General features: G+C 32.3%; 3 protein-coding genes across 6 annotated transcripts; 1 reads left to right on the top strand and 2 right to left on the bottom strand.

Moving 5' to 3' along the window:
- Window positions 1-4,202: 4,202 nt before the first annotated feature.
- LOC143085047 (solute carrier family 49 member 4-like) lies at window positions 4,203-21,008 on the bottom strand. The gene is made up of 12 exons (XM_076261189.1): window positions 20,642-21,008; window positions 20,290-20,380; window positions 15,245-15,408; window positions 14,481-14,538; window positions 10,438-10,493; window positions 9,908-9,958; window positions 8,597-8,726; window positions 7,023-7,131; window positions 6,342-6,409; window positions 5,922-6,040; window positions 5,294-5,476; window positions 4,203-4,406 (listed from the first exon to the last, which is right to left on the bottom strand). The coding sequence occupies exons 1-12, from the start codon at window positions 21,006-21,008 to the stop codon at window positions 4,279-4,281; spliced, it is 1,524 nt and encodes a 507-aa protein (XP_076117304.1). The 3' UTR covers window positions 4,203-4,278.
- A 7,350-nt stretch (window positions 21,009-28,358) lies between these two features.
- LOC143085045 (cytoplasmic FMR1-interacting protein-like) lies at window positions 28,359-82,110 on the top strand. 4 transcript variants are annotated; one of them, XM_076261185.1, is made up of 30 exons: window positions 28,359-28,488; window positions 41,362-41,580; window positions 42,113-42,190; window positions 42,965-43,066; window positions 45,713-45,894; window positions 48,890-49,115; window positions 49,798-49,902; window positions 51,234-51,437; window positions 52,247-52,270; window positions 53,643-53,759; window positions 54,369-54,446; window positions 54,901-55,115; window positions 55,527-55,671; window positions 58,414-58,567; window positions 59,159-59,241; window positions 59,735-59,808; window positions 60,456-60,552; window positions 61,173-61,249; window positions 61,884-61,992; window positions 62,160-62,279; window positions 62,805-63,004; window positions 63,218-63,305; window positions 64,186-64,329; window positions 65,035-65,125; window positions 68,186-68,316; window positions 76,682-76,760; window positions 77,441-77,556; window positions 79,487-79,725; window positions 80,591-80,738; window positions 81,433-82,110. In XM_076261185.1, exons 2-30 carry the CDS (start codon window positions 41,371-41,373, stop codon window positions 81,598-81,600), a joined length of 3,804 nt encoding a protein of 1,267 aa, XP_076117300.1. In that variant the 5' UTR covers window positions 28,359-28,488; window positions 41,362-41,370; the 3' UTR covers window positions 81,601-82,110. The 4 variants fall into 4 exon arrangements, with proteins under 4 accessions (XP_076117300.1, XP_076117299.1, XP_076117302.1 ...); XM_076261184.1 differs by lacking the exon at window positions 45,713-45,894 and adding an exon at window positions 44,030-44,211; XM_076261187.1 differs by lacking the exon at window positions 52,247-52,270.
- Window positions 70,972-73,925, bottom strand: LOC143085046 (5-hydroxytryptamine receptor 1D-like). The gene is made up of 2 exons (XM_076261188.1): window positions 73,836-73,925; window positions 70,972-72,485 (listed from the first exon to the last, which is right to left on the bottom strand). Exon 2 carries the CDS (start codon window positions 72,476-72,478, stop codon window positions 71,039-71,041), a length of 1,440 nt encoding a protein of 479 aa, XP_076117303.1. The 5' UTR covers window positions 72,479-72,485; window positions 73,836-73,925; the 3' UTR covers window positions 70,972-71,038.
- Window positions 82,111-101,195: the final 19,085 nt, after the last annotated feature.

Raw genomic sequence — 101,195 nt, 5'->3', positions numbered from 1 at the left:
GGACACTTGAAATACAGAAGCATCATCAAACCCATGGTTTGTAGATCTTACGTTCATACCCTAGCTTGCAGACGTTTAGTCTTATTTCCTTGCAAGATCTTAATTTTCTCCTTGTAACAATACACCAACTATCCTGAGAAATGTTTAAAACAGTGTTTATTTATAGGTCTCAATTGACGCATAAAAGCAAGAATTAATTGCTCGTGCCGTGTATAGGCTGTTTCAATCTTTATTACACTTGAGGTGAAGTTATTGAACCATTACTTTTGTGAACTATTTCACATTCCTTTTTCGGTTTCAGTAACGTTCTTTGCATACCTGTCAACTGACCCGTATTCTGCGGGTGTGACCCGAGATTTTCACAATTCTGAGGGATCACCCGGAACACCGGCCAGGTCATTGAAATAACCCGGGAATTCCGAAAATGACCCGATTTCACCCGTATTTCTTAGCCTTGAGATTGTTTCATAAGTAATATTCCTTTGAAATACCGGCAAATTCGTAATTCTTCCATGAACAGGAAGTTCATCTAGCTATGTAAACTGTCAAATTAAGTGACCCATTAAGTGCATGGCTTCACTTGACAGCTTCTTCTTCTTCTCTGTATTAGCTTCCTTTAAATAGGAACACCTCTAATATATATATTATTAGAGTATTTGGGGTAAATTTTGAAAGATTTTTTTCTGGTTGTATGTAGATAACTATGTACAGCACACTATGTAGGAGGTTTTCTTTCATTTATAAGTTGTTTTTATATATATATACAGACTGTTTTATTTTGTATCTTTTTATTTTATTTTTAATTATAATAAAGGAAACGTGCACCATAGCAGTATTTACATGTGAGGGTCTTATATACATGTTTTTTTTTTGTTTGTTTGTTTTTGTTTTAAAACTTAAACATACAATATTTAAAAGTTGTACAAAAACAAAATAAGTGTCTATAGTGATAGTAGTTATATATATATAATTCTATTTTTTATAAAAGGATAGAGTTATAGATTAATTTTCTAAAATGAGGTTACTTAATTATTTTAAAAGGAACAAGTATGTATTTTAAAAAGTAAAAATATATATTGCATCAATTTTAATATGATAAAATATCTCATAATAGTGAACATCAATTTTCTTGACTGGCGATGTGGAATTTCATTGATAAAAACTAGAATCTTTTATCTAATTAAAAAGCTAAAAATAAAAATAAGACAGTCATTAAAAACAAAGTTCTTATTCTTAGTTTCAGTATCATGTAATAAATTTACTTTGTTTTAAGTGGAAAATGTGGTTAAAAATATTTTGGCATCATATAAAATTATCATTTATAATACAGGAGCTTGTCGTTAATTTTAATTATTTTAATTATATGATAACATTTCTCATTTTATAGAGATTTTAAATTTAAATTATAATCATAATTTAGAGCTGAACTCGCATTCGGGTGATTATCAATTCAACTTGATGAATATCCTCCTTTTGTCTCCTTTACTAACACATTTATTTGAATCGTCTACGACAGCTTTGGTGTCAAACACACTGTTAATTAACACCAATTACCTTAGCTTTAGGTCGTAAATAAATTGCACCATTGGTTAACAAACTGAACTAGAGTTACTTCCCCTTATTTGTCACCATTCAAAATTATTCCTTATATTTACGTTTACGGGTGAAAAAGATTAAATCATAAAAATATAAAATTCAAATACATATTGAAAAATAACTTTTCATTATTTTTATACCTTTAAAAATAATATGGTTAAAGGCTACATAGTCAATAGTCTCAATAAAAAGTCAAAAGTCTCAAACATTTAAGAATTACATTAAATTCTAGTGTTTGAAGATTGTAGTATTTTATCTCAAAAAGTAAAGCACATAAGACTGAGTTACACAAATTTATAAAAATCTTTAAAAGTGCAATGAAACAATATTTAATAAGATTTAAAATGACTTAACAAAGTGAACATGCATTGATGTTTTGGTGTCTTTGATATACATTATAAGAAAATGTACCATAAATACTGAAATTCAGCTCGAAAAAGTTCGTACGCGTTATGACCTGAGATTTGATTCTTCAATGCAGGTCATGACCTGCATTTTCATCGTCACAGGTTGACCGGTATGTCTTTGTAATGGCTTTGCTATGGGTCCGACTACTTTGCCATCAGCTGGTGATTGTTATTGAACACATTTTGTATATTATTCCATACAAAGGTATCAATCACACATTTTCATGTCCCTCGTGGTTGTCTCAATATTTTTATGGCCCTTGTGGTTGTCTTAATATTTCGATGTCCCTCGTGGTTTTCCTAATATTTTTATGGCCCTCGTGGTTTTCTTAATATTTTGATGGCTCTCGTGGTTGTCTTAATGTTAAAATTGTGTTTGTGATAAGCGACGATATTGTATTGCTTATTATGATAGTATATGTTAGACTATGTATGTGTCCATTATATTCTGTTAGAAGTAATAAAAAAAACTAAAAAAAACAAAATTTCTGTTGACATATTTAAAACAATTCAGCTGTGTCTATCACATAGCTTATACATGTTATAGTCTGTTAGAAGGATAACATACACCTCTTTTATAATTGTTTTTGGCATAATAACTCTTCAGCTGTGTACCCCACGTGTGCTTCACAGAGAAGTCATGAAAATCCACCTTAAATGCCTTCATTTATAGATATAACCATTTTATATATTATAACAGAATAACAAAGGATATGTGGTATCCATCATAACAAAAAATCAGTACATGCACAGTAAAAAAGAACACACGTAAATTATTCTTTCAGTTTGTACGAACATTGTTCAATTATTATGCATAAAAAACCCGATTACACAAATACAAACTGTTCAAAGATTTCAATACGTAAATTCCAAATGTTTAACCAGAATATAAAAATGGATGTTACCAAAGATTCTATTAGACGTCAAACTGGCTATTTTATTTTGGATACAAACTAATTCACTTTGGTTATTGTCCATCAATCTAAAATTGACAACAACAAAAAACAGAATTCGAGCACCACTGATAAAAATTAAGCCTCTCCTGTAACAAAATATAAGACTCGTACGTTTTCAATAAATAATTCTATAAAAAGAATTTAAATGTTCATCATCATGCAAAAAGTTGTATATGGTGATTAGTGAAGGAAGAGATCTTTCAAAACAAATACTTTTTATGGAAAATGAAATTGATATGCCCAGAACTTATTTTCATTGTACATCTATAAATATGTGAAAATATATATTCAATAGACATAATATCACTGAACCTTCTGTCGCGCATGCCTCGGCTATTGGTAGGGTTACTTTTGCTACACAGTTTTGTTTCTATGTACTATTTTGTAGACTGTTTGTCTTTGTATCGTAGTTTTGTCTGGCTATCTTCCACTCATTGGTTTTAATTGCTCCTTTGGCCATTTTTTATTATTTCTACAAACTCCTCCCAAATCATTTGTAATTGCGATGGTCATTTTATTTCCTCACAATATCATAAGGTATTAGTTACAGACCGTGTCTTTTTTATGTAAACCAATAGTGTTGTTCTTGTCGTTGCATTTTTTACTTTATTTGTTTAAGGCACGGTCATAAGTGTTACGTTTGAGAGTTTTGCCTTGGTTCACTTGTCAAAGAAGCCTAGGTGTATCTTCAACTTGCAAAAATTCCATCCTCCTTTCTTTGTTGATGATTTATAACTAAATTCGACTTATCACTGGATATTCACAGATCTGAGCATTGCGATGACTGCCACTACACAGCAAAAGTTGCATACCCGTTTTTCATGCGTTAAACGGGCGTTTTACGTATGTTATAAAACGTACGTAAAACATGCGTTGCACTTTTTGCTGTGTAATGCATGGCACCGGCAATGTTTATCCTTCCAAAGACCATAATTAAAGTCTTGGTTATGAATATAATAAGTGCTGCTCAATTTCTAGATTTACTTTTATAAATGTTTTGTGTAATTTTGGGTTTGTTTTTTTTTGGAATGATAACTTGGTTTTCTGACCTTTTATTTTTATGTGTTTTGCCCCCTTTGTCTTCTTTACATCTGCCATATACATATATTGTACTTTCTGTTAACTAGTTAAAATGGCTGCTACCAACCATGCTATAAAGTTTTGTTTATTTCATTGTTAATAGCGGATCGTTTAAAATGTAGGTATATTTTTTATATTTTCTGATGGAATAATCAAGAAATAATTAAGGTCTAATTTTTTATTGTAATTCTGTAATACTAAAATTATGAATGAGTGGACAATGTTGATGAAGTGATAATTTAGTTTGAATCTACATTAATCTCAGTTTCGTCTATCTCAAGTCTGTTGTAATTTTCCTTAAGAAACACCAGGACAGGTATACAGGCTGCAATAGCTCCTAACAGGCACCAGTTCTCCCACTTTGTCCCTGTAAAAGATATTTAGTTACTTTGTTCTCATCATTCTTTTCGACAAGTTTAGGTAAGCTCAAAAATACAATTTGTCATTTTCTTCTGTTTCTTACATCAAAAATCTTCTGATTGCCAGTTACAATAATACTTTCCTGCCCATGTGCAGGTGAAGTACTCCTTTGAAATGCTTTGAGGTTTCTGAATGACCAGGAAAATACCCAGAATAAAATTAAAAAACATGACAACAAAACAAGTCCAAATTCATTTTTCATGCATTACAGTCATTGTATCCTAATGTCTTTCTAAGTGTTTTATGTATAAATTCCATGTAAATAAATCTGTTTGAATGTTTATGCTTATCCAGAATGTAATTTCTTTTAAATAAAGCAATCTGTGTAGATTTTAGTACATATAAAGGCATTATTGGTATCAGTTGGCTTCAAATTTTGTACGCCTGATGCGCATTCTTTTGGGGCAAAACTCTCTAGTGATGCTCGAATATAAAAGGTTAAATGTTAAATAAAAGAGGGAAGAAAGATACCAGAGGGACAGTCAAATTCATAAATCGAAAATAAACTGACAACGCCATGGCTAAAAATGAAAAAAGACAAACAGACAAACAATTATTATAGTACACATGACACAACATAGAAAACTAAAGAATAAATAACACGAACCCCACCAAAACATAGGGGTGATCTCAGGTATAAAGTACAAAGTGAAATTCCGAAAGTTTTTGCTAAGTACGCCTAAGGTTATATTTTCATGGGATAGGCATTTGTATGTTTTCTCAGTTTGACAGTGTGTACATGTGTTTTTCGGTCTTTTGATATACTTTCCTCACTAGCTAATAGATTTAAAAATTGTTATCATTTGAGAGTATCGGTAAATTTTAGGAACTTACCAATATGTGGCACCATCTGTACAACTAAGAATATTAAACCTCCTATGTTGTTAACTAACGTTAATACTAAATTGGTAACGCCCTCTGCTACAGGATTGGTAGCCTCGCAGGCCATCTCAAAATACAACGGAGACGTGGATCCAAGAAACATGGACAGCAGTATGATAGACATATACAACTGGACTGAAAATGAAATGATAAATATATTTGTTGGTGATCTTAGGTCGTATATAACACGCTTATTTTGTATATCCATAACAGCCGTCTGAATAATTGTTTTATATTGTCCGGCAAAATTTGTTCTCTTTCAGTCATTTTGCTGTTGCACAGTTATTGAATAACGAAATACAAAACGTGTACGTGTACTATGGTAACTGGATATGACCATATGCATTGTAAGGAACCTAAATTGAATGTTATCTTTCCTGGTACTACGTGTCCTACTGTCCACCTTTTCATGTTTGTTTTTCAAAAATAAATACTGGTTTTGATTATAGTGTATCTTCTTTTTGGATTACGCCTAGATTTATAGAAATGCTGTATTCTTGCTACAAATAGCATTAACAGTAAACTGATATCTTACTCGTCTATTTGGCTACATTTGATAAATACTTTTATTGTATGTTACCTGTAGATGAATGGATGGTTCCCAAAAGTAAGAAGGTAAACCATACTAGACTGCCACAACCACCAATATATAAGATAAGCAGGAATAGACGCATATGTTTGGCAAAGACGTCTGCAAATCTACAATATGCATTTAAAAAATGATCAATAAAAATGCATTACACAAAAATGTAAGCAGAAAAATAATTGGAATATGTCTTTTAAAGGTCAAGCCTTTGTTAATGACAAACACAATCTCTGTGACTTTATTCATAAAATAGAAAGAAAGACTCACCCGTCGAGATGCGATACTCTGTATATGCATCTTCGAGTAATATCAAATCAGTTAGTTTATATGAATTAAGTGAAGTAATATCAAATCAGTTAGTTTATATGAATTGAGTGAAATAATCAACTGAAACCGAGTATATAATAGACGTACTTAGCTACAGCCAGTGTTATAATGCATCCTGCTACTAATGAATAAAATCCTAGCCATCCTGCTTCATCCTAAAAATAATAATATAATTCAATTATTAAAATAACTTGGCATTTTTAAAATAATGCTCAGAAGAAAACTTTTGTCTATTCATAAAAAAAAAATATCAGTAAAAATTTAAGCTCGACAATATCAACCAACGAAACGAAAGGAAAACAACTGGCGTTTTTTTGAAATCACTTACAATGTCCCTGATTTAATATGCATAATCAGATTCATCTCATAGATTTGTTTTTGTGCGGCTGTTTTGGTATATTGGTCAAGTAAAGACCATTATACAATCCATCATGGAAACAGATTATTTTGTTAAACTATTAGAATTAATATTTTGAACATTTGGAATCTAAAAGGAATCTTGTGTCCTATAATTTTACCGATTTCATTAAATTTTTATCGTTCTTGATAGCATATTAGTTTCCTAGATTAATTTGATGCATGATATGGAAACATTTATACCATGAAACATAATTATAATATTTCTATTTGCTCAAATTTTTATCAACAGAAATTTCTATACAATGCACCTTTGTGACATCGTAGCAATTTCGCCTGCACTAAATCCAGGGGTATAGCACTCGGCCAAAGACGCTACAGAAAACTACACTCCTCGTCTAGTTCATATACCTCAGATATCCCATGAGGCTTCAGTATGACATCAAGGACACTCTGCCAGCAGTTATAAACTCCTAATGACACCCCATACGTAAGACAGATCATCCAAAATTTAACGTTTCTGTTATAATAATAAAAAAAAATTAAAAGAAGAGACTATAGAAATTTTCATTTATTTAATCTCATTTATCTGTTTATCTTTTTTTTAGCTGGTGAGTGTTTTGAAGAGGCGCGTTTATTTATTTTTAATCCTGGTACACCTATGATGAGTTTTTTTTTTAATTTCTGTGTTTCTTTCAGCAGATAGCCTAATGCAAATTGAGCGAAAACCAGTGCAAGAAGTATAGCATTTTCACGGCATAAGGATGATCTTTTGTGTACCATACTGTGGTGACTGAAATTGTTGTTGTGGTGTGATATGTTTTATGCGGTCAATATAAGTTTTGAGCTATTTCTGAATATGCAGATGTATTTATTTACAGTAGAAATGATAGCTTCCGGTTAGTTTTTACCATTTATCCTTACCTTACAACTTTATTTGATCACTCAGACACAATACATAACAAGAGGAATACAATATTTACATGTATACAAACAATACAACACAATGGTGGGTATAACCAAGGAATACAATATTTACATGTATACAAACAATACAACACAATGGTGGGTATAACCAAGGAATACACATAAAAAAATACATTTTTAAACAATCATTTTACAAAATGTTCTTAAGTTTACTAATAAAAAAGAAACTTAAAGTTTTCATTTTTCATAACAATGATGAAAATATAAGGTTTCTATGAAAAATATTATGGTATTTGGGTTCAATGATGAATATAAATCCAGAAAAGTGCTAGCTACGGACACTTAGATTGTATATTTACGTATATGTTGGACAAACTCAACAATTGATGGCTTGACGAATTATGTAAAGAGCTTTTATTTCAAATTTTTCCGAATATTTCGTTTTTACTGCGATTCAACTTCGTATTTGATTTGGCCTTCTGATTCAGTCCAATAAAGACAAACACTGACCTGGCGTACAAAATCATATGTTTAGGTCAATGACACTGCTGGTGGACGTTTCATCTGCAAGGATATCACTATCCTAGTTGATTTGACATATCTTTAGTTCGTTAATTTTCTATTTATTTACTGTTTATAAAGTGTGGAATTATTCGAAATATTTAATTATTCAATCCCTAGGCATATATAGCTTTAGTCGTATTATGCACAACCTGTTGTTTTTAATGCTCTCCAACTTCGTATTTTATAAGAGTGCAGCTAATGTATCTAAAGTAAACATAACGCGCGACAGGCGTACCAAATTATGTGTATGGTAGCTTTGATGAGTTTGTATTTAAAAAAAATGACAACAGTAATATACCGCTGTTCGAAAGTCATAACTCGATCGAGAGAAAACAAATCTGGGTAACACACTAAAAACATAAAAAAAAGTATCAAAGTCATAAACAGTGAGAAGAATGCCTATGTTGGCACAATTTTGACATCGAAAACTACAGTTACAGTTAAAATGGTATTTTTATTTCATTAGTAATCAAAATACATTGTATAAGTGTTACCTCATTAATTGCTTTACCCCTTCTTTAAAATCTACCCTCTCTACAGAAGCTGATACAGTTGGGGGTAGCTTGGGTTTATCTGGGAAATATATAATCACAAACACCAACGCCAACACGGACATGCCACATTCTGTTGGACACAATGGTCATTTGATTAAAATCAACTTAAACAACAGTATGATTCAAATCAACAAGAAAATAATAAAAAAAAACTGTTGGTATTGTATGTTAGAAATACTAAAAATGAACAATATGTGTTGAACACTGTACACAATTTACAAAATGATTAGAGTACAAGGTTTTCGATAATCGTTCTGACTAGCATCGATCAAATATCGACGAGGTCAGCTAAAAAAGAGAACTTGAATTAAGTTTAACGAAAGGGATTAATGCATTACGAACAAATCTACGCTCATGATACTCTCATTTGAAACCTTTCGTCGAAATTAAGGATTATCAGTGCTCTTCACTTACTTTCTTTGTCTGGCCTTTTTATTTGTATTAATTCGAGTGTCACTGAGCGAAACGCGCATCTTGCGTACAAAATTTTAAGCCTGATATATATATATATATATATATATATATATATATATATATACAACTCGTCTAAACATCAACCCAACAATGTTAGATCTGTAAATTTGCTTTCGCAAATTTTTGGTTCTTCCCTCGCCGGGATTCAAATATATATACATATGATGATTTGATATAACAATTGTAAGTCTGATATCTTTGATGATTTGATATAACAATTTTAAGCTTGATATCTATGATAATTTGATAGGAAGTCATCGCTTCTGGATATCATATAAAATGAGTAATAGTAGACACTGGTTTTTTTTAATGACTTTACCCAAGAAGATAAAACCACAATTTTACATAACGTTACAAAAACATTGGACGGAGTCAAATAAAAAGAAAACAGATCGAACAGACTACTCTACGAGACAGATCTATGTTATGGCTGAAACATCATCACAAAATCAACTTATTTAATAACTTAAAGTTAAGTGACTATGTTGATCAAATCTTCGCTAATGAAGGATAATACAGATAGATATAGTTGATCATAGTTAGGTCTGATCATATGTTGACTCAAAAATGATGATAAAGACTATAGTTGAAAATCAAAAGAAAGTATTTCCATGTAGCTTCCGTATTAAAGTTCGTTCTGAATGGTAAACGGTCGTCATCTTTTTACCCGTTTTTTTTTAAACTGCCGTAGTCACAATTCTGCGAAAGTTCGAACGCGTATTTTTCAATGTTTTCAAATAAATTGCAAGAGAATAGCAATATATATCATTTACTCACCCCAATACATAAGTTTCATTATTTCTTGTCGCTCATGAAGTATTCTTGATCCTGAAGAGCAAAACTGACTTTAGCAGATTATCCTGTCAGGCTACTTTATACAGAGTTGTCCTAAATTGCTTCAAATATCACAGTAAAATACATTTTTAGACAAAATATTAGCAGGGGACTAAACCATAAACTAACAGACAAACTATGTATTAAAGAAAGATAAACCTCAACAAATGTGTATGAACGAACTAAATTTATGAAATTACAATATTTTGAACACATTATATTTAAAAAGTTCATTGTTTGTGTCTAATGTCATTCTTCGTGTGATAATTATAACTAACCATTCGTGATGCTTACATTTATCATGTGATAATTATAACTAACCATTCGTGATAATTATAACTAACCATTCGTGATGCTTACATTTATCATGTGATAAATATAACTAACCATTCGTGATGCTTACATTTATCATGTGATAATTATAACTAACCATTCGTGATGCTTACATTTATCATGTGATAATTATAACTAACCATTCGTGATGCTTACGTTGAAAAAAGATCTGTTATGCTTGATACTCATGATATTACTGAAAGGTAAAATAAAAACATTTCATACGACAATCGAGCAGAAAAGATAGATGCATTGTGGGATAGCTTATAAAATGAGACTCCGTCCCATGCAAAGATTAAAAATAAATCGGACCAAAACAAATGGGATCAGTGGTGGATCTAGAAATTTTCATAAGTGGGGGGCCACTGATTGCCTAAGAGGACGCCCGCTCCGGTAATGCTGCAGTGATTCCCTTTATAAGGAACCAGAAAAGGAGGCGGGCCAAAAAAATAATTTCTTAAATAATGAGTAGGGAAATTATGAGTAGAAACAGATACACATGTTAACAATATTGTGCTGATAGGACGGTGCCCATGTCCATGTCAATCCAAATTAAACCCCAAAAATAATTGAGATGAAATTGAGATTAAAAATTGAAAAACGAAGTGCATAAGTATATCATGTGAGTACGATTCTGTGAAAATATCACTAATGCAAACACAACTAGATTTGTAATTGCTAGCAATAACGGATGGCACCCTTCCCCCATTGCCAGGCGAGTGGCAGCCATTTTGAAAATTGCAAAGTCAAAGAGCGCTTCTACACATGTTTATTGAGATTATTGTAAAATTTCATCACGTTTGGAGCATTTTGAAATTTTGGAAATTTTTTACCATTTCCAAAATTCCAAAGGCAGGTGCCACTTTGGGACATGCCATGTTACATATCTATAAAGTTTCATTGGGATTGATGCTGTATTCTTCAAGAAAATGTAGCTTTTATGTGTTTTCCCATATGGTCAATGTTAAACTTTCGCCCTGTTTCCATGACAATGGTGGCCAATTTGGGACCTCTTGATATTGCATGCACATCTAGGCATATCAGGTAACACTTCCACAAAGTTTCATCCACTTGGGTCTTATAATGAAGAATTTTGAATTTTGAATATTTTTCACATTTTTGCAGTTTCCATGGAAACGGCAGCCATCTTGAACCATTCCATGATGCCTGCAACTCTTCACCTAAGGGTCCTTAATATAAAGGAGTTCCATCAACTTTGGTCCAATGGATTTCCATAAAACTCCTGGACAAAATGTGTGGAAGAAAAATGATAAAAATAACTAGATTTGCCATTGCAAGCAATAGCGGATGGCACCCTTCCCCCATTGCCAGGCAAGCGGCAGCCATTTTGAAAATTCCAAAATCATAGAGTGCATCTACTCATGTCAATTGTCAATTTTGTAAAGTTTCATTAAGTTTGGAGAACTTTGAAATTTTTGAAATTTTTGCTGTTCCCATGGTAACGGCGGCCATTTTGAATATTCCAAAGTGAAACCCCCGCTGCAATTTTTTCCCTCCATTATCATATATACCATCATATACCATTTAATGTCTCTAGAATACATTTAACATTGATGTTCTGGAATGTTCTGTGAAAATTCAAAGTTTTGACCTTTTTGCATTGTTTCCATGGTATCTACAGATATTTTGGAAATTCCAACGCCAAATTCCACATCTTCCAATGTTGCTCATCGTAACTGTGAAGTTTCATAAAGTTTGGAGCATTTTGATATTTTTGAAATTTTTGGTTTAGTTTCCATGGCAACATAGTAGGTCCAATGAGTGCCAAAATCATCCAACACCTGTATATAGTGGGCACCTTCATTGTATTAAAATATGATGATTCTGAGTTTAAGCATATTCAAACAGTTCACCAAAACAAAAAACAGAATTTTTTTACATTTGTTTCGTTTCCATGGCAACGGCAGCCATCTTGATGGTGCCATACCCCACTGCACTATAGAATGTGGTGGTCTACATTATGGTATAGTTCCATCAATATTGTTCAAGCCAATTCCGAGAAATAGAATGGACAAAAAAGTGTGGAAGAATAAATATAACTAGAATTGCCATTGCAAGCAATAGCGGATGTCACCCTTCCCCCCATTGCCACTAAGCGGCAGCCATTTCAAAAACTTTTAAGAGTGAATGCACATATTTGCATGGCAATACATCTTTCTGTAAATTTTCAGTACATTCAGAGCATTTTAGAAAATTTCACATTTTTGCTGTTTCCATGGCAACGGCAGCCATTTTGAAAGTTTTAAAGTCAAAAGTCTCATCTTTTCTTGCCAGTTAACAATAATATCAAGTTTCATAAAGTTCAAAGCATTTTATAAATGTTTGACTTTTTTGCAGTTTCCATGGAAACGGTGGCCATTTTGGAAATTCCATCTTCAAAAGTCCCATCCAGACTTGCCAGTCTACAAACATATTAAGTTTCATCAATTTTGGAGCATTTTGAAATTTTTGAAAATTTTGACATTTGTGATGGTTCCTATGGCAACAGAGACCATTCCGAAAATTTAATGGCATATACCACATTGGTACATTGGAGGGACCATACAATCAAAGTTTCGTTAAATTTGACCTACCATTTTAAGAAAGTAAATGCCACTTTAAGGTTTTTGACCTGTTTTGCATTGTTTCCATGGTAACGGCAGACATTTTCAAAATTCCAACGCCAAATTCCACATCTTACAATGTTGCTCATCGTTACTGTCAAGTTTTATAAAATTTGGAGCATTTCCATATTTTGGAAATTTTTGGTGTAGTATCCATGGCAACATAGCAGTTCCAATGATTGCCAAAATCATCCCAAAGCAGTATATAGTGGGCACCTACATTGTATTAAAATCTAAAGATTTTAAGGTTAAGCATTCTCAAACAATTCACCTAACTCCAAAATTATATTTTTTCACTGTTTTTTCGTTTCCATGGTGATGGCAGCCATTTTTTAGTTCCAAAGTAGCACTGCAACTGGTAAGTCAGGGTTCCTTGTTATAGTGCACTATCATTCAGATTGGTTCCTTTGGCTCTGAGAAAACTGCCGGACAAAATTAGGTGGAAGAAAAATAATAATAATAGAGGAAAAGCAATATGTCACCCGACATTGTCGATCGGGTGACATAATAATAATATGAAAAAAAGAAACGAACAATAACAATATGTCACCCCAACTCCGTTGAGGGTGCCATAATAATAACTAGATTTGCCATTGCAAGCAATAGCGGATGGCACCCTTTCCCCATTGCCAGGCCAGCGGCAACCTTTTAGAAAATTTTTGCTGTTTCCATGGCAACGACGGCCATTTTGAAAATTCGAAACTCAAAAGTTAAGTTAACATAAGCCAGGCAAAATTTGTTATAAGTTTCATTAAACATTTTGAAGTTTTTCATAATTTTGCTGTTCCCATGGTAACGGCGGCCATTTTGAACATTCCAAAGTCAAACCCCCGCTGCAATTTTTTACCTCCATAATCATATATACCATTTAATGTCGCTAGAGTAGATTTAACATTGATGTTCTGGAATGTTCTGTGAAAATTCAAAGTTTTCACCTTTTTGCATTGTTTCAATGGTAACTACAGATATTTTGGAAATTCCAACGCCAAATGCCACATCTTCCAATGTTGCTCATCGCTACTGTGAAGTTTCATGAAGTTTGGAGCATTTTGATATTTTTGAAATCTTTGATGTAGTTTCCATGGCAACTTAGTAGGTCCAATGAGTGCCAAAATCAACCAACACCTGTATATAGTGGGCACCTACATTGTATTAAAATATGATGATTCTGAGTGTAAGCATATTCAAACAGTTCACCAAAACAAAAAACAGAAATTTTTCACATTTGTTTCGTTTCCATGGCAACGGCAGCCATCTTGATGATGCCATACCTCACTGCACTATAGAATGTGGTGGTCAACATTATGGTATAGTTCCATCAATATTGTTTAAGCCAATTCTGAGAAATAGTATGGACAAAAAAGTGTGGAAGAATAAATATAAAAATAATAAGACAAAAAGAAACGAACAATAACAATATGTCACCCCAACTCCGTTGAGGGTGCCATAAGAAAAAAAAAAAAGAAACGTAGAATAACAATACGTCACCCCAACTCCGTTGAGGGTGCCATAATTATATGGCCAGAGATAATGTTAGATATATTATGAAGTAGATTTACCTTGAATTATTAGCTGTAGCATTACCAGTGTCTTGTTTGTCAGGCACAAAGTATGGTCCTATGAATAAACATATATTACCAATAAAATACCAAACATTATTGATCATTATTTTAAGATAAAATATAGGTTGTTTATGTTTCTTCGAATAAGCGTTTACTAGTGTAGTTTGTCAGAATTATTTCAATTCACTTTTGATTCTGGAGAGGTTACATAATGTTTTATATTACAAAGCATAATTTTGAAGCAGTATCGTCTTCGCGATACATAAAGATAGAGCTTTATCTATAAACTATCATGTATATATGCATGGTTTATGTTGAAAAATCCACACAGGTTCTTTCTTTACGCCGTAACACCGCGTAACTGGATTGTTAAATACCAATTGGTTCGTTTGGCTTAGTCCTTACTCTTCTATATTGTGTTTTGTGTACTATTCTTTGTGTTCTCGTCGTTTTTCGTGTAATTTTTTTCATGGCCTTGTCAGTTTGTTTTCAACTTATGATAGCAATAAGAAAATGTGGTATGAGTGCCAATGAGACAACTTTCCATCCAAGTAACAATGTATAAAAAGAAAACAATCATAAGTCAAAGTACGTCCTTCAATAACCTTGGTTCACTCCGAACAGCAAGTACCTCTATTCCGCTTTGCTTTTGTTTTGTCTAATGACATGTCTGCTTACCTATGATAAACGATATTCCGACTCCAAGACTGTTTAATATGGAGCTGATGGCTGTTGTATTGTCTAATGACATGTCTGCTTACCTATGATAAACGATATTCCGACTCCAAGACTGTTTAATATGGAGCTGATAGCTGTCGCTGTTGTTCGTTCGTTTACAGGAAACCAGCGAGCAGAGAGTGCAGGTGGGACTCCCATGGCAACGGGACCAGCTAAACCATTCAGTAGCTGTCCAATGTTGACTGTCCTTAAACCAGAAAAATTTGCGATATTCTATTAAATTGTTACCGACAGTAATTTTTCTTAAATTCCGATAAGTTTTCTCTAGCTTCCTGATTCTAACAAATGGAATAAAACAAATAGATATAGGAAGATGTGGTGTGAGTGCCAATGAGACAACTCTCCATCCAAAATTACTAGTGTAAAACCATTCAAACGGGAAAACCAACGGTCTAATCTATATTAAATTAAAAAAAAAAACGAGAAACACGTATAAATTACATAAACAAACGACAACTACTGTACATCAGATTCCTGACTTAGGACAGGTGCAAACATTTGCAGCGGGATTAAACGTTTTAATGGATCCAAACGTTATCCCTTTTTCTGAAACAATAGCATAACATCACAACATAGACAAACTCACGGTAAAATATCAATTGGCAGGCTTAACTCAATCAAAAAACGTACATTAATACACTATAAACGAATAAATTTGATCTGCGATATCTGAATGCAAATGCACAGTTAAAAAAATATTAGGGACAAATATTCAACGCCAAAAAGCAAACAAACAAGTCCAAACAAAGCCATGACAAGTCACCACTGCGAAATAATTAACCCTTCGAAAATATTCACTTTAGAAAAAAAAACCGTTTTAAAAAAATACAAGTAAATCTTGAAGTTTATACAAATGTAGTAAGAAGAAGTGAAACTTAGAATATATTCCAAATAATCAAAGCTGGTATATAGACAAGATCCATATAAATATAAAATAACAAAAAAGCATTATAAACAGTATCAACAGGTCGAATTAACAAGAAAATACGATTTGAGAGTACTCGCAGTTACTGACAGCTAGTTAAAAGCCAAAAACAATTAATAATAAAAAAAATCATGCATCAGAGACTAAAATCAACTAAAACACATCCCAGGGATTTAGTATTTTAACGTCATGAACAGTCAGAGAAGACATGACTTGTGCAATGCCAAAAATAAATGTATCGACAAGTAGTAGGATACTGAGGAGCGACTTCTATAGAGATAAAAATTAACGTGTCTGTGTCTCTATACATCCCGCCTCAAAAGAAGATACAATTTAGTTATGTTTTAATTTGCTAATGACAAAATCGATATTAGTGTCAATGTAAACTATATTCAGAGATCTAATTACTTATAAGTTTGTTTAAAGGTTCGATGAGTTTACACGGATCACATAGTGATTTCCTCGCTTTAAGGTAGCACAATACAAATATTTGTCATCCCCAATCAGACATCTTTAAACTGATGTAATTCCACTCTTTAAATTTTATAAATGAGGTACCAAAAGAAAGAAGAAGGATTAATCCGGCGTTTTACGTTTCCGCAAATTGGCATTACTTTTCCGGAAAAAAAGTTTACGTTTCCGGAAAAAAAAGTTTACGTTTCCGCAAATAAATATCTCAATTTTCCGGAAAAAAGTAACTATTCCGGAAAAAATAAATGATTACTTTTCCGCAAATAATTTAGAAAAACCTGTTGATTGAAAGCCATAATATAAAATAAATAATTATTAAGTTAAAGGTCATCAAAAAATGCAAGTAAAATTCATCATTTAAATCTATGAAAACGTAATATGTTCAAAAGTCAGCACAAATCAGAAATATCTTGATATGAGTTCATAAGTCAGTTCTGGCAGAATATTTGTAGCCAACACGCCGTATAAAGTCCACAGTAGTACATTCATCGTTTACAAGTTTTGTATTTTGTTCAAGAAGGAAGTCCATCTTCTCTTTTCACATTTCCAAACGGGTGCTTTTACAGTTAGAGTTCTCATCTTCATGTAAGATGTTGTTTGCAGTTTCAATAACACATTGATTAAAACAAAAATGTTAGGATGGCTAGCGTAAAACTGCTCGTTCAAGTGGGCAAGAAAAGACTCGACACTATATTTGTGTTTTCGTAACAGCAGTATGCATTACACATTCAAAGTCATTTTTAAGAACTACCTCGGGCTGGAGAGTTATTCTTCGGGTAGTGCACACATCAATAAGTTGATCCAACAGTGATATCGGGTCAGTGACTGTATATGACATAGAAATATACAGTCAACGCATTTTGACTGCTCAAATTGAACGAGTGCAGTATAAATTCAAATATTTATAATTTACCAGGTAAATTTCCGGAAAAGTAATAAATACAAATTGCGGAAACGTATACTTTAAATTTGCGGAAACGTAGCATTGGGACTTTGAAAAATTAGCGGAAATGCAATACGCCCGATTAATCTTTCAAATTGTGATAATTTCATTATGACATAATTATTACATAATTGTTATGTAATTAGTTGCCATATTGTAATGTCCATACTTAAGGTGGTATGGGAGTCTAAAATAAAAATAATAGAATTTGTTCATACTTTGCCAAAACGTTGTATCTATTGATACATGTTGAAAAATATAATATAAATGATAGGTCACCGCGCATTTTCTCAAGCTACAGGACGGGACAAAATGACACATTTTGTATGGATTATACAGGAAAAAACACCATTTTGTGATTAGAAACTAAACAAAATGATAGAATTGTTAAATACTTCAGGAAAAGATAGCTTTCAGACACTGCTTTGAGAATATCAAAAGAAAAGATAGGGTCACCGTACGTTTTTTCCGGCTAAAATACAAAATAGGAAAATTCCTTACAGAATCCTTCAGAAAATGCACTTTTTTTTAGAGTGATCTCCCCTTAAAATGCCAATTTAAAAAAAAAACAAAAAAAAAAACAAACCAAAATAATTAACATTTGCAAAAATATCAATATTTAGAAGTTATATTCTTATAAATTGGTACTTTTAAATGAAAATGTACATTAAACATCTGCATTCCTACATCAAATTTTGCTAACTTGATGGGAAATCTGGACCTTTGATTCTCTGTTTTTTACAATCCAAGATTGAGGAAGACACCCATACCACCTTAAATGAATTTAGCTTCTTTATTATTCATAGCATCCCAAAATATTTTATAGATTCTTGCACAACACAGTTTGACCTCCAAAACTGTGTCTCTTGGTATTATGCTACCTTAAGTACAATATTACCATAAAATTTAGGATGTGAAATACCATTTTTAATAAGTTTTCTACAGGTATAGCCAAATTTACTAATCAAATTTTTATATCTATGAAAGAATTCAGTAAAAGTTTTAAGTAATTTATGGTATCGAAATCCCTGACACAGCAATTTCCCAGTGATGCATTGATTACGTTCGTTAAATTCTATGACATCCGAACACACACGGACAAACCGAACGAGTTGGGATATATAAATACCGTCTGATGGAGCCAAAGGCACATCGCCGTCTAAAAAAGGAAAATTAACAACAGGAAATGAAAAATCGTCTCTTTTGTCGTAAATTTTAGTATGAAGTTTCCGGTTTGAAATTGAAATGTCTAAATCTAGAAAAGGACAACTGCTGCTGTTTATGTTATATTTAGTTAAAGTAAGTTCTTTTGGGTAAATTTCTGAAGTATATTTAGAGAACTCTGGATTATTCAACGAAAAAATATCACCCAGATAACGGTAGGTATTTTTGAATGTATCAACCAAATATAACAATGATTGGTCTTTACTGAGTTTGGTCATAAACTGGGATTCATAACAATATAGAAATAAATCTGCTATTAAAGGGGCACAGTTGGTGCCCATAGGAATACATACTACCTGACGATACACTTTATCGCCGAAACGTACATAAACGTTATCTAGCAGAAAATTTAAAGCTTCAATCATATCCTCACATTTCCAGTAAGTGTATCTAGCATACTTTCCTTTTTCGTTACAGAAAAAGGCTTTAAACGAGTTACAGCAAATAAAATTACAATGAGATTTTTCGAAAGACCATTTTATCAAATACAAAAACTGTGTCTTTATAAGATTGTGTGGAAGTGTAGTGTACAGAGTAGAAAAATCATAACTGTCAACAGAATTGTAAAGACCATTTAAAGCATTTATTTTATCTAAAACCTCTAAAGAATTTTTTACACTCCAAAAATAATTAATACCATTATTTTCATAAGCTTTATACAAAAGTTAATAACCAGTTATTTGATAGTAGTAAGGGAGGTAGTTAGAAGCACTGATAGATTAGTAGTAGAACACTTACTCTCTGGAAAGAAACGACATGTTTACTTCTATGTCAACTCGGACTTCTCTTGAACTGAATTTCAATGTGCGTATTGTTATGCGTTTACTTTTCTACATTGGCTAGAGGTATAGGAGGAGGATTGAGATCTCATAAACATGTTTAACCCCGCCGCAATTTTGCGCCTGTCCCAAGTCAGGAGCCTCTGGCCTTTGTTAGTCTTGTATGATTTTTAATTTTAGTTTCTTGTGTATAATTCGGAGTTTAGTATGACGTCCATTATCACTGTACTAGTATACATATTTTTAAGGGTCCAGCTGAAGGACGACTACGGGTGCGGGAGTTTCTCGATACATTGGAGACCCGTTGGTGGCCTTCGGCTGTTGTCTGCTCTATGGTCGGGTTGTTGTCGCTTTGACACATTCCCCATTTCCTTTCTCAATTTTATTCCAGTGTATTTGTTTCACTCCATATTGACTTTATATGTTACTCAAGTGATATAACAAAATATAATATGCACCACGAATATAATGCTACAATGAATTTTTGATTGGTTTCATTAAAAGCCTAATTTTAAAACACCAGAAAACTTGAATATGAAAATAAAACTTGTGTTTACATACAAAATTCCAAAAAACAAAACTAAAGTACGAAATATGAAAATATGATACAAACAACGACAGAATAAAATGATATAAAATTATATTAAACAACTGTTAGTTCATTGTGTACGACACTTATGTCCGATCTAAACTATGTGCTAATAAGCACAAATAAATTGTTTTTACCATTTGATATAATCTGGATTATCAGTAATACATCGTACGCCAGCTCCAGTGGCTACCATTACTGCTGCTATCAATGTAGCAGATCTTAGCCCTGTAACAGATCAATATCTAACAAAATTATGAATACTAGTACTGTATTAATAATTACATCATGTAATATGAGTTTTCTGGGTTGACCTCTTTTATTTTCAATTATAGTTCCATTGTATATTACATGTTCTACAGTTTTAAGCAACTTCTCTTTCGATACTCTCTAAAATAGTTATCAAACTTATATCTTTGCGTCAAAATTTACTACTGATAAAGAGCCAATGGGTAAAACACCTTTCGTGTAAAAAAAAACAGTAAGTACCTTTCGTGTCAATAAGCCAGGCGAATGGAAAAGTCGCAATCAAATAGGCAATAGGTCCCCAGTTAGCATACAAGGCTATATCACCATCGGTCCAGTCAAAAGCTTCTTCGCTAGACGCCGCAATGGGTCCCCATGTGTTCCACAGTCCTCCTTGCATCATAGCAACGAAAGAGAATACCAACAAAACATACCAGCGTCGTTTGTAAACTTTTGTCTCCTGTGTCATTGCTTTTGTTTTGTTGACAACAGTGACATCTGGTGTTCCATCGTCATTGACAACAACAGATACCTCTTGATGAGCATACACCGAATCATACACGGTTTGATTTTCATCGTGCTGGACTAAAGACTCTTTCTGGATGTCCATTATGCTACTAATAAAAAGCAAGATATAAAAAAAAACAAAAAGGTACCAAATTTCAATTACTATTTAGAACAGATTATTCTGTAAAAAGGGCGCATATCGGTGAAACAGCAATTGCCAATCTTTTTGAACGGTTTCAAGAGTCTGGGATCGATCATATGTTCAATATTTCAAAAATCTTCTAAAAAAGTTGGTCTTTAATCGCCATTTATAACGGTTTAACTTTAGGACTATTATTGACGACAATAAGAAACATATTAGAACACATGTTAAAAACAAAACTCAGTTATTGGACTTACCCTTCGACTGTTTGGAAGAAAACTGCCGGCAGTGTGAATCAATATAATGACAAATAATTAATGATATCATTGATCAGTGTCTAATACCTGATACTATCATTATAACTAGAGGCTCAAAGGAGCCTGTGTCGCTCGCATGATATTTTTATTTACAAGTGATGCATGAAATAACTCCTTATGAGGTCAATTGACCATTTTGATCATATAGACTTAATTTGTAGATTTTACTTTGCTGAAAATTATTGCTTTTTACAGTTAATCTCTATCTATAATAATATTCAAAATAATAACCAAAAACATCAAAATTTCCTTAAAATAACTAATTCAGGGGCAGCAACCTAAAAACAATTTGTCTGATTTGTCTGAAAATTTAAGGAAAAATATGTCTTAGTTTGATGAACATTTTATCTATGTCAAATTTGCTATAAATGATTTAGATTCAGAGACATAAGCTAAAAACTGCATCTTACCCCTATGGTCTATTTTTAGCTATGTCGGCCATGTTGGTCGGCTGATTGGGTTCATCGGACACATTTTTTAAACAAGATACCCTAATAATGATTGTGACCAACTCAGACCAAGTTTGGCTAAATGTGTCTTAGTATTTTCAGAGGTGAAGATTTTTGTAAGATTACAAAAAATTACAAAAAATTGTTAAAAATTATCTATAAAGGACAATAACTCCTTAAGGGGTCAATTGACTATTTTCGTCATGTTGACTTAATTTTAGATCTTACTTTGCTGAACATTATTGCTGTTGCAGTTTATCACTATCTATGATAGTATTTAAGATATTAACCAAAAACAGCAAAATTTCGTTAAAAAAACCGGTTCAGGGGCACCAACCCAACAACAAGTTGTCCAATTTGTGTGAAATTTCAGGACAGATAGATCTTGACCGGCTAAACAATTTTACTCCTCGTCGGATTTGCTCTAATAAGTTTGGTTTAAGAGATATAAGCCAAAATTAACATTATACTACTATGTTTATTTTTAGCCATGGCGGCCATTTTGTTTGTTTAGTTTTGTCTGGTCATTCGGACACATATTTCAAACAAGATACCCCAATGATGATTGTGGCCAAGTTTGGTTAAATTTGGTAAAGTAGTTTCAGAGTAGAAGATTTTGTAAAAGTTAACAGACGATGACGGACGATGGACTACGGACGCCAAGTGATGAGAAAAGTTCACTTGGCCCTTGGGCCATGTGAGCTAAAAAATAATGTAAAAACTGTCTGTGATTATTCTGTCGATGTGAATGCATGCGTGTTGAAGCAAATCTGTGGGAAATCTTTTGGTTCAAATGTCTGATTTTACCGATTGTTTAATCCCTATTCCCGATAGTTATATTTTAATTCAATATGGTGTCCAATAGCAGGAGACGTCTGATAACGTTGCATACAGAGTTGCTCCTTTTAGGGTTGATGTAATTCCATCAGAATTTGTTTTTTACTTTGATTTGTTTAATTTCTTCTGAATCGATTTACAAGATTAGTAAACTATTGTAGCCTATACAACACCACGCCCGTACCGCCAAACTTAGTTTGACTTGGGAGCATTAAGGAAGAAAATGGACTATTCCGGCTACTCGCGGATTGGGTTCTTTGGATTGTTAGGCTTTAGTATCCGATATGTTACCCATATTGTTATCAACGGATATGCTTAACGAATCCGCGATACGGACTTGACCACACAAATGAATCTTCATCCATGAAATAAGGCAAATTCGGGGTCAGGTGAATCCTGTCTGACGGACATGTAGTTTATCCAACTATTTTACATTTCATTTTTTGAAAATATTAATACTTTGAAAAGCTTAAACCTATTGAGGATGTTGACCTATATAGCTTTTCTCAATACCAATAACAAATATTAGTTATGATATAATTGAAGAATAATTTGAACGTCTTCGTAGCATCAGATCTTTCACGATCCTTTTCACGATCTTCAAAATGCGGTACGTGATCTAGCTTTCAAGGGACGATCCGAAAAAAACATTTTTTGTGTAAATAGTTCTTTATTTACAAAGTTTCAGATTATGTTTATACAAAGTAACTATGAGAACCATTTGATTAATTCAAATAGAATGCCCTTGTTCATATTAAAGTAGTTTTTCTAGTCGAATTTGTGAAAAAATAATGTTTGTTTACATTTTTTATGTCATTGAAATGTCGAGAAGCAATCTGCCTTTTGTTGTTTTGTAATAACTATGTACTTTTAAAACTGGATATTTTCACATACTGATCATAATGTTGAACCATTTTGACAGACAGTTTTATTTTGTCGTAAATTTGTCTGTGTAATGAATTAAATTAGAATATGTATTGACCTTTCATATGTCTTCTCGATTAAATGTCTTTCACGATCCGTTACCAGAATTTCACGATCGTCTCTCAATACTTGACCGCCGTTAGATATTCTTTCACGGTCATTTCTCTCGTTAAACCGAATGACACCCGTGTTACTAGTTACAAATACATTTTATTATTTTACTGATTGGATATTTTGAAGATGCTGAGATTAATAGTATAAAGATTTGAAGGGCAAAACGATATTATACAAAATGTAATATAAATGCATAACAATGATATTACAACATTACCTTTAGAAAAGTTGATCAAGTTAACTCATTTTGTTTTGTGAAATGGTCGGTTGTTTTGGTCAAATTGTATACTATATCCTTTGACGATAATATATTGACATATACATTTATGATTGATATTACCATTTGGATGATAATTAAGATATTATCAGATAGTGTAGATAGTACATTTGTTTGCCACCGTGTTAAACTATGTCAACAAATACTTATATTATTATTATTTTATTCGTCTTACTATATTATTAGTTACACAGTGTGCAATTGTCCTAATACGAGAATTTATCGGGTCAATATAAAATTCATATCGGGTGAGGCGAAGCATACGTATTTGACCTATAAAAGATATTAATATATTCTGCATTGCATGCGTATTTTTATCAAGGGTTCTGTATCCTTTTCGATATTCTTTAAAGTCGTTTGATTTTAGCTCACTCACTATTGAGTGCCAGAGGAGTGAGCTAATGAGCTTACGAACTTTTGGCCAGTTCAAATTTATTATCTTTACCTGATGTTTTTCAGAAAATTGTACCTGCAGTTCATGTAAATATTTTTAAGTCCTTGCTGTCTCATGACTTTACTTTGAAGCCTGCGAAAAAAATGTAACAAATGATTTCGTAGGAAAATATTTCATAATGACGGATATTTTGCATTTGCTGTAACTATGTATGAATACATATATGTGCTGTCTGTCTGTATCTTTGTGTTGTATATATGTATCTGATCATCAGATCAGTGTTATTACATGTAACTTTCAATTGTTATCTAATATCAGTCGGTTAAAAAGCTGTAACTTAAGGAACTTGTGTTCCTTGTTATTATGTATATATTATGGCATTACTGCAACCAGAGACATATTATTAGTTACATAGTGTGCTAGTGACCTAATACGGTATATATGGGGTCAGTAAATTAAAAATGTGGTGAGAGCGAAGCTCGAATCACCATATGGAATTTATTGACCCCATGACAAGTCTATAAATATAGCTGCTACATATTTATTCTGTTCTAAAGCCTTTTCCAATATTCATTTTGTTTTAATAAAGCGGTTCGGCATCCGTATCCTTTTCGAAAAGCTGACAGAAAATTTGTGGAAAAATGAATTAAATATTCCACAAGTTTATTTTCTATTGACCTCTCAATTTTTTTTTTTTTGAAATCATGGGCAATCAACCAGAGACATATTATTAGTTACATAGTGTGCTAGTGACCTAATAAGGTCTTTAGTTTCAAGAGTGTAGAGGTATTACTTGTGCTTCTTTCTATTTATCTGTGAAAACAGCTGATTCAAATGATTTATTTAGTAGTTTAGAAATTGGATTGAATGATTTAGATTCAGATAATTTTAGAATTTTTGAAGAGGGATTCCATCTTTTCCTGTTGCCTTTTTGTTAATTTTATTGATTTTTTTTTAAAACTCAGAAATTTACTGCAACTTTGGAAAACTATTTGTTTCTCATTAGAATGAGTAAAGAAATAATTGAAGTATTAATTAAAATATTGAAAACAACACGTTATTAATTTCTTGCGTCCGAAGCGCTTTTCTGGATATACCTTCATCAGGAACGCTCAAAGCCAAACATTTGAAATCCGAAGATGTATAAGTACCGAAACCGTTGAAGAGCTGTATGTCAAAAATACCTAAAATATATAGCCAAATTCATCTAAAGCCAACTTTGCCTGAGGGAGTTGAAACCTTAGTTTCTAAATAATTTATAAATTTATAAACGGACAAATTTTAGTAAAGTTTGTTATATCATGTCAGTACCGAAATACTGACTACTGAGCTGATGATACCCTCGGGGACTGATAGTCCACCAGCAGAGGTATCGACCCAGTGATGTAAAATATTGAAAACAACACGTTATTAATTTCTTGCGTCCGAAGCGCTTTTCTGGATATACCTTCATCAGGAACGCTCAAAGCCAAACATTTGAAATCCGAAGATGTATAAGTACCGAAACCGTTGAAGAGCTGTATGTCAAAAATACCTAAAATATATAGCCAAATTCATCTAAAGCCAACTTTGCCTGAGGGAGTTGAAACCTTAGTTTCTAAATAATTTATAAATTTATAAACGGACAAATTTTAGTAAAGTTTGTTATATCATGTCAGTACCGAAATACTGACTACTGAGCTGATGATACCCTCGGGGACTGATAGTCCACCAGCAGAGGTATCGACCCAGTGATGTAAAATATTGAAAACAACACGTTATTAATTTCTTGCGTCCGAAGCGCTTTTCTGGATATACCTTCATCAGGAACGCTCAAAGCCAAACATTTGAAATCCGAAGATGTATAAGTACCGAAACCGTTGAAGAGCTGTATGTCAAAAATACCTAAAATATATAGCCAAATTCATCTAAAGCCAACTTTGCCTGAGGGAGTTGAAACCTTAGTTTCTAAATAATTTATAAATTTATAAACGGACAAATTTTAGTAAAGTTTGTTATATCATGTCAGTACCGAAATACTGACTACTGAGCTGATGATACCCTCGGGGACTGATAGTCCACCAGCAGAGGTATCGACCCAGTGATGTAAAATATTGAAAACAACACGTTATTAATTTCTTGCGTCCGAAGCGCTTTTCTGGATATACCTTCATCAGGAACGCTCAAAGCCAAACATTTGAAATCCGAAGATGTATAAGTACCGAAACCGTTGAAGAGCTGTATGTCAAAAATACCTAAAATATATAGCCAAATTCATCTAAAGCCAACTTTGCCTGAGGGAGTTGAAACCTTAGTTTCTAAATAATTTATAAATTTATAAACGGACAAATTTTAGTAAAGTTTGTTATATCATGTCAGTACCGAAATACTGACTACTGAGCTGATGATACCCTCGGGGACTGATAGTCCACCAGCAGAGGTATCGACCCAGTGATGTAAAATATTGAAAACAACACGTTATTAATTTCTTGCGTCCGAAGCGCTTTTCTGGATATACCTTCATCAGGAACGCTCAAAGCCAAACATTTGAAATCCGAAGATGTATAAGTACCGAAACCGTTGAAGAGCTGTATGTCAAAAATACCTAAAATATATAGCCAAATTCATCTAAAGCCAACTTTGCCTGAGGGAGTTGAAACCTTAGTTTCTAAATAATTTATAAATTTATAAACGGACAAATTTTAGTAAAGTTTGTTATATCATGTCAGTACCGAAATACTGACTACTGAGCTGATGATACCCTCGGGGACTGATAGTCCACCAGCAGAGGTATCGACCCAGTGATGTAAAATATTGAAAACAACACGTTATTAATTTCTTGCGTCCGAAGCGCTTTTCTGGATATACCTTCATCAGGAACGCTCAAAGCCAAACATTTGAAATCCGAAGATGTATAAGTACCGAAACCGTTGAAGAGCTGTATGTCAAAAATACCTAAAATATATAGCCAAATTCATCTAAAGCCAACTTTGCCTGAGGGAGTTGAAACCTTAGTTTCTAAATAATTTATAAATTTATAAACGGACAAATTTTAGTAAAGTTTGTTATATCATGTCAGTACCGAAATACTGACTACTGAGCTGATGATACCCTTGGGGACTGATAGTCCACCAGCAGAGGTATCGACCCAGTGATGTAAAATATTGAAAACAACACGTTATTAATTTCTTGCGTCCGAAGCGCTTTTCTGGATATACCTTCATCAGGAACGCTCAAAGCCAAACATTTGAAATCCGAAGATGTATAAGTACCGAAACCGTTGAAGAGCTGTATGTCAAAAATACCTAAAATATATAGCCAAATTCATCTAAAGCCAACTTTGCCTGAGGGAGTTGAAACCTTAGTTTCTAAATAATTTATAAATTTATAAACGGACAAGTTTTAGTAAAGTTTGTTATATCATGTCAGTACCGAAATACTGACTACTGAGCTGATGATACCCTCGGGGACTAATAGTCCACCAGCAGAGGTATCGACCCAGTGATGTAAAATATTGAAAACAACACGTTATTAATTTCTTGCGTCCGAAGCGCTTTTCTGGATATACCTTCATCAGGAACGCTCAAAGCCAAACATTTGAAATCCGAAGATGTATAAGTACCGAAACCGTTGAAGAGCTGTATGTCAAAAATACCTGAAATATATAGCCAAATTCATCTAAAGCCAACTTTGCCTGAGGGAGTTGAAACCTTAGTTTCTAAATAATTTATAAATTTATAAACGGACAAATTTTAGTAAAGTTTGTTATATCATGTCAGTACCGAAATACTGACTACTGAGCTGATGATACCCTCGGGGACTGATAGTCCACCAGCAGAGGTATCGACCCAGTGATGTAAAATATTAAGTTATGATCAAATTATTAATGTTATTTTTACAGCGCCATCTCATTTGCATTAGTACAGATACGGTAATCGTTGCTCTTCGGAATATGGTGAGGAAATTAGTTTTTCAATAGGAAATAAACTGACTACCTTTTGATCAAATCTCAGAGAAGATCAGTGCATAGCCGCAGGTAACCAGTCAGTTGATTTTGTTCACAGCGCCCCCTATGGTCAAGTAAATCCGGAAGTTATCAAAAATGATAAAAAATGAAAACTGACATTTCCTTATTATGTGAAGTTTAAAGGTAATTAATCGGATGAACGACATAAGCAAAACAGGGACACGTAAAACATTATTTATATAGATTGTGCACTTGCAGTCAAGTCGACATTTTGCATTCAAAAAGTAGTATCAAATATCAATCCTGTCGAACTCTAACTCTTCCTCTTTATAAGGAAGAGTGATATTTTTCTTTTGAGGAAGAATACATTTTCGGGTAGGCTCACTGAAAGTAACCGTTAGTAGGTCAATGCAAGGTAGGTACCAGTTCTATGAGATCCAGATTAATTCTCAGATAGAATTTTTATTGTCTTATTTTGGACGCCCTTATTTTTGGGTCTCACTAAATTAGCGACAAGGTTGCATCGGTACCTCGAATGACCGAATAACACTGTTATTATCCGAATAACACTTGGAATGACCGAATAACACTTCAAATTTTAATATTAACACATGTTAGTATATTTTAAACATTGATTATTAAATACTTTTTTATAATAAGTGTATTTTATAACTTAAAAATGATTAAAAGAAAGCAGGTAAGTTAATAAAGTCATTAAAGATCATTATAAAAAAAGGTTTTGAAAAGTTAACAAATTCATCAAAGCAATGCAATTACTCCAATCACCAATTACTTGTTAGCACCCTAAAAGAAACAACAGGACAGACTGGCGATTCCCAAACTGTATATACCCTTTTGCTTCTATGAAACTACAATGTACATGTACAGTTAAACTGCTTTATGTTTATATTTGAAGGAACCGGACCAAAATATTGACTTTTCAGAAGATCAATTCATCGATACCTCGAATGACCGAATAACACTGTTAATATCCGAATAACACTTGTAATGACCGAATATATATAACACTTGGAATTTAAAACTTAGCAAATATTGGTGACTTTTAAAACATTGGTTATTAAATAATAGTATATTATCGATGTATTTTATAGCTTAAAAATGATTTACAGAAAGCAGATAAGTTCATAAATTTAAAGAACTTTTTAAATTTAGTGTCTACATCTAACATGGAGACCACGGAAATCACAATGGCCACCATGTGGGAAGTACACACTAAATTTAAAATGTCGGATCTTTATGAACTTATCAGTTTTGTAAATCATTTTTAAGTTATAAAATACATCGATAATATATAATTACTTAATAATCAATGTTTAAAAGTCATCAATATGCGTTAATATTAAAATTTCAAGTGTTATTCAGATAATAACAGTGTTTAATATTCGGTCATTCGTGTTACCCTCAATTCATCATGTTCATCTGAGGGCGACTTTATGGTCATAGATTTTGAATGCATGAAATACTGAATGAGATTTGTGTAAACTAGATACTTTGAACGTGTAGTCCATTTTCATTGATATTTTAAATGAAACTGTATGATTGTGGATTCAAGCATGTCAAGTGTAAAATCATCCCAGCAGGGTGAGCAAACAGAGGCACACCAAGTTTCAATGGGATAAATATTTCACCTCACAGTTGTTCTAGATTAGGCCCAAAAAAATATATGTCTGTTTACGGTTACCCAACCAACCCTATTTTGAGTGCCGACCCTACACCATTTTATTTCCATCTTGAGGTGAAAAATAAACTGAACTTGTGTTAAAAGTGAAGATAGTGTTGCCTCATATACATCCCAATGTTCATAATCATGAATATTATAGCTGTTTTAAGGAAATTTGCGACTCATGTATTGAAATAAACATTTTGCCACCATTTTTTTCCAATCAATAACAAAGGGAAATAATCCAATCATTAAAATTACGGGTAAACTCGGCCCATGATTAACAACGACAAGACGCAACCGCACACTCAAAATCATGTCACAAAAAATAAAGTGAAAATAAAATAAAATGAAAATACCGACCTACCCACCCTTTTTTAGCTCACCTGGCCTAAAAGGCCATGTGAGCTTTTCTCATCACTTGGCGTCCGTCGTCGTCGACGACGTCGTCGTTAACAATTTTTCAAACATCTTCTCCTCTGAAACTACTGAATGGATTTGAATGAAACTTAGCATGATTGTTCCTTAGAGTATCCTGCACAAAGTGTGTGCTTCGATTTTTGATCCGTCAAAAAACATGGCCGCCGTTACTTAAAATAGAACATAGGGGTCAAATGCAGTTTTTGGCTTATATCTCAAAAACGAAAGCATTTAGAGCAAATCTGACATGGGGTAAAAATGTTCATTAGGTCAAGATCTATCAGCCCTGAAATTTTCAGATGAATCAAACAAACCATTGTTGGGTTGCTGCCACTTAATTGGTAATTTTAAGGAAATTTTGCAGTTTTTGGAAAATGACGCAGTCATTGTTCCATAACTGCCGACCTGATATCTCTGCCTACCGCGCTTGGTTTCGTATTTACTAATTTCAATACAAACTGGAGGAATGTGCTTGTGTTATCATTATGCATGAGCATTGTGTAGTAATCAGCCAGGAACCAGTTTACAAACTAACTGGTTTCTGTTTGTATTCCACTACAGTCGAAGAAAGTGTTGTAGTTTGACAGGAACCAGTCCAGAATTTTGTAAACTACAAAACGTAATCGGTTATTATCATTCCGTTTTGGTGTTTCATACCGACTTATATGGTTTGAATAAGCTTAAGACCCTTCAAACATTAATGTGATAGGTATATTAAAGACTGTTTTACAAAAGGATGAAACTGTTTTGCTTTAAAAGTCGTAGTATAGTGATATATGTTATGTACGGATTTCCACTCTCACCGGTTAATTTCTTCTTTTACACGTGCTTTTGAAACTTCCTGTTTAAACATCGCAAGTTTTGAAATTGTTTTTGTCGAGCCTTCGACTTTAGTCGAAAAAGCGAGACTAAGCGATCCTACATTCCGTCGTCGTCGGCGTCGTCGTCGTCGGCGGCGTCCACAAATATTCACTCTGTGGTTAAAGTTTTTGAAATTTTAATAACTTTCTTAAACTATACTGAATTTCTACCAAACTTGGACAGAAGCTTGTTTATGATCATAAGCAAGTATTCAGAAGTAAATTTTGTAAAAATAAAATTCCATTTTTTCCGTATTTTACTTATAAATGGACTTAGTTTTTCTGCGAGGAAAAATTACATTCACTCTGTGGTTAAAGTTTTTAAAATTTTAATAACTTTCATAAACTATCCTTGATTTGTACCAAACTTGGACAGAAGCTTGTTTATGATCACAAGATAGTATCAAGAAGAAAATTTTGTAAAAATAAATTTCCACTTTTCCGTATTTTACTTATAAATGGACTTAGTTTTTCTGCGAGGAAACAAAACATTCACTCTGTGGTTAAAGTTTTTAAAATTTTAATAACTTTCATAAACTATCCTTGATTTGTACCAAACTTGGACAGAAGCTTGTTTATGATCATAAGATAGTATCAAGAAGAAAATTTTGTAAAAATAAATTTCCACTTTTCCGTAATTTACTTATAAATGGACTTAGTTTTTTTGCCAGAAACAAAACATTCACTCTGTGGTTTAAGTTTTTAAAATTTTTATAATGTTCTTAAACTATCCTGGATTTCTAACAAACTTTGACAAAAGCTTGTTTCTGATCATAAAATATTATTCAGAAGTAAATTTAAAAAAAAAAAATTCACTTTTTCCGTATTTTACTTATAAATGGACTTAGTTTTTCTTCCAGTTAACATTACATACAGTCTGCAGTTAAAGTTTATAAAACATTTTTTAGATTCATAAACTATCCTGGATTTTTTTACCAAACTTGGAAGCTTCTTTCAATCAAAAGACAGTATCGAGAGGGAAATTTTTATTGATGTTTATCCTCATTTTTGTTGAGTCTGCGATTAACAGCAAAAGTAGGCGAGACACTGGGTTCCGTGGAACCCTTACGAATTTTTTGAGTGAATTAAACTTATTTTAACAATCACGAAGCGTTCGGGAATCATTTCAAGCAGTTTCTTCTTCTCTTTGATGATGGAAAATAGGCTTTCTCAAGAAAATACCGCAAACGATCGCAGAGGAATTGAAACGTACAAGTCAAGTCGGCACCTGGTTAAATTGGCATCTAGTCAAATCGGCACCTATTTGACGTCAATACGGCTTCCAATAATATTTATTATAATATTTTCTATTCAATTAATTAATAACTGTTACCAAGTACATAGTGAATATTAGGTAAACAACGAGACCAAAGTGAATATGTTGTTGTGTATAAAAGTAAACAACGAAGCTATTGTTTTAACCATTAGACAATTATTAAAATGAAATGAAAAACTATGAGTCCCTTTCAATAAATCAAACTTTCATGCCAAATAATTAGCAAATTTAAGGTGGGTTTTTTTTCAGTAATGTTTAAACAGCATTAAACAAACAATCCTGTAAAAGACTTAACTGGTTAAATAATGCATAAAAATATCCAATAAGGCTATTTTATTTTTTTCTGGGACGCCTTCCTAAGACGTTCGTAGGAAGGCTTCCTAAGAAGGCGTCCCAGAAAAAAATTAACATAAGCCTTGTGGTCATAGGAAGGTGTCCCAGAATAAAATTTAAAAAGCCTTGCCAGACGTAATAATTATTTGGACTACTCATATATATCATTAAAAATACACCAAAAAATTCATGTAGTTGAGAAAAATAAATACATTCAAAATGTACATGAACATGCAAAAAAGTGAAAGTTAGTATTAACTCTTTTTGCTTTAAAAATTTACAACTGCATTTAAGTATTGAATGCTTTCTTTTGTAAATTCATTGAGGTGTAAAAGCGTTGACCGAAGTACTTTTTGTATGAAGCGCGTAAGCGCTTCATTCTAAAAATGTGCACACGGTCAACGCTTTTGCAACCCTATGAGGTTACAAAAAGAAACATTCAATACTTATAATTACTTTTTTTAGCTAGGATCATGAAAACACGAATTTTATAACTTTTTTATTCAATTCATCTGTGCACTTTATTGTGGGACCACGTGTTATCATGAATGAAAAGTTTTATTGAGTGATGCAATTGCTTGAGGAATAACATGTGATGTGCAGTTAGCCAATCAGAATAAAGTATTATAATGAAACATATATCAAATGTAATTATAACAAAATACATTACGTTGTAAGAGTTATCTCCCCAAACACTGTTTTTCTTGTGGCCACCTCTCCTTCGTAACCGTAAAAGATTTTATTTTACCAAATTGCTCGTTACATATTTAGGATAAGAATATTCGTTTGAACCATAGCTCTATGGGGACTCCATATGAGAGTTATTCCCCCTTTTTCATTTGATTCAAGCGATATGCATTTTCAACTGGTAAACCATAACTGATAGAGACCTAGGGTCTTCATGAGGTCATTGGTACTAAAAATGAAAATGAGGTCAATGTCAAAGGTCAAGGTCATATTATAAATTTTGATTTTGGCTTATTTTCACTTCTTTTCAAATACTGTATGACATTTTGACAAATAATTTTTCATAAATTATTAGTTGCGACATGTCCTTACTTGCATATTTTGGTTGAAAGGCTGCGCATACAATAAAAGGGAGTTTTTGTCCATCTTACATTTAAAATTACGCGTCAAGTGGTAGTACTCATTAACCAAACATATTAAAGACCTAGGATATTTTGATTCAAGGTCCATGGTTTGTGACCTTGAAATTGAGGTCAAGGTCATAGGTTAATAGGACGTCATAAAGCCATAGGAACTAACATTTTAAACTGATTTTTCATATTTCAATATAAAAATAGATCTTTTCTAGTGGAAAGACTTCAATTGTTCTCTGAACAATTTGTTTTTAATTTACATCATATTTTGTGGGAGAAGGGGGTTCAGACTATGTGGTATCAGGTCTGTTTGCGCCCAATACACTTTCGCACCTCGCACGTTCACACCCAAGGTCCGTTCGCACTCTACTCATTCGCGCCCAATTTTAATTCAAATTCAAGTTGAATAATTGGAAAATCATGATTGTTGTTTTAAATTGCTTTGGTGTAAATACTGAATGTATTTTTAGCTTGGTATGAGTAAAACATTGAAGATTTTAAAGGAAAAACACAAAAGATAATTGTTTTTAAGCCCTTTGATCTGAAACAACAAAACAATAAAATATAGGAACCAAAATATAGCAATCCACTATTATAACCAAAACATGATAAAATTTATTCAACACACAGAAAAAAAATAGTCAGAATCTCACTTCATTATGAAAGAGGTCAATGAAACAAAGTATAGCAATACACTAACCAAAACATGATTAAGAGTTATTCAACGCTAAATAAAACGTTGACAAAATACCACTTTATTTAGAAACGATTATTATTATCTTTAACAATACGCTATCCAAAACATGATTAAGATTTATTCAACACAAAAAAAAAATGCTGTCTCACTTTATTTTGAGACAATGACCACAATTATACTTATAAGAAAACACTTGCTTACAGAGTTATTAAACACAAAACCAATTAAGATTAGTTGCGAACATGTAGGGTGTGAAAGTGAAAGGGGGCGAACATGAGTTGGTGCAAACGTGAATGGCGCGAACGGACCCGGATTCAGCCTATGTACCAGTGAGAAATATAGAAGCCTTTCTACGGTATTTATTTGTACAATTCAGGTAGTCTTGACCTATTCATTTGTCTTAAAAAAAAACCCAGCCAGTTGGCACCTTCACTTCACACACACACATATACGAATATCAATTATATGCTTACGAGACATGTTGCATTGTTAAACTAATTACGGTATGTGAAAATCAAGACTTGCATAAAAACTATCCCAATATTAGAGACAGTGGCGTCATTTTTCTTCAGAGCTTTCAGCTCTTTGATTGGTCATTATCTTGAATATTATTATAGATAAAGATAAACTGTAAACAGCAAAAATGATCAGCAGAGTAAGATCTACAAATAAGTTAATATGACCAAAATTGTCCATTGACCCCTTAAGGGGTTATTGTCCTTTAATGACAATTTTTCACAATTTGTTCATCATATTTGCTAACTTTAAAAAGATCTTCTCCTCTGAAACTGCTGAGTGGATTTGGATGAAACTTAGCATGATTGTTCCTTAGATTATCCTGCACAAAGTGTGTGCTTCGATTTTTGATCCGTCAAAAAACATGGCCGCCGTTACTGAAAATAGAACATAGGGGTCAAATGCAGTTTTTGGCTTATATCTCAAAAACGAAAGCATTTAGAGCAAATCTGACATGGGGTAAAAATGTTCATTAGGTCAAGATCTATCAGCCCTGAAATTTTCAGATGAATCAAACAAACCATTGTTGGGTTGCTGCCACTTAATTGGTAATTTTAAGGAAATTTTGCAGTTTTTGGTCATTATCTTGAATATTATTATAGATGCAGATAAACTGTTAATAGCAAAAATGTTAAGCAAAGTAAGATCTACAAATAAGTCAATTTGACCAAAATTGTCAATTGACCTCTTAAGGAGTTATTGCCCTTTAAAGACTTTTTTCACAATTTGTTCATCATGTTGACTTACTTTAAAAAATCTTCTCCTTTGAAACTGCTGTATCAATTTCAGCCAAACTTAGGCTAAATGAGTTTTAGAGTTTCAGAGTATCTAGTATAAATTTTATATTTCATTTCCTTGTATGTCAAGAAACATAGCTCCTATGGCTAAAATAGAACATAGGAGAAAATGATTTTTTTTTTTGCTTTTGAAGAAAATAGGACGATTCAAAGAACATTTAAATAAATTGAAAAGCCAAAATAATCATTGATGAGAGATTAAACCAAAAAAATTCAGGTGAGCGATTCAGGCTCTTGAGAGCCTCTTGTTTTTTAAAGCATGTAACCTTAAAAACAGACATATATTTTTTTTTACATGTATTAAAAAAAAGGCTCCATAACAAAACATGTTAAAAATAAACATTATAATCGTGATAATATTCTTTATATATATTACTCTATACAATGTAGTATATTCCCTTTAGGAGCCCCCAACACAAAAAGTCACAATCATTGACAATGTAAAATTATGTTGAAATATTGTCATGAATATATATATTTATGTAAAATTTACAGTTGAACGGCAAACGATTTAATGGCTTCTAAGTTCAAGACATTGGTCACGTGATAAAAGGTCAGAGTTTACGATTTTTTTGTAAACGTGCATGCCTCGTGGTTTTTGGACTCGTATCGTCTTATTTATACTCGTACATTAATAAAAACCAAAGTGTTCAATTCTAGATTGAATAAGCTTTCTTATTTTATATAATTATAATAAAAAAGTATTGTTAAAATGTTATAAATTCACGAGCGAAGTGAAACTTTTTTTCTGAAAATTTGCGTAGGTCCACGGAAAATCCTTAATAAATCCTTAAATAGGTTTGGTAACGTGTTGAGAGGTATAAAATATGAAGTAAAACCATTTTTTGCTCCTAATATTACAATATCAGATCACAAAAACCCCGGATACGCAATTCTGTCAGATTATTCGTGGCGAAGCGGAGATCAAAGGGAGATAACTCGATACGCGCATCGTAGGAAATTGCAAGTTCACAATAGTAAATATGAGTAAAATTAATGATTGCAGATCTATTTCGACGAGTTCTTGAATACCGTTCAATATTCCATGTTCCTCTACTGTTGTAACATTAAAATAGTCATGGAAGTTCAAGTTCTTACAGGTTTTTGAACACTTCCAAAGAAGACACTTACCAACATTTTATATCAGACCAGAGACATATATGTGTATATATGTCTCTGATCAGACCGACTCTCTGAAACTTGAATATATTGTATATATTCTCAAACACCCTTTTAGTAGATACAAGGATACAAGATGGGTTTATCAGTCATTTGTCAGAAGAACCTGTGTAACAATAGAAGCAGAAGCAGAAGATTACATTTAAACAAAAATATGGGGGAAAAAAGGAAATACATGTATATAGTCTTCAAAATTGTGACCATTACCATAGATTGAAAATAAAATCAATCTGAAGTAGCCAGAAGTACATGTACAATTTTTGTTTTATTATAGCTGCTTTAAGATACAGTTGCAGATCTCAGGGAGTCTGATTGGAACCTCCTCTTTTTATGGAAGATTAATGCATTTGAATGGGATCATGCATATAGTTGGAACCCTCCTTTTTATCCTTGGTTGAGAATACCACCACTTATGTTTAAAATTTTCTGGATTCACCCTGAGATAAGAAACTACATAAGTTGTACAAGTTCTGTTGCTTGCCTTAATCAAGAGAAAAAATCTGAACATTCAAAGAACCAGAAAGGGATTTAAAACATAATAATCAACACAAAGATCACTGAACAAAAGCTGTATTGTAATCTGATATATCCTGCAGTTATCATAAATCCTGTTATATGTATAAATATTTGAAGTTTTGCTTTATATTTTTTCTTCTTTCTTATATTTGAATTCAAAAGTCCTGCAACCAACTGTTAAGTGCTTGGTAATCAATTATTGATTGGATAATAACATCAGCTGACCAGTAAATAAAATTTGAAAATGCTTAGTTGAAATAAAATAGTGGTATTATGTCATTAGATATACTGAATCAACTTCAAATTTAATCCAAATTCACATTTACCTGCACTAAAATGCATAGTCAATTGGACTACAAAAACCTGAGACTACTTCAATGTATAACATAGAGATTGTGGTCACCTCCCATGTTATAGTAGTCTTAAACAAAAACAAAACTGACTTCACTTAAATACAGTATGTTCAGAATTTTTTTGAAAAAGGACAAAGTTCAAAAAGAAATTTATTATTCTGATATCAGAAATAATCTCACAGTATCAAAGCAGAATGTCAGTTCTTTTAATTGAGATAACCAGTTTAATCACATTATTTACTTTTATAAAAAAAAATGATATTATCTGGATTTACAATCATTGACTAAGCTTGTCATCAACTCACTTACTTTACAAATGCTTTTAAGAGTTAACCTGTCAGTACTAAAATAAATAATTGTGGTATAAGACAAGATATTTTATTCAAATTAAAGGGCATATGAAGAGCAAAGTAATGTACATGTATTACAATGATTTATATATGTGTATATATAATGGATCAATGATGTTGATATAAATCAGATAAATATGGAGATAACCAACTCCATTCTTAGATTTTAAACCACAGCTAGTTCAGAGCCACATATATTTGAAAAGGCATATAATAATTATATCTTCAATTAACAGGCAAATATTCCCAAATGCCCAATTAAAACATTATCTGTACTCTCTATATATATTGATAACTTTCTGAGTTCAAACCATTTATTTTAAATTGCAACACAGTCACTTTTCAATGCCTCTAGGTTTTCTTGAATAAAAAGCCAATTAGATTTGTCACTTGTGCTTAACTTTTCACAACTTTTTTTAACTTATTATTATATTATAATTAAATTCTTTTCTTAAAAACTTATAAAGGGGAAACTGACATTTATGGTATAGTTGCCAATGACATAACAGCCTGGAAACTTATCACCAGAGTCCATGTCTCTGTTAGCAGTGACAGTTAAATTACAAGTCACTTGACATACATCAACAATTAATACATTCCATTGTTTTAAGGCAAATGAGGAAAATAAGAGTAACAATAGCTTTTGCCTTACTACATGCACAAGAGAATATTAGAAATTATAATATAAATTAGAAAATATCAGAGGCAAAAAAGACAGGACTTAGCCACTGGACTTTTAGTAAAGTACCCTTACTAACCCTTAGAGGAGCTGCTGTATACTAGAAAAAATTATATTGATGATTTGACCCCATCAATCAGCATTTTAGCATTACATTATTGTCAATTGCTATCTGCTCTATTTGTTCCAACCTGTCATGAGAGTCAAAATGTATTCCTAGGGTGGGAATTAAACCCATGTACGTTCATTTACTTTATTGTTCTTTGTGTACACAAAATGTACATGTCCATGAAATATATCAAATGCAAAAAATGCTGTAATGTATCATTACACCCTCATTAGTTAAGGACCAAGTAAAAGAAGTCCCTGCACCTACCTAGACGTATTTCTTGGGTAAGATTTATTATATAACTATTGGAAGTATAACACCATAAAGGTTATTGGTAAGTATATAGTAACATCAACGTGCAATTCAAGTAAACAAACTGTCAAACATAAACAATCTACCACGTGTTTGTCTGCTGTGCTTGAAAACGACCCATCAGGCTTATTTACACGAATTTTTGCTCAAGCAGACAGTTAAATATGTCCGTTTACGTTATGGGGTCTGTTAAGAATGTATTTGCTGTTATAAATTGTGTATGCATGGAAATATAAGGAAGATAACATTGATTTTTACCGTAACTTTTGAATACACAACATTCCCAAGGTATCCCCACAAAACACATGGCTACTTTGTAACGACGGCTGGTAACGTGTAGCCACTTTCTAACGGCAAATGCCATTGGATGATCTTCAAAAATCAATAATAAAATTGCTAATAAATGATTGGATACGAAATTCTGTCAGATTATAAATAGGTGAAAAAATGTAAACATTGAAATCCGCCATCTTGACGTAGGAAACAAACTAATTTTCAGTCTTGGATTAAAGGACATTGCGCACATTGCCAGCGTATCATGCATAAACAGTCATCTGCAAATATATCTTTCAATTTGTGTTTTACACTTACTTTTCTATGTTTTAGTTAATTTAATGTTTTAATTCACTACAGAATGGGACATCGTTCTTAAAGATGCCGTAGAAAAAAATATAGGTGGCGCTGTTTGTGGGCGTAAACATTTTACATACGGGTTCTTTTTTTGTCGACAAATTGACCTCTATCTGTCAGATTCAGGCGTTTGCCTTCCAACTGTTACAGTAATTTACTGAGAGTTGACATCAAATCATCCTGGGTCTGTATGCTAAAGGCCTTGAGTTCAATTCCCAGAATAGACACTGGATTGTTTTCAACAAAAATTTTGATAGGTCTTTTCTGTAGGAATATTTTAAAGTTTTTTTATGGAATTGACATTGCTGCCAACATTTTACAGAACAAAAGAAAGCATGGAGAACTAAGAAACGCAAGCTAGGGTAATCTTGTAGGGATGATCCAGCTCATATCAAGACAACCATTGTAAAACAAAGGAGCTGGAATGTATCTTTTGAAAAAGATTAAGTTACATAAAATACATCAATTGAAGTGTTACATGTATCTTAAGGTCTGCATCTGTATAAATTTTATTAAAATTCATATTTTTGAATCTCAATACCTCAGATCAATGTACATTAATTTTATATCAAATGGACTATAAAAACTTGATTTAACCAAGTATTCAAATCAACCAAGTTCTACCCATCAATGGTAAAAATGCATTGATCAAACAGAATTTTACTAAGACTTTTAAATTAGTTCTACTCATTAGAGTTTTTAGCACAAGCGAGTTCAACACAACAGGATGCATCTGTAATTCACATTCAATTGGGCAAATACAATTTACTCAAATATCATGAATACATAACTGTACTTAAAATCAGTTATTACATTTCAAAGATAATGAGTATTATTTCAATGCTACATTAACATGTTTATTTCTTTTGTTCATAGTCATACTACAGATGTACCAGCAGGAGATATTTGATTAGAGGAAAACACACAAACTGATGACATTTATTGATATTCCTTTGATGTACATACATGTACAAAATGCATATCATGTATATGCTGAACTTGTAATGTTGTTAGTCAATTTGAAATTTTGACGTTTTCCTTGGTGTTCATTCAACATTTTAAACAAAATGATTCTCTAATCCTTAAATATTGTCAAATGTACTAAGTTACAATTAATTCATACTACTACTAGTACTGTAACTCCTATTTGAATTCTTCAAAACTCATTGCCGCACCTATCTCTGTTAATATATGATTATATGACGCTATTATCCCACACATTTATAAATAAATTTTCTTCTTTTTTAGCTTTAAAAAATGTCTGGAGACAAGATATCCCTGACAGACGCCCTACAGAATGTAGATGTTCTGGATGAATTGCCTTTACCTGATCAACAACCTTGTATAGAAGGCCTGTCATTGTCCATCCATTACCAAGCTAACTTTGACACTAATTTCGAGGATAGAAATGCCTATGTCACTGGGGTTGCCAAGTATATAGAAGAGGCCACAGTACATGCAGATTTGGTATGTACAATATATACATATAAAATTGAGAATGGAAATGGGGAATGTGTCAACGAAACAACAACCCAACCAAAGAGCAGACAACAGCAGAAGGCCACCAATGGGTCTCCAATGCAGCGAGAAACTCATGAACCAGAAGCGTGCTTCAGCTGACCCGTAAACAAAATGTATACTTGTTCAGTGATAATGAACGTCATACTAAACTCTGAAATATACACAAGAAACTAAAATTTAAAATCATACAAGACTAACAAAGGTCAAAGGCTCCTTCCTGACTTGGGACAGGAACATAGTTTGAAGTGCAATAATGTGAACACTTTCAATTAGCACCAATAATGTTGATATAAATATTCTTTGAAAAAAAGAAAGCTCATCATTTATGAGGTTTGCCAAATCTATAATTCTCAGTGCTGTGAACTACTACCATCAAGACTGAAAATTACCTGAATTGTACTATAGATCAGCCTGATAAGGGTAACCAAAGTAATTATGAGTTTTGCCACTGTATAAACTTGATCATATATTTTTACAGAACAAGCTATTAGAGAAAGGGCAAGAGTTTGCTGCAATATTATACACATGGAGATGCTGTTCTAGAGCCTTACCGCAGGTAAATAGAATAAATGATAACACATATACTGAACTTTAAGATACAAGTATACATGTATATTAACAAATCAATTCCCATAGGGTAATGGAAGAGGGGCATTACATTTACTGGTCTGTCAATTCATTAGTAGTAAATTAGTCTGTCAGTCCCATTCTAGGTTGACATAGATTGAAGCAACTGTAAGTCACTGTACAGCCTTCATGAATGAGAAAAATGTATGTCTCATAGTAAGCTATTAAACCCAAGCATAACAAAATGTAAATCTATTTAATGAAAAAACCAACATATTTATATTATCACAACATTATTTTATTCCAAAAACAGATCAGGGTCTCATTTCTAAAAAAGTATGGAAAACCTTTGAGATCCATTCATCAAATTTTTTTTAATTTCCTAATAACAAATTTGACTATAAACAAAAATCAGACCATTGTCTCTAACCTTGTTGGTCAGAAGCATGGAATTACCTTGCACTCTGATGCATATTCAAGGGCATTTACTCTGAGGAATGATATGATCATATTTCAAACATGTATATAAATAATTATAAAAATAGGGCCTGATTTAAGCAGTACCCTTAAAAGTTTTACTAGTTAGTGACCAATAAAACTACAGTATAAATTCTAATACATGTAGTTCTATTAGTAAAAAGACAAGGAGATGTACATTGTAGTGCGATTGCCAATGTGATGACTATACACCAACTACTGAGGATGTCAGCCAAAATTATTGTTCAACTATAAATGAAGCTGTAAAAAAATATTTGTATTTCAGGTGAAAAGTAATGAACAACCTAACAGATCAGAGATTTACAATAAGATTGTGGAAGTCCTGGATCCACAAGTGTCAAAACTTATGGAATTTATGTATTTTGTGGTAATTATAAGAGCTGAAATAAGAAGTATAAAGCATTGTCATAAGTTATTTTTTATAAGAATACTTGCAAACATAATATTTACATGTTATAATTTGGGAGGGGGGGGGGTGCAAATGGATTTTTTAGATTTAAATAAAATATAACCTTTCACATGATTTTTGTGTTGCCAATTAAAACATTGCTTGTAACTTCAGAACAAAAACAAAGTCTCATTTTAAAGATGATTGCATAATATTTTGATACATGTAGCTGTAACAATGACCTTGACATTTCAGATTTGGATAACACAATTTCCTGTTATTAAATCATAGTTTCTTATAGGTATTAAAAAGAAGTGTTATTCAAATAAATACTTTAGGCAATCATTTAGAACATCTTTCTGGAAGTTACATTTACTTTCATATTTAGTTTAAAACATTTAAATTCTAGCTTTCTTGAATCTCAATCTTCTTCTGTATGTGTAGGCTTTGAAAGAATTAGTGATATGTTTTCGAGCAAATACATGTAGTTTTGTCACCGCAATGTTGTCTGCCTATTGGCTTACATTTTTTATTGCCACTATATGATCTTCTTTCTTTTTTGTGTGATTCCCTTTAAATAAATCCTCAAACTAAATGATAACTTTCATCTTAGAAAAAACAAAATTTCCTTTGTAATCAATCTGTACCTTCAAATGAGTGTACAATAATTTGTTTTCTTCTTGATTATTCATGAGTTATTTATACTTTTTGTCACTCTACATTCAGCCAACAACATTTAATAAATATGAGTATTGACTGGTAAATTATTCATAGAATAAGGTAGAGAATGTATGTTTTAATTGTTTCAGATACTGCTAAACATGCTAAATGATTCGCATGTTATATGGATACATTTAACATTCTTTTTGTATTTCAGAACAAGGAATACTATGATAACAGAAGCCAAAATTGATCAGAATTTATATGTCTTTTAATTTGTAGAAAAATGCTATAGACAGATTTGGTGAGCAGATAAAACGTCTTTGTCACGTTCAGAAGAGAAATGATTTTGTTTCTGAGGCCTATTTATTGACCTTAGGAAAGTTCATCAATACATTTGTTGAGCTTGATCAGTTAAAAAACATGAAAGCGAGTATCAGTAATGATTACTCTGCCTTTAGAAGGTGAGTCCTGAGCAGACATATCATAGGCAGAAGATATACACTATATATACAACATACCGTGGAAGATATGTAACATTTTTTACTCACATGCCATGTGACTGCTTAGTTTTCTTACAAGATGGTGATAAATATTCAGCATTTTAAACTAATACTAAATTGTTGTTTTCAATTATAGAGAACAATTAATATTAGATTGTATTCAAAAGAATTTGCTTCACTTTATAAGACAGAGGAAAACTTTTTTGATTGAAAAACCTTTATGCTGCATACATATTAAATAATGCAGCTTTTGAGTTTAAAAAATAATTTTGTGAAATACAACCATCTTTGCTTTACTGAGCAGTCAGTTTTGGAGCAAATGGAAAGAATTCAAGATTTTCAGTAAATTAAAGATAATTCACTGATATTTGATTTAAGCAGATAATGTTGATTTTGAAAAAACAAAAATTAAAGATAGAATTTCAAATTTATTGTAAAAAAACTGAACTTTGATAAATGTCATGTTGCTTGTTTCTATAATTATTTTTTTTTCACAAGTTTGTTTTTCCCATTTACACATTTCTTTTCTTGCATGTATTTTCTATAAATTGCAGCATCATTTCTGATTACTTTACAATTATCTTTTATTCTTTTCCATGTATGTTATCTGTGCTTTATATTGCCCAACGAATAAGCTATTCATAAAAACTACCAGTAAAAATATGAAATCAGAAATATCAGATATTCATAAAATTAATGCTTATGAATGATATTTGCACAATACCAATCAACCTTGGACATATATATTAAAAGATAGTATGTCTGCTTTAATTCTTCAGAAACTTTTTTTTTAATAATTAAGCATTTTTCTATTATGAAATCAGTATCTTTAGCTTAAAATTTCCTTGAATGTTATAATTTTTTATTTATTACTCGTGATATGTTTGATGTCATTGTTTTCACTGGTTTAAAATATTTGCTAGTTATATTCATTAGCCAAATTTGATAATTTTTATAGGAAATGTATAGTAGCTATAGGAATTAATAAATGTATTGTTTTATAGAGATTAGAGTGGGGCAGCACTTCTAAAAGTATTTCATACAACCTCAAAATAAACATTTGTTGTTGTATGGATGATACATATAATCAACTCTCTTTATTTGGAATGGAAAAAACTGATGTTTCTGAAACTTTAGAAGATATTAGAATAAATTTCACAAAGAATTTCTTTAAAAAACGATTTAGAACAAAATTTTGCGGTTACTAAATACTTAGTGGAGGATCATTTCAAAAAGTTGGTATAATGATTTAGACATCTAATTTGTTTCAAGTTAATGAGAGTTGGTTATATTTATAAGCTAACAAGGGTGCAGTGGTAATAAAAAGAATTTAAACATATCTCAAATGCAGAATTTGATTTCAGATTTTTTTCCACAGAGAATGAGCATAGATCCATTCTTAAAGTCATTGGGGTTGAAGTTCCAAATCATATATTATAAAACAGTTAATTATACTTTACAGCGTGAATCCATTGAACGATTTGGGGGTGAAGTGAAACGTTTGTGTCACATACAGAAAAGAAATGATTTTGTATCTGAGGCCTATTTATTGACCCTGGGGAAGTTCATTAATACATTTGCTGAGCTAGATCAGTTAAAAAATATGAAAGCCAGTATCAGAAATGATTATTCAGCATTTAGGAGGTGAGGGTCTGTGTGTGTGTTGTTTTGGGGACATTGCAGTTTAGGGGATAGTAACTTAATTGTGTAGTAGCCTTGTAGTCTTAATCACCCAGATGCAGATAAGTTTTAACAAATAATCTAATCTTAAAATGTTGTGTTTAATAGTTATTTAGTTAACAAAGGAGAATTTCTAATGTTCATGAAGAATGATTTTTTCTGAATTAAAAGAAAATATAAATGAATACATTTGGTTGCTATTGAAAGTTTTCTATTTTACCCTTTTATGGTTTTTATGGAATTCATTTTGGGTTATTTCTTCTTGACAACTTTTTATGCTCCCGTCGTAACGGAGGTGGCATCAAGTTTTACACTTGTCCGTCTATATGTACGTCCAATAATTGACTTCTGTTCCCTTACTTGAGTTTGCCTCAACCAAATGTTATGAAACTTATACCATGTATACACAATGCTTATTACCACAAAACACAGATCAATGTTGAATTTTGGTGGTGTCACTTTAACCGTTATAGAGTTATGCCCCTTTATAGATGGAAAAATTGCAAATAGTTTCGGTTCTGTAACTTAAGTTTGTCCCATATAAACATTATGGAACCTATACACAATACTTATTACAACAAAACTCAGATCAAGTACAAATTTGGGTAGCGCCACTTTTATTATTCTTGAGCAATGTCCCTTTAAAATGTTGTATGCAAGCAGGGGCATCTGTGTCCATGGGGGTATAATATAGAGGTCTCCTCAAAACAAACATCTCTCATTTAGCTTATAGAGAATGAGTAATTATTTATTAAGTTACTCGTCTAAAAATTTTAGTTTAGAGTAAAAATGTGTGTACAATGAACAATTTTTTTGTTTTGGTAGACAATTATTAATAAATATGCTGGTTTTAATTTTCTGCATCTGTCTGATTGTGACTATTTGTTGTGGTGATCTTACTAATATTTAGAAGTGTTTTGTTTCAGTTCTCTTTAATAGCTATATTTCTTTTATGTTGGCGTTAAATAATTGTAGAGCATGAATTTTCTTATAAATTATCTTTGTTTTTGTTTCAAATATATTTTTTGAATTCTTGGTTTAAATTCTTTGATATTTCCCTTGACTTATATGCGTGTTTTTAACAACAAGGAAAATCAGAATCAAGCAGTATTTATATTTAGTGTTTTTATAAATTTAGAAACACATCAGAGGGAATTCCCCAGTTGTGATAAAAATGTGAGAGTTCTCTGAAATTCCGATAAATCTATTTCTGTCATATAAGAACTGAAGTGGAGTTTTACTTATATGTCACCGTTATTAAACTGATATTTGATATTGTACTTCCATAAAAAAAATAGAGAACCATTTAGGTTTAATATACATTCTTACTACAGGCTTTGTTTAGGTAATTATGCGCATGCATATAGTTTTCTTGACTTCAAGGGGTACTAGGTTAAATGGTTGCCCTGGATTCCCCACTCGATTGATTAATTTATAACTCATGGGATCCTTTCTATGTGTGTCTGCTATTGAGGGTTATTGTTGTTGCATAATTTTAAATCATATGCATCATTTAAATTAAAATAAATTAGTCCACATCGTTAAGGTTTATTTTCAACACCCCTTCAGGCGAAATGGAGTCTTCCATATTATCGTTTCGAGTTGTCTCCCTTCCGGAAGTCAGTTCCGTGAATTCTGAATCAAAACATTACGTTGAGAAAAATTAACTCGTTCTGTCGTTAAACGTCGTAATATATTAAAAACAATCGCAATTTAAATCGAGGAATGTGTACGTAAAGGAGTCATGATCACTGACCCAAAGGAAATTAAATATTTAAAGAGTTAGGAATGGGGTTTCTCCTAGAATTAACGTAGGAAAATAGGTGATAAGATATGCAGTGTAATACTTTTCTCACTCTGAGTCTCAGTGACTGCTGTGGAAAGTAAACTTGGAATTGATAGTACAAAAATAAAACACGATAGGCCTAAGTACATTGTTCATACACTTTTAACCAGGATTGGCTATTTTGTAACTATTCAGATTACGTAAATTACATTTTACATTTGCAGTTGAATTAGTTTTGAAAATAATATTATCCAGCTACATATATACATGTGTCAATGAAAACAATGGCAATCGTATCCCTCAGAGCAATCTGCTCAAGTTGATTAATACTCTTCTCAATCTCACATTATTGGACTAACTAAAATTTATCCTTGCCTCTCTCATCCTTATTTTGTCAAGTGTCAAATATTTTTTTACTGATAATAAAGCAACATGAAATTTGACCAAAATGTCAATAAAGTTCGTGTAAAATCCTTTAAAAACACTCATTTTATCCAATTGTTTGATAAAGGATAGATTTAAAATCACATTTCAGTATAATGATTGCAATTACTACCAAAAAAAAGATGAAAATTCAATCCAAACTACAAAACAAACAAAATATCATAGACACGTTCTAAATTGGATATCATATAAAAGAGTTTTCTGTAACGGTTCTTATAACTATTAATATGAATTGGTGAGTATTTTTCTTTTTTAAATAATAACTTGCATTGCACGATATATTTTTTTCTATTTCTTCATTAAACTCTTGCTTATGAAGAATATCCTGTTGTTACTGCTGAAACTTATTTACTTATTTTCTTACTACTTTTCTTTAAAATTTAAATCATAGCTTCATTATTTTGTTTACATGTATTTGTTTTAATACGTCTTTCATATGACATATATATATATTTGTATGTATTGCTAAAGTGTATTTTATTAGCTGTCATGTTTTGATACCTCATGTTAGATTATTTTTATATTTTTCAATGAATTTTAATTATAAGTTGTTGTATTTTTGTGAAATGTTACTTAAATGTTACTTGGTTACCATATACAAATAAGTTTTATTGTGTTCTATTTTGAAAATGAATTGAGTTCTAAAAGCATTTATGCTAAGAAATTTTGTAATTCGTTCAGAAATTATATTGTTATTATTGACATATTTAAAGTAATATGATATTTCAGGGCTGCACAGTTCCTGAAGGTAATCGCTGACCCGCAAGCTCTACAAGAATCTCAGAATTTATCCATGTTCCTGGCCACACAAAACAAAATCCGAGACATGCTAAAAGAAGTCCTCCAGTCCACACCTGGTTATGAGGAATTGTTAGCTGATGTCATCAACATATGTGTCAACATGTATGAAAGTAGATTGTATCTGGAACCATCAGAGAAATACATGTTGGTTAAGGTATGCTCTTCATCATTAGGTCGTCTGACTTTGTAGTAGGTAATGACTGTTACATGTAGTCATAATAGGGTAATACCTTTAACTATCAAGCTTCTCGCACCTTTTTGCTTGTTTTGTTAAATATTGGTGATTTGTCATAATGTATTATATATTTGATGAGTCACAAGCAACTTGCTAGAATAGAAAATTGTCTAGAAAACCTAGATGGTGAATGGAAATGTTATGTTTATATAGTATAGGTTCTTTGAATATCAATTTTACAGAATGTAATGCACATGATGCATACTAATTAGAAAATAAAAAACTTGATAGAATAAACCCACTGCCATTGTCAAAATTCCCAATGCTATTCTACAACAACATGAACAATAGACTGATTTAATATTTAATAATGGTTAACCAAGGACGACAGTAATATAATATGTATAATGTATAATACAATTCAGTATTTATTTTCTTCCATAGGTGATGGCTTGTGGGTTGTTTATAATATATGTATAATGTATAATACAATTCAGTATTTATTTTCTTCCATAGGTGATGACTTTGTGGGTTGTTTATAATATATGTATAATGTATAATACAATTCAGTATTTATTTTCTGCCATAGGTGATGACTTGTGGGTTGTTTATAATATATGTATAATGTATAATACAATTCAGTATTTATTTTCTTCCATAGGTGATGGCTTGTGGGTTGTTTATGATTGACAATGAACAAAACAACATCTATAAAATGGACTCCAAGAAAAGAATCAATTTAACCAAAATAGACAAATACTTAAAGGTAAGAATAAAAGACTAACATCAAGTTTACATTTGATTCCACTCCACTGACTTGTGCCAAAATTACAGGCTTTGGACTTTGAAAATTTTATGAAAATAACAGTTTTACGAACTTTAATTTTCAAATATCCATTCCTAGAAATGGCATCAAGTTTTTTATTGGTGTGCAACAGGGTCCATTCATGTTATTCAAACACATCTTCTTTTCAAAATGTTTCAGATCCCCCTGGGCCTGTTACTCTCATTGTATTTTCAATCTAAATTATCTGCCAATATTATAACATGAAAACAACTTTTGATAAAAATTCCTGTTCTTACTGATGAAAAAGTGTTTTATTTTTCTTAAGATTAGTATTATGTTAATTGATTCACAGATAGGAAAGAAAACTTTCCTTTGAAGTTATCTTTGAACTTGGTTTATCTGATTTATGGTCATTATTTTATTTTCAGGCTTGAAAATAGAAAATTAAAACTTATCTTGCAAGTTTTTGGGATACGATTGCTTTTAAGCAATCTGTAGACTTATACCATTGACTCAGGGCCATGCCCTCACGTCAACTGTTTTATTCTAAACATCAAGGAACATCTCAGATTCTTGAGATTGTCTTGCTTTAAATTTAAAAAAATCAAAATGATTGAATTTCAACAACTGTCCTATAATGTTCTTTTCATAATCTTCATGTTTCGATATTTCCCTCAACTTGTATGCATGTTTTTAACAACACGGAAAATCAGGATTAAGCAGTATTTATAAATTTAGAAACACGTCAGAGGGAATTTCCCATTGATAAATCTATTTCTGTCATATAAGAACTGAAGTAGAGTTTTCTTATATGTCACTGTTATGAAACTGATATTTGATATTGTACTTCCATAAAGAAATGGAGGTCGGTTTAGGTAATTATGTGCATGCATATAGTTTTCTTGACTTGAAGGGGTATCAGATTCATTTTGAGATTGAATGGTTGCTCTGGGTTCACCATTCCATTGACTCTCAGTGACTGCTGTGGAAAGTAAACTTGGAATTGATAGTTCAAAAATTAAACACAATAAGTACATTGTTCATACACTTGTATCGAGGATTGGCTATTTTTAAAGTTGAATAACTATTCAGATTACGCATTTTACATCTGCAGTTGAATTATTTTTGAAAATACATGTATCAATGAAAACAATGGCAATCCTATCCCTCAGAGCAATCTGCTCTTTGATTCATCCTATTTACTGTAATTCATATATTTTTATTCAGAATTTCTTTTTTCTTGTAACCCATTGATTACAAGTGATGAATTCAGTTTTTATGTAAGAATACCTATAATCTATCTTTTCCAGCAACTTGAAGTTGTACCATTATATGGAGACATGCAGATAAATCCATACCACTATATAAAGTACAGTATGAACTTTGACCCTGGAAAGTGGCCAGCCTGTGAATCTTCACATCCTAGTCCACAGTCTAACTTACTTGCCAATCTGGAGGCCATCCGTGAGGACCATATGTCATACATCAGTCAGCTGGCCCGTCACAGTAATGAGGTATACAGAGCCTTTAAGTTTGCAGAGAAATTAATATGTTCAATAGATGTTAACTATTGAAAGATGAAATACTAGTAGCCAAGCATTTAATTTTGAAACAATTCACATTTGGTTTTAAGTTTTTAAAGGTACAAAGTATTAAGGAATTCATTCTGAAAAACTATTAACAATGTTAAAATTTTTGCAATAGATAGGTTTTAAGAAATGTCAAAATGACACAAGTACAGTTATTCACCAAATTCCTGATTAGATCAAAATCACAAATTATGTTTCCATGTAGATAGGTGAATCTACTGTACATAACTCCATTTCTTTTAAGTTTCTAATTTGCAGAAATTATGAAGGTCGTCAGCAATAAAAAAAATAAATATACACTTGATAGAGTTGTTGTTATCTCTTGTATCTTTAGTGTTTGATACAACTTTATAAATAAACAATTACTCAAGCTTTATGTTGTGCTTGCTTTATCATATGAGTTGTTGCATATAATTAAAGGCTGTGTAGCGATGATAAAACTAAGACTAGTATTTTAAGGCATTACCTCTATAGCTTGTGTAGTTGACTGTTGTGTATTACAAATGTACCTCATTACTTTTATGTATTATAATTACCCCCCCCCCCTCAAGTGTGTTGACTTCAACAAATCCAATCATTGTTTTTTTAGTAAAATTCAAATCAAAGATTAGCATGATTGAAACGGGAGATTAACATGATTGAAGTGAATAAACACATTTAAGCAATAATAATGTATTTATATTTGATGTAGATATAGTAAAAATAATTTCTATAATGCCCCCAATCACTTTCAGATGAAATTACAAATGAAAAATGAGGTAGAGTATGCTAGCTGCTGAAAACAGTAACAGATAATTTGCCTTATTGACCTTTTTTCATGTTATTTGACCTTGAATGGCATGTTACATAATTTGTGAATACTGATACTAATTTTCAGATATTCAAGTGTGTCCTTATCAACATGATCATGTCTTTAATTCATTACTACAGGAATGACCACTTTTAAGTGCTGATATCCTTACTTCATTTAAATAACTACATTCATCTTTAATCTCATCATATTCAGATTATTCAATTAGCTATTCTAAATGTCTGCTTTCTATATTTCATATATTTGGGTTTTTTTTTTCCTTTCTTAGAGATTTGTATGAAATGAACTGCAGATTTCTGTTGAAATTATAATACCCATCCACAAAAAGTTCAGACTTGGACTTTACCTTCAGTTTTTAGCTGGTTTTCACTTTGAATGAAATGTTGGACCAATAAATAAAAAAAAATATTATCAGATCAAAACTATTTTTTTTAAGATATGCCTTGTGTTTTTAGAAAATGACTGTTGAATGACCTTGTTTTCCTGTGATTCATTTGTTGGTTTCATAGTAATATGCCAATACTTGTATTTAAAGAGTTGATCTGGCTTTAAAAACAATATTGCAAAAAGAATATTGTTTTCTTATAAATCTAAATGACTGAATAATAATGTTTTGAAATTAGGTATGAATGTGAGATCTCAAGTTGTTATACTACCATTACCTGCATAAATGTCTACTTTAAACTTAATCTCCTGGTACTTCTGAATCACTGTCATTTTCCTTCAGATAATTTATTTCAAGTTTATATACATTTATATATATTCAAGTATATTCTGTTTTATTCTTATCAATTTATTATTATTGTTTATTATAATTTAAATCTCAAATGAATGGTCCATTAAATATTTTGATTGGAATTAATTTGGGGTTTGTATGAAATAAGATTGAGAAGGGAAATAGGGAATGTGTCAAAGATACAAGATGCTGACCAAAGAACAGAAAACAGCCGAAGATTATTTCACATTTAAAAAATAGGACCCAAATTAATGCACTTGATGAGGATCACCATGCATCATTAAAAAATAAACCAAGTTGAAAACATCTCATTTTATGTTTCTTTATAAATGCTTTTTTAGTCATACTTTATTCATACATACATTTGCATTAAGCTGTATACCCAAATCATTAACACATTTATATTCTGTTAGTTTATAAAAGCATAAGTAAAGTATCTCTTATGATAGATACTTTAAGATCTGCAAAACACCAGTAGCATGCTAATCACTCTAAATACCAGTGAGAATTTGTCCCTTTATTTGAAATTTGAATGGATTACAAAATTTTAATTTTAATTATTATACATGTACTCATTTTGTAGGCAATAACAACAACTAGAGAGGCACCTCGTACAGATGATGAGAATAGAGAGTTAACTGACCTAGCCCTGAGAGGATTACAACTCATGTCTGCATGGACACAGCAAGTCATGGAATTGGTAGGTGGCATTAACTTGTGTTATTAATCTAATTACTTAACCATTTTTAAATTTCCTGTCATGGTTAATTACTATATTGTGGTACACAGCTATTTCTCTACAGTCCCGCTAAGTTTCGGGAATTGTCCTATCTGTTCGTACAATAATACCACACACAACCTATAAAAGTTCATGAATTCTGATTATCTTTTGAAGTAATGGACTCTTAATCTTCCTTTAAATGGGTATTTCATCCACTATTTATTATAGTTGTGTATTCAAATTTTACATAAAAATATTCAATGAAAGAATATCTACCAGTTTGAGAATAAATGTATTTACACTTTTGGTATTTAGCTGAATTTTTCCTCCTAATAACCTTAGATCTTCTCTGAATAACCTTCTGACGTCAAGCAACAATCACTTTAAAATTGTAAGGTCAAATGTTTTGAATTGTGATGTCAGAGTTTTTCGGGAACCAGTGTGATTTTACATAAAGGCGAACAAATTTACATACAAAACCACAACAGTTGGAATTGCACTAATACATAAGCGTTCATAGAAAATTATCTGCAAAATGTCTGCCATCATAAAACAATCCATGATAATAGTATTTTTTACCAATTTCAGTATTCCTGGAAACTGTTACATCCTACAGATCAACATCAAAATAAAGATTGTCCACCTGATGCCGAGGAATATGAAAGGGTATTTACATGTGAAATTGATTTGGGGATGTATAGGGGGCTGGCGAGTGGGCAGTTGGGCATCTGCCAAACAGTGTCCGTTCATTAACATGATTTTTAAAAAATTTAGATATGTTGTTACCTGTGACTTAATGAAAAAAGTAAAATCACAAAAATACTGAACTCCAAGGAAAATTCAAAAAGAAAAGTCCCCAATCAGATGGCAAAATCAAAAGTTCAAACACATCGAACGAATGGATAACAACTGTCATATTCCTGACTTGTTCAAGAAAGGTCAAGTTCAATTTTCACGACTTAAGCTTTTCTATTCGATTGAGTTATTTCCCTTTGCACAATAATTTATTTAAATTTGCAAGATAAGAAATATAATCATTCTTCAATCAATAATTTAAAATTTAACACAGAATTTTATTAGTATACTGCAGTCCTTTTAATTGTTCAAATTTTTTGTACAGTCCACCAGATATAACTACTCCAGTGATGAGAAGTTTGCCATCATAGAAGTTATAGCTATGATAAAAGGTCTACAGTTACTGATGGCCAGGATGGAGTCGGTGTTCCTGGATGCCATACGACGTAACATCTACGCAGAGATTCAAAAGTTTGTACAAATCACAGTCAGAGAACCCCTGAGGAAATCGGTCAGGAAGAAAAATGATGTCATCAAAGTGTAAGTTGTCATTATATGGCCAGATATACGTACAGGAATTTATTGTCATCAAAATGAGTTAAGATTTCTCTTCATGTCAATATAAGCATTAAATATGCAATTATGGGAAAATGTCTTGACATAGTTTTCAAGTTGTTCATAAAAAAATCATTATCAAATTTCTATTTCTTTTATTGAAACCATATAAAATTTTTTGAATATAAAATGAATTTTTAGGCTTTATGAAAAACTTTACATTAATTGAGATAGTCATTTAGCTGATTTCTAATTTTGTTCTGTTTGCTGATGTAAATTAGGTTTTTTTACAAAAATGGATATCCTAATCTTCATTGCTATATTATAAGAATATTCATTTATTGGCCTGACAGTAAGAAACACTTATGTTGATTTGTTTTGTACTGGCCTTTTTAGTATCATCCTTGCTGTAAGAGATACTTGTGCTGATTGGTTAAGAGGAGTTGAACCTCATGATGACCCTGCCATGAAAGGAAAGAAAGAAGATGAAAGCTTTAACATTAAAGTCCCCAGCAGAAATGTTGGTCCATCCTCTACGCAGGTAAAATATTATACATGAAGACAAGTAAACAGTAACAGAAAAAGAGCATTTTCAATCATTAAGGTAGACTTTCACAACTATATTTACCATCAAAATTGATAATAATGTATAATAACGAAAAGAATATATGTTCTTAAAATTGGTGGAAATGTTCTGTTTGCATATCCTAAGAATGGACAGAGACTTTGACAGATTGGTCAACTCCCAAGGAATATCCTAAGAATGGGCAGAGACTTTGACAGATTGGTCAACATATCCTAAGAATGGGCAGAGACTTTGACAGATTGGTCAACTCCCAAGGAATATCCTAAGAATGGGCAGAGACTTTGACAGATTGGTCAACTCCCAAGGAATATCCTAAGAATGGGCAGAGACTTTGACAGATTGGTCAACTCCCAAGGAATATCCTAAGAATGGGCAGAGACTTTGACAGATTGGTCAACTCCCAAGGAATATCCTAAGAATGGGCAGAGACTTTGACAGATTGGTCAACATATCCTAAGAATGGGCAGAGACTTTGACAGATTGGTCAACTCCCAAGGAATATCCTAAGAATGGGCAGAGACTTTGACAGATTGGTCAACTCCCAAGGAATATCCTAAGAATGGGCAGAGACTTTGACAGATTGGTCAACTCCCAAGGAATATCCTAAGAATGGGCAGAGACTTTGACAGATTGGTCAACTCCCAAGGAATATCCTAAGAATGGACAGAGACTTTGACAGATTGGTCAACTCCCAAGGAATATCCTAAGAATGGGCAGAGACTTTGACAGATTGGTCAACTCCCAAGGAATATCCTAAGAATGGACAGAGACTTTGACAGATTGGTCAACTCCCAAGGAATATCCTAAGAATGGGCAGAGACTTTGACAGATTGGTCAACTCTCAAGGAAGACTCTAAGAATGGGCAGAGACTTTGACAGATTGGTCATATCCTAAGAATGGGCAGAGACTTTGACAGATTGGTCAACTCCCAAGGAATATCCTAAAAATGGGCAGAGACTTTGACAGATTGGTCAACTCCCAAGGAATATCCTAAGAATGGGCAGAGACTTTGACAGATTGGTCAACTCCCAAGGAATATCCTAAGAATAGGCAGAGACTTTGACAGATTGGTCAACTCCCAAGGTATATCCTAAGAATGGACAGAGACTTTGACAGATTGGTCAACTCCCAAGGAATATCCTAAGAATGGGCAGAGACTTTGACAGATTGGTCAACTCCCAAGGAATATCCTAAGAATGGGCAGAAACTTTGACAGATTGGTCAACATATCCTAAGAATGGGCAGAGACTTTGACAGATTGGTCAACTCTCAAGGAAGACTCTAAGAATGGGCAGAGACTTTGACAGATTGGTCAACTCCCAAGGAATATCCTAAGAATGGGCAGAGACTTTGACAGATTGGTCAACTCCCAAGGAATATCCTAAGAATGGGCAGAGACTTTGACAGATTGGCCAACTCCCAAGGAATATCCTAAGAATGGGCAGAGACTTTGACAGATTGGTCAACTCCCAAGGAATATCCTAAGAATAGGCAGAGACTTTGACAGATTGGTCAACTCCCAAGGTATATCCTAAGAATGGACAGAGACTTTGACAGATTGGTCAACTCCCAAGGAATATCCTAAGAATGGGCAGAGACTTTGACAGATTGGTCAACTCCCAAGGAATATCCTAAGAATGAGCAGAGACTTTGACAGATTGGTCAACTCCCAAGGAATATCCTAAGAATAGGCAGAGACTTTGACAGATTGGTCAACTCCCAAGGTATATCCTAAGAATGGACAGAGACTTTGACAGATTGGTCAACTCCCAAGGAATATCCTAAGAATGGGCAGAGACTTTGACAGATTGGTCAACTCCCAAGGAATATCCTAAGAATGGGCAGAGACTTTGACAGATTGGTCAACATATCCTAAGAATGGGCAGAGACTTTGACAGATTGGTCAACTCTCAAGGAAGACTCTAAGAATGGGCAGAGACTTTGACAGATTGGTCAACTCCCAAGGAATGTCCTAAGAATGGGCAGAGACTTTGACAGATTGGTCAACTCCCAAGGAATATCCTAAGAATGGGCAGAGACTTTGACAGATTGGTCAACATATCCTAAGAATGGGCAGAGACTTTGACAGATTGGTCAACTCCCAAGGAATATCCTAAGAATGGGCAGAGACTTTGACAGATTGGTCAACATATCCTAAGAATAGGCAGAGACTTTGACAGATTGGTCAACTCTCAAGGAAGACTCTAAGAATGGGCAGAGACTTTGACAGATTGGTCAACTCCCAAGGAATATCCTAAGAATAGGCAGAGACTTTGACAGATTGGTCAACTCCCAAGGTATATCCTAAGAATGGACAGAGACTTTGACAGATTGGTCAACTCCCAAGGTATATCCTAAGAATGGACAGAGACTTTGACAGATTGGTCAACTCCCAAGGAATATCCTAAGAATGGGCAGAGACTTTGACAGATTGGTCAACTCCCAAGGAATATCCTAAGAATGGGCAGAGACTTTGACAGATTGGTCAACTCTCAAGGAAGACTCTAAGAATGGGCAGAGACTTTGACAGATTGGTCAACTCCCAAGGAATATCCTAAGAATGGGCAGAGACTTTGACAGATTGGTCAACTCTCAAGGAAGACACTAAGGTGTCATTTTTTTTTAAATTGAAAATGAAAGTGTTACGCTACTGTTAGGACTGAGTTTAGATAAAAAAAATCTGCTTTCCTTTTTAGTTGTATATGGTTCGTACCATGTTAGAGTCATTGATTGCTGATAAAAGTGGAGGAAAGAAAACCCTTAGGAAGGAGATAGATATCAACCATTTACAGATCATAGACAACTTCCATAAACAGTCATTCTTCTGGAATTATATACTCAATTTTAATGGTTAGTCATTTTAAAACCCACTTTTGTGAAGTACATTTAGATAGCACACACTTGTTAATTTACATGCTGAATTTCAATGGGTTATAAAGCTGTCCTAACCTCCTTAAGAATTACATACTGAAGTACATGCAATAGAAATGAAAGCCACAACTCTGACATACTGAATATTCTTGCATTCTTTTCTATTGTGTCACACCAAACAGGAAGCTATAAAGGGCACCAAAAAGTACTAGTGTAAAACCATCAAATGGGAAAACCAACGGTCTAATCTATATAAAAAAAAAGAGAAAAGAAAAAACCACATCAACAAATGACAACCAATGAACATCAGATTTCTGACTTAGGATTTAACTGTTTTAATGGTACCAAACCTTCACCCTTATCTGAAACAATAGTATAACATCACAACATAGAAAGACACACTATAAAATATCAGTTAAAAATTCAATCTTAAAACTTTTAGGAAATTATTTGATGAATTACAAACTGATGAATTATTGTTATTAATATTGTTAGATGATATGGACTTTGTGCTTAACATTTTTGTTACTTTCAGTTTCTGTAAAATTCCTTTATTTTTATATTTTTCAGAATCTCTACACAGCTGCTGTGATTTATCTCAGTTATGGTACAGAGAATTCTTCTTGGAGATGACAATGGGCAGGAGGATTCAGGTATGTCCTGTAACCAACCATTTACTTTACATTTAACATACACAAATGTACTTATTTGACAATGGGCAGGTGGATTCAGGTATGTCCTATTACCAATCATTTACTTTACAATTAACATACACAAATGTACTCATTACAATACAAAATGTGGTATAATTTCTAATGAGACAACTATCCACCAAACAGACTAAATGACATAGAAATGTGTGTAAATTGCATGTGTATGAAATCTAAATGAATATTGTCAGCTCAAGCTCTGCATCTATTATATCAGAGTGAAGTGTAATATTCAGTCACTTCTCCACATTTCATTAATATGTTCTGTTATAGTCTGTACACATGATGTCATCTAACACTGAATATATATTAACAATGGGAACCAACCCTATTTGATTTTCCTATTTTTTTTTTTAGAGAAGTCTATGATTATTTAAATATTGTAGTATTTTACAGTAAGGTAAGATTCTGTATAAATGATAATTGTTTCTTGTAGTTTCCAATAGAAATGTCAATGCCATGGATACTAACAGACCACATACTGGAGACCAAGGAACCCTCTATGATGGAGTGAGTATAACTAGTTTTATGTTTTAGATCTGAATTTCAACAAAGTAATTCTTTTGTTGCATATGTGAAATAAATAATAGCTCATACTTTGTTAACCATTACACATTGTTTTATACTTGTTTTTTTCTGTAAATTTAGAGTTTTCTATATGGTATGGACTTCACATGTTAAAGAGTAGAAGCAATAGATAAATTTTGATTTATCTTCTTTTATAAAAAAGTATTCTTCATATGTAGATTATTCATACATTTTGAAGATTTACATCCTTCCCTTCACTAATTTAAACGAAAATTTGTGAAATATGCAAGTTAACATTGAATCATTATGATAAGACATATGGTGGCTGTCCAACTAACCTTACTGTTACCTCTTTTAAATGTTTAGATATTTTTATAATCTAGACCCTGCAAACCTATATTTTTCAACTCTATCAGATTATTATGTGTTATTTGAATATATTTTATATTAGTATTTATATGACAGTGCTGGAAATTGCCATTAGGCTATTTAGACAACAAGTTTTCTGTTCATACAAATTTTGTACGTTAAAAATATTATGTACTTTTATGTCATTGTAATTACAGTACTTGCTGCATCATACCTACAATTTTATATGCTTTCTTCTAAATATTTGTTTTGTATTTTAGATATATCCTGTACCCTCTAGATCTATACAATGACAGTGCTAACTATGCCTTGACTATGTTCAGACAACAGTTCCTGTATGATGAAGTAGAGGCAGAGGTGAGTAAAATACAGTCCAGTCTGTTAATGAATGATATAGAGGCTTAATATCCAAGACTGTTGATGGAAGCACATGATTGTTCTGTTACTAGAATTGAACAGTTTAGATTTAAAGAACATGAACTTCTCTTGGTATCTTTCCGTTTTTTAGCATCAAATAAGTAAATTATATATTTTCCAATTATATGAAAATAAGAGCATGCAATATTGTTGCCAATGAATCAACTATCCACTAAAGTTCAAATGAAGTAGATGTAAGGGATTATAAGCAACTGTACAGGCCTTCAACAATGAGAAAAACCTATACTGTATATTAGGCTATAAAAGCTATGAAAGGCCAAAACATGAAAAGATGATAACCTAAATTTAAAGTTAAAGCAGTACATGCAGTAGAGAAAATGTAATAATAAAAACTAATAGGTGACAGCTCTCTCACAAGCAAGAAAAAGCATTAATATAAAATTCAATACAAGGGCATACACTACAGTGCATGTATAACTGTATATAAGGAATTATATTTCATGATTTTATGAAACAAGTAAGTTTTATGCATACTTTTGTTTACACATGAATAATAATTTAATCAGATAATGAATATTTCTGATGTATTTTGTTGACAGGTTAATTTATGTTTTGACCAGTTTGTGTACAAACTGAGTGACCAGATATTTGCCTACTACAAACATCTTGCTGGCAGGTAAGTTGACTAACTATTGTTGGCAGATTTCACCTATGTTTTTTTTGTAATTTTATGCCAGCAAGTAAGATAGAGTTAGTATAGTGTGATAAATAAATAAGTTGTGTAAAAGTTACCTGAGACCATCTTTTACTACAGAACTGAGCTGGACAATGAAAAAACATAAAGGGTCTGAAAAATCTGATGATAAAATGAGTGATAAGGAAAAAGTGAACTGAATCTAGTTTTATGAAAATGAGGTGGACTATGAAAATACATAAAGGATCTCAAATGATACTTTTTGTTTACTTCATCAATTACCAACCAAGACTCCAGCTAGCTTGAATTACAAAAATCATTGATTTTTTTTCATTAGACAATTTATGCAATAGCACAATATTCTACTAACATTAAAACTTCACCAAAAGCTAAATAGCAAATAGCAATGATTTGTCAAACTTGAATAAAACATCTATATAATGAGTTGTGATTTCCCCCTGTGATTAATACTATAAATATGATATGAGATGTACAGCAGGAGGAGGCAGTTGTTTCATTTGTGAGTTACTTACCTTTGGTTCTGCATAATGTTTGGCTAAATTTAAGGCAGAGTGTGTCAGTTGCTGTAATTTTTAGTTATTTCCCTTTGTTATAGCATCATGTTGGACAAAAGATTTAGAGCCGAGTGTGTCAGTCAGAATGTGAAAATCAATTATCCAGTAGCTAACAGATACGAGACATTACTCAAACAGAGACATGTCCAGGTAATTAGACGTAGAGATGTTCATTGTGTTTTCCTTAATTATGATGAATATGATACATGTAATATGGGACTTTTCTAATTTTATTTCTGAAAATTTCTATTTTGAGACAGAAAAGATAAAATACATCTTAAATAAATGTAACATACCAGCTTTTCTGTTTATTTCAGATTTTAGGACGATCCATTGATCTAAACAAGTTGGTTGGACAGAGGGTGAATGCCTCACTTCAGAAAGCTTTGGATGTGGCCATATCTAGGTTTGAAGCAGGGGACATTACTGGCATTGCTGTTAGTATATTAAGATAAATTTAAAAGTTAAATCCTTATAGTAAAAGGATTTAACTTTTGTCTCAGAATTATACCATTTATATATCTTGCATGCAGGGCTAAAGAAGATAAACTTGAAAATGGAACAGCCACAGGCCACCAATGGGTCTGGCACATTAGTTGTATCTAACACTCTAACAGTAATATCATTTCAATACTTAATCATGTACTGTGGAATCATTATTATTTGTTGGACCAATTTTAATGGTTTTCTTGGGTACAGGTGAACCAAGATTTCAAATGTTCAACGAATTATGAATTTACTATCAGGTTGTATGAAGATTACAGCAAAACCATGAAATCACATATCCACACAAAAGGCAAGTTTTCCTCAATCCACGAAAATTGGTACCCATGAAAATAAATTAATCAACAGTAAAAAGGAATTTGCTTTAATGGATAAATTTAAAAGACACAAATACACTAATACATGAATTCATTCAGAAATCAGTTATCTTAAATTTTGTTGTGCTTTTTGTGTTTTAGGAGCTTGAGGGATTGGTTGATTGCAATAGGCTGACACATAAGTTGATGAGGAGATATTTGACCTTGAATGACTTTGATGCCATGATGAGAGAAGCTAACCATAATGTATCAGCACCATATGGGAGAATAACTTTACATGTGTTCTGGGAACTGAATTATGATTTCTTACCAAACTACTGTTATAATGCTGCTACTTCTAGGTAACTACTGGAAATTTTGTCAATGAGTTCTGATAAAAAATATATTAATTTAGCTATATAGATATTTTCAAAATGCACTGATAGATTATATGTGGCTAGTTTGAACTTTTGTTGAATTTAGTAGCCTTTCAAGATTAAAAGTACTGGTTAAGTTTTGTTCATATGTGTTTCATAGACAACAAGTATTACATTTTGTTAAATTTTACATTTTAGGTTTGTGAAAACCAAGTTACCATTTGCTCCAGCAAGTCAGAGAGAAAAACCACCAAATCCATCTCCATTTTATATATGGGGTACAAAGGTATATATTGTAAAGTTTTAATTTATATATGGGGTACAAAGGTATATATTGTAAAGTTTTAATTTATATATGGGGTACAAAAGTATATACTGTAAAGTTTGAATTATGCCATGGCATTTATTTTATGTTTTGGATAACATTCAGAAAACATTCTCTCATTGATTGAGACATGAAAAATAAAACCTTATGAACAGTTTTGGCCTTTGAAATTGAGAAATTTTATCGCTGTGAAAAATATAATTATTTACCCCTATTTAAAAATAAGATGTGGTATAATTGACAATGAGACAAATATCAACTGAAGTTCAAATGGAGTGGATATAAGCCATTATAGGAGACCATACATTCCACATGTTTATGATTGAATCAAGCCTGATAGTATTATATGTGATACAGATTTTACATATCTATCAAGCTTAACTCCATTTATTTTATGTCATTATGGCTATTCCTTTATTGCAGGATCTTTTTTACTTAATAGGTTAATGTAATCAAAAAGTCCATTTGCATTGCTCTGCAAGTGATCTTGATTAGTTTATACATCTTTAAAATATTCTGTATTTTTCCTCCATTTTTTTCCTACAATACTCAAATACCAAACAATTTATCTGTGTATTCTAAAATAAGAAATATTGGTGTTGACAACAGATCTTTGATAGTATCTCTTTGATTTATTTGATTTTTTCTATTATGAAAGATTTAGAGCTTGACACATTTTATATTTCGTAGACCCCTGTCAATTGTAGAAACACTTTATGATGACGTTTGGTTATACTTGTTGTTGAGATTTCCTGTCTAATTGATGTATAACTCACATCTATTATTTATGATGAATGGATGATCACTAACCAAATTATATTATTCTGTTATTTAATTGTAGGCCTTAACCAGTTCTTACAGTGCAATATACAGCTTGTACAATGGTTTTGTTGGACCACAACATTTCAGGGCCATGTGCAGACTTCTAGGCTATCAAGGAATAGCCGTGGTCATAGAAGAACTACTCAAAATTGTCAAAGCATTGGTAGGTACAAAAGGGTTTTTTTTCCAACAAGGGAAGTAATGTGAGTGTTTAATGTCATTAATCTTCTCAGCATGGACTCTGAAGGAAACTTTTGTGTATGATTTACTGTCAAGTTAGAATCAATTTATTTCTGTACTTTTAAAAAGTCGAGGTAAATTAAAGCTTGAATTTTACAATATGTTAAATTAAGTAGGATATGGGCAATATATAAAGGTGATGTCAGCATGTATTTTACTGAATGATAAGACCATGTAACCATTGTACCAACAATATATAATGAATTACAAATATGCATTGCTGCACTTTGCAATAAGACAATAGTAATGAGAAACAGAGATTTGGGTATACTTTATACTTTTTAAATTATTTTAATTTGAACCTAATTGAGTCAAACAATTAGTCTTCTTTGTTTAATACCTTTAATATCTGATAAAAAATAAAGTCAGAGTTATCTTTCTTACTCTAGAATAAAACTACTTTCTAGCTAGAATGCAAGTAGAACATGAATTACATCACATTAAAACATTAAAAAAAAATTGTAAAATTATAATTTAAATCAGTGGTTTGTCAAAACTGACCTTGTTGATAATTACACCTAAATATTGAGAAATGATTTAGATAAATAAATGAAATAAGATCAAATGATATGTGATGGAAAAAAAGAAATAATTTGCATTAGCATCCTGATTTTTTTTTCTATTTCAGTTAAAAGGAACATTGAGAGACTATACAGAAACTTTATTTAAAGCTATGCCTCAAGTTTGTCGTCTTCTAAGATATGACTATGGGTCACCTGGTAAGCTTAATAATAGCAGTTTAGAATAAGCTGATTTTTTTTTAGTTTCTGTGATGTCCATTTTACAGATATCAGTGTAAAAAAAATAAACACCTATTGATTATTATTCTGTTGTCCTTTAGACTTTTTTTGTTATTTTTATCCTTGGGTTGCTATCTTATTGACAATGTTTTCCATAAATCATAATTCATAGTTGAAATCAGTTTCTACAAAACTATGCACCTTATTAAGTTGTATTGATTTTCTGTGGTGTCTATTTAATATGAAGTTCAACTAGATCAAATATCTCATATCAAATATCCATGATTCAATCTAATGTAAAAGATAGTTTTAAAGTTAAATAATATTGAGCATATTGAAGTTTTTATTTTTCAAAATGAACATAGTTTATGCAGTTTAGTATGTAAATGTACATAAGAATATATTCAGAAATAAATGGGGGTTGGCATACACAATTATTTGTATACTCCAGCTGTCTCTACATGTGCCTTGTAACTACAACTCTCCTTTGATGGCTTGTCAGATATTGATGAAACTTTACACAGTTGCAGAACACAACCTGATAATATCTGTTGATTTTTTTTCAACTTTGATTTATAATGTTGCCTGTGTTTCTTACTACCAGGGGTCGAATTTAAGCTTTTTTGTGTACTGGCCAGCCGGACAAGTGGACTGAAAACTCTACTGGTCCGGCTCCAAATCTACTGGTCCTGTAAAAATGACATTAATTTGACAAACACTAATATAAATTTTTCACATATTGTACAGTTCATTAAATTCCGATCTACTATATAATGCAACCATTCACGATCTTTTCCCCATGATTTTTGGTATTTGCGTTTCCTTTTGTCACTTTCGTATACTTTATTTTGATCTTCCTTTTGATTTTCAGTTATCTTCGGTTTAACTCCTTCCAAAAATTTCCACATTTTATATTGTTGTGAAGGACGCTCACCCACGGTCGACACTCAGCTAACCGAGAGATTGGTCGGTTAATCTATATTGAGTATGCGGCTGTATCGGCGGTTGGTCTGTTAATCGGGTTGGCTAAAGTCTGTTAATCAGGTGTTATCGAGAAAATCATTGAAAGTTCAGCATGTTTCATAGTATAACTTTCTAAATATACTTTCATCATAAAAAGTATTCATGTCTAACAAAACAATTCAATGTACTGAATTTAGTGGTGTAATTATTATTTTTCTAGCTTCGATGTACGATCTATAAAATGAAAAGGCGGGTTACTCATCATTAAATTTATATACATTTTACACACATAAAATGTACACAAAATGACACATTGGTTAAATTTACTTGCATTCAATATTTTTAACATCGAAAAAAGAAAGGCATTATGTTTGTTAACCATATTGATATCATTGTGTGAAAAATCTACACGAAGATCTGTATTTTGGTGACATAAATCAATCTTTATTTAAAACCTGGTCTGTTAATGGGTCGGATGTATAAAACCCGGTCTGTTAATTGGTCTGTTAAGAGTTATGAATGGCAATAAAAGTATAATTTTATTGCTATATGGGGTGTTATCTGATCAAATGAGTAGGCTCAAGACGAGCGGCTAAAATATACGAAAACAACACATGAGCAATGAAACATAACATATACGGAAACAACACATGAAATTGAAAATTGATAAAAATGGTTTCAAAAAGTGTAATATTAAAGTAATATTAATTTCATCTAAGAATGATCGCATATATCATGTTGATTCTGTTTAATTGTCATGAATGACACAAATTTGTCATCTACATTGGTAACCTGTATATAAATCAGAGATAGTAACTAAACATCAGTAAGTAAAATATATTGGGATGACAAAATATGAAAAATAAAGAAAGAATAATGAGTAAGATAAATAAGATGTAGAAAAAAATGACATAACAATTTAAAGAATACAGAAATAAACAATACCCCCAATCCGGACCCTCATGGTATACACAAGAATCTGGATGGAAACGCGGAATAAAGAATAATATATAAGGACAGAAAAGAGTGATACATTGCTAAAACCGAGAGAAAAAGTGACACACCCTTCAATAAAATGCAAAGAAAGTCAAAATAAAAATGCTCTTTCTAGGATACTGGGCACCGTATTGTCATTTCTGTTTACTCAGGAACATCTCATTCTTAAATTTTTCAAGGGGGAATATATAAAGGTAGCAAAATTATTGTCGTGGCTAAATAACTCTTAACAGACACAATTTCAATTGTCCAACCCATTAACAGACTTTATTCCCATAATTTTCACTAAAACGTGGTATTATTCACGTTATTTTACAATTATGAAATATTTACTAATGTCAATTTATTTTTTAGAACCACAGTACTATTTTTTGTCCTTTAAATGATATCTAAATTTGTTTGTTTCGCCTTTTATTTTTAAAAAATGCTATGCGTATAAGCATAAATACTACATACTTGCGCGACGCCTTTTAGTTTTACTGAAAACTGCGCAGACTAAGAAATGTTTTTACAAGTGCAAAATGTTCTATGATAGATATCATTTTGTCAGACACTTTTCTTTTTTTGATTTGTTTCTTATAACATGCCAAAAATCTGTATATTTAATAGAGTTTGACATTAAATTAAGCGTTTTACTCTTAACAGACGTATAACCAACCCGATTAACAGACCAATCGCCCATATAGCCGCATACTCAATATAGATTAACCGATCAATCTCTCGGTTAGCCGAGTGTCGGCCGCGTCACCCGAGATATTAATTAACTTGATCAATTGTAATACCACCAGTACCGTGTAATTGATTTCACAGGTAAATTGTTTTGTAAACAAACAGAGATTGCGATGCAATCAGTGATTTTTATCGACAAATTTCTACTGGTCCGCCGGACCACCAGCTGATAAAATCTACTGGTCCGACGCAAATTTTACTAGTCCCGGACTACCGGACTAGCGCTAATTTCGACCCCTGCTTACTACCATTAATTGATTGCTTTCATATAATAGTATCCCATATGCACATTATGAGGAGTTGACAACATCCTTACAGCTCTTAAAACATTTGTCAATTTATGTATTTTAGGTGTGATGGGATACTATCAGGCACAGTTAAATGACATGATACAGTACCCAGATCTGAGGACAGAAGTTTTCCAGAGTTTTAGAGAAGTGGGCAATAGTGTTCTGTTCTTCATGTTGATAGAGCAAGCTTTGGTAAGTAAAACATATATGTTACCTATTAGATCATTATTAAACATGATGCATACCTCTCCATTATAAGGTAGTACTACTTACCTTTACTTTCATTTGTCTTTTTGCTATTCGTTCTTTCAAAAATAACTGTCTGGACATTCTATGGTACCTACAGATAACCTGATCAATACATGTACAGCCCCTATAATATTAATTCCAGTTGACATACTTTTGGCTGAATTGCTACTCCTTGACATTTAAAAATTTCCTCTAACAGACTACTGTCATTTCTTATTTAGTTCTCAGTAGTACTTAGAAAATCTGACAGTATATTTGAACCCGTTTCAAGGTTTAAGGTGGTACCCTACACATTCACTGAAATTTATTTGGCTCATTTAATTTTCATAAAATTTTGACAAATGATTTACTTTGACCCTATGGAAAAAATATAAAAATTTCCAAAAATTTGAACCAACCATTTTATCAGAAAAATTACACTGGTTATATAGCAGTTTGACAAACACTAATTTTGATCATTGAGAAGCTTGATATTCCTTTAACAACATGACGTAATTAAAACGTTTAGCTGATTTTACAGAGTTATCTCCCTGTAGTGTTAGGTACCACCTTAAGTGTTTTGATAAATGGATAATAAGGTGTGAACACAGAAACTAGACTTATCATTAAAATAGAAGGTAACCATGGATTGTCTGATAATTGTGCTAACTTATGTTGTGCTGTTACACCACTGATTCAGGTTAGGGGAGGATTGAGTTCTTGCAAACATGTTTAACATTCCCACATTCTGTATGACTTTGTACCTAGTCAAGAACCTGTAATTCAGTTGTTTTCCTATGTTACTGTCTATCATATTTGTTTATTGTTTTGTAAAGAAATCAAGTCATTATTTATCTTGTTACAATTTTTTTTTCATTTTTGTCATGTTCTGGCTTTTTGAAGCTTACTATAGCATGTATAGGGAATAGGTTTTATTGATTGTTGAAGGTCGTATGGTGACCTATAATTGATGTCATCTATGTCATTTGATCTCATTGCGTTTTGTTATTGACAATCATACTACATGTTCTTATTTTAAGGAGGTACGCCTGTCATAGTTTGGAATTTTTGTCAGATTTTCAGAATCCGCTAGTTTTTGTCGAGCCTGCAACTTTTGTTGCAGAAAGCTCGACATAGGGATAGTGATCCGGCGGCGGCGGCGGCGGCTACGGCGGCGGCGTTAGCTAACTTCTTAAAAGGTTTATATTTTAGAAGGTGAAAGACCTGGATGCTTCATACTTTGTATATAGATGCCTCATGTTACGAAGTTTCCGTCAGTCACATGTCCAATGTCCTTGACCTCATTTTCATGGTTCAGTGACCACTTGAAAAAAAAGTTAAGAATTTTTGTAATGTTGAATTCTCTCTTATTATAAGTAATAGGATAACTATATTTGGTATGTGCGTACCTTGCAAGGTCCTCATGCCCGTCAGACAGTTTTCACTTGACCTCGACCTCATTTCATGGATCAGTGAACAAGGTTAAGTTTTGGTGGTCAAGTCCATATCTCAGATACTATAAGCAATAGGGCTAGTATATTTGGTGTATGGAAGGACTGGAAGGTGTACATGTCCAACTGGCAGGTGTCATCTGACCTTGACCTCATTTTCATGGTTCAGTGGTTATAGTTAAGTTTTTGTGTTTTGGTCTGTTTTTCTCATACTTTATGCAATAGGTCTACTATATTTGTTGTATGGAATGATTGTAAGGTGTACATGTCTAGCGGGCAGATGTCATCTGACCTTGACCTCATTTTCATGGTTCAGTGGTCAATGTTAAGTTTTTAAGTTTTGGTCTTTTTATCTAATTTTATATGCCAAAGGTCAGCTATATTTGGTGTATGGAAATATATTATGATCTATATGTCAGTCCCGCAGGTTTATTTGACTGTGACCTCAATTGCACGGTTCATTGCACAGTGTTAAGTTTTTGTGTTTTGGTCTATTTTTCTTAAACTATAAGTAATAGGTCAACTATATTTGTTGTATGGAACTTTTGTTAGCTGTACATGTCTGCCTGGCATGGTTCATCTGACCTTGACCTCATTTTCATGGTTCATTGGTCTTTGTTTAGCTATCTTGGTTAATGTTAAGTTTATGTGACAGTTGTAATAAAGCTTTATACTTAGGACTATCAACATAATATCAATGATTAGTAAAGAAGGCGAGACATTTCAGTGTGTGCACTCTTGTATTCATTTGAATGACTTAATACATTATGCCGACTAACCCCCAATTTTCTTTTTATAAATCTTTTACATTTATAATTATAAGCCATCTGTGAAATTCTTATAACATCTTTGTTATTTTTTATTTAAAGTTTTTGAGAACTTAAATATGTCATTGATAAAGCTATGAAAAATCAAAAGAGAATATTTTCTCGCAAGAATTGTAATGGATAATATCTGAATTACAAGTACAAGGAATTATACATTTTTTTCGCTATTTTGGTTCCTTTATTACTCCCTATCAATATAAAATAGTATTATGAAAAGCTTGTTGTTTTGAAACTGAGTAGCTAACTTCCTTAAACTTTCTTTACAAATGGAATTGACAGTCAAATGAAAAAATATATCATATCCAGAGTACACATTGCAATTATAACATTTCTCTTAAATGTGCAATTATTGCAGTTTTATTAATTAAAAAAAATTATATTACAAAATATGTATATCCAACAAAGTATCTAAAAGTTTGTTTGATTTTGACAACATCTTTTACATTTAAACATTTTTCTGATTGCCTGTTTGATTTCCAAATGTCTAAATCCATAAAGTATTGGATTAAATAATGAGTTGAGTTGTGTAACAATGGCTAGATAGTATGCAGTGATGTTATAACTTGTGTCTGTGTTGCTATGATACACCAACATGTAGATTAAAAATGGACTCCAGCAAATATAAAAGGCTCCCAGAATCATAGAAGTTGTCCGTATAGCTTTCATATTTATATTGTTGAATATGCTTTTACTTTGGGACTTCTTAAGATATCGTGGTTGTTGTTGTCTCTCTTTTGTTGTATATTTACTATCCGTAGTGTCGGGTTTGTCACCAATTTCTGACTTAAATACTTCAGTTTTGTCACTTTCTTCAGTATCAGATCTATGTAGAGCTGCATTATTCCCAGAAATTGTTTTTATGACTGTAACCGTCTGGTTCTCATTTGTTTCCGATTGTCTCCCTTCAAGCATGGATGAAGAGGTATCGGTTTTTGTTGCAGACTTCCGTGATTTTCGTCTCTCGTAAGATGAGGTTGTTGATGTATGTAGACTGCTCAAGCTTGTATTCGTAACTTGTGCAGCCTCAATTTGGCGGCGATGTTTTCTGGCCAGACAGAAAATACGAATATATACAAACAAAATTAGAAATCCACAAATAAAACATATTATTGTCCAAAAGATTAAATACCCAGAATGCATCATGTTTAGTAGTTGACAACTTCCAGTCCAATTATTCCATCCAAACAATGGTAAAATGGCAACAATTAATGAAATAATCCACAGTATAACTATTGCCAGTACCATTCTTTTTGTTGTTATCCAATAAGGATATCTGTAAGAATGAAACACAGCAATGTATCTCTCTCCCGCAATAATACCCAGACTTAAAACTGAGGACATCATGCATGCAAACAGGAGCCCAGGACCGTCCAACAACAAACATAGATAATAGTTCTGTCTCTTTGTCACATACTCCAATACTTTAAAAATATCAAAATCATAACCAGTCACAAGTATAATCAAACCCCATGATGTGGGATAGATAAATGCTAATCCTGTAAGAAGATCAGAACATGCCAGACTCAAAATCGGCAAATTTGAGCTGGTCAGAAGTTTTCTGCTTGTTATGAAAGCTGCTATTATCAAAGAATTAGCCACCAAGATAGCAGCACTGAGTAATAAACAAATACAGTAAGATGCTAGTTGTTTGGTATTGAAACAGTCAGAATATGTGGCTTCTGTCTTTAGTGTGGGAATATTTGTTAGAGTTGGTTCTAGTAAATCTAGGTCACAGTGATCCTTGTATACAATTTGACAAAATTTCATCCATCGAATTACAGTCTGAAGATTAGAGATGTTTGTATGAAGAAAATTCACATCTGTTGAACTGATGTTACAAGCAGCCATGTTGATTCTGTAAATAAATAAGATAAATTAAATTAAATAAATTAAAAAAATAATTGAATTAAATACTGCATACTGGTAAATTTTAGCTAATTTCACAATTTGTTTCTGCCAAATTGTAATTGGGATATAATTAAATTTATAAGACACAATTTTTATTACGGCTTCATTTATGTTATTTCAATGCCATGTAATGAAAAAGACAAAATACACTTAGAACTTCATCAGAATCCTTTCTAGTTAACGATGGATAATTCTGCATTTTTACATTGCTGAAAATAGTGCTTAGGATATAAGCAAAAAAAAGGGAAAAACATTGTTCTTTTTACAGTAAAAAATTAACTCTCAATTAAAACTTAAAACTTGTGTTCAATTACATGTAATTTCTGTGTTGCATTATATTTATAGTTAATTATGATTTATTCTTAATATTTATATTGTCTAGATTGAGAGACATTACCATAAATCAGTTTACATAAAATGAAAAAAAGGTCTCTCAGCTTAAAATTCTTAGGAAAAAGGATTAAAAATCCAGGTCCCAGAAAATAAAGGAAATTCAAAAAAAAGTTCCTTAATTTGATATGCACAAAATAATGCATTTAAAAAAAAGATATGTATTAAAAATCTGGTTTGAATATGCATGGGGAAATTGTACCCTTTATTCAAAAATTCTATGAAAAAGGATGAAAACTTCAATTCTAGATAATTGAAAAATAACATTTCAACAAATTCTAAAATTCAAAGATTTGAACACAGAATACAGGAACATTGTTGAAAATTTTGCATGTAGGAATTCTGAAATAATTTGCATAATTTTAATAATAACCTACTGACTTTAAGATTTTAAACTGTAAAGTATTTTTCTTTTTTTAAATGACAGAAATGAAAATAATTGAGTGAAGAATCACTATGGATATTAATTTGTTAGTCAATCATCTCGTTTTCTAATTTGTCAAATCTATAAATCTGAAAATTTATCAGGAGTTAAAACAACATAACTTCATATTTTCCCCCACTTTCTTGCCATTTAAGCTAGTTTAAAATCCGTGTTGTGCCATTTATCCAAAAATATAGTTTCATTTGAAAAATGAAATATAAGATAATGGTATTTACAAGTAAACTTGATATTTTCAATTATTAATTGGTAGAAATTTTCGCCAAAAATAAATTTGTACAGACATGCAGACAGAGACAAAATTTATATTTTACTTACCATTTATTTTGAAATTAATATCTTTCAGACCTAAACAGAATTAGTAATGAAAGTCTTATTATTTTTTAATGGTCCCCTGCAGATATTTAATGCGAATTGCTGGAATTTTCGAAGAACATAAACTATTTCAATTTTATTTTTACATACCATTAACTGTACTGTGTTCACAACATCTTATCTCCAGCGATCTAAAACTATGTTGTTGCTGAAACAAAGTTCTTGATTCCATAAATCAAAGAAATCAATAAAGTCCGTCTTTATGTTTGCATATCCAGTTAATCTGTCAGAATGATAAAGCATGTGAGACAACAGGGAACTAAGCTGCCAAGTTACAGAATGCTATCTTCCCTTTATTCACAGCACATGCATCCTGTCAACTTGATAATTAACAAAACAATTACTAGTATCTCTTCATCAGGATGTTCATTGTAAAATGAGACTGGTCAGGGAAAGTGTTAGAACATTTTATGAAACATTTTAATTATGTTTATATTTTTATTTATTAACAAGATTTTCTAAAGGTGAGTCAGGTGAAAGTTTAGGTGGTCCAGGTGGGCAAGGTATACAGGTGTGATACTCACTGATAGGTAAAATACACCACCTGGCTGGGTGAAATATAACATCTGGCCACTGTTAACATGTAAGGTGCAATAATTCAGGTAAAATAACTAATAAAATATATATTTTTGCTATGATATTCAGTTCCTGAAATACTCCTTATTGACAAAAAATAATACTAACTAAATGATAAATGATAAAGGAAAGACCTTTGACCGTTCTGACCCTCCATTAATACTTTATTTATTTAAGGAATTATGTTTTCATCATGGAACCCTGCATTGTTTGTTTTATTCTATATAAAACTACATGAAGTAATTAAGGTAATTACTGGTGACCATTCAATCACATTTGTTTAAACATCACATCAGACTGTAGGGTGACATTTGTACAGTTCTATAATCTGGATCTTAATACTTTATCAATTTGTTTGAGGAAATCTTCAGGTCATAATGATAAGGCAATTTTCTTGATAAAACAGGTTTTTTCTTCTAAAATTTTGTAAGTTATAGTTTGATATTGTATTCGAGGCAATTAAGACATTTTTAGCTCACCTGGTCCTAAGGGCCATGTGAGCTTTTCTTATCACTTTGCGTCCATGGTCTGTCATCAGTCGTCCGTAGTCGTTAACTCTTACAAAAATCTTCTCCTCTGAAACTGTTGAGCCAAATTTAACCAAACTTGGCCACAATCATTATTGGGGTATCTTGTTTAAAAAATGTGTCCAGTGACCTGGTCAACCAACCTAGATGGCTGCCAGGGCTAGAAATAGAATATAGGGGGGAAATATATCTCTGAAACCAAAGCATTTAGGGCAAATCTGACTGGGTTAAATTGTTTATCATGTGAAGATCTATCTGTCTGCAATTTAAAGAGTTATTGCCCTTTATAGTCAATTTTTTTACATTTTTTCGTAAATTTTTGTTATCTTTTACAAAAATCTTCTCCTCTGAAACTAAGACAAATTTAACCAAACTTGTCCACAATCATCATTATGGTATCTAGTGGTGTTAAATGACGCTGCTTGCAAATCAAGATGGCCAACATCATGCTAAAAATAGAACATAGGTGTCAAATGCAGTTTTTGGCTCATATCTCTAAAACCAAAGCAAATAAAGCAAATCTGATGAGCTAAAATTGTTAATTAGATTAAGATTTGTCTGCCCTGAAATTATCAGACCATTCAGGCAACCTGTTGTTGGGTTGCTGCCCCTGAATTGGTAATTTTAAGAAAATTTTACAGCTTTTGGTTATTATCTTTTAATATTATTATAGATAGAGATAAACTGTAAACAGCAATAACATTCAGCAAAATAAGATCTACAAATAAGTCAACATGACCAATATAGTCAATTGATCCCTTAAGGAGTTATTGCCCTTTATAGTTAATTTTTATCATTTTTCATAAATTTTTGCAAAGTAAGACCTCAAAATAAGTCAACATGACCAAAATGGTAAAGTAAGTTCTACAAACACACCACCATTACCAAAACACAATATTGTCATGAATCCATTCGTGTCCTTGGTTTAATATGCACATAGACCAACACAGGCTCTTTAGTTTTTTAAACATATTGCATGGACAACAAGCTTATAATCTATTGTTGAAGGCCATTAAAATTTTTATTATCTTGTTGTTTGAATTATAAAGACCTACCTGTAGATTGATTTTCGGTGTTTAACGCCATCTAATCTAATCACCATTATTTAGTTGCAAGGTTTTATTTATGGATTGCCGACCGGTCTGAGGAGACCCACTTACCTTCGGCTGGAAAAGTGGCTATCCATGACAATTAAGATTGGAGTCAAATGGGCTGTGCTCAAAAAACTAAAACAGTAAATTAGAATACTATTTATAAAGAGTTCACTTCACCTATTTATGAATTTGATATGTCAAACACTACAAATAACATTCAAAGCAGGAAAAAAAATGGGCAAAAACTATCCTCCATGACGCCTTTTCACACCACCCCCTTTACTCCATAAACATTTCCTTTTGACGTCTGTGTAGTACCTCAGTTGAAATGCTTTGACTACGAAATGTCTGCATCAGACTTAATAAAATATGTATCCAATATAAAAAGGATATTTGTAAGAATATCTGACTTAACTTTATTTGATGAAATATTTGTTTTTCGCAATGCTTTAATTCTTTAAAGCATATTTTTAGTATTTTATTGATAAATTCTATGCGAATCTAGTATGCAACAACAAAAAACATTGAAGAAAGAAGTTTCCAGTTGTAATTGAGTATCCCAAATACAAAATGAACCTGAAAATTTCGTATAAATATTGTTTTTCATGTGTACATTTGAAATACAACAACTGATTGTGAGATCATTGTTTGTAATGACACATTCAATCCTGTGGCTTTTTCAAAAAACAAAAATGATATTCATTAACCTATAAACCATTAAAGTTTTTGTGTTTTGTAGACCCAAGAAGAAGTTAATGATCTAAAGCATGCAGCACCATTTCAGAACATCATACCGAAACCATTCATACCAATTAAAGGTAAAGTGATATTTGTTATATCTAGAATCATTCGATTTATAATAGGAGAGTTCTTGGATAGTTGTTTCAATGTGTAGATTGAAAAAGAGGTAGCATGCAAAAATTTTATACTGACATGCCTACACCTCCTTATACAGTTGACCACACAGTTCTAGTTTGACTTCCTCACCCTGATCGATAACAAGACCTACTGTATGATGACATCATCCAAATGTTGATGTTTTTGTGCAGACGATGTTGTACTGCTCCCAACACTGCAAATATTTCTGATGCTACCCTGTAATGTTTTTGTGTAAATTGAAATCGGACACAGTAAAACAGACTTAGAACTGAAGTACTTTATATCACTCAAAACTAAATACAGTCACAGAACCTTATACTTAAACCATTCATACCTCAATACTGCATTATGGTTGGCTCTGACCAAAGAGTACTATATGTTGTATCTAAATACTAGTCTTGCTTATTAACAAGTGTTGATATATAACTTAATGTCAAAATCATACCTCTCAACAGTTCATTTATAACATTATATCAAGAAAATATTATACCAAATTATCATATTAATTAAAGCAATTATTCAATGACTTTTTCTAACATGTCTTCAGTTTTATTTTTATAGTACCAAATCATTCAGTTGAATTCTGTTTGTAAATATATATATATATATATGTTTTCAGAGGGTGATAGTCGAAAAGAAAAGGAGCAAGAATTAAAGGTAGTGATGAAGAAACTGGAACAAAAGTATGCACCATTACAAGTGGTCCCTGTCATAGAGAAAATAGGAACTGAACAGGTATGGCCATTGTTTAAGGGTTACTTGTGAAAGTAGACAATAGGATTGACAAATGGTCCTCATTTTGGTCTGGTGTACAAATCTGACATTATAAACAGAGTTATCTGTAATTAGGGCCCCGCCTTAAGGCAGGTTGCCCTATAGTGATCAGTCCGTCCGTCCATCCGTCCGAAGTTTACGAAATAAAATGCAAAAAAGAAGAATAAGTCCATAAAAATAATGTTTAATTCATTCATTAATGTAAGAAATACATCATTAATAATTAGGGCTCCGCCTTTAGGCGGGTCGCCCTATAGTGATCAGTCCGTCCGTCTGTCCGTCCGTCCATAACACTTTATTAACCACCACCAGAGGGCGTGTCATGATGTATGTACAACTTACTAGGTCAAAGGTCAAGGTCAAAATCTTTGGTTTCAGTTGACAACCCTGTGTCCTGTGGTGAAGATCGTGTCCGCTCTATATCTTGAGAACCATTATCATTTCAAAGTTTATACTTGACATGTATATGAACCAACACCAGAGGGTGTGTCATAATTTATGAACGACTGCCTAGGGCAAAGTTCAAGGTCAAAAACTTTGGTTTCAGTTGACAACCCCATGTCCTATGGTAAAGATTGTGTCCGCTCTATATCTTGAGAACCGTTATCATTTTAAAGTTTATACCTGAAATGTATATAAACCAATATCAGAGGGTATGTCATAATTTATGTACAACTTCCTAGGTCAAAGGTCAAGGTCAAAAACTTTGGTTTCAGTTGACAACCCCATGTCCTATGGTAAAGATCGTGTCCGCTCTATATCTTGAGAACCGTTATCATTTCAAAGTTTATACTTAACATGTATATAAACCAACACCAAAGGGTGTGTCATAATTTATGTGCAACTTCCTAGGTCAAAGGTCAAGGTCAAAAACTTGGGTTTCAGTTGACAACCCCATGTCCTATGGTAAAGATCGTGTCCGCTTTATATCTTGAGAACCATTATCATTTCAAAGTTTATACTTGACATGTTTATAAACCAACACCAAAGGGTGTGTCATAATTATCTACAACTTCCTAGGTCAAAGGTCAAGGTCAAAAACTTGGGTTTCAGTTGACAACCCCATGTCCTATGGTAAAGATCGTGTCCGCTCTATATCTTGAGAACCATTATCATTTCAAAGTTTATACTTGACATGTTTATAAACCAACACCAAAGGGTGTGTCATAATTTATTTACAACTTCCTAGGTCAAAGGTCAAGGTCAAAAACTTTGATTTCAGTTGACAAACCCATGTCCTATGGTAAAGAAACAATTTTTTAATGCACATTATTCACAGCGGGGCCCACAGAGATGGCTCCCATCTCAATGATATCTAGTTTGTACATTTTCCCTCGATCTTACTGTCTAATATTTTTAAGATTGTGGACAGGACTTGATACTCCAAAATAGTAGGCAATGATGACATGTATCAGTACAGCAACATCACATGCTCAAGTCCATCTGTGACATTCAAGTGACTCCATTCACACAACTGAAAAACTTATCTCAACATTTTTCACAAGTAAAATTAGTTTTAATTACTCTTTCGTTTTAATTCATATTCTCAACCAAAAAAAAACTAGAGTTAAGACATTGGTCATTTCAGGGACTTTTATAGCTGACTATGTGGTATGGGTTTTACTTATTGTTAAAAGCCTTAGTGACCTATAGTTTTTAATTTCTGTGTCATTTGGTGTGTTATGGATAGGTGTGTCATTGGAAATCATACCACATCCTCTTATTTTTGAATTTTTAATAAAAAAAATAGCGTCTAGATCTGAATTACCTATTAAAATATCAATATTTGTTTGTTACAGCAAGTATCAATAGCAGGAGAAGGAGACCTGTTAACTAGGGAGAGACTTTGTTGTGGTCTGTCCATTAAGATATCACTATTTATTTGTTACAGCAAGTATCAATAGCAGGAGAAGGAGACCTGTTAACTAGGGAGAGACTTTGTTGTGGGCTGTCCATGTTTGAAGTAGTCCTTAGTAGGATTAGGGAATATATTGATGACCCTCTGTGGAAAGGTCAACCTCCAGCCAATGGTGTCATGAATATAGATGAGTGTACCGAGTTCCATAGACTCTGGAGTGCCATACAGTTTGTCTTCTGTATCCCTGTTGGGGATAATGAGTTCACTATTGAGTAAGTTGATCCCTAAATAATATACTACTTTTGACTCTACAAGTAAAAGCAACTAAAAGACATAGAATCAAGCTTACAACCTGTGCAATAAAGAGCAAACATTAAATGTATTCTGTTGATTTTGTAATGTATTGTAAAAATAAAAGTTAATTTTTTTCCCACATTGTACTGATTGTTGAATTGAATTTACTTCCTTTAGTTACTCTTACTTTACCGAGTACCAGAATGTCCTATCATAGAGTAGGTATCTGTCGAAAAATTATATACTCATGTGGTCATATGAAAATAGCCCATTATATAATGAATATTGCAGAGTATTGAGTTTCATTCACTTTATTTGACAGTTGGCCTTCTGTATTCTTTTCTTGTAGAATAAGCTCGCCATGTTTCAATATGTCTCCTCCTGGAATTCTGTAGTGGGAGCAACTTTGTTGTTTTTATGCATGCAAAGTACACTTTATAACATTCTAAGGAAAACACAAAAATGTTATGCATGGGAGAAATATTTTATTTTTATGTTGCCTACATAATATATATATATAAAAGATATTAACTGAATGCCAAATTTTTACAACAATCTAAATTTATGGACTCAACAATGCAATTACATGTGAGCAATTTTATAAGACTGTAATACACCTTAGTCATCATGAATATTCATTAGATATTAACAACAAATTAAAAAATGCTATTTTGTTATTAAGAATGAATTTTAATGTACAGGTAGAATAGATCAACAAAAATAATTTGATCTTTCCATTTATCAGTAATGAAAAATATATAGACATTAGGAACACTTTTAGAATTTATCCATTTCAAAATTGACTTCTTTTAAAAAAAGATTCATGTATGACAATTTTTTCAGGGAACTGTATGGAGAAGGACTGAACTGGGCAGGCTGTGCTCTCATAGTACTGTTATCCCAACAGAGAAGATTTGAAGCTTTAGATTTTAGTTACCATATTCTCAAAGTAAACAGGGTAGACATGAAAGATGAGAATGTTAAAGGCATTGTAAGTAGTCTGACTGCTTACAGGTTTATCATTGCAAGTGGCAGAATGTTTGTATTACAACATAGCATGAATATATAAAATCAATATACTGAAACCACTTAATTGGAGTTAGATTAGTTGATATTTATTTTAAATTGCAAGATTTTGAAACGAAATGCATTCAGAAGGGAATGTTTTAACCCTTTCCTCCATAGATTTTTTTTTTCTCACATACTTGATTCGCATAGGATTTTTTTTATAAAAAAAAAATTATCAGGTTTAAAGTATTAGTGCATTGTGAAAATGAATATTTCATCAATGAAATTCAAGTCAGTTATTCTCATGAATATCCTCTTCATATTGGATACAAATTTTTTTAAGTCTGATGCAGACATTTTGTAGTCAAAGCGTTTCAACTGAGGTACTATACAGGCGTCAAAAGGCGTCATTATGGAGTAAAGGGGGTGGCGTCAAAAAGCGTCATTATGGAGGAAAGGGTTAAGCAAACTGTTAGGAGTGGAAGACACATTTATTCCTCTTTCAAAGAATTAAACACTGAATCATCTCAACTGCTAACATATGGGTTGTGTCGGGAAATTGTGTATACTTTCTTTTTTTTTTTTTGTTTGAGGATGCCTACTGCTACAATGATTCTTCCACAAATATATTTCAGTGATATTACAAATGATATATCTTGTTTCTATATTTTTTTTAGCAACTGAAGAAGATGGTGGACAGGATAAGAAAATTTCAGATTTTGAACAATCAAATTTTTGCTGTGTTAAACAAATACCTCCACACAAATGATGCTGATAGTATGCCTGTAGAACATGTCAGATGCTTCCAACCTCCCATTCATCAATCCTTAGCTACAACCATATAGGTCATTATCTAGGTCATCAAAATAATAACAATAACATGTGTATGACAAACTAAGGTGTAATCTTTGAAGTTAGCTTATTGTGTTGTGCAAACTTATTCCATTGTTTGGAAAGATGAAGAATTAAGAGATTAAATTTTTATTTGTAAAATATGTAATCATTGTATAAATGTAAATTCAATTTTATAAACCTGTCAAAAATATGTATAATTACATAACAATTACACCAATATATTGACCTAAGCATAATAAAAACAAAACATGATAAAAATATACACAATAGTTAACAAATATAATATTGTTTGGTTTTTTTTGTTTTTTTTTTCATTTTGTGCTTTACGATTATAATTCAACATCACAAGAAAAAAATATTTTGTATTTTAATTTTAAGTAAAAATAAAAATGGACTGTAACATGTAAGATTTTGTATTTAGCAATCTATTTATATATATATATATATAAATTGATTACAAAAAAATTTGTAGCTGGTGAAAAATTATAGAAATTTCAATTTTGTATTTGTTATAAATGGCCCTCAGTTAATCATATTTCCAAAATAAGGTCCTTGCTAATATTGTAGCATTGTGAATAGTCAGATTGCTTTTATGTTCATCAAACATTGTGCAATAAAAAAAATCTTCATCATCAGTTCAATGATCATTGATGAAATGTTTGTTTTGTCCTTTACTGATTGATTTTGAATCACTACCACATAATTCAAGAGAATACAATCAAGAAAATTAAAACACTGCAATATTAGGAATTATTATGTACCGTGTGACTGTAATAGCCACTAAAAGAATTTTGATAGAGCTTCTAAAAGTTTATTGTACATATTTGTCATCTTATTAAATAGACAATAATTTTTGTCGAGCCTGCAACTTTTGCAGAAAGCTCGACATAGGGATAGTGATCCGGCGGCTGCGTTAGCTCACTTCTTAAAAGCTTTATATTTTAGAAGGTGGAAGACCTGGATGCTTCATACTTTGTATATAGATGCTTCATGTTAAGAAGTTTCCGTCAGTCACATGTCCAATGTCCTTGACCTCATTTTCATGGTTCAGTGATCATTTGAAAAAAAGTTCAGATTTTTTGTAATGTTGAATTCTCTCTTATTATAAGTAATAGGATAACTATATTTGATATGTGCGTACCTTGCAATGTCCTCATGTCTGTCAGACAGTTTTCACCTGACCTCAACCTCATTCCATGGATCAGTTAACAAGGTTAAGTTTTGGTGGTCAAGTCCATATCTCAGATACTATTAGCAATAGGGCAAGTATATTCTGTGTATGGAAGGACTATAAGATGTATATCTCCAACTGCCAGGTTTAATCTGACCTTGACCTCATTTTCATGGTTCAGTGGTTATAGTTAAATGTTTGTGTTTTGGTCTGTTTTTCTCATACTATATGCAATAGGTCTACTATATTTGTTGTATGGAATGATTGTAAGGTGTACATGTCTAGCGGGCAGATATTTTGTGACCTTGACCTAATTTTCATGGTTCAGTGGTCAAAGTTAAGTTTTTGAGTTTTGGTCTTTTTATCTAATACTATATGCCATAGGTCAACTATATTTGGTGTATAGAAATATTTTATGATCTTTATGTCAGTCGTGCAGGTTTTATTTGACTGTGACCTCATTTTCACGGTTCATTGCAGTGTTAAGTTTTTGTGTATTGGGCTATTTTTCTTAAACTATAAGTAATAGGTCAACTATATATGTTGTATAGAAGCATTTTTAGCTGTTCATGTCTGCCTGGCATGGTTCATCTGACCATAACCTCATTTTCAAGGTTCATTGGTCTTTGTTTAGTTATATTGGTTAATGTTAAGTTTATGTGACAGTTGTAATAAAGCTTTAAAGTTAGGACTTTCAACATAATATCAATGATTAGTATAGAAGGCGAGACATTTCAGCATGTGCACTCTTGTTCAGTTGCATTTTGTTTTTATCTAAAGCCATAGGCTGATCCAGGGGGGGGGGGGGGGGCCTGTCCCCCTTTCGTGGCAAAAATTTGGTTGATTATATAGGGAATCACTGAAGCATGACTGGAGTGGGCCCCCCTTTTGTCAGTCAGCGGGCCCCCCTTATGAAAAGTTCTGGATGCACCACTGAAAGCATCATGTGAGATGAAGAAGTTTAGTTTCATCTTAAGACAGCAACCAAAGAATTCAAAAAGCAACTAACACTTTAATAATACAGCTTTTAACAATGTCAAGTGTCTATATGTGAAGCTCTTAATCATCCTAGTCCAGAAAATACCAGAGGAAGTTCCATAGATATGACATCTGACACTGCTATCAATGCTTTTTTTCCTCAAGGGCAAAATATTTAGATATAACTTACGGCAGGCACTGACATTATTGCTGATATTTTATAAGCACATCAATTTGTGTGGGTTTTAACTCATTTTTCAGCATAAACCTGCCAAATTCAATCTCAAACAATTTTACAAGGATCATGTATAAACATAGAATTAAATCAGTCAAGAAAAAGCCATACCGCAAAATTGACTATAAAAATGTTCGAAATCATAATGTACAGAGGCGGATTTAGGAGGGAGCCGTGCCCCCCCTTTTGTGGGAAAATTTTTATTGGTCATATAGGGAATCACTGCAGCATGAGGGGAGCGGGCCCCCTCTTAGGCAGCCAGTGGGCTCCCACTCTGGTGAATAGTTGTCTCAATGGCAATCATACCACATTTCTATATTTTTATACGACTGCAAAAATTGAAAATTTTTTGGTCGTATATTGGTATCACGTTGGCGTTGTCGTCCGAATACTTTTAGCTTTCACACTCTAACTTAAGTAAAAGTGAATAGAAATCTATGAAATTTTAACACAAGGTTTATGACCACAAAAGAAAGGTTTGGATTGATTTTGGGAGTTTTGGTCCCAACATTTTAGGAATTAGGGGCCAAAAAGGGCCCAAATAAGCGTTATTCTTGGTTTTCGCACTAACTTTAGTTTAAGGGAATACAAATCTATGAAATTTTGACACAAGGTTTATGACCACAAAAGGAAGGTTGGGATTGATTTTGGGAGTTTTGGTTCCAACAGTTTAGGAATAAGGGGCCAAAAAAGGGCCCAAATAAGCATTATTCTTGGTTTTCGCACAATAACTTTAGTATATATAAGTAAACAGAAATCAATGAAATTTAAACACCACAAGGTTTATGACCACAAAAGGAAGGTTGGGATTGATTTTGGGAGTTGAGGTCCCAACAGTTTAGGAATTAGGGGCCAAAAAGGGGCCCAAATAAGCATCATTCTTGGTTTTCGCACCATTACTTAAGAATAAGTAAATAGAAATCTATGAAATTTAGACACAAGGTTTATGACCACAAAAGGAAGGTTGGGTTTGATTTTGGGAGTATTGGTCCCAACAGTTTAGGAATAAGGGGCCCAAAGGGTCCAAAATTGAACTTTGTTTGATTTTATCAAAAATTTAATAATTGGGGTTCTTTGATATGCCGAATCTAACTGTGTATGTAGATTCTTAATGTTTGGTCCCGTTTTCAAATTGGTCTACATTAGTTCAGTTCAGTTTCTTGTATATTCCTCCATTAAATGTGGAGCACTACCCAAAGGGTATAGTTTGAGCAACTATTTACACCTTAAAACATAGGGAAACAATTAATTAAATTATATACAGATGACTGAATTTGGTTATAATGATCACTAAATAATAGATATCATAATTAATTCATAGGATTGTCATCAGAAAGTTTTTAAAAAATATATAATCATTTATATGTGCTAGGGTGTAGGAAAGTGTTAAAAAAAAAAAAAAAAAAAAAAAAACCAACAACTGCATATACATGTATTTACAAGAATTAAAATGGTCAAAAGTTAAAAATTACTTATAATCATAGCTGAGTGTGCTATACATATATCAGGAATAGTAATGAAAATTTCCTGTAAGACTTATGTAAAGTGGTTGGGGTTTGGACAAAATTTAAGGTATAATATATACAAAAATTTTCTTTACAGTTTAATTTCTATATGGAGATCTTGTCATTACTCTTTTTAAATTATAACTGATATCTTACAATTTTAAAGTGAGGATTTATTTTTAAAAACTTATAAGCCGTAAAATAGTTGAATGGTATACTATTTGTAAGTAACAATTTTAAGAAGTTTACTTATACTGTACTTGTGATCAGGTTTTTTATCCTTTTTGTGCGCAGCAAGTGCATCTCATAACACATATTTCTAGCAAGAGTTTCAATGTTTTCATACACAGTTGGGTAACAGTTTATGTCCTTGCTAGTACAGTCTATTATGAGCTGCAGTAAATTCCCTTGTTGTTTGATCTTCTTGTATGTTGACGTATCAATTTCATCCATTGTCTGTTCGATTTTTGAGCAGTATTTAGATCTTATTTGCTCTAGTTCTTTGCAGTGTAGAATAAAATGTTCTAGATCTTCATTTTCCTGTTCGCAAATTGTACACATAGGGTTAACTTTTGGATCGAACTTAGCTCTTTTGGCTTGGAATATGTACGTTTGAGTACTTATTCTTGCTTTTATTTCTCCTGCCTTTACATCTTTACTATTGTTTTTTACACTTTTCCATATATTGTGAGCTTCATTTAATGGATTGTTCTGTATCTCTATGTATTTAAGTGATGTTTTTTCCATTTTTTCATTATGACATTCATTTTTCCAGTATTCCTTGATCTTTATTCCTACTAATCTTTTCCATTCCATTTTATTCAGTGGATTTTCTATGTAGTAGCTACTGGATTTCAAATTGTATTTTGATATAGTTTTTTCTACTCTGTTGATAAAGTCTTTTCCTCTTTGGTCTGAGAATACTATTTGTCGGCGCAGAATTTCACATTCTATGGTTCCTGGATTTCGAACAATATTCATGAAGAAGGTAAGTACATTTTTGTCTAATGTGATGGCAATAGGTTCTGCTCCTACCAGGGTATATACAGCCATATTTGCTGTATTATTTGGAAGTCCTTGAATTTGTCGGAGGATTTTTCTCTCTGCCAGTTCTAGCATATCCTTTTCTTTTGCAAGTAAGTTCATCACCTCAAGTCCGTATATGCTTCTTGGTACTGCATATGTTCTCCATAGCTTGTATGCAACCATGGGTGAGAATCCCCTTCTGACATGTAACCCAGCTCCAAGAAGGCTGTATATTGTTGCCCTTCCGGTTCTTATTCTTTCTGAGATATTTGCACGGTTTTGCTCGTTTCTTTTGATACCTAGATGTTTGGTTTCATTGGTTATATTGATGTCATTGTCTTCAAATTTCAACGTTGATATGTTTGAGCCTTTTGCATTGTATAGAACAACTTCAGATTTAGTTGGATTGATTTTGACTAGATCTCTGCTCGTATGGTGTTGTACGATGTCTAATATTCCTTGTGCATCTGCAGTACTATTTGCCAGGACAGCAATGTCATCGGCACATGTTGGTGCAGGGACTTGTATATCACCAATACATGCTCCAAGTCCACTTTTTAATATGCTATCAAGTATGACGTTGTTGTAGCATTTATATATCGTCGTAGATAGTTTTGCACCTTGTTGAATTCCTTGTAGAACCATGACATCTTCTGTACATTGCCCTTCCCATTTAACCTTGATGCTCATTCCTTTATACAAGTTTCTCAGTAATATCCAGAGTTTTCCTTTTATTCCATAATGGTACAGTTTGTTGAATAGTATTTCATGGTTTAGCTTGTCAAATGCCTTTTCTGCGTCAAGAGTTACTAAGATCAGCAGTATCTTTAATTTCTTACTTTCTTCGATTGCTTCTGATGTGAGGAATGCTGCACATAGTGATGATACTCCTTCTGTAAAGCCTCTTTGCAGGGAGTTTTGTATGTTGTTAAATACAGAGTCAACTCTATCCTTCAATATACTTTGTAATATTTTTGCAAAGGTTTTAGTTACAGTTATTCCTCTATAGCTAGATGGTAATGTTTTGTCTTTTTCTTTCTTTAAGATTGGTGTTAGAATCCCTGTCTTTAGGAAGATTGGTACATCCAAATAGGTTAAGATTAAATTTAGCAAATGTACTATAAAGGGAGTTAACTCTTCCATCCCATGTTTGTAGTGTTCTGCCGAAATTCCATCTTCATCGGGTGCTTTTCCTGCTTTAAGTTTTTCTATAGCTTTATTTACTTCCTTTACATTAACAAGATCTATGCCTTGACCTTTTTCCCTTTCTATGGATTCTATTATATTGTTTTGTATCTCTACTAGCTCTAGTTTTTCAGTGTCAAAATTTTCCTCTATTGTTGGAGTAGCTAGTTGTTGGAAATGTTCTTGCCAGATGTTCATTATGCTTGGTCCATCTTCTGCAGTCTTTTCGTTTAGTTTCAGTATCTTGGTATTAATAAGTGGTGTTTTTCTTTGCATGTTGATAAGCTTGTAAAAAAGTTTTGTATCTGAGTTTGAAGCTTTCATAATTTTTCCCGCTGTTGATTCTCTCTGCGAGGCATAAGCTTGTCTTTGTGCTTTTCGAAGTATTCTCTTTGCAGCTGTCATTTTGATTTTGAGCTCATTACTTCTTTCTTGAGGTGCTCCATGTTGCCTCCAAACTTTAAATGCATTTTTTGATTGCTTTGATGCCTTATCTATTTGTTCATTCCATATCGCCTTTCCCTTTGATTTGATTTTGATTTTTCTTCTATACTTTGGGATTGCTGCTTCTCCGGCTTTATGTAGCAGTTTTTCTAGATTTTTTATATCTTTCTCAATAATTCCTTTTGATTTTTGCATGAGTTTTGGAAGTTCTTTATTGATGACTTCCTTATAATTTTGATGGTCGCAGTCAGTCCATTTAGGTTTTGCTATGATAGTTGTTGCTTTTTCCCTGACTTTTTTCAGTTGGCTGTTCAGTGTCAAGATAACAGGTACATGGTCCGAGGTATTCTCTGGGTCAGTATCAAGGACATAAATTTGTCTGATTTTGTTAATGATTTCTGAGTTACTTTTGAAGAGGAAGTAATCAATTTGTCCTTTCGACATACCATTCTGGTGATAAAATGTCTCTTTTACTGGGCATTTCTCAGTATTTCCTATACATTTTTCCTTGCAGAAAGTCTTTAGGATTTTATCATGAGGTGTCGAGCTTCTATCCAGGGACCCGTTCATGTCTCCACATACTATAATTTCGTGTGTGTCTTTATATTTCTCTATCATTTCATCAATTTGAGCCAATGTGTCTTTGTATTCGATGTCTGCATTTTTGCTATCTGATGGCATATATACATTTATAAGACATATTGGTTTGTCTCCTTGTTGAATATGTATGGCTTGTATTCTATTTCCACCGTCTATCAGTTCCTTTATATTTTCATTAATTTCTTTTTTCCAGATTATGGCTACTCCACCATATCCCCTTTTCATTGATATGTTGAAATCAGGATCATCATTATCATCAACACTTTTAGCTACATTAAGGTCCAAAGTGTCCAAAATTAAACTTAGTTTGATTTTAACAAAAATTGAATCCTTGGGGTTCTTTGATATGCTGAATCTAAAAATGTACTTAATTTTTTGGAAAATGACGCTTTTAGCGGCAGGTTTCCGATACTGCTGACCTGAACTTCCATTACATTTCTCTGCCTACCGCGCTTGGTTCGTATTTACTTTCCAATACATTTCTCCGTCTACCGCGCTTAGTTTCGTATTTACTATTTTACATACAGACTGGAATCTGCTTGTATTATCATTAATGTGTAATAATCAACCGGGAACCAGTTTACATACTTTATTCACAGAATAAAACATATTGACCCGTTCATATGTGTATTGTTATTTAATGTTGTTTTATTTAATACTTGATCCCGCAGCGTCCGGTTAATTTTCACATTTTCATCATAAATGTTGGTTAAAATTGACAAGCTGCTGATCACCGATGAGACGTCAGTCAGTGTTACGCAATAACTGATAACAAGTTTTACCTGAGCCACGCTTATCTCAGCCTTATCGGACTATGTTATCATGTAATAGCGTAAATGATTATTAAGAAGATAGATATGTGTAGAAGAAAATTTAAAAAAATAAAAACTTCAGTGCAGAAATTGAAGAAATAGATCGCAAATACATTGTATTTTCGCATCGTGTGTGTGATCACTTGACCATTTACATAACGGATTTTATTGGTCGAGAAGAAGAATCTATTTTTACACGACCAATCTGTCTGTAAGCTGTAATCGTAGTTCTGCCAATCAAGGCACACCTCCATTCACGAAGAGGAAAATGTCAATACGCAATATAACACAATACAACGCGCATCACTTCATATATTAAAATTTAAAAATTTTCCGCCACCTCAAGAATTTATGTTACATACACAAATGAAACATAAATTTTTTTTTGATAGAAATAAAACTAAATGTTCTTTGAATACAAAAACAACTCATTCTGGGACCATGTGTGCCCGTTATGTACTTGCAAGGCCAATCTTTCTATACTACACTATTAAGCAATTAGAAGTTAGATTTTCTACTGCCTTGCTTATCTATATTAGCTAATAAAGCATAGCGTTTGTTATGCAAATTATAAAGCAACTATCTACACAGGGGTTCCAAAATGTTACTGGTTTCCTCAAAAACAGCTCTGTTTGCATTAATGTCTACATAACAGAACGGATTGATAATTAGTTGGATAAGATCAATTGGAAACGAAGTTGCAACTTTGGCTAGGATCAGGCTTACATTATCTAAGATGTTTGACAAAAGTGGTATTCTTGCCTCTTCTAACTTTTCACACAATAGAACAAAATGTTCCACCGTTTCATCCGCTTTACCACAGAGTTTACAAGTTGGGCTTATATAATTATTCTTTGAAAATGATGCCTTGTGGGTTTGTAGGATATAGTTCCCAGTTGAAATTTTAAGACGTACAGGAATTTTTCTGATGTCCTTTAGATTTGCATTAACTGATATAGCTAAAGGATGTACGGATCCTATATTATATTTATGGTCCATAAATTTAAGAGTTGAGTAACCTTTTGACTCATCAGTAATTTTAGATGTCCAATAGTCATGAATTTTGGATTTAACTAGCTTTTTCCATTGGAATTTTGATAACGGATTGTTTAAATAAGCATATAAGTCATTAATTTCATATTTTAAACATAATTCCTTGACTTCAATAAACCAGCTGCAACTATTATGGGGTTTTATCTGTAACTGTCTTTCGGCTAGCCGCCATTCAATTGAATCACAATTCGCTCTAGATATCTTTCCAAAAAGATTGATAGCTTTGACATGGATTTCAGCTTCTATAGGGAGTAAACCAGATAAAGTATAAACTGCAGAATCTGCTACGTTGGAATTTAAAGACAGAATTTGTTTGATCCATTTTTTATATTGAATAGATATATTATTTAGTATTTTTCCTTTAGGTAATAAGATTTCCAAACCATAAGTTAATATTGACAGAATATATGTTCTTATCAATGCTATTGAAGTTTTACTATCTAAACCATTCTCTCCATGGATGCCTGTACCCATTAAACTGTACATCGCTCTACGTGCTTTCTTTATATTTTCATTTACTGTTGATTCAGCAGAATTTTTGTCAGATTTTTGAATTCCTATGTGTGAGGCGTTCGAAACAATTGGCATGTTTTTTCCATTTAATTTCCAAAATCCATCTTCAATTTCATAAAATTTGCGGCATGTTTTTACTGGAATAATAACGCTTTTTGTAGGCTGTAGTAAATACCCTTCTCTTTTGCTAAAATCCAAAGCAATTTTATTCATGGTTTGTAATTCTAGAGGGTTGTTGGAGACAAGTGCTGCATCGTCAGCACATGTAGGAGCACAACAATTTATGTTCCCTACTCTTCCACCAAGACCTGATGTACTTAAAATGTTAAGCAAAGGATTAATGTAGATTTTATATAAGTCAGCGCTGAATGCACCACCTTGACGGACCCCTTGATCAATAGTGAACATCTCTTTTGACATTATATTATTCTATTTGATAAGAGAAGATGCATTTACATTTAGATTATTTAGTAATAGTATGGATTGTTCCGTAAAGTCTGTCTGGAACATACGACGGATCAAATTACCATGTACCACAACATCGAAAGCTGACTTGCCATCTAATAAGGCTATGTAGACTGGAAGTTTAAGGTCTTTGCTTTCCCTTTCAAATTCTTCTATAAAAAGTTCACAAATCAGTGGAGAAGTGCCCTCAGTGAATCCTTTTTGAAGTGGGTTTTGTGAAATTATAATTTTTGGATTTTCTCTTTCTTTCAATATTTTTTCTATAATTTTTGAGTATGTTGGAGTTATAGTAATTCCTCTATAATTTTTGGCATTTTTTTACATCCCCTTTATTTTTAAACACAGGAAATAAAGTTCCAATTTTCAGTAAATCCGGTATGTAGCAGAATTTAAAGCAGATATTCAACAGATGTTGTAAATGTTGTAATAAAGATTCGCTTCCATGGATAAAATGTTCAGCTGTTAAACCATAAAAATCCTCAGCTTTGTTTGTATTGAGTTTTGAGACAGCTCTTTTTATCTCTTCAGTAGAAATTTCCTGATGAATATATGTATCTTTACATTTGTTAATAATATGGGTAGCTTCTTTTTCAATTGAATTTAGATAAATAGTGTCAAAAGAGTTATTGTTGGACTTTTTTGCAAGGTCATCAAAATGTTTATTCCAGCCCTACATTACATTTTCGGGAGATTGGAAAATTTCTTCATCAACAGTTAGTTCCTCAATAAAGCGTGAAAGTCTACCTCTTTGTTTTTTTATAAGGCTGAAGAAAAGTGCCGGATCGTTATACCCTGCGTCAATGATTTTCTGCCGTTCTTGTATTCTTTGTAGTGCAGTTTCTATTCTGCATTGTTTACGAAGAGAGGAAGTTGTGATTTTCTTCTAAATAGTAAGAGGATGGTTGGGGTCAGATGGACGACCATTTTGTTTCCACTGAAAGAATGCTATTTTTTTCTCTGATATTGCTTGAGAAATATTTTCAGTCATAATTTGTAATTTCTTCTTCCGTATCTTTTTTTTCTTTTTGGGAGCAACAGCCAAAGTAGCTTTAGTAAGAGTATGGTTGAGAGTCTGAAAAGCTTGATCCAGTTCATTAGGGTTCATTGGATCAACTTTTAATAGAGCTATGCCTTCTTCAACTAGAATTTTATATTTATCTCTATCTATATTGTTCCATTTGACCTTATGGTGGGTAGTCACCTGTGTTTGACTTACGGAATTTATGCAGGGAAATTCATATTTGAGTTGTAGTAGAATTGGAAGATGATCCGAGACGTTTGAAATAATGTCAGTTTTTTCAATATTTATTATGAAATCTTTAAATTTCTCTTGGTAAAGTATATTATCAATTGCAGAAGATGATATGCCACTGGTATGTGTATAGGTAATTCCAACTTCTGTAGTAGACAAGTTTAATATGGTCTGACATGAAGTCAAGTATATATTTTTTCTATTAGAGTTATTTTTCTTTAAAAATATTTTCATTAAAATCTCCACCAATAATTATCTGGTGAGTGGTTTTATAAACTTCCATGATCTCATGTAATTGGTCAATACATTCATAAAGTTCATTTAGATGGTTATCTGACGATTTGCAAGGAAGATAAATAGAAATAAATAAAAGTTTCTGATTTCCAGACAACTCAATACACTGTATTCTCTCATTTCCAATTGGTAAAGTTGTAACAAGTTTGTCAAGATTCTTTTTCCACAATATAGCTACACCTCCATAGCCACAAGGCATATGAAGAGGTTGAATAGGATCATTAGAATCAACTGCTTTACCGGTTCCAGTAAAATCACTATGTAGTTCTTGTAATAGATTTAGTTGGCAGTCATATAGCCAGTGTTCTTGGAGAAGAAATATATCAATTTTTCTTTCTAACTCTTTAAATAGTGGACCACATGTCAATATGTTTTTGCAGTTAAAATCTAAAATCCTCAGAGTAGAGTTGCTACGTACATCTTTATCTTTATTTACACAATGTACATCTATACAGTCATTTTTAAAATCTAAAACATCGTACTCAGGAATTCCATCACTGCTTGTATTCATTTGTTCAGTAAGTAACGTGTCGATGTTTATGACATCATTTTGTGCCTTTCGAATTAGAACAGTTCCTTGTATAAAAAACCTGCTCGGATTTGTCTTGTGAATAATATAGGGGTTGACCTATTCTTGAACCGCGAAGCATTGGAGAAGTTTTATCATCACTGGTATACATGGATGAGTCATTTCTATAAAATTTGGACTTATCTTTCTCTTCTGGAGTGTTCTTTATAGAGGAAGACGATGAATTATGAAATCTTACAGTAGATGTTTTTTCTTTACAATTTGCCTCTGTATTACTAGCAGAATTTGCAGAAAGTTGAGTCGGAGTAAGTGAGATTAAATTAGAAAAACAAACATGATTTTCTGCAGAATGCCAATTATGAGAATGATGAAAGGTTTCTGGGGGGACGTTGTGGTAAGTCCCACCATTGCCCCACCAGTTACCTTGGGTATAATAATCTGGAGTTCTTGTTTCCGGATAGTAACTCTTGTGGATATTGTCCTGATAATTATTCCAGTTGTGAGAGTGTGGATAGCAGGGATCACGACTATCAGTAGGGACGTTGTGGTAAGTCCCACTATTGCCGCACTGATAATGTGATGTACTATTAAAATTGGTGGCTGGAATATTGTTATCTTTGGAATAGTGAGTGTTGTATGGGTAGCTCGGAAAATGTGGATTTGTATAGACAATGTTGTGTTGGACGGAACTAGATGGAGCATGTGTAGATTTCTCTTGTAGAGGACTATCTGTATCCAAGGATTGGAGAAGACTAAGTTCCCGATCAACTTTTTTTAGGACGTACTCGGTTACTCTTTCATGTATACCTCTGATGAGATCTTCAGCTGGCTGTTTTTGTTTATGGTTGTCAGTTGTCTTACTATCCATGTGGGCTTTATTTTTCACAGAGTAATCTAAACATTGATTTAGGGTTTTAAGAGATTGTTCTAGTTCTAGGTTTCTACTTTCTGCTTTGAATAGTCTATCTAAAATACTTGAGTTGTCATTTGATTTGTCATTTAATATAGCTTCTTTAATCTTTATTTGTTCTTCTTTTTTCTTTAACTTTTGCTCTAGAAGTTTAAAGTCTTTGGCCGAAATTTCTTTACCCTGATCTTTTTTACTTGTTTCTTTTGAATTTGTAACATGATGGTTGTGAGGCATAGGAATATCCGGAATGGAAGGAACTATGTTCATCTGTATGATGGCAGTTTTAGGTACTGCAGACGTGTTGGTACATGCTAGTTCAATGTTGTTGTGATTATTCGTCTCAAACTCGTGTTTTTAGAAATTAAAATGATCATTGAACATCGATCGTAACTCCGTGCGTCGGGAAATATGTGACAATCAACACGGGTACGGAATCACTGCAGCTTCTGTATAATGTCACTAGTTAATAATTTTAATGCTCTTAACTTTAACGAATTTGTAAAGTTTCGTTTATATCTACCTGCCAAAGATAGGTTTTAAGAATAATACACACGGTAGGCTGTAATGTCAAACTACGGAAACTAGTCAGCTGTTCATTAAAACATTTTTGTTTTAAAAAGTTGTATACCAAGTATCTTACAGTGAGTTGACTGTTAGTGTTGCTCTCCACCAATTGCAATTCATTCAAAATTTTGACCAAATTGCAATTTGTTTTATAAAATCAAATTGTTCAACTGGTCAGAAATTTGAACCAACTGCTGTAGAAAACCACAGCCAAGTCATGAAAGTATTCTATATTTATAAGAATCAGACATTATGTGAATTAAAACATTTCATATTCAGTAAAATATGTGTAAAATTGCAATATATGTTTGTAGGAAGTTTCCATGGGGGAGATAATAACTTTTCTATCAAAAAGTCTTTATTCAAAAGAATAATATTTTAGGTTATCTCCCCTGAAAACTTATCAATAGCATATTGTTATTTCTCACATATCTTACTGAATATATGATGTTTTATTTAAAATGATATCTGATTCTTATAAATATAGAATACTTTTAGAAAGAAAAACTATATGAAAGCTTAGTTTGGACAATTTTATAGCAATTCAAAATAAACAGTTCCTCTTCAGCATGGAAATGACTATAATATAACTATACAAACTGATAAACAGATTTTGTCACAACATCATTAAAGTGGAGTTAAAGTCTTATAGGATTGTAAGTATATTTTATTTTATCACCTTGCACTTTCACAATTTGACTGAACAATTTGTTCAATGTTCTGACCAGTTGAACAATTTGGTTTAATAAAACAAATTGCAATTTGGTCAAAATTTTGAATGAGTTGCAATTGGTGGAGAGCAACACTAACAGTCAACTCACTGTAACCGGAATCCATTTTTATTAATTCTGAATGAACATGTTCTCTGTTAATAACAAAGTGTTGACTTCTAAGCTAAAGGCAGATCATGGAAGTATAATGTTTTTCAACCAAATGACTTTTAATGAAAGGGGGAATACACCTTCCTCTACGCTGTCAGTATAAGCAGATGTCATTGCTTCTCCTACCAACCGAGCTAAAGTTTTAGCAAGTGATAACAGCAAGCACCATGTTTCTGGTTTCAATAACAAATGGCTGACTGAGTTTTTCATGGCTTATAAATGTTAAAGGGGGTATAAGCAAAAGTTATTGTACAATTGTTGTAAGAGGGGGTTTTCAACCCTATTTAAAGAGGATAAAGACAAAATTGAGGAACAGACTGTCCAACAAAATAACACTATCTTGAAACAATAAAATCTCTAGAAGGAGCAGAGAGTACAGAGATGAATATTTATATTTTGACTTCTTTAATTGACTGAATATGAATAACTTTTGTGTTTAAAATCAATTTATTTCATATATATATTCTTGTAATTCATTTATACTCTGCATTATTAAACACATAACACAAAACATTATTATTCATATAGCATGTCATGATTTATAACTGATTGCTCCAGATCACATAAGTTCACTCTAAAAAAAGAGTTACGCACCCTTGAATTTTGCGCCTTAAAAAATCCTGGGGAGAACACTGCTATAACAGCATAATTACTTGGAATTGTGTTAAATACCATGATGGTTCAATAGCATAAACTTAAACGGAGAAAGAAATTTGACATGAACGATGGTGGGTTAGTGCAAAATAAAAAAAAATAGCTTACTATGATATATGGTTAAATAAAGGCAACAGTAGTATACCGCTGTTCAAACTCATAAATCCATGGACAAAAAATAAAATCGGGGTAACAAACTAAAACTGAGGGAAACGCATTAAATATAAGAGGAGAACAACGACACAACACTACAGTGTAACACACACAGAAACGGACCAAGCATCAGACAAAATCCCACGATAATAACAAATATAACAACAAAAGCAAATACATGAATTTGGGATAGACAAGTACCGTGACACGTCTTATCGCAATGTCAATTTACACTCAAAAATAAGAGAAAACAAACGACGCAACGTTAAATTGTAACACACACAGAAACGAACTATAATATAACAATGGCCATATTCCTGACTTGGTACAGGACATTTTTAAAGCAAAAAATGGTGGGTTGAACCTAGTTTTGTGGCATGCCAAACCTCCCCTTTTATAGCCATTTGAAATATAACATTAAAATGACAACTCAACACCACAGGACTACAATATAAATAAATTGAAGAATGAATATCAATTATATGGGTCATGGACAGAGTTGTAATAAAATATCAATATGGCAGAGAAGTGGTTTCTAGCTTCATATAAAGCGACCTGACTGACATGAAATAACAAAATCAAAGGAGTATCCCTATTTGTCTAATCTTCAAGGTGAAATTAAACAAGTATAACAATATTATGCTATTGTGTAAATCTACAGAAATAGAATTTGCTTCAAGTAACAGAAATAACTTAACTATGTCACTAGTAACTTATTTAACAAGTATGTGGGTAATTAGTCCTATAACATATGACCTCGGGGGCATTATTTACTATTTACTGTTCTGATAAAAAAAAACTATCAATATGCCACACTTAGCATTCAAAAAATTAAAAAAAAAAAGATAAAAATAAAAACGTTAAAAAATGAATAAGAATGCGAAGTTCATATGTTATACGACTTATAGTGGGGTATACGAGCTTGTTACAACAGGCTCTTCATAATCATTTGGTTTGAAACGATACTAGTAGTCTTCAATGATTCTTGATTTAGAAAAATGTAATTGCAAGAAAAAAATTACACATTACTTAGAATACTTAAGATCATTCAGGTAGTCTTTATTTATTATGTACAAAAAACAGCCAGTAGTTATTGAATATTGTAGATAATTTAAATAGTCTTGACCTATTTATTAGTACAAAAGAACAGCTAGTAGTCATTGGGTACTGTAGATCATTCCAGTATTCTTAACCTATTTATTTGTACAAAAAAACCCAGCCAGTATTCATTGGATACTGTAGATCCTTCAGGTAGTCTAGAACTATTTATTTTGTACAAAAAAAACCAGCCAGTAGTAATTGGATACTGTAGATCATTCAAGTAGTCTGGACTCTTGACCTATTCATTTGTACTAAAAAAACAGTCAGTTGTCAACTTTACTTCACACACACACACTACGAATATCAATTTTATGAGACATGTTGCAATGTTAAATTTATTACGGTATGTGAAAATCAAGACTTGCATAAAAATATCCCAATATTAGAGGAAGTGGCGTCATTTTTCCTCAGAGCTTTTAGCTCTTTGATTGATTATAGGCCCAGTTTTCAAGTTGGTCCAAAATTAAACTTTGTTTGATTTCATCAAAAATTGAACAATTAGGGTTCTTTGATATGCCAAATCTAACTGTGTATGTAGATTCTTAATTTTTGGTCCCGTTTTCAAATTGGTCTACATTAAAGTCCAAAGGGTCCAAAATTGAACTAAGTTTGATTTTAACGAAAATTAAATTCTTGGGCTTTTTTGATATGCTGAATCTAAACATTATGGGCCCAGTTTTCAAGTTAGTTCAAATCAGGATCCAAAATTATTATATAAAGTATTGTGCAATAGCAAGAAATTTTCAATTGCACAGTATTCAGCAATAGCAAGAAATCTTCAATTGCACAGTATTGTGCAATAGCAAGAAATTTTCAATTGCACAGTATTGTGCAATAGCAATTATTTACAATTCCACAGTATTGCGCAATAGCAAGAAATATCTAATTGTGCAATGTTGTGCAATAGCAAGAAATTTTCAATTTAAGTTATCTTTCTTTGTCCAGAATAGTAGTTGAATCAACTTAAATCATTGTTTTATACAATATAAAATGTATATTCACTTTTACTACCAACTGATAAATTAAAACAATCTTTACCATTCAGTGATAACAAGCACTTTATTTTACATTTTAATATTTTATGATGTATTTAAATGAGTAGTTATTGTTGCAAACTCCATTAGAAATTTGAATTTAGATCAGTTTTGGAAAAAGGGAAACGGGGATGTGAAAAAAAAGGGGGGGTAAATTTTTCTCATTTCAGATTTCATAAATAAAAAGAAAATTTCTTCAAACATTTTTTTGAGAGGATTAATATTCAACAGCATAGTGAATTGCTCAAAGGCAAAAAAAATATTTTAAGTTCATTAGACCACATTCATTCTGTGTCTGAAACCTATGCTGTGTCAACTATTTAATCACAATCCAAATTTAGAGCTGAATTCAGCTTGAATGTTGTGTCCATACTTGCCCCAACCGTTCAGGGTTCAACGTCTGCAGTCGTATAAAGCTGCGCCCTGCGGAGCATCTGGTTACAGATTATGTTTGATAGTTTTCAATCATTCCACATCTCTATATTTTTACAAATTTGTTTGATTTTTACATCTTTCATTTTTTTTCAAAATGTGTACAGTGAATTCCCAGAAATTAACACATCTTTTTCTTGTTTCTTCACAAGTATAGTGCTTGCACAGTGATATTTTTCTACTGTAAGATTACATTTGTCACATTTATAATATCCGCGACAATCACTATTCCCATACCTATGAGCATCTCTTTCCTCAAGGTATTGTCCAAATACTTCACTTTTGTCAGACATTTTTCCATGGAGGAATTGTAAATTTTCATCCCTATTACAAACAACTCCCATCAAACCATGAAACATATCTTTTTCATATCTAAACACCTTTGCAGCTTCCATCTTCAATTGATCTATTAATTGTATTCCGTCTTCAGTTGCCAGATAGATGTTTCCAGCATTGTCTGCTGTAACCGTCTTAAGACCTACAGGATGGTAAGAAAAAATCGCAGATCCGTTTTCACGGAATTTATCAGAGTAACAAGCAAAATTACCATTTAGTGTCGAAGCGAACGAACTACAATATACAAACTTTATAAATTTCATGAGAAAACCGTAGCGATTATATCTATACAGCGTGCCATTATCTGCAATATATATGAAGTTTTCATCAGTAGTTATTGCCTTAAAACCATGATCAAGTTCTAAACACCATTGTCTTTCCATGGATTCTGTATCTATTAATTAAAAACTGTTTTTATACAATAACACTGCCTGATTTAGGAATGCAGTTTAATACCATATTCATAGAAGAACTGTTATGATTAGATTCGTTTGGCTGGTTACAGTATATGTTACATCCATTTTATCATACATGTATTTTACGAGTCTGTAGTTGTTTTTACAGGCAGTGCTTTAAGGCCTGACTTTCTAGTCATGAGGTACATCTTTTCATACGCAACGTCCAACAAATCTATGTAGGGGGTCATTTGGCCAGAAATAGATCCGGAAATGTTCAATTTTCTCCTCTTCTTTTTATGGTATGATATGGTTTTTGTTTCTTTCATTTACATTGGGAAATAAAGAAACGATCGGTGTGTATTGTTCGTTTTAAAAAACTTGTTATTAATGTGTATTTTTCATTATAAGCAGTCAACCTGATTACAAACTATCATTATTTGTATTCCGTGTGGAAAGAGGTCGGGTCAATTTCGAGTGTTATCTGACATCTAAAGATTTTTTTAATCAGTTCAGACGTTGATATAACAAGGAAAGGTCGACTGAACATGATTAATATTGCATTTTCTATAATTCAAAGCGGAATTCGGTTTATGAACGAGAAACCGTAAGCGTTTTCAATTTCGTTAGTTATGTATGTTGTCTACGTATTATCCTGGTTCCCGCTACTACGTTCCGGGCATTAGCTATTTGATATATGTGTAACATTATGATCGGGTACCAGTCAATCTACGCGTGTATATGTATATGACTCAATTGACAAGAGCAGTACGTTCTACGTTGCTGTTGGGAGAATTTTGATTAAACTCTAAATGCTCATAGAATAAGAAATATAATCTAAACTGAATGTACCTCCTTCTGAACAATTTATTGCAATATAAATATAAATCCCTTTTGACAAGAGAAATCTGACTTTTGTCAGAAATATTTTTTTCACATGTGCAAAGGTAATCACGTGTGGCGGCCATATTGGTTTGTTTACATATTTGTGAAGAAGCCTCTAGAACTATGACCTAAACATAAATAGTCTTCCGAAAACGTAAACTTTATGCAATACTATTTT

Source organism: Mytilus galloprovincialis, chromosome 8 (assembly GCF_965363235.1).
Source record: "Mytilus galloprovincialis chromosome 8, xbMytGall1.hap1.1, whole genome shotgun sequence".
Classification (NCBI taxonomy): Eukaryota; Metazoa; Mollusca; class Bivalvia; order Mytilida; family Mytilidae; genus Mytilus; species Mytilus galloprovincialis.
This window is presented reverse-complemented; position numbering and strand designations above follow the sequence as displayed.

Coding starts and splice junctions, on each gene's coding strand:
- LOC143085047 (XM_076261189.1), bottom strand. CDS start 21,008: ATGGACATCCAGAAAGAGTCTTTAGTCCAGCACGATGAAAATCAAACC. Junction 20,381..20,641: donor CTGGCTTATTGACACGAAAG/GTACTTACTGTT, acceptor GATCTGTTACAG/GGCTAAGATCTGCTACATTG. Junction 10,494..14,480: donor GCTACAGCTAATAATTCAAG/GTAAATCTACTT, acceptor TTTACCTTTCAG/TAATATCATGAGTATCAAGC.
- LOC143085045 (XM_076261185.1), top strand. CDS start 41,371: ATGTCTGGAGACAAGATATCCCTGACAGACGCCCTACAGAATGTAGAT. Junction 55,116..55,526: donor AAAAATGATGTCATCAAAGT/GTAAGTTGTCAT, acceptor TGGCCTTTTTAG/TATCATCCTTGCTGTAAGAG. Junction 61,250..61,883: donor TACAAACATCTTGCTGGCAG/GTAAGTTGACTA, acceptor CCTTTGTTATAG/CATCATGTTGGACAAAAGAT.
- LOC143085046 (XM_076261188.1), bottom strand. CDS start 72,478: ATGGCTGCTTGTAACATCAGTTCAACAGATGTGAATTTTCTTCATACA.